This window comes from Streptopelia decaocto (assembly GCF_964273445.1).
Source record: "Streptopelia decaocto genome assembly, chromosome: 1".
Lineage (NCBI taxonomy): Eukaryota > Metazoa > Chordata > Aves > Columbiformes > Columbidae > Streptopelia > Streptopelia decaocto.
The window spans coordinates 202,491,593-202,613,575 of NC_138663.1; the positions used below are offsets into that span (position 1 = coordinate 202,491,593).

The window sequence follows — 121,983 nt, forward strand, 5'->3', positions numbered from 1 at the left end:
TGGGACACAAAAATGTTCCTTCAGAACTTTATCTCAGGGTAAGGGCTGCAGAAGCTTGCTGGACTCCCGGTTCCTCATCCACTTTCTTCATATTCAGGACTGTCCTTGCTCTGCAAGCCTCTGCCTTCCTCACCTTCTGAGACTGCTCATCCCCAATGCTCAACAGTGCTGCTCTAGGGTGTGTTATCCCACAGGGAGGAGAGAAGGGGTGTGTGGTTTGCTTCTAGTGCCATCTTCCTCCAGCTGCAGGATGAGGAAGCCTATGCAGAAACCAGAGAAGAACGGAAAGGAGACAGACATGAAGCAAAGGCACTTGGTACAGAAGTAGAACACAGGTTGGAAGTCATGGATTCTGTAGTAGACTTGGAACTCAGCTACATTCGCACACAATCTACTACCAGTATAGTGTAAACTTTATTGCCCATCACTGTGTTTTTTTAGAAGGGAAGGGAAGGGAAGGGAAGGGAAGGGAAGGGAAGGGAAGGGAAGGGAAGGGAAGGGAAGGGAAGGGAAGGGAAGGGAAGGGAAGGGAAGGGAAGGGAAGGGAAGGGAAGGGGAAGGGAAGGGGAAGGGAAGGAAAGGGGAAAGGGAAAGAAAAGGGAAGGGGAATGGGAAGGGGAAGGGAAGGGGAAGGAAAGGGGAAAGGGAAGGGAAGGAAAAGGGAAGGGGAATGGGAAGGGGAAGGGAAGGAAAGGGGAAGGAAAGGGGAAAGGGAAGGGAAGGGGAAGGGAAGGAAAGGGGAAAGGGAAGGAAAAGGGAAGGGGAAGGGGAAGGAAAAGGGAAGGGGAATGGGAAGGGGAAGGGAAGGAAAGGGGAAGGAAAGGGGAAAGGGAAGGAAAAGGGAAGGGGAATGGGAAGGGGAAGAGGAAGGGGAAGGGAAGGGAAGGAAGGGGAAGGAAAGAGGAAGGGGAAGGGAAAGGGAAAGGGGAAGGGGAAGGAAAGAGGAAGGGGAAGGAAAGGGGAAGGGGAAGGAAAGGGGAAGGGGAAGGGGAAGGGGAAGGGGAAGGGAAAGGGAAAGGGAAAGGGAAAGGGAAAGGGAAAGGGAAAGGGAAAGGGAAAGGATTCACAAATGAAAACTATCTTCCAGACTTGTTCCAAAGTGGAAATTACAAAAATCTTTGTTTGGAAAAACATAAAGGTGGTTTTAATTTTCATGGTTACATATTACAATGCCTTGTTAACATTTATCACATCTTCTTGAAACATAGCACAGCATGTCGGAAGAAATACTGTGAAATTCTGTATCTCAAATTACAACAGTCAATGAATACTAATACAAATATCTGATTTTCTGGATCCATCTGTTTCTACTGTAATAGTGTGACATGTCACACGAAAGAAGGTGGCAAGCACCTGGTGAACTAATTTAAGGAGCAGCTGTTTTCAACAAGTTGTGTTAGTTTGTTAATGTGCTACTCAGCAGCAGTGCTAGGAGCTTGGACTGCAACTGCAAATTTATACCTTCTTATTTGTGCTTTTCCACTTGTGGCAGAGTCAAGATGTGACTTGTGCTCTTCTTCCATTTTACTGCCTGATTTTTGCATAATTTAGTGCACTGGATAGCATTTCAATGGCATATCCACACTCCAGCCTACCCTGGAAACTGGTGGTAGGGAAACAATGGTCTAAATCTCCTCGGACTCAGGACAAAATGCAAAGATTCAACATCAGATGCCACTTGACAAACTCCAGATCTAATGGTCATCCCCAGTGATCTGGGATTCATTCAATTATGTTCTTACTTGCTCCACTATCAACATGGACTACGTTTTTGTTTCTTGGGGCAAACTGATAATCTGTTTCCAAAAACAACCCTTCATGAAAGACCTACTTCCAAAAAGAGGTGAAACCTTTTACTGAGATCAACCATTAAAAATTGATCAAGTTGCTGCATGTCTGGAAATTTTAGATGGGTAGCTGAAGTCCTCAGTTTCCCACAAGAGAGAATGTCTTGGTAGAAGATGATGTATCCAGGACAGTCTAGATGACAGGTAGCTCTACTTGCAAAGAAACCTGATGAGAATGCATCTCTGCTTTTCTTTACCAACGTGTAGTAAAACAAGGAAAGGAGAGAAATGTTGAGAATGAAAGTGAGCAGCAACCAGCTAATAAAAATAATTTTATGCTGAACTAGCTGTTTCCTATTAAAAGCATTAATGCTTGTCAAATAAAATCTTAGAGATTTACGTACTTAAAAATGCCAGTACCTTAGTGTTCCAGCAATCTCCTTGTAGACACTGGGGAATGTTATCTGATGAAAGACTCTGGCATTGAGCTGAAATATTTATTTCCTTTGGGAAGCAATTTAATTACAGAAAAATGTTTTTCATTTTCACAGAGAATTGGCTATATCCTGTTTGTTTATTTCTTTTTGTCTCTGATGTCAGTGGGTTACCTTTACTGGCAGGAAAGTGTAAATGCATTTTATTCCTGGCAAGTGTATTTCGCCTTCCCCTTGTGTCTCTTAACCAAATAGCAAAATTTGCTTTGTACTAAATTATTGAAAAATCATGCTGTTTACTGACCTTTAACCTTAACTAACCTTTACCTTTAACATCTTTATAAATCTTTCTGCTCTAAATTATTTAAAATTAATTAATGTTAAATGCTTAGTTGATACTGCAAATCAAGTTTTTGGCTTCCAAAGTAGATGATGATAGCTTAAATTCCACTAAGGGCACAGGGCAATAAAAAGAACATCCAAAAAATCTGCTCAAAAGTACTTGGTATATCATTCATCATTTAAATGATTTAATGTGCTCCAAATTGTGTATGTGAGAGAAAAAACTTTTGCTTTTTAATAACATTCAAAGAGTGAAACCGCTTTTAGGCAACAAATTACCAACTAAGGAGGAATTACTGCAGTAATTCCAAAAGCCCTGCATAATTGAAAATAGATGTTATTAATCTATTCTAGTTTATAAAGTGTTCGTAATACTTTAAACAAAAAAGAAGGAGAAAGGATAGAAGAATTCTTACTTGGGGGGAACAAAAGCTTTTTTTTTTCCCAAGTTAGTTATATCTTAATACTTTCCCTGAGATGAAAATTGGAATTACCAAACAATTAATTTTGAATTTACATGAATTGAAGAAACCATGTCTTTATTATCTACGCTATTCCTTTATTTTTTTAATCAATCGAGCTAGACTTGCAGAAAGAAAAAATGATTAAAGAAAATATGCATGAAGAACCCAAGCACTTCCTGATAGAATAAGTATTTGCAAAAACTCTTGATTCATTAAGAATGTACATTTCTATTTTCCTAGCAAGGGTCCTCGTAACAAAACAGATTATCTTTGTATGCACTCCATACTTTTTTCATCAGCTACAAATCTTGATATTCTTACTCAAGGTGCCGCAGCTCCTTTATTTCTTCCATTTATTTCTTTCGTTTTTGCAATACTTTCACATGAAAATGTAAACTTTGCTCTACTTAAATCAATACATAGCAAACTCTACCCTGTAATAAACTCAGCTTTGGCACACTTGCCTTTTGGAGTAGTAAGTCCTTCTTTTCTGGGGATATTTCTTTTCAACAACCATTTTCATTGATGGACCTGAATGACTTCTTCTTATGGTTCTCTTAAATGAGAGAAATGATGGATGTGAGTTTGGTTACAACCCTTAGTTTCACTGAGGCTTAACATAATCCACAGTGGCACTGTTCACAGGGGGAAGCCTTTGGCAAACATATTTTGGACCTGCAATACAGAAAGGTGAGTGCGGCAAATTTTTCAGAGGCACCACATAAATAAGGAAAAAGAGAACAGTGCTGTCATAAAACACGGTCAGGGGGATACTAAATGGTTGTGGAATTCGTTCACTTACTGCATAGCTGAGAGGTGTGACTGCCATCCAAGGGTATTTATTTCTGAGTTGTGGAACTGGTTGAACGCAAACTTTAGACCCAGCTTTCATGATGCTCTCAGTTGGTTCAGTTTAAGTAGCCTCACCAGAAACTGTGTTTCATTTATTTTCAGGGTTTTGTGTAATGCTTGTGGCTCCAGAGGAAAGAAAAGCATTAACTCTAATATGTCCTTATTATACAATGAGGACACCCTCAGGTTCTCCCAGAAGACTGTCTAGTAAGAAAGCCCAAAATAGTTTCAGATAACTAAAGTCCTAACTTTCTACCTAGATACTTTGCAAAATAATGGTATGGTCTGAAAAAAAGTCATAGCATCGGTTACAAGCACATCTATCCATGCAAGCAAATCCTCTAGATATCTGATAACACTTAAATGTGTTATTAAACTTTAAGTGCATTTAAATTGAAGGTTCTCAAGCCAGCAGCATTTTGTGTGAAGGTTTGTCAGAATGGCTGTCTCAATAAAACTGGCTCTGCTTACTCTGAATACTGAGGGGAGAACAAGGAGAAATATCAGCCATATTTTATTCCCAGTCTAACTGACATATGTCCATGCACTTCCATGTTGCTTTACTCCTGTGCAAACCTTTGCTTCAACAAAGCACTTACATATATCCTGAAAGCCTTCACCAGGCAAAGAAATCCCTTTACTTCACTGTAAGCAAAGTCAGACTGGACCTCAGTGCTTGGTTTTTTTTTCAAGTTAAATGCATGCCTAAGACCTTTACTGGATGAGAGCCTAATTGAATAAAATAGGGGATTCGAGTCAGTCTATCCCCTATAATCTCCTCCATAACGTTCACAATCTTTCTTCTCTAAACTATCTTGCCTGATACTATTTACTTTGTCTTAGCACTAAATGCAACATGATCCGCAGAAAGTTCCACATGTCGTTGGGCTTCATCAAACTGAGCAGGGAGTGGGGATCCTCTAACATTGTGAGACTGGCTCTCTAAGTTGTATGAGTAGAGGAATGAGAGTTAAATTTGCAGTGCAGTTAATTGCCAAGTAAGAACATTAAGTATTACTTCTGCAAAAATATCTGAATTCTGGAGTAAGGCACAGTATTTGTGACAATAACAGGCACATCCTCAATAAAGTTCAAGAGGATTTTAATTAAAAGAGAGAGAAACATTATACTAAATATTAAATTGAAAATAAAATGTTGGAAACAACTTAGTTCTGACACACACGCACAAAAAAAACCTGCTACTAAAGAAGGAAGGAGTGGTAAAATCAGGGCAGCGCCTGAGTGTTGGGACTCTTGGGTGGCAGCCCCCAGTCACAGTAATGATCGCTGGAAAGTATGTTTAAACTGGAAGACATTTTCTGAAACGGGATCATTTAACAGTCTTCCACTTACTCTGGAACATATTATACAGTCCTTTTCATAAAACAATAGAGCCCTAACATTTAACAAGTTCTCTTTTTTTCCCCACTGCTCTTACTGGAAAGCTGTTCCAGCACTTTGCTGCACCTCATCTAGTTTCCTGGCTAAATTTAATCATGAACAGGGTATAAATATTTATTCACGTACTGGTGTTCCCCTTTATTTAAAGAGTGGTAGAGTGCCTTCTCTTGTTAGTGTTTACTCTCTTACTGCCAACCATGGTTGCTTTGTCTAACTGAACCCCATACTACCACTTCTCTCCAAGCTAAGCAGACCTTGCTCTTTCACTATATTTGCATTACTCTTCAACTCCCTGGGCAGTGCTGCTGTATGGCACGGTGAACTTTTCTGCCTGAAGTTTCTACTACCAGCCTGGCAGATTCCAGTCATTGCTTATGTATTTTTGTGGTGTTTTTTTTTTTTTTTTTCTGGTGTTGTCACAACCTTTTATTTCATGTCTCCAGCAACAGCATGTATTGCACTTCATATTCCCTATCTGTGCAGGCAGCAAGACACATCTTGAGGGCGGCCTAAAGGCATCTTTCAGAAGGCAAACTTTTTGAGACAGAGTAATTAGGGGAGAAATATCCAAATAGCTCTTTTCTGCATTCCCCTGTGAATTTGTTTCTCAAATGTGGAGACAGCAGTGAACTTCCACAGAAATAATCTACGTGAGTGATTTGAGCAAGGTTTACAAAGACAAACGTAACCCTAGACTAAATAAGAGTAATAGAGTTGGCCAAGGCACCCTTTTAAAGAGGATTCTGAGGTGTGACAATTTGAATAGACAAAGAATGAACTCTTAATTAGGTGGGAATTTCTAGTATCTTGGATATCTGAACAAAATTTGTTCACTTCTTATCTTGCTGTCTCTAAAGTGCTTTCCTGATTTTTCTCTTTTTTTTTTTTTTTTTTTGATCTTGGATAAAAGTCAGCTTTAGTTCTCAGAGCTACTTTATTACCTTCGTGCCCTCCTTTGCCCTTGCCTTTCCAATTTTCTTCCTGCTCTGCTAACTTTGTAGTAAGAGTGCAAACAACAGTTTGGCAGAGTTACTGCAGAAGAACGTGCCAATCTCTCAGATCTGCAGTCTTGAGGCTTTTAACTCTCCACTCTTCTGAGGAAAAAAGTTTTCCAAGAATTGGAGAATTATGAGTGTTTACTCAATGTTGATATTTATGATGCTTGCATAAGTATGTTGTTGGACGTTGTACTGTAGACTTTCAGAGTTTCTGTAAACTGTGCTCTGTAAACTATAAGAGCTGTAGTTTGTACAGTAATATTGTTTAAAAATTTTCAGTTAACTGGGACTGACGTGTTCTTGACGAGCCCCCTGAGAAACCTGGATACTGCAGGTTATTTGGCACTGACCTTTGCATCCTGGCACCAAATCAGAATGCCCTGGCACAATGTTACCACGAACTATGTCACCTTGGGATGCAGCTACCAGAGATGTAAAAGAATGGTTTATTCCTTGTCTTAAATTATTGCTGCACACTCTTAACCAGCTCTCCCTTTCTACCTGAGAAGTGACTGTGCTCATATGAAGCATTTTATGCCCAGTTTTTGGTTATTTCATGGTTTATTCCAAGACTCAGTTATTAATGCTTCCACTAAATCTCTGGCCTCTCTTTGAAGGATATCACTTTTTTATTAAGTGCATATCCCAAGGGAGTGTTATTCAGTCATAGTGTGTTAGTGTGATTGTTCAGTAACTTTTTTTCCACACCAGCTCTGTTCAATAGCTTTTATTCATGGTTTGGAAGCATTAATAATCTTCAGTGCAGTGCTGTAGCTAAATTGGAAAACACAGTAACTTGGCATATGAGCAGAGGAGTATCCTGTAATGTATTAAGATACTTGTACTCCTACCTACAAGATTAGTGAGCCTGTTTTTGGACTGTTGTATAAAGTGAAGGGGTTTCCTCTTTAGAAAGGAAGATTAAATACCTCCTAAAATGCTTCCAACTCTGGAAACCTTGTACTGGAGGGAAGAACTAAGAACAAAATGCAGAGTCTATTCAGTTAACCAGGGAAAAATGTGACTTGATAGTAAGTTATACAAAACTGCAAAGGGATTTCTGAGGGTAGATTCACTTCTGCGAAATACATAACACCAGTGCTCCCAAAAATGGTTTTAGTCCTGTTTGGTCTAAAAATACAGTGCATCCACAAAGAAAAGAAAGCAAAGAATAATGTATTAAGGGATCATTTAGCTTGGTAGATTGTGTTTGTTTCCCTCTTCAAAAGTTTTAAAACAAGGCTAGCAATACTTTTTTTTTTTTTTAATTTTCAATTGCTCAAGCTCAAACAGTTGATTGGCCCAATACAGAAATAATTGCTTGAGAATCTCTGGAATGCCAGTTTGGGGGAACATAATAGTTCCTTTAATCTCCAAAATCAATGCAAGATATGTTTTAACCCTTGTACTATCCTCAGACGTGGATCCCACTCATAGCAAAATCAAGGAAAGGCCCATAAATTCTATGGAAGGAAGATTTGACTTAAAACCTTTTAAAAGGTAGACGATGTTGCGTGTTAATGATCCACAGATACGTGGTTCAATTCTGTAATAAGTGTTCAAGAAAATCTTACAAACAGTTGGAAAAATAAATATAGCTGACATTTCTCTCCCATTGTCATGGAATGCACTCCAGCTGTATTTATTATACACATTTTCCCCGTGTGTTATGTGCTTGCATTCTTTCGTGATGGATGATGTTGCCGTGTGTTGGAGTTGTCATGTTATCTTCCTAGTTTGAATCAAGAATGTGTAGGAGGTTATTTGAGGATAAAGTACTGTAGGATCTCCTGTCATATTTTTGAACTTGTAGCAGGGGCTGAATGGCTTGGTTTAGGTGAGACTTTCAGTGGAAGCAAAACATAGCCCACTCATTCTACCAATGTATTCGTACCTCACTGCCCATTGTGCTGTGCCTACAAGAACTGAGGATCAGATCTCCATCTGTTGTCTGACTTTTCATTTGAAATCAGTGGGCATAAATTTTACTTCTCTGGTAAGGTAAAGTGTGGGCTTGGGCCATGCCCAATGATCCTAGACACTACAGCGGCAGTAAATAATGCATTACCATTAATCACTGCAGCTTCATTGAAATTAATAAACTTGGCTCTCACCCAAATCTGGAGAAGCATTTCACCCTAGGGAGGCCTCCAAGTCCATCAGGGAGCATAAAAGAAAGCAAGCTGATCTTGTGGTATGCAGCAAATGTAAAGATCCAGTTTCAAAAAAGGAAAGAAATGACACAACATGTAATGCTGTAAAAGCCATATGCCATCGCACAGGATGTTACTCACATGGCACAGATCTTAAGACTGACATACATTGTGACTGCTATTTTACCTTTACGTTGTGACTACAAGCTAGAGTTATAGATAAAAAGGCAAACAACATGCAGCTTAAGTTTAATGAGCAAGTTTCTAAGAAATACGAGAAGTTCAGTGTGGGGAAACCTTTCTGTTTCTGGTTTCTTCTGTGATTGCAGTTTTTTTCCTGAACATTTTGACTATTGAATTTTGCTCTACCTTTTTTCTTCCAATAGAAACAAAAAATGAACTAGCATCCCAAATCTCCTTTCCCTAGATGATCCTCCCCCTTCCTTCAATGCATGCTGTTACCACTTGGCCAGCATCACTTTCTGATTTTCCTTGACCTCTCTCTCTTGCATTCCTGGCTGCACAGTGGCTCACTTGGAGTTTGCTTCTTCTCTTGACCCCAGTGAAGGGCAGCAGTTAGGAAACTTTCTTGGGATGTGAATGCAATGGCCTCAGTTCTTTGAGAAAGGTCCAGCTCTCCCACTGTTGGGCAAGTGCTCTAATCACTCAACTATTGTGCAGCAACTGCACTTTTCCCATTCTCTGTAATGAAATGGGTGCCATTCTTTTCCTTCCATAAACTCTGTGTTAAGGGTAAATACTCCGAGAAGCAGACTGGATCAACTCCCTTAGGGATGCACGCGGAATTTAAGGACCTGTCTGCCTAAATCTAGATTGCAACAGAACAGAAGACGAGGTGCCCAGGTTGCTCCCCAGACTGTAAGGACACACTGTTGTGTTCACAGCACGTGCAGTCACTGAGGGAACTTGCAGGATGATCACAATATGATGAGAGGTGGAGACACCTAGGAGTGTTGGTGATTTGACTCTGGATCATTCTCTGGTATATAAGCAAAACTTAGGCACCAGAAACCTTTGAAGCTATGTCTGTAACATTAACTACAACACTAAGCAAAGTGTTCTAAAGTACCTGAATAAATTCTGGGAGAGTAGATTTGAGTGTAGCTGATACCGATGGGAAGTAGACTTGGAAGGTGATTGTGCAGTCAGGGTGACTTTGCCAATGGAGTAGCAGCAACCTCATCACAGAAAGTATGTGCTCAGTCTCTAAGAGGGACTCCTTGCCTTGACAGTGATCTGTCCAGATGGTAGGACGAAGCACAAAGATTGTCATAATTGGAGGATGGATGTTCAGGAAGCAGAGAAGAAATGAGCTAGTGTTCAAATGATGTTTGAGAGTCATGGTATAACTGTCTAATTATGCAGGTTATAACTAGCCCCTATGGCCATTTCTGAGTGCTCTTACCAAGCAGTTTAAAACACCCGTTCACATACATCTGGGATAGTTTAAAACAGAGAAGGAAGACTGAAAACTTCCAGAGACCCCTGGGAAAACACAATTTAGCTGCCTGCAAACTCAGCCTTTTCTGCGGAGTAAGGACGCAATTGTATTAGTGTGGCACTGGTCTCTGCCAGCCTCTTAGGATATTGATTCAAAACCCTTGGTAGTTTACAGGGAGAAAGAAAAAGGGGATGTTTTCTACAAAAACACACTCCTTGCTCTGTACCTAGATATGATGTAGGATCCGATGTCGACTGGAGCATGAGTCATGTACTCCACATGCATTACAGCGCTTGGTAAGTGGGCAGTGAAGAACAGTTGCTAGTGAGTGAGTCATCAGCTTCATGGGAGTGGGCAGCCAAATCCTGCATAAGCTGATTTTTCAGAGACATTTCTATGGGTATTTTGAAGTACAGCATATGGCATGGGCAAATTATTTTGGTTTTGTTTGTGCTTGCTGCAGCTCCAGCTTTGGCTGAGGCCCCATATTATTAGGCATGACATACCCTACAAGTTTTATTTTCTGTCATTTCAGCTTTGACATGCTTGTCTAGAGAAGTTTCATCATCTGGTTCTCTGTAACCAGCTTCCATTTCTCTTTACATTCCAACAGAAATGAGGAAATGAATGGAAACAGCAAACAAGATAAATAAACTATACTGTTCCTTCTGCTGCTAGAGCTGCTTTGGTATCAAACTATGGTTCTGGAGAGTTTTAAATTCAAAATATGTATTTTTTCCTTTCACTAGTTCCCCTTTTAGTGTCATTCGATGATGTAAAATATCTGCAAACCTCTGTCCTGCTGTTCCAAAACTTCAGCTGGCACCTCATATAGCTGCTGAAATCTTGCCTCCTTCTGAGACAGGGTTCCTGCCACAGCAAAAATACCCCCACTGAGCTTCACAGGAGCCATGCCCTGCTCAAATTCTTTACATTTAGGGCCACATAATGGGTCATACACTCCCCCTATCTTTATATGGAACTGGAGAAAAATAGTACTTAGCTTCTGCCTAATTTTCTCTGAACCCTTGGTATGTGGCTCATGAAGAACACAAAAAATGGCAACTTTCCGAGTTGTAAGAGAAAGACATCCAGGTCAAGCTAGATTGGATGAGACTTCTCAACACTGCTCCTTGGACTTGGCATCTCCTGGAAAATCAGCCTTGCTTTGCTGCCAGCTGTCATTGCTGCTGTCTCAAGGAGCAGGCGTGTGCACCAAAACGCCTGGTTTAGAGTGGAAGCTCCCCCGGTGACTCATGAGGGGGTTGTATTTAAAAGTTGCTAGCAACAAGGGGTTTTAAGCTTTTTCTTAATATAAAAATCAGTATCTGGTTAAACTCTGCTGCCCCAAAACCTAAAAAATCAACACAAGCCCAAACCAAATATGAAGACCACCACAAAAAGTGGAGACACTCTGGATGTGGAGGTGCCCATAGCACCTTTATCATGGCTGCAGTATCGATACGTACCCACTGTGCCTGCATTCTTGGTTGCTTTGTGCTGGGCACAGGACCCTGCCTCTTCCAGTGCCCCCCATGGCCACCTGATGAAGAACCAACATCCTAATGGCACAATCTCGCCCTTCCCGGCTTTCGAGGACCTCACGTACAGGCCAACAGTAGTTTCTTGGACAGCCTCTTTGTTTCCCCCCGAATTGCACTACACTTGCACGCACGGCTGCTCCCCCGCTCCCTCCTGCTTTTCGTATCACATTTCAAAGCGGTGGGGAGGGGGGAGGCTGGGGCAGGGGGAACCCCACGGACGGGTTTCTCCCATGGGGAAAAGCGCTTTTCAAGGTGTGGGGGATGCGAGGAGCCGGCCACATCGCTCCGCGACAGAGGCGCTGGGGACCCAAAGCCCCTTCGGCGGTGGCCTCTGCCGAACCCCCCCGGCTGCTCCGGCCGGCTCGGCTGCGGGTCCCGGGGGAGCCCCGTGGGCAGACAAAGGGGCAGCGCCCGGTGGCCGCGGTGGGGTCCCGAAGGTGGCTGGAGCTCGCGGGGGGTGGCTGGAACCCGAGGGGGGTGGCTTGAACTCGGCGCGACGGGGCCGGAGCGCAACGCCCCGGCGGCCGGAAGACAGGGCGGGGGGTGAGGGGTGGGGAGAGGGGAGGACCGGCGCAGCCCAGCTGAAAAGGAGGGCTCGCCCGGCCGTCTCCCCCCCGCCACCCCCCCGAGTACTGCCCCGCAGGCGTCCCGCACCATGGCTCCGTCCTGGAGGAGCTGGCTGGCCAATGAGGGGAGCAAACACCTATTTCTGGTAGGGGGCTGCCCCCGGGGGGGGTCCTGCAGGGAAGGCTTGGGAGGTGGGTGTGGGGGTGCTGGTGGGCGGCCGGGGCCGGCCCGGGTGGCGGCTGGCTCGGGGGGGGACACACACACCCAGGACCCCGGTGGTCGGGGCGGTTCGCACGGTGCAAGGGGTCCCCGCTGTGCTCGGGGCAGGACGCCGCTGGGGATGTCGGTGCGCGGTGGGTAGGATGTGCTCCGATGTGCTCCGTGCCGGTGTGCGGTACACGCGTGTGCCACGGCCCGGGGACAATGCGGGTCCGCGTCCTGCTGGGACGCGGCGCACCTTGTAAGTGTATCTGCTCTCTGTTAGATCCTCTCTAGGAAAATTTGGGGGAGAAGTTCGTGGAGGTCAAGTTCTTCCTGCCTTTGTCTCTTTGTTGCTAGTTTTGATTCTCCGAGTCTTTAACTGCAATATCTAACTAAAGATTTGATTGAGCGTTTTGTATGCAGAGAGTTTTGCCAGCTCTCAGTAGTCTTAAGTCACAAAACTGAAGTTTTGTGAAGTTCAATCAAAGTGAAAACTGCTCACATAGGAGTTATTCCTTTTACTATTGTGAAGTATTTTATGCTAAATTCTTGAAGTTTATTTTCCCATGCCATTTACATGTGTTTATTAAACTACAGGCATACAGGTTTTATGAATGAAGTTAACACTGAAAAATGTGCACATGTAACTTTCACTTACAATCTCTTGTTTCTGTTTCATTTTAGTTTTTCTGGCTCTCCCTCAATGTATGGTTCTTCTGGAAAACCTTCCTGCTCTATTATCAAGGGCCGCAGTATTATTATTTGCATCAGATGTTAGGGGTGAGTGACCCGGACATTACTTTTTGCCCTGGGAATTGGGATGCTGGGAGATGGGAGAGGGATAAAATGCATTTGCTAATCTTGGATGACACAAACTGCCTGTTAACTCTGCAAAGTGGGGAAAGATCAAGTAGGAAATCACTGAGATACTGGTGACAGTTATTTAGGAGTAGAAAGTGAATAGTGTTGAGAAGAAAAAGAGCCAGTCAAGTGTGGGACAGTATCCTTCCAGCTCCTCTCCCCCCTCCTGGTGTTCCCAGCTGCAGACAGACTCACATGAACACAAAAATGCTCAACCGGCGACAGGAGCCCAAGTGTTTGTCATCAAAATGTTAGCCAAGCTCATGGGCTCTCAGTGGCAAATCCTTTCTAATCCAGTTATTGTGATACATATTTGCTGAAGGAATTATTTTGGCATGTCTTAGTTCTTTTCAGTCTTTGTCATCCTCACAGATCCTGTGTTCTGTGTAAATCCTTGTGGTCTATATACTTTTGTTTTTGTTTTCTGACAACAAATTCTTGGAATCTGAATGTTTTAATGAAGATTTTACTGTTTTGATTTAGCAAGGGTGACATCCACCACCACCAGAAGAATCCAAAAAATATGGTTTGCGCAAGTGCGATACGGGTCTGTCTTGTGAAGTTATCCACAGCTACACAGTTGCAGTTGTTTGGAATGTCTTCTAGCCAAAGGTATAGATTAAGGGTTAACAGTTTTCTGGAAAACACTCTAGGGCTGGTCAGAATTTGAGAATCCAGGAAAAAGTCAACGAATAACATGATGCTTTGTCATACTCGGAAACAGTTTTCAATGGAAAGCTGTCGTGGGACTAAAGCACAGATGATGCACATCCTAACTTGTTGCAGAGCCTTGGGGTTTTATCTTTGTTAGATCCAGGATATATTTTTTCATATGGTTGGTATCATTGCCTTAACTAGCCAGTTCCATAAGCTTTTGTGAACTTGCTTGAAAGTAAGTTGATCTGATATTCTTTTCTCTTTTTTTTTTTTTTTTCCTTATGGCTGATTCAGATGCATTCAAGAAGCAAATCTTAGAAAAGGTAGTGCAAAAAAGAAGGGAATGAAAATATTTAAATCCTTCATGATTATGACTTTCATGACAGAAAAAGCATAAAAGCATGTTTAATTTTACCATAATCTTTAATGGGTTTGCAGCCCAGTGCATCCATATGAAAATTGTGCTTGTTCCTAGCAGAACAAGTGGGTTTTTCATAAAGCAAATGTTCTTGGGTCAACATGTTGGGCCAGACTGTCAGATGGTATCAATCAGCAAAGTTCCTCTCAATTCAGAAGATACATCTTGCCTTGTACCAACTCATCGTCTGGTCTTTCTTTGATTTTCTTCAAAATGAAAGGCACATACAAAGTAATATAATGTGTGTTCAGAACCTGTGAGGTGATTCAAGCAACAGATTCTTTGTCTTGGTCAGGAGATGAGAACCAGGAGGCCATGTGTTTGAGTTTGTCTAACTGTTTGCAACCGTGGGAAGGAATATCAAAGGAGTTTAGAGATTTTCTGTAATGAGGAGGAAAGTGAAGAGATAAGTCCAAAATATACTTCTGGTCAAAGCTCCAAAACTAATTTAAAAATTTTGAAAGCATTAAAGACTGTAAAACATTCGTCTACAGTTTGTCTAAATATCATCCTTAGATGCCAAAGTTAACTTTCTCACTTCTCTTCAGTATATTTGTTTATGTGTGTAAATCATACAGATTGTTGGGAAAACAGAACCCAGTTTTAGTCTCATGAGGAAACAGGGAGTAAGCACATCCATACTACTGCTGCTGTTAGTTTCCATAGGCATTTTTGCTCCTCTTCTTTTTTTTACATTGTTTTGTGTAGCCATGGGCCACCTCATGGCCCATCATAACCAATCTCCTCTCTGTTCCATACGTGGGTGCCTCTGTGTGCTGTTTCTTCATGTTGGAAAATTTTGAGGTTTAGATGAAAAGTCTTCATTGATTTTTATTTATCTTTATAGCGTCTGCTTTCATGAAAATCATTTCCCTTTTCCAGCCAGTTGACAAAAAATGGCAAAAAAGGAATAGCATTTTTTGAATGAAAAAAAAAAATTCTCCTGTTTTTCAGTGAGGTCTCCTAAGGAGTTTTGTTCTCTCTTTGTATGCTGCAATAGCCTCAAATCTCTTTAAAAACTTCTGCACTTGCAGCACTGAAAGATTTACCACAGGTAATTTTATTGTTTACCAAGTAACAGGATGGAGAGCAAGAAGAGTTGCCGCAAGAAATCAAATTGTGATATGAAATGAAATCTTTGACTGGATATCCTAAATATATTCAGCTCTGCCATGCTTTCTTGCCATGTCTCTTCTTTCTGACGTGAAGGAGAAGGAATGAGGTTAGTTTTTCCTTCAGTGGTCACTGCAGTGGTTCACTTTCCTTCAGCCTTTACAGAAAAGGAGGCTCAGTTTTATTATTTGCTGATTTCATCCTCCAGGACCTTGAAAAAGATACTTAGCACAGGATTTTAAGATTATTTAAGTACCTAACTCTCACTCAGGCTTTCAGTGACAATTTTCCTGATCCTTAATTCTATAAAAATGCTGTAAAAAAGCACTAAGAGCACAATGATGTCCTGGAAGTGTAAAGAGTCAAAGGCACTGATGTGCTAGGAGGAGGTTAATCACCCTATTCTGTACTACAAAATTTAGTGGATAAATTTATGTTGTGTAAAATGTCACTGCTTTGCTCAGTTTGAGTCCTGTTGATGAGACCATGAACTCTTCACTGTGGAATCTCCATCCCTGGAGATTTTCAAAAACTAATTGGGTAAAGTCCTGAGCAAACATAGTCTGAGTTTGGTGTTGAACCTGCTTAGAGCAGGAGGTTGGAATAGAGACAACCCAAGGTCCCTTCCAAAGAGGGGATTCTCTGATTATATGATTCCTGCAGTGTTAGTTCAGCCAGAACCTAGTGGATGTAAACCCCTTTCTTTTTTTTGCTTTTGTCTTGCTGAACCATCCTTTTAGATACGTAATTGCTTGTACCACTGCAGATCATAGTCTTGGCACATGAATACATTCATTCCCACTGGTTCAAGAACATGATCTAGATAAACAGTCTCCATTTTTCATAATTTAATAAATGTTAACTTCTGGCCTTACATTACTTAAAGAAGAGAAGCCTGGGAAACATCCAACAGGCACAGATTTCTTGTAAAAGAGTGTGACAATGAGAAAAGGATTATTTTCATCTTCATGTTCATAATAGATGACTCCAAAACCTTCATTGTTGGAGGTTTCGTGTCTGCTCAGTCAGATAAATTGTCCAATTGATTCATTTCTTTGCAGACTTCAAGATTCCTCCCTTGAGATGTGCTTGGCTGTGTTTTTTTCCAACAAGTTTGCTTGCATCTGACCAACAAATTCAGTCCTAAATTCAGTACTGACTTTATTATAGAACTCTGATATTGCTTTTAACAGCATTACATGAAATACTTGTTTCTTGTTGCTTGAGTTCCCCATGAACAGAAAGAACATTGGACTCAATTCGTTGTCACATAAAAGGCCTCTCTTTCGCTATTCCCTCTCTAGTCCCTGCTCAAATAGCTCTAATGTAGTCAAATGGATGTTAATGCAAGAGATAAGCTTCTGAGTTTCACACCAAAGTGGAGAAAATGCATTCTCAGAAGGGCTCTGGGTAAAGATTGAATAACTGAAAATGGGACTGCAAAGGAAAAGTGCTGCCTTACTTTTTCTTATCTATACTGTTACTGCCTCCCCTGCAGTACTGCGCATCACATTTATGTCACCTTTATTCACTGCTTGCAAAATATTCCAGATGTTCCAGTAACTTGCATATCTCTCCTTGTTAGTTTATTGTAATGATAGCCATTTTACTAATTGAAGCCAAATTCTACTTTAATTGATCCTTATGTAACTGCACTGTAGCCTGTGTCCCCCAAACATCTAAGTACTGAAGGCAGCTGTGTATCATGACCCTTTATTTTCCTTAATGGAGTATGTTTTTGCTGCTTAATTGTCTTGTAACCAGGCTATTTGTGATTTGCTCTTTAAGGTATTACATTCAACAATAATAGATTAATGTTGCTATGGAAGCTATACATATAGATGTATCTGCAGGATTCCCTAATGAAGACTGAGAGTGTAAATCCACCAGACTTTATTTTGATAGTCTCCTTGAATTAGCAAGTAAACCTCTTCTTGTATTCTTTATGCCTTATTCTTTATTTTTTGTTTGCCAAAACATTTTTTCCTTCAACCCTTTGCCCTTCCTGGGCAGCCCACAGTTCAGCATCATTGCTGAGACTGTTTTCAGTTATGAGCCATTGAGGAACTTGGGTTTTGCACCATGTAGTTCTTTTGTTCTTTTTTTTTTCTTCTTTCTAATGGCAGTAATCCTGTGAAGGACATCTATTTTATTAACTTTTATGGGAGAACGTCCACCTTTGCAGAACTTCCTGTGAAACTGTCAATAGTGGAGGTTCAATTAGTAGAGGTACATATCAAATGATTAACTGAGATTTTTACTGCTGTATCATGTAGACTTGTGTTAATAACGGTCTTGTCGTCATTGCTCCTCATCGTAAGAAGATTATGGCATAATACTCTGTCAAACAGAACTGAATTATGGCCAGAATATTTCTTTGATTGATTATTCATTATATTATGTATTATTGCAGGGTTCCCATGGTAGTCCAACAATGGCAGGTATTAAAATAAAAATAGCACCATTACAGTCTAGAAGACCAGTTTTACATATCATATTACCTACCGTGTTGTGATAAGGGGAAATAATTCAACATAAAGGAAGCCCTTAGTAGCAGACATTGCATCACTTCTGTGGGACTGTGATTCAAATATGGCAATAAATAAATTCCTGCTATGGCCATGAGTTGCAGTATGTTGTGAATCTCTTGGGGAGAGTTGGGTACTGTTAATTCCTTGATTAATGACCAACCTTGTGGAGTTTAGATCACGCTGCATTTTGTAGGTTCAACTGTTCAAGCCCTAATTGTTAATGAATATAAGATTGTCATGCTTTGATGTTGCTACAACATCTGGAGTCTGGGACACTCAAATCTGGAAGATAACTTGAGATCTCATCCAGTCTGTGCGTGTTATCGTTCTGCCTGGCACAAAAAGAAACTCGTAACTCATCGACAATGACAGAAGTATTTTTTACCATTGTGTTTCTTGAGATCAGGATTATAATAGCTTAAATTAACTAATGTATAAATTAATGAAGATGAACATTTGATCTGAAATCTTGTAAGTGAATATACTTTGTTTAGAGATTGAGAGAAATTGGGAGCTAATACTGAATTCCAGATTAAGATAGTTGCTCTCTTCAGATTGCATGGCTCAGTTAACCAGAAGGAGTACATCAAACACAAAGGGACTGCATATAAAATGAGAACACATAACCTAAGTATGTGGACAGACAGGGAAGGAAAACCTTCAAGGAATGCATGACTGGTGAGTTACAAATGAACACTGAGAATATTGATGCTCCGTACTGCAGGAAAGATACCCCATACTTCATGAGAGAGCTAAAAATATTGCTGCCATTGTCCACTTCTGATGTTTCTCCCTTTCTTTAATATCATATCCAAGTTCAGATTCATATATGCAAACAGAAGACTGAAGTTGAATTAGCATAGAGAATTAGGCTGTTGTTAAATTCTCTGTGTAGAGAATTGGTGATTTATTTTTCTTTTAATATTAAATATACTTTTTCAAATATGATTCAAAATTATTACACTAGTTAGTTGTAAAATAATTTTTAAAGGGCTGCAGTACATGAGATTGGGATTTACAGAGTCCTGCCTTGACAACTTCCATCTTCAGGAACAAAAGCAATCAAACTTCTGTAGAATTTTTTATGTTCTGGTAGGTTTCTGCTACCCTTGCATTTTCTTTCCTTCCAACTTCCGTTCAGCTGCTTTGGGCTTTATTTTGCTAGATCTCCAGCCAGATTTGGCAGGTCTAGGAGGAATAATTGCCACCCATGCAATTCAGATTGTCCTTCATCTTAGATTATCTGTGCTCTGTTACTAGAAGTAAGGAGTACTCTGTGAAGAAAAGGAAGTCAGGTCAAAAGGAGACACATTGTTTAACACAGTTTGTCCCACCTATGGAAATAAATATTTTTAGCTGTTCCAGTACTGATCTGGGAAGGTGGTCTGTTACCTGTCTCTCCAGGGCAACATGTGTCTTATGAGTCTTCCCACAACCTTTCAAGTGGCCCTAAACCATGGAAGACTGAAAAAGTTCAAAGGAAAGCCTTCAGAGAGAGAAAGACAAGTGTGATGTCTCTTCTGCACCATGACCTGTTGAGGATTATTGCTTGCAAATAGTGAAGGCTTGAGAGTCAGACACACATCACTTTTAGGTATGGAAGGATTTGTGGTATTCTTAATTTGTTTTTCTACAAGATGAGCTTAAAAGGTGAGATAGGACAATGTTTGTTGAAGTCTTCCTGTATTCAGCTCCCCAATATGTTTTGCAACCATGTGTTGAATCTTAGTTTTATGTGCACAGCAGTTGTAGGTAATGTTCATTTCAGTGTTTATAACTGAGAATCTTTGAAGAATTCGCTGATACACAGTAAATTGCCCCTCAACCTAATACTGGAATCATTTGCCTAACTACAGAGAAGCTTGTACACAGAACATGCAAGGAGAACTGACTTTTTGCTTCTCTGTCCCACTTTGCACATTGTGTGAGCTTAGCCAGGAGTCCACCCTGATTTTTGTGGGACTGGACATCAGACAGGGACAACTGGAGAACTTACCTTTCCACTGTATCTCTGGAGCCCTTTTTTGCTGCTATGGAGAAGAAAAATATGGCGATTGATTTATACTTGCCTGGAGAAGAAGTCTGGCCTAATTTTTAGGATACCAGCTTTGAGACTGGAGTGGGTCTAGTAACCCACTATCCCTGCCACAGTTTTTCCCTGTGAATTTGACCAATTCTTTAGTTTTTGTAGGCCTCTTTGCCCCTCCATGAAATGGGATAACAGCATGTCTGGTACTGGGTAGGCAGAGTACAGAAAGAGGTTGTCAAATGCTTGGATTTGCTGTCAACAAAGGTGGATGAAAGAAAGTGAGAAAGTGTCCTTCAAAGATTTTGGGAGTGTTTTTTTTCCCTCTTTTTTGTTCTACAGCAATTACATGTACTAATAACATGAAATGCCACTTTTTTTTTTTTTTTTTCTTAAGACAATGATAACCTTAGGAAGAAAAAAGGATTATATTTATTTCATTTCTTAACTAGTTAATAAGGTTATATATTCCCTTCTAGAACCAGCAAGTTGCCTTGGAGCAAAAATAATCTTTTATTCTACTATTGTTTAAAAATCCAACAATACACTATGTTAATTTGTTACTATGCCATCCAGGCAATGCAAAGGAAGTCAAGAAGAAGATCATTTGGAAACCATTTGGAAGAGATTAGTTTCATGGAGATATTTTTAGCCTTTGGATACATGTTAAGAGCAAACTTAGTACTCTGTTATCTTTCTGGGTCTTGAATGAATTGTGATTCTAAGCATTGCTAAATGTATTACTTTACCATTGTTTTCAAATTGGTCAGGGGGCTTGTTGCAGCAAACATTGCCCAACTTTATTTATTCAGAATAAAACCTTAACTGAACCAGTGGTGAAACTGTTTGAAACTGTTTGAATTGCACTTTTCTAGAAGTGTACTTCATATTTGGAGAAGTAATTTCTTCCTCCCTTTTTTTTTGTTCCTGCTTTTTACACATGCTGAAAGCATTGCATTAGAATTAATGTAAGGGCATTCTTCCATAGTAATTGCATCATGAATAAATATCTGCTGTTTGTTAAATAGTGTCATGGAAAAATACAATATAAAGTTAGTTGGGTAACTTTTTCTACTCATCATAGCTGACTTATATTTTTTGTACCAGTTACATTGTTTGTCATTTTACTTATTTCTCAGAATAAATTATTTCATTTATGTAACATGATACAGTGTGTAATGAACTCTATTCTAGACTATTCCAAACTAAACTGCTTTATTGAAGTTTTGCAAAAAGAATAATTGTGCCTGACAGAGGAACTTTTGGATAACTGGTATCATGCCTGGTCTATGTTTTAAACTCAAAGACCACAGAAATTCTTGAGAAACATAGAATAATGGAATCATAGTGTAGTTTGGGTCGGAAGGGACCTTCAAAGCTCATCCAGTGCCACCCCTGCCATGAGCAGGGACATCTTCACCCAGATCAGGTTGCTCAGAGCCCCGTCCAGCCTGGCCTGGGATGTCTCCAGGGATGAGGCATCCACCACCTCTCTGGCCAACCTGGGACAGGGTTTCACCACCCTCAGTGTAAAAAATTTCTTTCTCATGTCTAGTCTGAATCTCCCCTTCTTTAGTTTAAAACCATTATCCCTTATTCTATCATAACATAGTCTGTCCCCATCTTTCTTATAGGCCCATATAATAGAAATTATTACAACTTTCAAATGGCTTAACTTACTAGTTGTATTGCAGATTTTTTCAGATTTAGGCAATTAGTCGAGAGCTACAAAAATGGTTCTGTTTACTTCTGAGTTTTGTGGAACGTTAGTTCTACATAATTCTTGTGTTTTTCAAATCATGCTCATTTAATCACTGAGATACTGTAGCACATCAGCAAGCTCTAATAAAAATAAAAAATAAACACATAAAAATACGTGTTTAATGACCATGTTTTTGAAGTTATTGCTTTTATGAGGTGTATAGCTCATTTTTAGTTTCCCTTTAGCAGAATAATAATTAATGAAAAGAGACACAATCTTGTATATGCAAACAACACATTATAAAGACACTTTACTTGCCATTAAGTCAAATCATTTCAAGGGTATTGCCATTTAATCTGATAGTCCAAAAATATCTCATCATGTTCTGAAGTCCCTTTAAGCTACTGTGGACAAACATAGAGAAATATTTAGCGTGGTTGTTCACATACTTTTTATCATACCTTGAAGTGGAAAGAGAAATCAGCATTCAGGAAAATCTGAGTTGCTGAGGTTGGGGCCATTGTAGCTGATGCTCAATCATAGTCCTTGCTCCTGGGCTCTGGACCAACATGTAGGAGGAGAGAATGATCTAAAGTCTGAAGCACATGACTTGTGAGGGAAAAGTAGCAAGAATAATCTCTCATTTTGCATGTGAACAGAGTGTGAAACAGCAGAAGAAATAGAAGCAAGGGAGGTTTTATGTAAGGAAAAAAGTTACTAAGAGTGCATTGGAAGAAGTAGTGGATGAGGTCTGGAGAGTGGGGAAGAACTGGGTGATGTGGTTTGTTCTAGTCTCATTTTCTATAATTCATAGAATCATAAAATCATTTTGTTTGGAAGAGAGCCTCAGGACCGTCAAGTCCAGCCATAACCTAACCTAACTCTAGTACTAAACCACGTCCCTAAGAACCTCATCTATGTGGCTTTTAAACCCCTCCAGGGATGGTGACTCCACCACTTCCCTGGGCAGCCTGTTCCAATGCCTGATAACCCTTTCTGTGAAGAAATTTTTCCCAATATCCAATCGAAACCTCCCTGGTGCAACTTGAGGCCATTTCCTCTTGTCCTATCACTTGCTACTTGGGAGAAGAGACCAACAGCCTCCATGCTACAGCCTCCTTTCAGGTAGTTGTAGACAGTGATAAGGTCTCAGCCTCCTTTTCTCCAGGCTGAACAGCCCCAGTTCCCTCAGCCACTCCTCATTTGGTATGTTAGAGGTACCTCTGTTGAAAGTGTCTGACTCAGTGTAACTTCTGTGAGATCTGCTCCCAGGACATTTGCCAGGGATCGCTCATTTACATGGGAGAGGACAAAGCAGAGCACATTTTGTGGAGCGATGGCTCCTACTGCTCATGAGCAGCTTTGGAGAGAAGGTGCCTTATGATGCTTTGTTCTGTGGTTTGTGCCCAGAGGTACCACAGAGAAGGTGGAGTATGTAGGTGTTACTGACTATGGGAGTGGGCAGTTCTGACGTTTTATGGTACTGAGGAGCTCCTGTCTTGCCATTGTGCTTGTGATCTTACTAGACATGCTGAAGTCCGGTTATTTTGTTTATTTTTCCTAGTTTATCTATTTGTCCATTTCTGTGTCACCTAAGTGTGTAAAAAAAACCAAACTAATACCAATTACAAGGTTTGAAATTACAAGGCTTTTCTGATAATTTTTGTAAAAAAATCTTTTTCCAAATAAATTATCTTTGTTTCTCTCCAATTTTGTTTCTCCTTCTTGATAAGAAAGATATGAAAATAATAAATGTTTCACTGATAGGAATTTTTTGACTGAGACATAACAAATGCTATTTTTTAACAGAAATTTCATTTTTAAAAATAATAAATCTATAGTAATTTTTATTGAATAATTTGTGCCTGTTCAAGTGATTCACGTATCTCTGCAGTACTTGAGTTATCTTATAATAGTTTTTCATTAATTGCTTCAGGAGCTTAAAAACTTGGGGTTTAGAGAACATTGTAAGAAATATCCTTCCAGAAATCTGTTGACAGTCTAAAAGCATCTTTTATATAAGCTAGTAAAATGGTAATTCAACCTAATAACTAGGAGAACAATGGCATTTTGTGAACTTTTTAAAGATCATAAATGAATTAGAGAATATAATAAGATTAAAAAATACAGGGTTATGACATTAATGTGTGCTTTGTTCATTTATTTGACAAGTGTTTTTGTTCTAATTATGTAAGTTCCAAATATACCAGTGAAAGCATTAGTGAAATTAGATTTCATTACGATTATCAGCTATTGAGTAGTTAAAATGGAGAAAACCTACTTTCTTTAGGTCCAAATATGGCACTGCATAGTGTGAATGGATGGGAAGTTCTGTGACAATTTCGTAACAGTCCTTGAAACAATATTATCATTGCAGTTTAATTGAATCAATAATTTTTTACATATGTTTCTGACTTGCTTACTAGAAAATCATTACACTTTACTTAAGTGGCTGACTAGTATCTTCATAGTATTTATCTGTCTTATTTAATTATGTCTGTTGAAGCTTTTGGGTAATTTCTCAGTGGACGCTTATTGTTTTCTGAGATAACATTTTGTTTCATGTGGCTTTGAGCACTGATGAAGATATTTGTTCCTTCAGCAGAAAGTTGTCGTTTGCTGACATTATTGCTGACAAAATTAATTTTTCATAATTTTTTGATGCAAAGGTAAGAGCTGTTTCCATCAGAACAGGACAGCACACTGTGTGTCCAATAAATGTGGAAAATCATGAAACTCTGTTGTTCTGATGAGTTAAGAGAGCATGGAAAACATTCAGGTTCATGGCAAAGAAATGGAGGTTGAATACTGACACCTGAGCCATTAGAGCATCTTTTCTTCCTGTAATCTAACTCTCGCTATATTTGTTCAGCTAGGATTGTGTGTTAGCAGAGCTTCAGCATCTGTCCTCAATCTCAACTGCTGCCTGGTCCTTCTACCAATGTGCCGTGTTCTCTTGGCCTTCCTGCGAGGATCTCAGAAGGTAAGTACTGTCCTCAGAATGTAGCAGTTGAGATGAAGATGACCCTGGTCTCTCATCAGTCTAAAATCAATAGGAGAAAACATCTTAAATCCCTGTTTATTATACATTATGTGGCTACATTATGCAAGTGTTGGACATTCAGCTTAAATTTCATGACCCCTGTGAAGAAAATGCCTTGGCTGGCATTGTCTGGTTTGATTTGACCTGTAGGGAGGAAGGTTTCTTCAGTGCATTCTTGAAGGATAGGGACTTGCTGTGGAACTGTAACCAGATGAAATCTCCTCTTTCTTTCCCAACTTGAATATAAAAGACATCTGTGTTCGCTCTACTGCTTTCTGGTAGAATTCAACATAGCAAATAGAACTTAATCTCTGTACGGCCAGAACTGTCCTATTGGAGATGACAGAACTTTAAATACCCAACCTGATATATTTTTTTATCAAATAAAGAAATTCTGGCAAAGCTAAGAGGGTTTTTTTTCTGTACCAGTATTCAGTAAACAGTAGCTTAGCTTGTTTATGATTCACCAGTTGCTTTAACAGAAATATAAGTAATGCTTTTGTGGAACATCTATGTTTTGTAGATGGCTGCAAATTGATCGTATGAGTTCTGTTCATCGTGTGACAGTACCTATAAGATCTGATCTCTATGGGTACAAATATATGTATGCAAATATACATAGATCTCTTTCCCTCTGGTCCTGCTCACTAGTCAGTGATTCCTACAATAATTAGTGCTGGAATTCCTAAATTTCAAAGACAGAGGGGCGCTACTTTATGCACTCTTGACATCTATCTAATACAGATCCAACTGTAATTTCTTCATTAAGACCTCAAAATTGGCTTGTTGACATAATCCTGTAGTTTTTAAAATTGAAATTGCTATTAATTCATCCCAGTTGCTGTTAGTATTTTTTTTTTCTGTGCTTTGTTTTGCAAGAGATTGCTTGAATTCTTCTCTTATTAGGTTGCCAGCAAGAAAACCAGAAGGCTGCTAGATAAAAGCAAAACTTTCCATGTGACGTGTGGTGTTACAATATGTGTCTTTTCAGGTGAGATCTTACCGTGCTGAGCAGCAGCTTGTTTGGGAAACACATTAAATCAGTATTTTGTGGTTTTTCTCATGCAGTACATTTGGGGGTAGTCTTGCTCTGTGCTTCTCTGCCTCAAATTAGGAATGCTTTCTCAGATGTGTGTGGGTTTTGGTTTATTTTTCATTTAAATATGTGCTTACATTCTAATGTCGAGCCTTTCCTTAAAATTCCAGTTTCTTAAAGGACAGGTATATGAGATCAGGTCAAAATCTGCCATTATGAGTGACCTTTGATTTGATTGTGCCTGAGGAATTTGAGTGCAGAAGTGGGATGCTACAGGGTTATCTGCAGGAGGGGGAGCAGTGGAGGCAAATACCCAGTTCACTGAAGAAGAAACGTTCTTTGGACACCTTTGAATGTTGTCTCCCAGCTGAATCATCGCAGTGTGGAAATGATGGCTATAGTGTTGAAAGAAACTTAAAATACATGCTGCCTTTGCCATAAATATCTATAACCTGATTTACTCTAGAAAAATAGCTCTTTAGTCCCTGATGTGTCTCATGCAGGTGATGTGATTATAACTTGACATCTGGGTAGCCACTTTACTTTAGAGGAACATCTACCTCTTGTTTATGGGTCTCAGCTTTACTCTGTTCTTTTCAGTCTTACATGTTGCTGCTCATCTGGTGAATGCTCTTAATTTTTCTGAGAACTTCAATGAAGACTTTCTGGCATTAAATGCAGCGAACTATCGTGGTGAGGTGAGCCAGCTGTGCTTGTATATTTTACTTTTTAAATATAATTTAAATACATGATTATTTATATGTTCAATTCCATTTTGTGGTCCATCCTATGATCTATACAGTGCTACTGATTTTGTGCATTGAAAACTCACCATCTTGTGGGTTTTTCTCTGGACAAAGCGCATATCAAGCACTTTGTTTAAGCCAGCAGGATTCAAACCTGTTTGGTTATGAGGACGAGAATGCTGTTGTCAAGTCCTTTCACCTTGCACTCTGTTCTGTTTCTCTATAGCATGCTTAAACTTTCAGTCAGCCTTGAACTGGTCAGGCACTTGGACTAGATGGTCATTGTATGTTCCTTCCAACTGAAATAGTCTATTCTGTTCTTCTGCTTCTCTCTGTTCCTTGGGTGGGCCTGGTTGAGACACCTCTGCTGCTGTTTAGAGAAAACACATTCTGCATTTGCAACGTTTAGAATGTAGTACTATGTGACATGTACTGGGGATTTGAGGATAGTGAGATTTGAGCCTGTTTTTTTGATTTTTAAACGGCAGTGGGAACTTCAGTATATAAGCAAAGAGTGGAATTAGTTATCTACATGAATTGGGCTGGGAGCTGATTTCAACTTATGAAATACTTTGTTTGCATGACTTTTCTGACCGTGGGGCAAGTCTCCTGAAGTCATACCACAGTCCTAGTCCCTCCTCCAGGTGCTTCCTTGTGCATTTGGCACTGGAGAGATGTTTGCAGATTGTAGGAGTAAGACCAGAGTCCAGGACTCCTTTGGGCTACAGTCAAGTTCTCTCTTGTTTATACTCATTCTAGTCTCAAGTCTGCATTTCTTTTCTACCAGCTTCATTATGAAATATTTAGAATGACCCTGTCCCAGCTGCATCCTTTCCTGGAAAAACAGAGCCTGACTCAGTGCAGGCTCATACGGACCAACAACCAAGGTCTTCCACTCCCTGGGTGAATGATCTAATCATAGAGTTATTCTGTGGCAGCCAGACATGCCAACACCAACTACTGTGCAGAGGTTCTGGGTTGAACTGGGTTCATGGGTCTGCATATGTAAGGAGTGGACTAATAGATGTAACCTCATCAGCCCCATTAGCAGGAGCTTGCTTCAGGAGACAATGTGCCAGGGTGAGCATGGCAGCCTGTACTAAGCAGACTTAGGAATTTTGCAATAGAAAATGGAGATAACAGAAAGTTTTTTTGTAATTCTAGGATCATAACCTTCCAGATTTTAGGTACTTTAGTAGTGCTTGAACTTTTGTGCTTGAATTCCAATTAAACTTGTTTTTTAGACACGATGGGCAGCCTGGATGCTACTGTCAACTTCTGTCCATGGGTGTGCACATTTGGATGCAGACAAGGTCACGGAAAGGGACACTTGATTTTTCCTGAACTGTATGAAAACTGCTCACCTCCCCTCCACTGCATTTTACTGCAAGTTTAAAAAAAACATGTTTTGCTCTGCAGTGAAGAGAAAACCTCATGAGGCGTAGGGCTCATGGGAGGTGAGGCAGTTTCCTGTGAGACTGATGTATCCCCTCTTCCTTTCACATGTGGTGAAGGACAAAGGAACATCTGGCCTTGTATTGTCAGCTCCTTTGTGTTCAGTCCTGCTTCACTGGAGTCCACTGCAAATCTCTTGCTGATGTAACTGGCAGTAAAATGCTCACTGCTGGTCTTTGATTTAAATTCAAAATCTCTCTCTCTTCGGCTCCCCTCTGTCCTCCCAAAGGTATGAGGTAACTAAGTCAGACTTTCAAAATATAATTATTTGTAAAATTATCTGTATACTAATTTTTCATAACAGATCAGACCTATCTTCACTGAGAGAATGCAAAGGCTAAAGGTTTAGTTTGTGTTTAGTTGCAGCCATTGTAAACTGCTACCAAATACCAAATCCATTCCTGCATCCAGATTTAGGGATTGCCCATGCCATCAAGCACGTCAGCTTTGTGAGCTACTTGTTATTGTTATCGATACAAGATCACATCACATCTTGACTTTTCTTTTTTTTTTTTTTTTGGCTTGTCTGTTTTTCAGGACCCAAGAAATCTTCTTTTTGCTACTGGTAAGTCTGTTGAATGAGAAACCTTGCTTCTTCTCATCATCACTCTCCAGACAAATAATTTTGATCCTTTGTTCGCATGCTCCATTTGTTGTATCTCAGCTAGGTTGAGATGTGTTATTTGTGTTAATATAATCTGGGTTTGCTTATCCAATAGTCAGGAGGGAGGAGTTACGTAAGTCCTGTAGTAGGATAAGCAGCATCTTCAAAGCTGTTGTACAGATGAGTCAGTGGAAAATCATCAGTTTCAAACAGAGATTCTGCATAATGTTAAAAGCAAATTCCTAAATGATCCAATTTCTAGAAAAAAAAAAAAAACAACAAAACCTGTCTTCTTGCTTCAGCTAGTTTATTTAAAGGTTGGTTTGACTTCAGAGCCATCGAAACTGTTACACAGGAATCAGGCTTCAGCACTCATAAAGAATAAATAAACAAAGACATTTTTGGTGCAGGAATTTAGAAGGGAGCAATGTTTAGGTACGGAGGGCTAGGCTCAAGCCTGAGCTGTAGTGCCTCACAGGCAGGTAAAGGTCCTTTCTGAGGTCATCTCTCTTTCACTTTTGTTTAGATCAAATGCAAAAATCCCAAGTCGGTAACATGTAGGACGTGGTCCAAAGGAATTGGTCTGGACAGCAATAAATGGGGTTCTAGACCTGTCAATCCCAACACATTTACTAGAATTGGTAACCTGTGGGAAAGGGCTTTCCAAAAACCCTCAGCAAAGTTTAGGTCAGTTGAGAATAGAGGAAGTGAGAAAGTGACATGTTAGAAGTTGAGGTAGAACATAACTGTTAACTGGAAATGAGTTGGGTGACTGGTGTAGTTAGTGAATTATAGAGGCTTGAGAGAAGGTAACTCACAAAGGAGGAAATTAAAGACAGGGAGGGAGAATCAGAACAAGCAGCTGGTATATTTAATATTTTGGATAAAAGAGAAGGATGTGGGAAGAATGAGCATAGAGACCCCACCAAATATTGTCACAGCTTCTGGGGACACTTTGAGACCTCTCTAGTTTAGCAGAGGATGTGCAAGGTGGAATTCCTTTTAGCCTCCAACAGCCAGGAAAGTATTGCATTTTCAAAAGTTTGAGCACATTGTTGCAAAAAGCAGTGATTCCAAGTCATCTTAAATTTAAAGTTACTCAGATCACTCCCCATCTTTACAAGTGGTAATTAACATTTTTGATTGGTGCTGTGGGAGTGTCTAGACATGGACCAAGATTTTGCTGCACTGGGAGCTGTACAAATATGCAAAAAAATGGTCTCTTCCCAAACATTCCAGAACTAGATTTACTGGCTGTTTTTTTTAACACAGTGAAGAGAAGGAGTAACGAGTTAGAAGGATTTGCAGTGTGATGGCTTTTCAGATCAGCCCAGGAAAGAACCTCCTTGCTTAAGGGTGTGAGGCTAGCTCTAGGATGAACAAGTATTCAAGATTACAGTTAGTGGAGGAAAACGCACTGATGGATTGGGGAAGGTTGTGAGTGATTTCATGTTTGCAGTTTGGTGGAGAAGAGAATTGAAGAATTGGGTGTAAATGATGACCTGTGAGTTGAGTGACAGTGTAGGAAGCTGGATCAAGTGTTTTATTGCAATTGGATTGGAAGTATTTGTGTCAGAGTGGAGACTGATTGCACACTACCTATCGTATTAGATTAAGAAAGAAGAAATGAAGGAGGAGGCAATGGAAAGAATGCAGATTTTTTTATTGCAACTGTTTTTAATTGTAACTGTGCCATGAAGGAGTGAAATTATGTTTCTTATGCAGTCTGTGACAAAACTTTCATTGTTTGCAGGACCAGGATTTTCCTACAGTGTGTAAAACTGAGGAATGATTCGGGATGTATCAGATTTTGGGTATCAGGCTTCTCAACAAGTGGATATTGAGAATATTATAAAAATAGAAGATTTGAAATTATCTATTGCTGAAGAGTCTAAAATCACAATTATTTAAAAAATTAGCTTGTTCTTATCAATAGGAAGTGATCCTGTTAAATATCTGGACCATTAAAATCTGTGGTTTGGCCATTTATGTCCATGAAAACTGGTTGAGATGCTTATATTCTGACACTGAACCAGAACTTATTTAGCTTTGTCATTGGTGACTGACTTTGTTTAAACCCAAACACATGGCTTTTAGAGTGACCAGAGACTATGCTTAAAAACTATCATTCTTGAAGAAATAAAATGTTTTGATGTAATGCTTCATGGATTTTAGGTTCTTAATTCAGATTCTTAATTCCCAGCATGGCAATTTTGAAGATAAGGTGCTCAGAAAAAGTGGTAACTTTGGTTAGGATTTTTCTAATCTATCTTTAGGTTGATGATTTACTGTACTTTATGGGCAGGATTCTACTTTAGGATGAGATGAATCATACTGTAGAAATACTTGTTTCACTCCTCTGACTTAAAAAAGAGCTGAGGATAGACTAGTCCTGACATGAGTCTGCATTTGAGCAGATGAATCCTATCTTAGTGTTTTTAACTCTTCCTTCTCAATAGCTGGCTGTAGATCACCATCACAGTCCTTGCTCTACGGGCAACAATTTCAAGCATGATACAATGCCATGGAGAGTAATTTCAGGCTCTTTCTCATTCCAGAATGAAATGGGTTGGCAAGCAATTGTAGTGACAGCTTGCACAGAAATTGATTTGCTTGAAATTCTGTCCCTGACCAGGTTTTTAATTGTCATGTTCAACAGAGTTTAGGGTTTGGAATAAAAAGGAGACACAGAAACTTGTACAGTGAGTCTTACAGATAAACAAATAGACAGGATTTGTTCTTGATTACCTTCTTAAAGACAAATGTCATGAGCAAATGATTACAGGAGCAAAGATTAATAGGAAGTTATTGGTGCATAGTGAAATGGAAGGAAAAGGGCTGTTTCCTCTGAGAAGCTGGGAAATAACTCAACACCTCTTTTTTCCTGTCTAGTTTGATACGGGAATTGTCCTCAAGAGATAAATACGTGGAAGAGTTTGATTTAATCATGATTTGTATGTCTAATAACTTCCACTTGCTTTAAAAGTCATAGGAGAAAAGTGTAAGTTATCTTTTGTCTCTTTTAGTTCCAGGTCTGACTGGAGTCATTATGGTGTTAGTATTATTCCTAATGTGTACAGCTTCTACATATGCCATCAGGTAAGGCATAATCTGATCATTATGTTGAAAAATCCCATTTGAGTAATCATATTCTCATACTGATGAGAGGGAATGAAGAGTAAATGCAGTATGAGGCAAGAAATATTTAAGTTAGTGTTAAAAAAAACCCCTGATTTTCTTGCCCTGTTTTTTTACTAGCTTGCAGGTAAATTAACACAGTGAATTTCGTATTCTAAAATTACAAAACCTGATTAAATTTCCTTCAGAGAAAAATATTGTGTGAGGAATTTGCTCAGTTAAAAATCTAGACCTTTAAAAATTCAAATAGCTTTTTTCCTGTTTGCACAGGGAGGCAGTAATCTAAGCATATGGTAAGTTCTGTCCAATGCATAAATTAAATCCACTGGTAGTAAAATAGGATGATATCTTTATCTTAATTATTTTCACCAATTAATTGTAACAATAAACTGTAAAAAGACAGCAACAACAACAAAAAAACCCACCAGTGAACAAGCAAACTGAAACAGAATTGTGCTACTTAAGTAGAATGTTGCCTTTTTAAAGCTCCGTTTCTCGTTGTCAGATATATTCTTTTTAATGTCAATTACAATTTTGAAACAGTAACACAGTATTGGCTCAGAGTAGCTGCTGGGATTTCTAAAGATTTGGTTCTCCAACGGGTTCACATTCTGCACCAGCATTATTGAACATATTGTAGTAGGTTTGAGTGACCAGTGCCTTGGAGGATGTAACCCAACGTTGTAGCTATTCTAAGGCTTGGATTCTGCAATTGAAACATATTAAAAAAAAACTGGATTTTTTATATCATTCTCTGGTGAATTCAAATACTGATTATGTAACTACATCATCTCAGTTCAGCACACACAGAAGGATATTTTAATTCCATATCTTCAAACATTAATGGTGCTCCACTGATGTGAGCTAGATAAGTGAACTTTGTTGAACTAATCTGTCTTTCCTGAGTAGCATTGTTGTCAGGTGCTGATTCAAAAAAGTAGTTCCATGAATACTCGTGCACTTTTTGTAGACAAAGATACTTTCAGGGTTGAGACCTTTGTGAGGCACCGTAGGCTACAGAAGTGCAGAACAAGTCTGCTACACAAGACGTCAGACATGGCTGCACATGACATAGTCCATACAGATGGCTCTACTTGCAAAAGAAAGCCAGCTTGGGGAAGATGGAAAAATAAAACAATTACTTCACTCCACAGCAGTGAGACAGAACACAGTCCTGTTTTCTCCAAGGCTGTGATAAATTAGAAAAAAACCTCGCCATTTATTAATGATTGGGAAACTTAGGAAAATATGCATAGTTGCAAACATATTTTTGGAAATAATAATTTTGGGGTTCATGCAACAATGGTTTCCATGTTTTGAAGTTAAACGCTTGTTATGTCCTTCAGTTGCTCTAAGTGCAAGTGCTTTCCTGTCTTTCTGCCATCTAGCCAGCAGAATCAAAGCCCTCAAGAGATCCTCTGCATCTCCTGTTACTCTAGCAATAATTCCTATATATAAATTTTATCCTGGCTTCTCCCTCAGGCATATGGCTCAAGCTTGTCTTTGTAGTTTGTTTTTCTAAGGAAACAAGCTTCCCCATGCATCTTTCTGTCATTTTTCCATCTTTTTCCTTGTGGATTCTCATGTGCCTTATGATGGCTAAGCTCATGTGATAGTCTTAGGAGAAGTAATTGTAAATGTCGACTGCTTATCAGAAACTAGGCTTTCTAAAAAGTATTTCAGAGCCTATTATACTCTCTTGGATTTCAGCCCTAATCCGCTCTTGCACACTGACCTGCTTATTCATTTCTTCCTTCATATGTTCTTCCTGAATTTTTTCTGTGCATGATTATCATGCTATTTTTGTGCCTTTACTTATTCAGTAAACTATGTGAATAAGTATTAGGTGGATTGAATTAACTCCTCATGGTTTAAAGGAGGAAAGTGAATATTATTTGAAAAATTTTCTAAATTTTTGCTGTGTCATACCTGAGAATTAGACCAACGTTTTCTGTTCGGTAGTTGTTTGTTGGAAGGCTTATGAAGTTATTAGAAAATTCAATAAATCCTGTGAATAAATACTGATGTTTCTGCTAACTTTCATATTGTTCAATATTTCATATTGTTTCAATATTGTTCAAGAGTATTTCCATTGAACACAATTACTTGTGACTTTGGAAATCATATATTTAAAGGAACATTATAATATAAGCTAATTCAATGTCTTATCTTTTTGTAACAAAATATTCCAGTCCTTTATTTCATCTACTAAACTACCACATCTATGTTATTTTTCAAAACTAGATGTAACAGGGTTAAAAATATTTTTCCAAAACTGTGCTGCTTGCTGTGTGCCTTTAAAGCATGACAATCTCAATCTCCCCTTACATTTCTCAGTAAGTTAACTCTTGCAGGCCTTCACCTGCAAAATTATAAAGTAGGTTAACCAAAATTAAAATTAGATATTCAACTTGATCTCAAATTTTCAGGACTTTGGGTGCCTAAGAAATACATTCATTCTGTGAATAGTGTCTATTTTAAGCCCTAAAAAGAAGATAAAGAAGGTAATAAATGTTCTGTAGAACTATAAAACTATATATGTATCAGCAGGAAGATTATTGAGTGTATTAGAATACTGTATATATCTGTAGGACACACAGTTTTAAAAGGATACAAGTCAGAAATATGTGATTATCAAAATGTTGGAAAATATGCTTCATGATAAGAGGTTAAAGGATCTCCATCCCTTTAGTTTAAGGAGGTGAAGCTGGGAGGACGTGATTACATTTAGAGAAACTCGATATACGTGAGGAAGCAGGATTTTATAGTAGAAGTACCTGCAGGAGAGCTGAAAGAAGACTAAAATGTTCAGCTGGCTGGAAGCTGACATTTAGACATATGCAAACAAGAAGTGTACAGTCATTTTAAACAGTAATAACAATTAGCTGTTGAGAACAACACATCAGAAGCTGGGATTGACTTTCCATCACTGACATTTTGAAAAACTGGTGCATTCTGAAAAAAAAAAAAATTAAAACCAGAACTCCAAGACCTGTTTTGGGTCTGGGGATAAATGTTATTCTCTGTTTCCACTCACCACAGCATCATCCTTTACTTTCCTCTTACTGATGTTAAATCCCACAGCTCCTTAGAGATACTGATGAGTGGCTGCATGGACATGCCTACCAGGGTGTGGGTGGTTAGAAATGGTTTGAGGAGCCTCAAGGAGGAAAAAGTGTTCACGTGGTGACGAATGGGATGAAGGATGGCAGGATGAAGAAGAGTTTTCAGAGGCATTTGCTCTTGTTGGTTCCTTGGAACTGTCATTGCATGGATTTTCTTCTTGGTGGACCTCAGATCATCAAAATTATTTTTTTCTGTCTTGAGGAAGAAAACAAATAAATCCTGTATTGACAGAACCAAATGCAGTGTGCCTTTCAGATGTATCTAAGCAAGGGTGGTTAGCTCTTTATATAAAAGATTGTAGGAAGGGAGGAAATGCTGAAAAAAACATTGACTGAGGAGTAACTTCTTAAAGCATGTTCTCAGAGTTTTTTATTTAATAATTATTTTGGCTTATGAATGGGGGTAGCTTTTTTGGTTTTGCAAGAGACTCTGCTACATGCTGTGTAGTGTGAGAGGTGTCTTTGTGTGCTATGAAGTAGAGTATTTTCTTAACCATTTGGTTGTTGTTTTTTGGTGACTGTTTTACTCAAGAAAAAGCAAAGAAGCTGCTTGTATTTTCTTTGGTCTTGGTTCTTTTTACATTACCTAACAAATTACTGATGAAAGGAAGTCCTCTTTCCCCTTCACCTCTTCTGATCCTCACAGTGGTAATGTTCTTCTTGTTCCTTCCAAAACTATCATTCCTAGAGCCCCACCATATGTGGTCTCCTGCCCCGAAAATTGTCCTACCTGTCCTCTTGTTGCCTCCTTGCTCTCGTTCCCCTTCCTTCTGTATCTCCTTCCACTCCACACCCTCAAAAGTTTCTTTTACCTTTCCCAGAAGCCCTTCTGATACTGTCTACGGTATCTGTTTGTATATTGTACCAGAAGTGACACATTAAAGACCTCATCCCTGTATTGGGGCAGGGAGAATGCAAGGAGGCACTCACTATAAAGAGGCTGAGTTTTGAGCCTGGAGACTGAAGAATTATTCTAGGTATAAGGCTCTGATAGGGGTTAATGGGACCTGTGAAGGCAGTGAAGTCTCCTAATTTAGGAAGAGTTCTTCAACTGGCTCTGTACTTTTACATCCTTCATCTGTCTTTCTCAGCTTTTTACTTCTGTGCCAGTCACCCATTCTTCTCAATACTTAATTGCTTGCAAGTGCAGTGTACCTGTAGGAATGCATACTGGGCTTTAACTATTCTACATGACTATGGCATGTGTAACAATGTCCTATGTGCACAGGTCTGCTTTTAATTAGCAGTGATTCCATCTCAATGAAACAGCATTGAACCATGGTTTATTCTTTTCAGGGTTTCAAACTATGACATCTTCTGGTATACACACAACCTTTTCTTTGTCTTCTATATGCTGCTGATGCTGCATGTTTCTGGGTAAGTAAATGGAAAACACTCTCCCTTTTCCTGAAGCACAACCAGAAAGAACAGTTCCCTTGATTGTGCTGTTCCTGAGCTCACTTGTGCACAGTGGGCTAACTTCTTGACAAGATGCTATCCTCGTAAGTTTTTCAGCAAGTTATTGTTTAAATAAAGTTCAGACTGTACCTTGGAGAATTGTGAGTTACTACAGCCAGCTAGCACATACTTCTTCACTTTCAAGTTTATGCCTTGTCCATGTTACCAATTTCTAGTGGGAAGTCAAGAAAACATTACTGTTTCTTTTCTGTCCCCTTTTACCTAGCTGCTGAGATGAGAATATGAAGCAAAGTTGCTCATCCCTTTCTCTTTCCTCTTTGCCTTCCATTTTGACTCCTAAGGAGAGGGAAGGAACATTCTCTCCCTAATTATCTCTTTCTCATTGCTATTATACAAAATTTACTAGATTTTTCTCCTATTTTCACAATATCAGACCCGTGTTCATGTGCCGTGAAGCTTACGGTCAGGTCTGTATCTGGCACAAACAAGCCCAGCTCTATGACAAGGTAAAGCAGCTTCTACAAGTTATGCTGCGTGAGAACCTGGTCCATTAATGTCTCTGAATTTTCCTTTGTGGATGTAGGTGAAGAGATGGGTGTAGGGAAGGGAAGGTGTATTTGAATGAGGTTTGTTTCTCCATGTCATCAAGCATCTGAAACACGTGGTGCTGGAATGTCTGTGCGACACTGAACACCGCTGCTTAAAGTAAACAGTGAAAGGTAATTAGGCTTAGCAAGATCACGGTAGGAATATGTTGTTGAACAAAACAAACGCAGCTTGAGATTTGGTGAATTGAAATAATGAGTTCCAAACAATTTAAACTCTTGGACTCAATTCCGGTTCTCTGTGGCTTTTTGTTGTTTGTATCTTTTTTCTTTTTTCTTTTTTTTTTCTTTGACATAGCTCTTGTGCATAGCCAGGGAAGATGGATCTAACTTACTCTTCCTGTCCTGGGGCAGGATGAACTTTTGCTGAATTATTCTTGACAGGTGTTTGTCTAACTTCTTGCAAACATCTGGTGACTGAGATCCTCTAACCGCCCTAGGCAATCTGTTCCAGTGGTTGCTTTTGGAGTATTTTTCATGTCCATTTTAATTTGTCTTCTTCACTGTATTGTCGTTTGCCCATTGTCTTCTTAACCATGGTGCCACTTCATGAAGGAAGAAGTCTAGTTGGAGAAGTTTGCAAACCAAGGCTGCAGGAAAACAGCAAGCATTAAACAGGTTTCTTGTACACAGCCTCCTTAATATTGAATTGGAAAGCCTTTCAGTGTGAATCTAAAAGAACTGAGTGTCAGTTAAAAGTGGGAGAAGAATGAGTCATGGAGAGTGGGAGTCAGTTCAAGTTTAAGATGCTTAAATGTAGGTTTCCACATGTTTTCTAAGTGTTTGTCTCCCATTATAGTCTAATGAGTTCTAAAATATACAGTCAACGGAGCCTTAAAAATGCTTCAGCTCACCTGCTGCTACAAAGACCTATGTTCAAGTGAGCTGAATTGACTTCTGGGCTCCATTAGTGATACTGATTAGAAGATCTGAAAATAAAGGAAGCTTAGACACCCATGCTTAGGTGCCCAAGTTACTCCTACATGGCATGTCTTGGAGATTTTCAGACACATGCCCAGTTACTCTACAGAGTGAGGCATTTCCTGTGGCTGGACTATGCAGACAGGTTGGGTGAGCATTTGTCTTGCTTGGGAGTCTCCTTTTGAGTATTTCCACAGTATTCCTGGATTCTTGTTTTGTTTCAAACTATCACAGCTATGTTCTTACTGTATCCTCTTCTTCAGGTTAGCCAAGCACTTCTCAGCAGTACATAAAGTGACATGATTCATCTGCTATATGTCATTGGTTTTTCTTTCATCCCTTCCCTAAGGGAGAGGAGAATCTTTCAGGGAATTATCCTTCAAGACTTTTGTTGCTCTTGTACTTATTGCAACGTGACTTTCAAATATTTTAGTGGCTTAAGTCTTGATGCATATCTACATTAATTTATTTATATTTTAAGTCAGTAATAATGACAAAAAATAGTTTATGTAAAAACAGGAGCTTGATGTTTCTAGTACTAACGTAAGGAGCTATAAAACATGAAACAGCTGATTCAAATTTGATATTACTGTGGAGTTAGATGGGTTATACTGGTTCATTGAAGCTGACAATAAGAGTCAGAGTTACCCAAGGGTTTGCCTTCTGAAAAATCTTAAGATTTCACCGACAGATCGACCTTCAGTGGACCCCTCAAACAACTCACCTTGAGCTGAGCAGTGGAAGATGGACAAGAAAATAGGAGCAGTGTAGTTCCCTATGAAAACATTGAGAACCATTGACCTCAAGCTTATCATAATAAAAATTGGAAGTAACAGTGATATGTATTTTCCAGCTCCAGCCAGAAGTCAATGTTGTCTCTGTTTTGGGGGTAGAAAATTGGGGCAGAAGTTGATGTATGCCCATGCAAATAGACTGCGTGCTGTGTTGCTCAGCCAGTAGGACACTTCATATGACTTGTCTCTGTTGTGGTGTAACCCCAGCTGGCAACTAGGACCACACAGCTGCTCGCTCATTCCCCTCAACCCCAGGTTGGACAGGGGAGACAATCGCAAAGAAAAACAAAAACTTGTGGGTTGAGATAAGACCACAGCATAGGACAGCAAAGGAAGATAAAATAATCAGAAGAATAGAATATACAAAACAAGCGATGCACAATGCAATTGCTTACCACCTGCAACACCAATAGCCTGTCTGTTCCCGAGCTGCAGTATTTACCCCCGACCAATTCCACTTTATATACTTAATATGACATCAAATGGTAAGGAATATCCCTTTGGTCAGTTTGGGTCAGCTGTCCTGGCTTTGCTGCTTCCCAGATTCTTGTGCACCTGGTAGAGCATGAGAAGCCAAAAAGTCCTTGACTTGACTACCCAGCAACAACCAAAACATCAGTGTATTATCAGCATTCTTCTCATACTAAATTGGAAACACAGCACTATACCAGCTACGAGGAAGAAAATTAATGCTATCCCAGCCCAAATCAGGACAGTCTCTTCCATTTTTGTTTGCTAAAGATGTCTGTCTCCTACTTATTGACATCCACACATGGATTTTTATGCATTCAGGTGTTGTACTGAATAAATATATGAGAATATATCTTGGGCTTCTTAGGAATAAGAATGGTGTAGCACTCAGCCTTTCTGGGAACCGATCTTGGGTGTTTAAGACAACTTGCCTTTCCTCGTCAGCTTCAGAAATGGGAATCATTGCAGCTGCTGTTAACAGGCAGCTTTGTCATCCCAGTTTGCCACTCGGTTAGCATGTTTGCAATAGTTTAAACAAACTAGAGATCACTGGAGGGGATGCTCATGTTTGCAGTTCAGCTCTTCATGTCTCAAGGAAAACTTTGAATCCTCTTTTGGGATGTTCTGAGAACTGAGAAGCTGTGAGAGCAGCTGGCAGTCATGCACACAAGGTTGATTGAAAAAATATCACATGTGCTGCAACTTCCAGCTAAATCCATGAGGCACCATAATATTTATGGAGCAAGGAACTAGTGTAATGCTGGGGATATCTGTCACTTTGCAAATATGCGATGACCAACAGTGATGCCAGATGCCAGCGATAGGCACGATCAAGCAATAAATAGAGACAAGCATGGGTGTGGACGCATGGACACTTCCCAAGTGATTCTCCCAGGGTCAGACGTGGAGTTTAGAGTGAGCAGTTTTAACTTCCAAGCTGTATATTATTCACTGGACCACACGGAAAACTTGTTACTTACCTGTCAGGGCTGCATTTCAGTAGGGAAGATTGCCAGTAGCCTGTCGGAGCCAGTTTAAGTTGGGAATATTGCATATGTCCTGCTTCTCTCTTATGAATTAAACTCTGTGACTGCTGCACCTGCCTGTGTGTTCTGGGGAGAGAAGGGGGGAGCGTATGTCCTTACGTTTGATCATATACTTGAGATGAGCCTTCACCACATAGCCTAACACTCAGAGGGCATGTCTCACCATACATGGTGTCGTGTGCCTTATTTCCCATCCGGCACCATTCTATATAGCTGTCATTCAGCCCTTTGTATTTTAAATAGTCCTCCTTGTGGTTTTACTTTCATCAAATCCAGATTGGAGGCAACTAGTACTTCTAAGGAATTGTATTACTTGTATTATCGGTTCTTCCCTATTTTCAATTATTCATTCATGTGTTCAGATATCCCAGAGCGTTTCAGGTTTCTAGCTGCAGCTGCAAAGTTCTCACTTCATTTTACTATAAATTTAACTTTATCTTAAAAAACAAGCGTGGAGCCCACAAAATAATTTACCAGACAGGTTCCTTGGCTATCATGCATGACTTTAATATTTCCTTTTGTCTATTATTTGACAGGATGATTTTCAAAGGAACAAATTATACTGTTGTTTGCAAACCTGGTAAACACCAAGTAGTGGGAAAATTCCTGCAGTTTATGACTTGGCAACTCAAGCCACTTCTGCTACAGATTGCCTTAAAAATGGAGCTTGCTGACTGTAGGGAGGATGAGTGAAAACAGCCTGGGTGTGATTGAACTGGAAATGTGATTATTTAATTTTTTTTCAAGGCGCCCACAATAGCTCCCCCTTTCAAGCAGTATTAAGCTTTAGGCTGTTCAGTGGGGGAGTGCCAAGTGAACTGGAAAAGTTAAACCTTCCCTCTAGTGACAGAGGGCTCTATTGTTGCAAAGCTTCAGTTACATTGAGAGTCCTGAAAACAAACGGAATTCTTACAGAAGATGAGCTTGGTGACTGCTTTCTCAAACCCTCTCCGAATTAAGATAAGTTGCTTGGTTTTGACTGTTAGTTCAATGTCTTTTCTGTTTTTATTTCCCTTTAGGGGAGTGCTCAAGTACCAGACCAACTTAGAGGAACACCCTCCTGGTTGCTTTAATCCTAACAAAACACTCCGAGAGAATATGACGCTGCCAAAGGCTTTTGAAGAGACGTTTCCTGACTATACTACTGAGCCTTTCCCAGAGGACTTATCAGTACCAGAACCCTTTGTACAAAATAACTTTATGAGAATTTGTTCTGAGGAACCCAAGTTCCAGTCACACTTCCCAGAGGTCTGTATGATCCGACATTTCAGGTATTACAAGCCAAGCCAAGTCTTTCAGTCAGCCATAACCACTAATTATTGCTTTTCCAGACCAGATGTTTTAATAATGGAATATATTATTAAAACCTTTTCAGGCATTCAAAGATTTGGTGGAGAGAAAACAATCTCTATTAAACCTTGAACTGCATTACAATATGATGCATAGAATAGGGTGGAAAACAGTCAAGAGATTGGCTGTAATGTTCTTTTTTTGTATGACATGATAAGAGATGTATTGGTCTTGCTATAAATGTGACTTTAAATTACACTTCAGAGCAAACATTTATATAACATATTCATAAGGTCCCTTTGTAAGCATTGTGTGGCAGTAGTTAATTGAAATAATCAAACTCCATTTGTTCTCTTTTTCACTATGCGGATGCAAGTCCTAATACTCATTTCTGGGTTGCAGTTGGTTGTGGTTCGGATTTGTATAGTCTGTTGTTTGCAGACAGACTTGTTTTGTATGTGGCATGGGTAAATGAGTATGATGACAGTGGGGACAGAAAAGTCTTTTCTTTTTATGTTTTCCATTTTCCTTTTGTTTCTTTATATTTTGTGGCAGCAGTTTTTTCTTCATCCAAATTTTCTGTTTTCTTTTGAGAAAAGAGCTGGGCTATATTGGCAAGTAGGCTTAGGAATTTGGGAATGCAGAGTTCACAAACCCAAGGCCCACCATTCAAGATGGTCTCATAACAGACCTCACAGGACTTTCTTATTATTATTATAATTGTTTTCTGTAGAACACATATGTCCCTTACTAGCTGCAGTGAGAACACATTTTGCTATAGAGCATGTGATCATAATAAGAAACAGTCAATTCTACATTGAAGTCCTCCATCAAGGTTCTTCAGATTTGTATTTTGTTGTGGTAATACTCCTGAATTACAAGCATCAATGTATATCTGGCTCCATATGACCCACAGGACATCAGACAGTCTTCTTTGGGGCATAACATGTCTGCTCTAGAGCCATTAATGGGAAAAAAAGAGCCACAGAAAGAAATGGCTGCTCAGTGTTCTCCTGGCAGCTCGTAACATTATTTTAGGACTTGTTTGGATTTGAAACCGTTTTATGCACTTAGTGATACCAAGTCTAAAAGAGGAAAAAAAAAACAGCCTTGGGTGTTGTGAGCTACTGAAGTTTTTATGGCCAAAGGTGTTTGAGGAAATTAAATACTCTAGTTGCAAGAGATGCTAATGTATAACTTCAAAAACTGGGAAGAGAAGATGGATGAGGGTTGAGGGCACTTCAGTGCCATGGCTTGAATGACTGAGCAGATGTGGAATTAGTAGTTAGCTCTGCCATAAGCTGTTAGTAATTGACTCATAGGATGGGATTTAGCTGAGCAGCTGTAAATGTCTCTATCTGAGGTAGTCAGCCAGGGCTCCCCATATAATCAGTACAAAGAAATGCGCATTTCCAGGGCATTATTGGTCTAGCATATGCATCTTCCACAGGGACCAATGAATCATGATCCAAAAGTGTCCATTTCTCTCCCTTGTCTATGATTTGACACTAGCTTAATATAAGCAAAAATTCTATAGTACAAGAATCCTTCTTTCTTAGTTTTTTTCCTTGTTCCTGAGATGATTAAAAAAAGGTAATAGTCAAATAATATTGCGAATCAGACAGTGGTTTTCCATAAAGGTTATCCAGTTTCAGAATACTCTGGTGTTTAGATTTTGAAACAGTGTATGTATTGTGTCGTTAACTGTGGAAACCAGTTGCAATCTAACTACATAAAAGCAGAGGAACATGGTTGCAAATGAGGTCATTAGCATTTTGCTCCTGATGAGTTTTATGATTGAAATTATTTGTGCTTGTGGATGCTGCTGCTGGTTAGACTGATTAAGCCCCCATAACGCACTTGGATTTCTGCACGTAGAGAGATGTGGAGGTTACTTTTGACCGAAACACTGTTCCACAATAGATGTTAAATGAGATCCTGCAAGCACTCACATAGGTTTGAAATTAGAAAGCAGAAAATGAAAAGTCCTCGAGGTAACGTATTGCCGTTCTCCCATAGACCTGGTTTTGGATTTCGGGACCTCTGTGCTTGTACTGTGTGGAAAGGCTGTACCGCTATATCCGCAGCAATAAGCCGGTCACAATAACTTCGGTGATAAGCCATCCCTCCAATGTTCTCGAAGTAAGGATGGTGAAAGATGACTTTAAAGCAAGGCCTGGTCAGGTGAGTTAATGTGCCCCTAAAAATATCCCTGCTGTTCACATAGCATTGTCTATAGGGATGACTTTCACTTTTTATGAGTAACCCATCACTGAATGTTTTTAACATCTCTTTTATATAATTTTATTTTGTCTGGCTGATTGTGTTTCAGTATGTTATTCTACACTGTCCAAGAGTATCTGCACTGGAAAGCCATCCGTTCACCCTTACGATGGTAAGAAATATGATTTTTTTACTGTACTTTTCCTTTTATATATATTTGGTAAGCGAATGGACTTTATTGCCTTCAAGGTGAAGATTCCCTCCAGAAGAGCTTATGTTTCATTTATGAGGATACCAATGAATATGAAATGAGTTGATTATTATGTATGACAGTACTCAATACATATTTAATTTTCCCCACTGTTGATAAAATTATAATGGGAACTTTTTTCAAAGTCTTCCGTAAGGGAAAAACAATAATAAATAAATGTGATTTTGATCATTGTTTCATAAAAGAGGTTTCAGCCGTTTTTGTAGGCCTTAATGCACAATAAGCACAAATCATAATAAATTTTCTGTTGTCTTTCCTATTCAATGAAAAAAAAACCCTGCAACTGCCTTTTCCAGAGTTAGAAAAATATCAAGTTTAAAAAAAAAGTTTCTAAAATAGTCTTCCGCTTTATTTTCATATTAAGAGATATATGGATGACTTAATATTATATACCAGTGAAGTCATACAACATTGGGATTATTACTCACTCAGCTCAACTGGTCTAGAATGGGAACTGGACCTGCTGGAGACAAACTGGAATAAAATGAAATTGTATATAAATTTATCTGAAGTTCTCCAGGAGTGAGCAGTACAGAGGCTTGAAAGATGCTACCAAAATAATCACTGTACTGCACTGGCTATTTTGTTACAAAAAGTGGCATCTAAGGCTGAATATTGGTGGCAGCCTTTTCTTTCCCAAGGGAATGATTTAGGATTGCCTGAAACTGGTATTCTTCTTCAAGAAGACCATGGAGATAAATATTTTATTCTCTTCTTTGGACCGATAACTGATACTTTATCTCCACTGAATTGTGCCTTGTTCTGTGGAACAGCTGAGATATTTTCCTGTTACCTGAGATTCAGAGCGTAGAACCAGGTCCTGTCTACTCCCAGCTCTTTGGTTTTGTGGGGTGTGTTGGATTTTGTTTGTTTGATTGTTTGTTTGTTTTTTAATTTATTTATCTATATGCTGAGCCAGGAGGCAAGTACTGTCACAGAGCAAGCCATGCTAAATTCTACCCAAAATAAATTTTGTGCTATAAATCAGGGAGTGAATCGCACTTAGGGAAGCTGCCTCTGTATAGGTTGGTGAAGAAATGTTGCTACTTGCATAGCCTGATTTTTGCAAAGTTTTCTCCGCTATTCACTTTACCAATAGAAAGTAGACGCACATATTATTTATCTTTAGTTAACTCCAGTAGGCAATTCTTAAGGTTTTCCTCTGGATAGTGCGTGAAGATAACTAGATAGGCACTAAGAAAAAATTATGTGCATTGCAGTATTGATGGAATGGTAGCTTGTTTTTTTTTTGTGCAGAATGATTCAGTCAGTATTTGCTTATATTTTTATTAGTTTAGTGATCATTAAAGAACTCAGCACATCTCAGAGTGTTCTTTACAGTCATTAGGCCCTAGCATATCTATATTTAATAAAGTTACACCTGTACTATACCAGTCGACACATCTTATTTAAACATTAATCGCAAAACATCATGTTCTTGATTTCTGACTGTCCATCTCAGTGGAAATTCAAATAATGGCAATAATTTGATCATTAGTAGTAATTGCACAGCTTGGAAGATATTAAACTCCTATAAAGATTTATTGTTCTTATATTAGGACACTGCTAAAATAATGAATTGTGTGATTCTAATTTCCAGAAATAATGTTTTCAGAGAATATTAGGCCTGGTTCTGTAGCCTTTTCTTTGACAAGACTTCTTATTTGTTATGATGAGTGATTTCTCTGAAAAGAGACTGCTGAGATGGGCTTACTGGATTAGATCATAGGTGAAGTTGAATAGGATGCTTTATTGAAGTCAAATTCTTTGTATATTCCATCCAATATTTAGATTGGCATACTATAATAATGCATGTTATGAAAAATGATTTTTGCATGAACTAGGAGGAGCTATGGAAGAGAGTTCTCTTGCTGTGAATCAGTTTTATTAGTGACTATAACTCATTTATATTGAGATAATGTACAGTATATTTCAGATAAGTGTCTAGGTGATAAACTACAGTTTGTGTAATTTTTACAGTCACACATAAATATGTAGCATTAGAACTAACCATTTCCACTCATGCACAATGCATTATATTTTAAGTATGTAGTACTAGACCAGGCAATTTCTGTTAATGCTCAATGCTTTACACTTTAAAGTACAGTGATATCCTTCAGCATAACAGCAAGATCGCATATGTGTTTTAACTATTACAAGTTATGACGTTACCACTGAGTTACTGAGCTTCATTTTTATTGCCAGAAACATATTTCAGTAGAATGTTATCTGTGCTGGAGAAATGCTGTTATTGGGTAAATGACCGTCTTACAGCGTAATGAGGCTTTGAAATGTCTAAGTTTATGACAATCTTTTTGCCCAGCCTAAGCAGGGGACAGTCATTTCCACATGTCTTTCTGGGTCACAGAATATGCCTTGGGCTGTTGTCCTGCTTAGAAAGCTTTTTTTGTTATTGTTTAATATGATGGCAGACACGGGACTGTGCTTACAGAGTGTGTAGGCAAGAGCTTAACTCAGTATTTTTTCTGCTCCCATCTGACCTACTTGTAGTTACCAAGCAAGCTGGAACACCGCTGCTGCTTCTTTTGTTGGATGGTGATAATCCCTGGCTTATTTCTCTAGGCTGGTGTAGGAGTGTGGGGCTCAGAGCCACGGCACAAGAAGCACAAGGGGCATGTGGGGCTTGGGGTGCTGGAAGCGCAGCGATGGCTGCAGCAGAGCTGAGGGGAAGGCTACAGCCTTCTTCCTGGTGCTCTTAGAATCATGGGATCATTTAGGTTGGAAGAGATCCTCAAGATCAGCGAGTCCAACTGTTAACCTAAGACTGGCACTAAACCATGTCCCTAAGAACCTCATCTACGTATCTTTTAAACACCTCCAGGGATGGTGACTCAGCCACTTCCCTGGGCAGCCTGTTCCGATGCCTGACAACACTTTGCGTGAAGAATTTTTTCCTAATATTCAATCTAAACCTCCCCTGGTACAGTTTTAGTCCACTTCCTCTTGTCCTGTCACTCGTTACTTGGGAGAAGAGACCAACACCTTCCATGCTACAACCTCCTTTCAAATAATTGTAGAGAGTGATCAAGTCTTCCCTCAGCCTCCTCTACTCGAGGCTGAACAGCCCCTATGATTCTATGACTGCTGCAGCAGAGCTTGGGGAGAAGGCTGCAGCCTTCCTCCTGGTGCTCTTCTCCTGCTTAGACTCTATGATGTGATGTCCTGTCTAAGCTGATGAAACATGTCACTGTGCCTGCAATATGCTTAAAAGACAAGAAGTGACCAGTTCAGGCATATTGTTCTGCTCCAAGCAAGGACTGTAAGCGAAAGCGCAAAGGAGGGTGTGAGTCAGTGGGAAGGAGTCATGCAGATATTTTACTAGTCCCTTCCCTTTTCAAGGTTGTGTAATATTTACAGTTTAGCTCAGTTTCTTACATAATGCTGGGGTGGAGGAAAACACTAGGAGGCTGTCTAAAGAGCCTGAACCCAATCCCATTGCACTCTGGCAAAGCTCCCATGTGTTTTACTGGGAGCCTGAGAGAGCTCTGAATCATAACCAAGTGAGCATAAAGGGGTAGATATTGTTCAGAAATGTTTGCCATGATGTTTCTTTTATTTTCTTTTTTTATAATTTAGAAGTGTACTTCCCCCTAATGATGGAAGGAATGAGCAGAAGTAATAAATGCACATGGGAATTTGGAGAGGCAAAACTCAATGTCGCTCTGGATTCTGACAGTCTGATTTCTTTGCTAAAATGTCACCTGGCTCTTCCATCAAAGGTTTCATGACACAGAATCACACACTGGCTGAGACTGAAAGGGACCTCGGGAGGTCATCAGATCCAACATCCCTGCTCAAGCAGGGCCACCTAGACCCAGTTGCTAATCATCAAGTCCAAACAGTTTCTGAATATCTCCAAGAATGTAGACCTCATAACCTCTCTTGGCAACCTGTGCCAGTGTTAGGTCACCCTTACAATAAAAATATGTTTCCTGATGTTCAGAGGGAACCTCCTGTGTTTCATTTTGTGCCCATTGCTTCTGGTCTAGTCATAGGGCACCACTGAAAAGAGCCTGACTCCGTCCTCTTTGCACCCTCCCGTCAGGTATATGTAAGGTATATATAAGGTCCCCTTAAGCCTTCTCATCTCCAGGCTGAACGATCTCAGATCTCTCAGCCTTTCCTCATAGGAGAGCTGATCCAGATGCTTAATCATCTTCATGACTCCCTTCAGAATGTCCATGTCCCTCTTGTACTGGGGAGCCCAGAACTGGACACAGTATTCCAGGTGTGGCCTCACCAGTGCTGAGTAAATGGGACACCATGACCTGTCTTGGCCTACTGGTAATGTCATTTGTACACTCTGAAATTCTGGCACTAGTAGATACCAATTTTCTCTCATGATCGATGTGGAAGCTGGCATTTTTTAGCTCCGTTTTTAATGCGTGCTTCCACTGTTTTTTATTCAGTAGTGTGACTTTGTATTTACTAGTGTGACTCCTTGACTTTGTAATCCATTGGAAATTCTGGAAATGGTAATGAGGGATGACCCAACATTTGAGATTCCTGCAAGTGAGCTGCTAGCCAGTTCTAGGTAGTTCCTAATGGCCTACTGCCTTCATATTGTCTTCATTGCCCCATTATCTTTTATTTCACTTGAACAAAATATTTTCTTTTTAACATGTTTTACTGTGCTTTTTTTCACTGTTTTTTGTATCCAGCTGTTACTATGCTGTGTAAGATGGTATGAGTAACATCTTCAGTCCTGAATGCCCTTGTGTCCAATTTACTTATTTTAGATAGGATATTATTGCATCTTAAAATTGAATCTGAGAAGAATACAGTCAGCTGCAAGGTATTTTGGTCTGTAATGAGGTTAAATATTTTCGGTAAATAAATACTTTAGCTGAGGGTTTGTAAAGGGACAAATTATTTTTGTGTGTTTCCACTTGATGAACTCTTTTAAGGAGATTTGTCTTTCAGACCAAGCACACAATGTAGTCTGGAGATCAGACCGTCCAAAGAAACATCGGAAATCTTCTCTTTAGTGCTTTGCTTCCCAAGACTGACGTTTCTTTACGCTTCTGTGGAAAAAAGCGTGGAACTCATCTGCTGTGAAGTACAGTTCAAATGCCATTGTCTATAGCAATCTTTAAATCCCTTGGCAAAGAAAACAAGTGTCACCAGTAGTAACAATTTCTAGTAGTGGGGATGGTCCTTCATTACAATTCATATGTCCAAAACGTTACTTCCACTTTCTTTAGGATTGTGGTTGCTCCTCATTTTAACCTGTATGAAGAAGAAGAAACTCAGACTTGCAGTTTATGGTAGGATTGGCTTTCTTTTCATCTCCATCTTACATTTTCCACTTAGTGTTCTCTCCTCAGACACTTAATCACACTACTGATTATTTGCACCATCATCATGAAAGCATAGTATTGACAATTTATGGTTGTGCACTTCCTTTTATTGCTAATGAATCACTTCAGAAGTAGATTCTCATTTAAAATATATATTAGTGTCTTAAAAGAGAATTCACCTTTTCTGCTATGTTTTTGGAATTTCTTGCATTGGCGTGCAGTGATTGGCAGTAAGCCTCGTGGAAATAGTCTTGAGTTTTGCAGATGTTAAGTTCTTCAAAAGATGTGCTGGGTCCTTTCATGTGGTCTCTGCTGAATCTACTACAGAGCCAATGCAAGCCACAAACTCCTTCAAGCTGCAATTCAGACAGTTTGGCTACCAAAACACTGGTGTCTACTCCCAGCACCTCATAAAGCTTGGTAACCTTGTTGTTTTACTAGTGTTGATTCACTTGTGGCAGAAGAAGGTAGGAAACAATTACATCACTTTGTATGGAACTTAGATTGTGACAGACCTTGAAATAAGGACTAGACCAAGAGGTGAATTCTTCTAAATTTGGAGATGGCTCAGATCTGAGGTTTGGTGGAAACTTCTGCTCTGCAACGAACATCCACAAATGCAGGATCAAATGATCTGTTATCTCAAATTTATAACAGTTTTGGTTGTCACTGCCTGCTGTCATGCCCTTGTTTTCCCTTGGAACTGAAATCTATGTTGCACAAAGATAGGAGATACTGTTCTGCTTTTGTGATGTGAATTCAGAGCACACTTAAATTGCAGGCTGAATAGGTTAAAGTTTAAAATCCTTCCTTCTGGTGCATGCAAGGGACAGTGCAAACCATTCTAAACTGTTCTTCCAGTGGGTGCCACCTCTAAACTAGAAGTAGCACCTCTGAAGAGAGAAGAAAATTAGTCCCAGTGGTACATACAGTTGAGAACTGAATCTTCCATCAAAACTTCTTTACTGCTGCCTTTTACAGTGGTGGCCTCGGAGCAAAGCATAGCAGGTGCTGTGGTGATTGAATGAGTCAGTTTGCAGTATCCTCTTTGTTGAAGATGAACTGCTGATGGAAAAGCTTCATTAAGTTTTGTTTTATGGCAACAACAGAGATCTGATATTTGGAAGAGTAATTTTTTCTTTTTTTTCCAGCTAAAATGTTTGGTCTGAAGGGATCTTCCTCTTTCATTTCTGACAATTGTGTGTGTGTGTATAGTAGATTATCTTGTCAGGTATTTTGACACTTCACCATAACAAGATATCTAAGTATTACTTTAGCACTCAAGACATGAGACGTTAGAGTTTTATGCATTATATGTAGCCACTGAGACAACACCTCCTCTACACAGGCACTCTTGTCATGCAAAACAGACAGAGGGGAGAGTGCTTTTGGCTAATCTGTACTTGTGTTGAATGAGGGCAAGAGACCCTTCTAAGAGACGCTCAGGACAGGAGCCAAACTTAAATCCTCTGAATCACATTATTGCATTGACTAGAGAAGGTGCTAGAGTCAGCCCCGGGGAATCGCTTTCTGGATGTTGTGGGTGCTGGAGAGGCGAGAGGCTTTAGGAGTTTCTGGGAACTGAATTTTGCGCTCTCTAGTTCTTGTCTAGTGATTTCAGTCACGCAGGTAAATAATCCATATTGAGTTTCTCTGAGGTTCAGGAAATCATTTTGTTGGAAGGGATGAAACAATAAATCTTTGCTCACTAAGATCAGGCTCTTCAAGCAGAGAAAAAGCATTGCCTGGTCTGCATAGGTCAACTGTCACTGACTGACTTTATGTAAAGATTTCATTCCTTTCTCCATCATTCCTCCTGTCCCAGCACCATTGGTAGGATGCCCCCTCCTCTCTTGCAGTTCCCCTTTAAGCATCCAGAATACCTTTTGGAAACAACTGAAAAGACATCTGTTATTAAGAAAAAAGACTTAATGTGAAGATGTTGGTCTGCACTGTCAGAAGTTGACTGTCAGTGTAGAAAGAATACCACCTCTTCTGCTCCTGTGAACAGTGCAACCTTAAATATTTTGGATAAGTGCCTTCATACTTTACTCATATTTCTAAAGCTGTCCAGGGCCTCATTTGTCATTCCAAGAGAATATATCCTGAACTTGTTGCTGTCTTTTCAGATCAATACTGTTTTAGCATCGAATTTGTCCCTCTTTGACTTTTTTTGATTAACACATACATGTATCACAGGATGCTCTTGTTGATACTCAGAGGGAACTTGCATAAACGGTCATTGAGCTTTCTGTGCCTCGCTGTTTAAGACATACTCTGCATATCCACTGACTAGTAACTTCATGAGATAGAATTAATAGAGGCAGATGGCACAGAATTGGCACATACAAAACAAAAAACCAAAACAAACCCAAAGCAAAGATCTCAGCTTTATATTAGTATTAGTGGCCACTTCTTCAGATCCTCCAAAGAGTTCTGGCTCTTCATTCAATGTCTAGATCCTAGTTCTGGCAGGTAAGCAGAGATCAACTACCCACAACAGGTGATTTGAAACTTTCTTTGGAACTAGAAATTTTCTCCTGTGTTATAATATGCTCTGACCTTCCCTACTTCGGTGCTGCATAACAAATCTGCTTTTAGATCCCGTTGAAGTAGAAGTTGAATGACTATGGTAATAAAAAGCTCCAAGAAGTTCTGCCCTTTTGCTGGTTCTTCATCTTCTTGCACAGGTGTTTAATTTGAAGCAGATCACATCATGCAGATTTGTAGTGCGATGGAATCTTTTTATACATTCAGTTTTCCTTGTTATATCCATACCTCTAGTAAGTCCACTTGGTATCTGGATTTAACCATGACAGGACTACAGGCTGATGGCCCTGATCTGTACATTTAAATTTTTGGGCTTAATGTCATGTCAGAAAGGTCTCAGCAAATAATATACGAGTATAAACAATGTCACAAGTAACGTATTTACTTTTGTAAGGGAAAAACAGTGTTTTGTAGAGTCAGCGTTGTCTTCATCCGTGGATAATCCAAAGTTCATTTAAAATCAGTGACGGTATTAACAATTAGCAGTAAAATTTTAGCTCCGAGCTTATTTTAAGCAAGAAATTTTGTACTGTGCAAGGAGCAAAACTGGAGATGATGGGGAAACACAAGTCCTGTACTGTAAACTTGAGAAATAAACTGTTCACAACAGGAAAAGCCTAGGGGCCAAATTCTGAAATACTTCATTAAAAAAAAATTGAAAAGTTGTTGGAAGTTTGCCTAAGTAAAAAGTATCTGAGGACATCAAGAGCTAAGTTCATACTGACAGATAAATACAATAAAAACAAAATCTACCATGATGACATTCTAGTAAGATTTGTAAATAACTTGTGCAAATGGTTATGAAACTTGGCTTTATGAAATGATTTACAGAGCATTTAGGGGAATGCAGATATTGTGAAGTATCTTGCTGGCAAACTGAAGAAATCCCTAGAGCTTGTCTGCTCTTCATAGAAGTTGAAAATCTAGCAGCTGGTTGACAAAGAATTTAAGTAAAACAGAAATAGAATAGATTAATATTTCAGATGCCTTCAAGTACTTCCTTAGACTTGTTTGTTTGGTTTGGTCTTGGGCATGACAGTTTTGAGGTCTGTGTAAAAACCTTAAGTAAACCTTCATTTTCATTTAAACTTGTAAATCTGACTCTTCTGGATCAAGGGAACACAGACATTTAAGTTCAATAAATCCTGAGTCCTTCAGGAGATACTTGAAACAGAAACTGTCTCCCTCTCATGAACAGGCTTTTTTCTGATATTATGTAAGTAAATTTACAATATATAACAAGTATCTACTTAGTTTTGCAGAGAAGAGTGTTTTCTTCCATCAGAGATAGTGCTTCTAGGTTAACTGCTAGGTCAGGTTAGGGAACAGTCTAGAAAGTACAGGAGAAACTTCAAGATGAAAAAAACAGTCACTACTTTTAAGCATGAGTACAACTAAGACACAGACACAGTATTAAAGGAAATGAAGCACACTGCTTCTTGCTGTCTTAAAATTAAGACCAGCTGACTGACTGGGATCTGTGCTTTAGCCTGGTAAAATACTGTGTGTGCTGGTAGGATAGTTTGGAAAGGCATGGCATTCCTTGAGATGTTGGTGATCCAACTAGAAAACCTACTGATCCTTTGATGGCCCTTTCCACCAGTGCCACACATCACTGGGAGACAGTCCACAGTTTCTGCTTAGGGATGATGGAGAAGGAGCCTGTTGTGCCCTTCAGTTTCCTTGGTCATGCATTCATCAGCTCAGGGCTGTGGTTTGCCAACAACAGCCTGGCGTGCACCAAGAATGGTGTGGCCAGAAGGACTATGGAAGTGATTGTCCCCTGTATATGGTGCTGATGAGGCCCCATCTCGAATACTGTGTTCAGTTTTGGGCCCCTCACTCTAGGAAAAACAATGAGGTGCTGGAGAGAGTTCAGAGGAGGGGAACAAGGAGGGGTCTGGAGCACAAGTGTGATGAGGTGCGGCTGATGGAACTGGGGCTGTTCAGCCTGGAGAAAAGGAGGCTGAGGGGAGACCTTATTGCTGTTTACAGCTACCTGAAAGGAGGTTGTAGCATGGAGGGAGTTGGTCTCTTTTCCCAAGTACCACGTGATAGGACAAGAGGAAATGGCCTCAAGTTGCACCAGGGGAGGTTTAGATTGGGTATTAGGAAACATTTCTTCACAGAAGAGGTTGTCAGGCATTGGAACAGGCTGCCCAGGGCAGTGATGGAGTCACCATCCCTGGAGGGTTTTAAAAGGCATATAGATGAAGTTCTTAGGGACATGGTCTAGTGCTAGATTTAGATTATGGTTGGACTCAATGACTCGGAGAGGCAACCTTGGGCAGAAACAGCTCTGCTGACATTCACTCCTTCAGGGATAAAGGCTTGCATCCTGAGCATCCCGTAAGGCTTTTTCCATCTAGCCAGCAACCTGAAATGCATAAATTATATGGACTGAATATTGCTAGGACTGAACCATTTTTACTATGTTATAGAGAGTTGGATTCTATGATTCTTATGGGTCCCTTTCAACTTGAGTTTTTCTATGATTCTATGAGATGTAATGTGTCTGCTGGGAATGAAAGGGTAGGCAGTAAGTTTTTTACCTTGATTAAGGTGCAGAAGCAATGACATACTAACTAGTCTGTAGAAGTGTATCTTTGTAGTGCATCTGTAGCTGCAAAATTTCATGGGGTCAGGCTATTCCAGACTTACTAAAACCAATGAAGTTATTTCATATTATTTTTTCAATATAAGCAACATTGTATGCATTTTACATTTGCAACTATTGGTTTACTTACAGTCTTAAGACATCTATTACAGTAAAGAGTTGTGTTGTGATGCAAGAGTGAAATCAAGGAACTCATAGATTAAGACTTTTAAAAAAATGTTTTGAACACTGAGAGTAATTGAACAACTGAAGACTACAGGGAGTAAAGTACCAAGTGCTGAACGATGGACTCACGGGAGTTGGTGCGTGTGGGTTTGTGGTTTATATTACAGAAGTTAGACCCCAGATGACCTTGTCACTGCAGCTGACCAGTGATGCATCCTGAGCATCTCACAGTGTTAACGGTGTGTTTTTTTTCCACTAGCAAGACCGCAGGTGTCTGGGGTTGTACAACAAGGAGTATAAGGGGCTGGAAAGCGAAAGAGAAAAGTGTTTGGCATATGTTTCTGCAGCTGGGCTGTTTGCAAGGAGTTAGCTCTGCAATGGGAGGGCTCTGGCTGAAGCAATGAGTATTCAAGGCACGATGGTCTCAACTTGTTCATCCGGACACTCTTGATGCTTAAATCATGGTTAGGATTTCCCCACATTCAGAGATGTTATTATGTCTGCAGATGTCTGCCAGTTAAATTAGGATGGCTGTAGGGTCAAGTCTCTAACGGGGAAGGATTTTAGACAAAATCTGATCTGTAAAGTAACCCCAAACAAAAAAAAAATGAGCAGAACCTTGTTAGACAATCTCCTGGCCTTTGAGGTAGAGATGTTTTCAAAAGAGGAACTCCTCAGATTAACTTTTATTCTTCCAAAATTTGCTTGTGATGGGATTCATTAAGTTAAAAAGGGTGGCCCAGTGTAACAGAGTTCACCTCCTATGAGTCAGACTGAAGTCTAGCTACTGTTTTTTGGCAACATTTATATAGCATGCCTATGTTTGTCATCACTCCTCTTCATTTTCTAATGTCAGGATGAATCATTTTAGGAATGTTTATATCAATTCTGCATGAAACCAGACAAGCTACAGCTTACCGAGCTTCTGAGGTTCACAATTTTTTGTCAGTTGACAAGGCTGAAATCCTTTTTCTTTTTTCTTTTTCTTTTTCTTTTTCTTTTTCTTTTTCTTTTTCTTTTTCTTTTTCTTTTTCTTTTTCTTTTTCTTTTTCTTTTTCTTTTTCTTTTTCTTTTTCTTTTTCTTTTTCTTTTTCTTTTTCTTTTTCTTTTTCTTTTTCTTTTTCTTTTTCTTTTTCTTTTTCTTTTTCTTTTTTTTTCTTTTTTTCTTCTCCTCTTTCTTCTCCTCTTCCTCTTCCTCTCCCTCTTTCTTTCTCTCTTTCTTTTATCTCTTTTCTCTTTTTTCATATTTTTTCTTTTACTCCTTTTCCTTTTTCCCTTTCCTTTTTCCCTTTCCCTTTTCCCTTTCCCTTTTTCCCTTTCCCTTTTTCCCTTTTTCCCTTTCCCTTTTCCTTTTTCCCTTTCCCTTTTTCCCTTTCCCTTCCCTCCTTTCCCTTTTTCCCTTTCCTCCTTTTCTTGTTTTTCCTTTCTTTTTTCTCTTTTTCTTCCCCTTTGTGCTCTTCCTCATCCCTTTCTTTCTCTTTTTTTTCTCTTTTTTCTCTTTTTTTTTCTCTTTTTATCTCTTTTCTCTCTTTATCTATTCTCTCTATTTTATTTTTTTTTCTCTTTCCCTTCCCCTTTCTCTTTTCTCTTTTTTTTTCTTTTTTCCTTTTCCTTGTTTTCTTTTTTCCCTCTACAGGAGGGTTAATAAGTTGGTTGTGTTTAATTCTTTCCCCCTCTTCCAAGTTCTGCATCTTTCCCAAACCTGCTAAGTCTTTAATGTGTTTCTCTTGATCTGTGCAATGGCTCATCTGAGTCTGGATCAAGGCTGGGCTGATCAGCTGGGGTTCATGGAGCAGCTGGTTCATCCTGGCAGGCAGGCCTCATATCATGTTTTTTCCCCCAAAGTGAAAGTCGTCTTTGAAGGAGTTTCCCTTTAAGCAAACTCTGCGATGAGCTTTTTAATTCATAAAATCAGACAACAGATGAGGTTTGACTTTGTTCTTCCAGCTGTGGCACAGACCTTTGTAAGTTTGGGCACTATTTAGACTACTAACTACAGCACCAAACACAGACATTGGTGTGGTGCATCAGCTGGAGAGCAGTATCTCCACAGGAACTTGTAAGGAACTTTATTTGCCGAGCCACATGGGAGCTCATAACTTGGGCATCCCTTTCATCTCCTTTTTTCTGATAACAGATATTCTGCAGTATTATCCTGGTGTATGCATCAGCGCTGTAGTCAAAAAACGACATATTTCTAAAGATTCTTCACAGTTCTTATAGTCGAGATGTGCAGAAGAACTGGAAACTTTCAGAAATTAACTATTTTCTTGCTAGTTTGCTGTGGACCCACCCCAACTCCCTGCACCCCAAGATCTAAAAATAGTGTTGCACAATATTTCAATAGTATTTAATAACATTAAAATTATTTCAATAAGGTTTGTCCTGTTTCTGCCACAGTTAATTTGCATGCCATAGTATTTTAGTCAAATGAGTGTTGCAAATGGGGTTAATTTCACTCTTCAAAATGCAGAAAGAACTACTGAAAAGCTTACCATTTGTGACCTTTTGTTTAACAAAGTCTAATGCCCCTTCTCATTACAGGCTATTCAAGTTAGTGATTTACCTGTTGGGAAAACATTATTTAAGGAAAAGGAACTAAGAAAAAGCATTTTTTTATTTCAAGATTGGCTAATCTTTACAATTTGTACTCGGGCAGTATACTGGACAATATGGAAAAAACAAAAAACAAAGGGCTGCATGCAGCTCTTGCCATAGTACAGTTAATAGTCACTGGATTGTTTCTTAGGGCTCTCAGATCAAAAGGAGTAGGGGGAAATCCAAGTACTATTTGCCAAAACACATTCTAAAAACAGTTTTAATTGGTTTTGGTCTCAGCTTCAGAGGGGACATCCTGCATTGCTGAGGCCACTTTGATACACCTCTATTTGACCAAGGCTCATGTACTTACTGTCTTTCTTTCCAATTCAAGAGGGTGTTTCAGCATGTTCTTGACTTCACAGAACATAAACATATATCAGTTTAAATGTTTATATGAGGTGACTGTAAGAAAGATCTTAGAATCATAGAATCATTTCGGTCAGAAGAGACCCTCAAGATCATTGATTCCAACCATTAACCTAACTCAAGCACTGAACCATGTCCCTAAAAACCTCATCTATATGTCACCAGGGATGGTGACTCAGCCACTTCTCTGGGCAGATCTTGAGGCAGTTATTTAGCTGTACAGTGTTTTAAATATGAGTTATGGCAAATTGAAAGTAGAATAGATGATCAGAGACTTAGATATGTAAAATGGACAAGAGTGTCATAATTCACAAGATTATTGATACTGTTTCTCATAAAATCCTCATAGAGTAGTTGGTGAAGTATAGAGTAGATGAATGGGCAGGGAGGTAGGTGGAAAACTGGCTGAATTGATGGGCTGAAAGGATTGTGATCAGTAGCACAAAGACCAGCTGGCATTGTACCTCAGGGTTCAACAGTGCAAATGAAACAGAACTGGGAAGAGTTGTTGATACACTAGGTGGTTGTGCCACCATTTGAGGGACCTTGAGAGGCTGGAAAAGTGGGCTGACGGTAACCTCCTGAAGATCATGAAAGGGAATTGCCAAATCCTACCTCTGGTAAGGAATAACTCCTGGTGGACACCAAGTTGACCATGAGCCAGCAATGTGCTTTTGCAACAAAGAAGGCCAACAGTATCCTGGACTGTATTAGGCAGGGCATTGCCAGCAGGTTCAGGGAGGTGACCCTTCCCCTCTGCTCTGCATTGGTGAGATACATCTGGAGCTCTGTGTCCAGTTCTGGGTTCAAGCGGAACGTGCAGCACAAAGGGCCATGAAGATGATTAAGGAACTGGAGCATCTCTCAGATGATGAGAGGCTGAGAGAGGTGGAACTATTGGAGGAGTGAAGAAGTCTGAGCCAGATTCTTCTCAGTAGCACCCAGTGATGAGACAACACAAACTGAAATGCAGGAGATTCCATCTGAACTTAAGGGAAAAAACCCTCTTTCTATGAGGGTGGTACAGGTTGCCTAGAAAGTCTGTGGAGTCTCCATCCTTGGAGATATTCAGAAATTAACTGGACACTGTCCTGGGCTACCTGCTCTTGCAGACCCTGCTTGAGCAGAAGGATTGAAGTAGCCAGTCTCCAGAGGTGTTTTCTAGTCTCAGCTATTCTACAATTCTGTGATTTCATGAAGAACGTTAAATATATAAGAGGATATTTTCTTTGCACTTCATTACATGTGCCCAGTGGTCGGTTAATAACATGGGAAAGTGTACTCACTTTCGTGATTAAACTTCTGAAAAGCTGTCTTTGAATAACTTCTTAAGTTTCTGGAATATATTCTCTCACAGTCTGGAAAAAGCTACAGTTTGGAAACTAAATTGTGTTTAGAGAGATGAGATAAAATGAGTGTTTTGTGCAGTAAAAGTGTAAATACAATTTTCAAAGTTAAAATTACAAGTTCATAGGAGAGTCTTAAGTAGGAAGAGGCCTCTGGAGGTCATCTGGTTCAAACTTCTGATGCAAGGGCTGTAGATTAGGTTATCTAAGGACCTGTGTAGCTAAATTAGCATGAGAAATTGCACCATTTCTCTCTCTACTTACTCCATGATGAAGAATATTTTCTTACGTCCAGATGAAATTTCTCCTGAAGCAACTTGTGCCTCAGTCTCTTGTCCTGTCACTATGCATGGTAGGGAAGAGAGCATCTTCATTTTCTCTCTAACTATTGTTTAGGTATTGGAAGACACTCATCTCCCTGAGCCTTCTCTTCTGTGGGTTACACAAACACATTACCTTTTGACTTCTCTTGTATGTCAAGTTCTCCAATCCTCTCATCATCTTCGTGGCCTTTCACTGGACCATCTACACTGTAGATTCTACAGTCTTTCTCTCTCTTGAACTGGGAGTAATTCATTTTGTGCAGCCTAGATGATGGGCATGTTTCTTCTGGTAAGACTTAGCAACACAATAAGATTTTTCCAGAACTCTCTGAGGAACTCTCATGCCCAGTTATAGGTATCAAACTAGGCTACCCAAAGTCTAAAGAGAAGTAAAACTCTTTGTTATTGACAATTTTTTTAAAGTAGAGCAGAAAGGAGCTAGTCAGAAGGGTAATATGAAATATAACAGGTTTGAACCTATTCTGACAGGAGACAATGAGTATTCTGCCATTAACTTTAATGGAAGAAGGGAATGACAGACAACTTTATAGATGTGCTGAACTGGGACTGTGTGTAGTTGGACTAAGAAAATCACTCAACTTCCTGTGAAACACATAGAGGCCTGGGACATCCCAGACTGATGAATAAACTCTGCTAAGGGCTTTTAGAAAATCCCACAGGAGAACAGATCTTTTTGCTGCCACTATGCAACTTTGTAGCTGAGGGGCCGCTTACCTGCTCTTGTATGGAGAATTGGTCTTGATACCTTTGTTGGAAGACACTGCAACTAGCCATGGCAAATACTGGCCTTGTGTGAGGTTTGCTTCCCTTTATGCCTTATTTTGGGAGGCTAAGACTTGCTGAAATAATTCTGACTGGAAAGTTTATGTACTAAAATTTATAGGAAAACTTGAATAGTGACAAGGAATTAAATATGAGCCTGTCTAGTAATTAGTACTCTTAACAAGAATGCTCTTCCCCTTCAGGAAAGTGGAGTGGCTATCTAGGACATTGTATTTCCTCTTCTAGTTTTGCCAAGATGTAGTGAATACCAACATTTTATCTGTGTCTGCTGCTACATAAGAAACTGATGGGAGCTGATCCTTAGTCTTGAGGCCAGTGGTTTCCCACTTCACTACAGACTATCTTGGGAACACTAATGACAATGGTCCAGAACAGAGCCAAGAAGTGTCCTCACAAACATTGTGTATGATTGAGTATTTGGTGCTTGGATTCTACCTGGACCTCTTTTATTTATAATATAGATGTGCTCCTTTAATTTAACCACTCTCCTCAGAATTCGTATTGGTCTGTAGCAGTAGAAAAAAGAAAGACAGGAGTGTCATCTGTTGGATGTTGGATTTATGATGGAGCTTGGATCAGTCATTAACAGGTTCTAAGAAAGGCGTCAAAACTCAGTAGTAATATTTTCTATCAAAAAGAAACCAAAGGTGTTGGTTTATAGAAGGAAAGTGAAGAATCATTTTTTGAGGGATAGTTGCTCGTCCTGTTTATGTGTGAAACATTTGGTGTTTTTAGATACTGTGGTGTGGATAAAACTGTAAATAATATCATTCCTGTCTTCATGGTCACAAGTAAGTAGCCCTGAGGTGAGGGCATAAGTGCAGAGTGAGAGACTGGTGGCTGCAAAGTGATTTTTATGATGTGCCATGCAATCTGGTGTTTTCCTTTTCAAACTCTAAGCTCTTGTGAAGTGCAGCAAAATCTAGCTTTCATTTGGAAGAAACCATCAGTTGAGTGAGAATGATTGGCTCGAAAACTTGTGCCCTGACATTCAAGAACCAGAAGTCTCTTAAATGCCTTGATTTAGGAGTGAATGGGGTAGTTCCTGTTTTTTTAATGTGTCAATAGCAGAGGGAGTATTTCTGTATTGTATCCTCAGTTGGTACCATTGCTGAGTAATGCTTAGTCAAGTGGCTGTTCCAAATCCCACTCCTCTGTGATTAGAAGAAAGGGTTAAGACTGAGTGTAGACCAGCTATGCTCAGCTTCCTGAACTCTACTGATGCTACACTTGCTTTTTAAAAGGTATAGCTGCTGGTATAGCTGGTCAGGAATGACCTATTTACACCAGGTTCTGTCTTAACAACTGTACTTTGAATGATTTTGTTATTTTTTTGTTAATCAGAAGTGGTCCTTAATATATTTAATATTTTTAGTGCCCTACAGATACCAAAGCAACGTTTGGGGTCCACCTTAAAGTAGTAGGAGACTGGACAGGTATGTAGAAAAACAATTCCTTTTCAGAAACAAATACCTTTACTTGAACTGTTATCCCTTTCTGGCTTCAGCTCAATTATACCTTCACTGTGGTGTATTCTTACTAGAGATTGTACGTGCTTGTTTTCCAAAAGTTGTTTTTATTACGTTATTGATGCAACTCCTGCCTCATTCAGATGAATATCTCTTCAGATTACATGTTTTTCCAGCTATTAATACTAACATCTTCTGATTGCAATGTAATAATTTTCAGCGTTCCTCAGTTTCTGCCTCTTATTTTTGGTAGCCTGCTGCCCTTGTGCAGTTGCAGTGCCTCTGTGCGTGGTAGTGTCTGCAGAAATGCTGAAATGTGCAGCTCCCAGATAAGGGGATTTTGATGCCAGCAGTTTGGATGGCTGCCAGGTTAATTAATACCTATGGTACACTGAGATTACAGGTTGCTTTCATGTTCTTCCATGCTCTTCCATTGCTCTTTGAATGTCCTCCAGACCAGGGGTGTAAGCCAGGATTCCCCACAGAGGAGAATGGTAATTTGCTTCTCCCTGTGACAGTTGTATTCTCAAGTGATGGTTGTCATTATTCCTTGTCGGCTGGCTTTCTTCTTGCTTAGCATAGCATTTCCTTGTAAGGAAGACAAATACACAACACTATCGTGTTCATTTCTTATGAAGAAATGTTTTCCGTGTTAATTTGTATCAGCTCGTGTTTTTGTGGAACGAGTCAGATGAGCTTGTTGCCCTAAAAGGGATTAGACCAATGCAGGGAGGATAAATCCATCAATGTCTGTTGAACTTGTTGATCCAGCAGCATACATGGCTGTGGAAGCTGCTGAAACTTTAATAAGAAAGGTTGGGAGCACAATACCACATGCACATATTCTCCATAATCACCCTGATTTTCTTTTTCTGCTTGAAATATGGGCCTAGTTAGCCTCTGGTCTCCCCCAGTATGATGCCTCTTATTGTTAAGTTTCATTCCTACCTGGGAGAGGGCAGTAAGCTATTGGGATAAGTGGGGTGGAGAAATGCTAAATGAGTTTGCCATAAAAAGTGGCATCTTTGAAGTTTCCTGATTGCCTCTGTGGTGTGAATTACTCTGTGTTAGCGTTTAAATGTCATTCTCCCAACTCCGTCTATATATTCTCCACTGAGAGGCAAGTCTGCCTAGGTAGGACTGTGAGAGATTGAGGACACTATCACATTACAGAGACCATTTGTGGTCTGAGTTTTGCTCAACAGGGATATCTCTCTCGGGGTCAAATGTGCTGTCGAGAAGCAGGCAGTTTACTCAAGCCCTTTATGCCGCAACTGTACCGTGGAGCCCTGTTCTCACTCAGTCCCTTAAGCACTGTGGCTATTAATGGTCTCTAATCCGCTGACTGAGGGAGGATTATTATATTTGCCACGTTCCTTATAATCTTTCTTAAGTGTGCTCTAATGGCTGCTTCTGCAGCCAGGATATTGGGCTGGAAGAGTTTTTATGAGACATACTGTCATTTGAGCTCTTTTCATGACCTGTTCTTTCAGGCTTTATCCTATTTATTCAGATTCTCTTTTTTTATCACGTTTTCACATCCCTGACAGATTATGCCTGACACCAAAGAGAGTTAACAATTTCTTTCAGAAAACTTAATTACAAGCCTAAATTAAAAAGGATGCAAGAAAAGTGCAGATATGCTGTGAAATGCAAAGAAGAACTGGTTAGTTTGAGACATTTTTATTTGTGCTGGCTTCAGCTTCTGCTGCCTGCACTTGGGAGATGTGAAGGAACAATTTTCTGCCATTAGCTGTAAGGACTTGAGGGAGATACCACTGCTGGCAAAACAATTCTGCAAGTTATGTTTTGGGTCAAGTCTCTGACACCAAGTCTTATGTTTTGCAAATTTAATAGAATACCTCATGGCCTTAGTGACTTTGTTTTGTAGGTTGGAAAAGCAATGCATGTCAAGAGAAAAGATAAGGGGTAATAGAATTGTCAGCTCCTGATGAGAGGTTGCTGTTATCAGAAAGTAATTTATTGTCCATATCCCAGTGCATATAATTTTAGATATCCAATAGAAGAAGCTGCAAGAACTGGCTTCTGAAAAAGACAGCCACTCTAGAAATAGTTGTTTGCATAGGAGCACATATTTATTAGATTTTCAGGCAATACTTTTATTTGCTTTTTAAAGCAGTTGTTTGAATAATGAAAAACATAGGACAGAAAAAGTAGGGAAGAGAGGAAGAAACCACAGAAACAGTAGCTCTGAGAACTTTGCACACAAAACAGCAATCCAGGCCCCTAAGTGATGTATTTCGTGCTCCATTGAAATCAAATGGTGCTATCTGAGCTTAGAATTGCTGAGAACATGCCCTCGTCAGAAGCAGATTTGGATAAAGGCACAACATTCCCTCCCATTATGTAGGCAGCAGCATCCTTTAGATAAAGTTCCAATACAAATCTGAGCTCTTTTCTTTCTAATCTGTGTTGTGGTAGTATTAATAACTGTGTTGCGCTTAGATTTCATGTTCATCACAGAAAACAGAGACACATAGGCATGGGTATTGCTGTAATGTGCCCACAGATGGCTGTGTAGCAGATACTTTCACTGGAAATACTTCCCTTGGCTCCCTTTGTAGACTTCTGACCTGTTCATGTGTTTAGTTTAGGACGAGGTGAGCCAGGCCCCAATCATGGCTTTTTCTCTTCATTGTAAAGAGAGTCTAGATATATATGTCACTACCTCAGAGATAGCTAGTTTAGTTAATTGACAATTAGTTGTGATTTTTCCCATGTAAAGGTCCTTAACATGATTTTTCCATCTTTTGCCATGTGCACTGGGTATTGTGAATAGTGAAACAGCTGTTACAGACCTCTCTAAGGTATGGCTTTGTGATAATGTAATTACTGTCCTTGTGCTGACATGTAACTACTTAAGTCTGCACCTATTGTATTAACAAAACATTTTGTGGCATTGTGGTGGTTCATACTATTAATGCAATTATCTCATCATATTACAGATGTGAAACCTGTGGCTGTAAACCACAGCTTGATTAGGATGTCATAACTTAGACGCCTAAGTTACGATGGGTTTACAGTGGCTGATCTGTGGTAATTGCAAACATGAAGCCCTGCTGGTTGGGTTAGCCCTGTGGCTCAGCGCCAAGTCATAGAATCGTAGAATCATTTCAGTTGAAAGAGAGCCTCAGGATCATCGAGTCCAACCTTAAGCTAACCTAACTCTAGCACTAAACCATGTCCCTAAGAACCTCATCTAAACACCTTTTAAACACCTCCAGAGATGGTGACTCCACCACTTCCCCAGGCAGCCTGTTCCAATGCCTGATAACCCTTTCCTTGAAGAATTTTTTCCTAGTATCCAATCTAAACCTCCAAGTCAGCCTGTCTTTCTCTGAGGCTGCCTGGCAGTTACTGCAGCTGAGCTGGTGGATGGCAACTTTAAATCCTACAGTAACACTGAACTCCCTGTGATCGCTTGTGCACAACTCAGAACAGTGAGATCCGTGGATTAGTTATTCATAATTAGCTGATCTTTTTACTAGCCTCTACTCTATAAACACTTATTTTGTTCTGCTTCTCTCGTATCTCTGTAGTCACCTGTTTCCCCTTCAGCTTTGAAAAAAATGTTGGCTTAGTATTTACAAAAGGGTGTTTTGCAAGTTTTTTTGTCCTGCTTACTGCCTGCTTTGTCCTCAGTGTTTTCATCTATCAGCCTTATGCTTCCTCTGTCCTTGCTGCTGCCTCAAGCCCTGATGCTTGTTTAGTTTTTAAGCTGACATTTCATCTGGCACCTCCAGAGGGAAAAATAGAGGCCAGAGGCCATGCCTGGTGTCCAACCACTTGACAGCAGTGAAAAAAACCACAGCAGTTTATCAGGACAATGTGTCGCATTCACTAGACAAACTTCAGGGTGTGAGACAGAAAGTGATATTGATGATGTCAAAATAATAGACTTCTGAAGCCATACAGCATGTTTTCATGGAAAACAAATACACAGCACTTCGAGGTGTTAAGGTGAACTGCATGCCTTAAGGCAATAAAACACTGCTGTTATGTTGCAGTGTGTTGCTGGTACAAATTGATGTGGGACCGTGTTTACATTGCTGCTGTCTGTGCTCTATGGGAGTTTTTATCTTGCAGTGACATCATCCTGCTGTGTAGTTACGTATAATCATGCAGACATTCACAAGACCTGTCTGCCATTCTGAGCAGTGTAGTATTTATTGTGGGGATGCCATAGGAGCACTTTAATACCACCCTTTGAATCCGAGACCTCTGGCCTAGAGGTTACTAAATGTCATGGCAGCAGGAGATGTTGATGTGTGTGGGAACTCTGCAGCTAGAACCAGAACAGATAGATCACAGGGTACCAATCTGCATCACCCTGGTAAACTCTAGGTTTCATCAGAAAATACCTATCTTCGCTTAATTCTTCCCATTAGAGATGAGAGGATACACACGGTCACCAGGTCATTTAGGTACTGAGTCTCTTATTTTGAACCTGACTTGGTATGATGTGATTTTTTGTCAGATATTGCCACAGTCCATTTTCTGGAAGGTCCAGATTTGGAGCAGGAAGCTTCAGGGAAAGAGGAAAAAAAAAAAGGGCAAAACATTTTTCAGTTAAAAACAATAATTTTCCAGAACATGGCAAATTTATGAAAACATGTATCTTGCTTAACTCCCTATGGGCTAAAACCTGAGACAGCAAGAAGTACACACCCCAGATTCCTTGTTTTTCTACAGAAAAAAATTTAAGGCAGTTGTTACAATTTTGGAAGCTGACTAAGGTTTTTTTTCATGCTCAGCAGAAGTGTGAGCTCACATTCTAAGGGGCTCTTTAGGGAAGATTGATCTAAACTTGCTGGGCTGGGAGGGTTTGTCAAATTGTTTAGGAGTATGTACGTGGCCTTGTTAAGCTCTTGCAGCTCCTGGTTTATAGAAAGCCTGAAGCACCCCAAGGCTTGCTGTGCATTGCTGCACTCAGCTGGAGTTTATCAGCAAGTGTAGGAGCTAGCAAAGAAGCAATATTTTATTTTCAGTAACCCCAGGGACGGTTTCAGACATATTAAAGTAATGGATCATTCAGTGAGTGTCTACGATATTCTTAGTAGATTTTGGTTCACACTGGAAGAATGCGTGAAGCAGAAGATGACAAGAAGGAATAATAACACTACAAAGTCTGCCCGCAGGGTGTGACAAGGTTGTCCCAGGATCACTGTAACTGCTACTGGGTTTCTTTAAAAATATTTAGTCATTGGTGATGAAGATCAACTCTCGCTTTTACCTCAAGCTCTGTTTGATTTAGGCCTTTTGCATTCCATAGTAACATGTATTTTGTTGTGTTTAGTTATTCCATGAGATTCCTGGCAGGCTGTAAAGGCGTTAATGATGTGGTACTGTAAGTTGTTCCAGAAGAAATTGATGTGTGGTTTTGGAAGTAAAAGACAGAGATGGAATAGATGTTATTTTCCCCTGTTAGATTTTATTACTACTGATTCTTAAGTTGTCAGTGAATCCTACTTACACTTCTGAGGGAGATATCAGAATATAGTGCTAAAAAGGTTTAATTGTGTTTCTTTGTTATATAATATGACATTAGTAATAAGAGTAATACTGTTACATTACTGGGAGGTTAAAATGCCTTAACAATATAATTAGCCAAAGTGTGCCATAAGAAGTACTTGTTTTATTCTTAATTGCCATTAACATTCATTAATTATTAGATTTATGAATGCAAACAATCTCAGTAAAAGACAAAATTAAGAGAATGGAGAAAAGGAAACAGAACATATTTAGCTTCCTGGCTTGATGCTGAAAGCTCCTTTGCTCTTTTTAAAGAATTAATGCTGAAGATGCTGAAGATGCTGAATTTTTTACTCTAGACCTGGATTGGTTTACATTAGTTAAACTCCAGCTGACTTACTGTCAGAAAGAGTATAATTTCAGTCAGCTCCGATTTGAACAGTTAATGAGTTTCACCTCTACAGGGAAAAAGAGGTTTTAGGTGAGAAAGTTGTCTTGGAAGAAATTTTTTCCTCTGGAGGAGGAGTTCTTGCTTCAAGCATCGAGTCATTTGTAGTCTTCCACCTTTTGCATATCCCAGTCTCTTCTTAATCATGTAATAATTACAGAAAATTATATGGCTGAATGATGTAAATTATTTTTATCCTTGGACGTAATACACAAAGGATATGTGGATGTTGCTGTAGTTAAGAACCGATACAAGAATACAAGGTTGAAGCATTCCTTGTTCTGCCTCAGATGTTTTAAGTACCTTTATGAACTACAGGAATTAAGCCTGTGGAGCACATTAGCATGTATCAGCTGATGGGATCTAAATTAATTTAGTGAAAACAGCAGAAGGTGCTTTGGAAATAGAGTCACAAGATAAAAGGCGCCAGGACATGTATTTCGGTGGGTGTCCAGGCAAATTCCTGTATTTACAATTACTATTTATATGCTGTGTTTGCCTATTGAAGAAGGCAGAGTTACTGTTCTGGAGTTGCCTGTGATTTACCCAATCGTGGCTTAGTTTCACCATTTTTCTGTTAATATTTACCTATGGATGCTTAGAAAACTCCCATTCTTTTACTTTCTGTGCAGAGGAACACAGTTGTTTCAAGCAATGAATATACAAAGTCTTACTGGACTTTCAGGTTCCTTTGTGTGAGCACCTTAAACAATCTCAGGTGCATGATGGTTTCCAGAGGAATGGGAGAGTTCACATCAAAATGCCAGCTCTTCATGCATGCCTGCGCTTCCCTGGGGGAAACAGTGGACTCCTTGAGATGCCATTCAAGTTTTGTTGAAGAATCCCTACCAAAACATCTTGCTTTGTTCCCAGTTCAATGAAACTTTTCCCTCAGGGACAGAAAGAAAACAGAGACACGCTTCAGACTTGGAATTATGAGTTACCACAATTTAACTAACAATTGCAAGTTAAAATATCTGAAAAGTAGATTTGGAAGGTTTCTTTTTGGAATCCTTTTTTTTTTTTTTTTCCAAAAATTCTCTAGTTTTTAGAAAAAAAAAGATTGGATTTTGAACATTAAAAAAATAGGGAAAACTTCTGTAGACACTGTTGATGTATATAAACTTTATAATCAGAATGGACAGTTATCTTTGTGCACTCCCAACTTCCTCATGATGGTTTAGAATTTCTTAGAATAATTTCTATATAGAAGTTTACATAAGTCAAACTCAAACCTTGGGGTTTAATGAGTCTGCAGATTTTTCAGCTTCAACCTTTGGATGTCCTTGGGCTCTTTAGGTGTTGTTTGTGCGAATTAAGCTCAGCTTTTTGATGATGTCATAATTTAGTGTTTTTTCCTTTTTTTTTTTTTTTCACCTTTCCTCCTTCATTTCAGGGCAAGAAGCACCACTGCAAAATGTGTGTGCATTTTTGTTGTTGCCTCCTTGTGTGCAAATACTTACAGAAATTGAGTGTGGCACCTTTGAACCTTCTGTTTGGTTGATCTGTTGTGCTAAGCCCAGGTTTTGAGACCTTGCATTTGTCTGGCTCTTTGCTTTCTGCACCCTCTCCACTAATGTTCCTTTTAAATACAGAAGTGGGATTGCTTTACATTGATTTGGCCTGTGGTATGATTTGAAGTATAGATCTCTTTTGCCATAAAGACCACCAGAAGTGCTGCTTGCTGGGATATTCAGAAGACTATCTGTCATGCTACCTTGTATTGCTCCATATTCCTTGGTCTCGCCTACCTGTCTGCTTAATTCTACAGGTGCCTTGTCTAAGCTTGGACATTATTTACTTGGAATTTGTTCTGTGCTCAGCATGGGACAGTCATAATGCTTAATTAAAACTCCCACAACATCGCACATGTCATCAGGATCAAAAAAACATGATCAAATGACATTTTCACCCTATTTACATATGTAATATTGTATAGTTCCTTGGTGGCATGATATTAGTGCTGAAGCTATGCTGTCTCCTTTATTGCAATAATTTTTTCTCCTTCATTCTGTAAGTGTATTTACCCACCAGTTTTGCCAGCTGCAAGTCATGGAATCGTAGAACAGTTTGGGTTGGAAGGGACTTTCAAAGGTCATCTAATCCAACCCCCCTGCAAAGAGCAGGGACATCTTCAACCAGATCAGGTTGCTCAGAGCCTTGTCCAGCCTGATCTTGAATGTTTCCAGGGATGGGGCATCCTTACCCCAAATTTTTGACTTCCTTGAAACAGCAACTGGTCATTCCAAAATCTCTTTCTATTCCAAGATTCATTAAAATAAGTGAAGCAAATGCTGCACCCCAAATTTTAGCACTTTTTTCCTATGGCCCCTTCCAACCCAGCTTTCCATTCATGTGCCACAAACACCTTTGTGTTGCTCCATCCAGTCCTTTGACTTCTGTTTACGTGTTGTTTCTCTGATTCATCAAGCTCTAGCTGGAAAATTTTTGTTTTTCTATAAGGAAATACAGTCTCTTTTCCACAAATTCTTGAGGGGCAACTTGTAGCTACAGCTCTTTTCTGCCCCAGTCCTCCCCTGAAAATCTGTCCATTAAATCATAAAGGTTATTAAAAAAAAAATCTGTCACCATATGGTTATCGACTGCAAAAATAGGGTCCCTGTGGAAAAAAAACATTACATGACAGCTGCAGAAGTGTTGTACTGTAGTCCTGTGTTTTAGTGTAGTCCAGTACTGGACTATGAACCTAGTGATCGCATACCTCCCACAGATGTGGGAGCAAGTTCCTAATGGGAATGGAGTCAAACTGCCAGGGCAATCCATTTTTTAATATAAAGGCATTGTTTTGTGAGCGTCAGTTGACTAAATTAATTTTTAATTAAAACCCAATTTTAAAATTTTTATCAGGCTTTGAAATTCCCAAAGAAAGCAAGGCAGAAATGCCGTAAATACTCTATAAAGTTTAAGATGCTGCAAGGTAAATTAATTGCTAGAGTGCGTCCAAATTTTGAGTGAAATTTGGAATGGTGGTTGCTACGTGCAGAACGTGGCATTTCTTAATGAGACAGATGTCTCAATTATCTCCGTATTAAACAAATTCCTGTGAGGAGAGACTGTAGGAGGGAATTTTTAGGCTGGAAATCACTTTCCAAAATGTGAATGGGGTTGCAGCCTTGCCCATTGTGCTATGCGAAGCAGAGTCTGCCGTGACTGCAATAAATGGCGCTTTGGAATGAAGGGCAGCAGCTGATGGGCTGGGTGCAGCGTGTATTTTGTTTCACTGACATTATAATCCATATTTTGGCTGCTCAGGCATGTTCTTGTTCTTCCTCTTTTTCTTTATTTAAAGCATTTTTTTCTCAGAATGGACATCAAGTGACAGAGCTTGTTTCCAAAAGGATATGATACTTCTTGTTTATATAGTTTGTGACACTTGTAGCAGATATGACCAAAGTACACTAAAATGAAATAATATTCCATGAGAGGCAAGTTTTGCAGGGGGAGGTAGTATCTTTTATTAAAGCGACTGAAACAGAAGAAAGAAAATAACAGGCACTCTTTCAGGCATGCAGTTCCTTTAGTGGGTTTGACAAAGAGGCAACAAAGTCAAAGTAAAGAGCAGGGAATGAGAATTTTATCCTTGAGAAATATAAACAATAAAATTGCTTGGTAAATGCATAGAAGATGCCCTTTCCATCCGTCGTCCCCCTCCAGCCCCCAGTTTGTTGTTTTTTTGTTGTTTTTTTTTTTTTTTCAAGTTGATTTACCTTTTACATGAGAAATGTTTATTTCTCAGAAGTTAATATGGTCAAAAATACTGTCTGAAAGCCAAAAATATCACTTGTAAATGCTCGCCCCACTGCCTCTTAGGATTTGCATGTCTCTGGCTTGCTTTATCTTCTTTTGGCTAGGTTCCCAGTTTAGGGTGTATTTGCCATAATATGCTGTGGTCTCACTCTCTCCTGGAGAGAAAAAGCACTTGAATCACAGCAGATACAGCCCAGCTGGCAACTAACTGGGAAAAGAGATGGGCATGCGAGAGAACACCACTGTGACTTGCATGAAGTGCTGCACTTTATTTATATATACGTGTCCACACACATCGCTAAACTTTCAGGATTTGAGTGTGTTTTTTACCTTTTTTTTTTTTTTTTTTTAATCCTAAAATCTCAGAATCCTATGTAAAACAGGTTTTGATTTAAAGTATTTGACCATCCATAAACAGCAACATTTAGATAGTGCTTTATGCAAAGCATCACTGTGTTTTTAGTAATTTGAAAGGACCCTGTCCTGTATGTAGAAGCTGATAAACAGTGGGTGGCTGCTTGGATTTGTAACTTACCTGACAAGAGAAAATTTCAAGTTATGCTGTAATAAATACGACTATGAGAAAGAGAGAATGCTTCTCTGCTGGGGAGAGAGCCTGGAAGGTCTATGCATCCAGATATGCACATTTATGTTTTTATGTATGTTGGATGAGCGGGTACTCAGTGGAGGGTGGCATTTACCAAGGGCATTTTTCTGTGTTAAAGAGGGATTTTGGGGAGAGGAAGAGTTTCAGAGATTATTGGCTGTTTTGAATTTTGCTGAAATGGCTGCTGTGATAATCTTACAGTGCTGTCATTGATAACTAGCACACCTACAGCCTCCAAGAAGCCTCCTTGCGTTATATAAAATGAAAATAAATCAGTGGGCAGTTTGTGCACTTCATTGCAATAAGCAGTTTTAAGGACTATCTCTTCCCATAAATTTAACATATTCCCTTATTCATTAAGCACACTGTAAGTGCCATTTCCTCAAGGAAAATGCCACAGACACCCACACACATTTTCAAAGCCAAAGCTGTGATGCTTTGCTGTGCTTTGCCAAGTGGCTGGTGCCAGCCTGACGCCACGGGGCTTTCCCTTGAGGATTTCACATGCACGGTGTTAGCCGAGCATCTCTTGAGCTTAGCTGTGACTGGTTTGAAAAAGGAAAGATTTTTAATTAAAGGAAGGCATTTTTATAATTTCTCTTATTTTATAATTTCTCTTTAATAGGTTGAGGCGATTATGCTAATTATGCCCTATTATTTTTTCTCAGTGCAGTTTCCAAATAAAGCAGCATTTCACTGATTCAAAAAATTGTTTCTTTAAAAGTCCCCCATACTTCTCAACACATATGTACCAGCAAATGCCATTTCCGTGTGAAGAGTTTTTTGTCATTTCTGTACCACTTTGTATTGCGGCATTTGTGATGGTACATCGATGCATTGCTATATGCCAGATCATGGCTGGTAACTAGAATAATCAAAAGACAGATATCTAATGACAGCTTATAGTTCTTAGAACTGGCAAAATCACTTTTTCAGGAAAATACATGTCAAACCATTTCCTCACAATGATGTGAGGAACTATGTGATCTAAATCACGCTAAACCACTGATCTTTTGTTTTAGAAAATAGTTATCCATGTAGTATTACAATGTAGTGTAGTAACATTTTCAAGTTGTTCTCTCCCATTCAAGGCTGGGAATGCTTTTTCTGTTGACTTGATTAGTAACAGACTTTCTGTCATGTAAAACATGTCTATTTAGTGTTTCATTACATTTATAACATGATAGTTGAAAGATGGAGATGATGATCCAGTAGAAAATTCTGCAACACATTTTAAGGAAAATCTACTCAGGAACTCATTCTAAATCAGCAAATATATGTATTTCTAAGAAATTATTCATTAAGAGTAAATGAAAACTACATGGACTAGGTTATATATAGCAACTTATGTTCAGGGAGTGGCATGGCTTAGGTTCTCAAGAACTACTTCTCTAATTCAGATGTAAGAAGAAATAACAGAATTGCTCTCAGCATGGTAAAATTAAACAAAACTTTTGCTACACTTCTTCATCCACTTGTGTGCATTACATTTTATCACCTATCCAAAAAAAAGAGCAAAACAATATCTAATGGCTCATTTCATTTGCCAGTCATTCAAATGATTTCCTGCTAAGGTTTTGATATTGCCCTTTGAGAGATGTTATAAGAAATGGAGCCTCAAATGTGATTAGATCTTTGGAAAAAATGTACATTTCTTCCCAGTGGATCATCCCCAGTTGACTAGCAAAATTTATATAGAAAATAAGATCCAGCTGGGCTCTGATCACTTTATCCTGTGTTATGCTTCAGTGCAACTAGTGCTAGGAGTGTTTTTAGAGAACTTGTGTGTTCTCTGGAAGACCCAGGCAGCTGAAAACACAAGAGAAATGATTTTTTTATATAAATGTAGTCCCTTAATACCTTTTTCTTCTTTTGTTTCTTATTTGGAGCCTTGTTACTATTATTTCTAGCATTTTAGTTTAGCTAAGTAGTTGGCTGGGCAGGCGTTACCCCCACAGGGTGTATATCAGCGCCATTTTGTCCAAGCACTCTCTGTAAATGTTCAGTGTATTTCAGGTTTTGGTCTGTCCACCAGCACGGACCCCGAGGACAACTTAGCACCTTCAGTGTAGGTATTTGAACAACTCAGCTGTGAGGAGGTAAAAGCTGTTGTCGGTATTTTACAGATGCTGGACTGAGGTTAAGATGGCTTAGAGCTGTGATATGGTTAATGACCTCACTAACATCTGTTAAGCCTCAGTGATTATCAACATGGTTCACAGCTGTGGTTGGAGAGAAGAGAGTAGATTGCAAGGGCTGGGTGATCTCCCAGTACCTTAGATTACAAGGTGGGGAATGAAGGTGAATTAACAAGGAAAGTCCCGTTCTCTTTTGCAAAATCTTTTTTCTTTAGCATTTTTCCTTCCTCTCCCATCCCTGCCCCAACAAAGAGAAGCCAGTGTGCAACCTGCCCAGCATGTACAAAGCCCAGAGCAGGGCAGTGTCTTGACTCCGTGTTTATCATCTCTGGGGACAGTTGCCTCCTAACCTTCTGTGTCTTCCTCCTCAAACAGGTGTGGGTTTGCAGTTTTATCCAAGGGTAACAATCAATGGAAGCAGCACAAAACATCAATATTCATTTTTTTTCCCCATAAGCAGACCTGCCAACTATATCAGTTAGTGAAATTTAGGGTGAATTTTAAGAAAAGAGTTGGCACAAAGAACTAGAACATGCTTGGCAGTGATGTCTTTATCAAGTCATCCTTTGGTAGTCTGAAATTTGCTAGTGCTTCCCTCCTGTTCTGTTGTAATGGAGGAATACTTTGTCCAAGACTGGCCTGTTGCGTGTTTTGGTTATACAAAGCATTTTGTAGATACTTACCCTCAAAAGCAGTGGCTGAAGGTAAAGTATAATCTTACCAGCCTTAAATCACCCTTTATGTTGCACAGGGGAAGGTTAATTAAATCTTGAATCTAATCTCATGTAACTGTTCCCTCCAAATTCTTTTGTCCTATCTGCTTTTACCTGGGGGAGAATAAAGCAGATGGAGGCTCTTCTCAGTGGTGCCCAGTAACAGAACAAGAGGCAATGGGTGCAAATTGAAATACAGGATATTCTTTTTAAGTGTAAGAAAAAACTTTTCCACTGGGTGAGTGGTCAGGCACAGGAACAGGTTGCTCAGGGGGGTTGTGGAGTGTCCACCCCTGGAGATATTAAAAAACTAACTGAACGTGGCCATGAGCAACCTTCTCTTGCTGACCCTGTTCAGAGCAGGGGCCTGGACTAGATGATCTCCAGAGAGCCCTTCCACCCTCAACTATTCTGAGATTCTGCAAAGTTATTATACAGTAGTTTATTTCCATATTTAAGTATAATAATAAAGCTGTGTCTGTATTAGTAAGAACATGAAATGATCCCATGCTTATGGTCTAAACTAATACCAAATATGAATAGACAAAAACCCACAAATTAGTTCCCAATGGCTAGTGGTGTTTTTGTTATGGTATGGAATTTTAGCCTTGGATGGGATTAACTCCATCATTTTGTGGCTGCCATTTAAATACGTTTGATGAAAAGTTCTTGTAGCTTGTTCAAATTTATAAAATATATTACATTTATGAACCTATTTATAGACGTGACCAAAAATGCCAGTGCATGTGTGCCCGAGGATGCATACTGATGTTTGATAGATTTGGTGGCAAAATAATATACACAGCTGGAAATTATGTGACCATGACAGCCCAAGAATAACACTGTGGAGTCATGATAATTATTTCCATGAAGACATCAGCTCAGTGCTCAGCAGCAATAAAGAGAAAAACTATTAAAAGAGTAGAGAATAAAGCAGAAGAGATGACTGTGCAGCTGGGTATTTCTGTGATGCTCCCAGGACTTGATTCCTGTGTGCAGGCCTGGTCTTCATCTCTCAGACAAGATACTGGACAGGGTTCAGGAAGGAATGACAAAAGATGGTCAAAAGCATGGAAAGGCTTCCGAACATGGGACAACTGAGTATGCAGGGACTGGAAAAGAGATAATTTAGGGGAATATAGCAGTTGTCTACAAAATCGTGCATAACACTGGAAGAGGGACTGGGTAGGACCTGACTGTTCATGCTTTCTAGCAGTATCAGAACATTTGGCTGTCAAATACAGTCAGTAAGACACTGTTTCAGAACAAATGTAAGGTGATGGATCTTCATGTATTAGGCGAGAGACACGTGGAAATTCTTGTCAGAGGATGTGGGGTAGCTTAGGAGCTTTACATGAGGGACTGGGCAAATACTTTAAAGAGATGTCAAGGCATTTCTTAATAGACAAACGACCTTAAGCGCAGGAAATCCGCTGAGATAGAAATGGTTGGAGACTGGGAAAGTGACAGCAGGAAGGTCGTACTCTATGCTTATTATTCCATATGTGGTCTATCTGGACTTCAGCAAGGCCTTTGACACTGTCTCCCATAATATACTCCTGCAAAAGCTGGTAGCCCGTGGCTTGGACAAGTGTACTCTACGCTGGGTTAAGAACTGGCTGGAGGGCCGGGCCCAGAGAGTGCTGGTGAATGGGGCTGCTGGTGGCCAGTCACTAGTGGTGTTCCCCAGGGGTCAGTGTTGGGTCCAGTCCTGTTTAACATCTTTATTGACGATTTAGATGAGGGGATTGAGACCATCATCAGCAAATTTGCTGATGACACCAAGTTGGGAGGGAGTGTCGACCTGCTGGAAGGCAGGAGGGCTCTGCAGAGGGATCTGGATAGACTGGAAAAATTGGCTGATTCCAATGGGATGAAGTTCAATAAGGCCAAGTGCCGGGTGCTGCACTTTGGTCACAACAACCCCCTGCAGCGCTACAGGCTGGGCGCAGAGTGGCTGGAGAGCAGTCAGACAGAAAGGGACGTGGGGGGACTAATTGACAGGAAGCTCAACATGAGCCATCAGTGTGCCCAGGTGGCCAAGAAGGCCAATGGTATCCTGTCCTGTATCAAAAATAGCGTGGTCAGCAGGACAAGGGAAGTGATCCTTCCCCTGTACTCTGCATTGGTGAGGCCACACCTGGAGTATTGTGTTCAGTTCTGGGCCCCTCAGTTCAGGAAAGACATTGAAGTGCTGGAGCGGGTCCAGAGAAGAGCAACACAACTGGTGAAGGGACTTGAACATAAGACCTATGGGGAGAGGCTGAGGGAGCTGGGGTTGTTTAGTCTAGAGAAGAGGAGGCTTAGAGGTGACCTCATCACTCTCTATAGCTACCTGAAGGGAAGTTCTAGCCAGGTGGGGATTGGTCTCTTCTCCCAGGCAGTCAGCAATAGGACAAGAGGGCATGGGCTTCAACTCTGCCAGGGGAAATTTAGACTGGATATTAGAAAGAAATTCTTTACGGAGAGAGTGGTCAGGCATTGGAATGGCCTGCCCAGGGAGGTGGTGGACTCGCCGTCCCTTGAGGTTTTTAAACTCAGATTGGACATGGCACTTAGTGCCATGATCTAATAAATGGACTAGAGTTGGACCAAAGGTTGGACTCGATGATCTCTGAGGTCTTTTCCAACCCTGTCGATTCTGTGATTCTGTGATTCTGTCTGCATGTGAGGCAAGATATGAGAGTAGGAGAGCCCTTGGTGTGAATCAGTACAGCCTGACGAATTGTGGCTTTGCTCAGCTTTTTAGAGGCATAACCTCTGGAGTTCTGCAGTACTGGGTGGTATTGCTGTAATTGCACAGCTCCACTTCAGTGTTAAAATCCCATGTAGATTTTGAAAGGTTGGGCTTTCTCTAGTTTCTATATCAGAATACAAGTTACAAAGAGACAACCAGTTTAATCCCCCCACCCCCCTCGCATAATTTGAGTATTTTTTTAAATGAATGTAAGGATTTTTTAGATGAAGTGTCACAGCTTTACCATAAAGCCAAAAAGGGATATACTGATGCCTCATCATTTCTTCTGGCATGCTGTGAAAGAGGCAAGTGCACCACTAGTGAAGAAAATGGCATTGGCTCATGGGGAGTTCAAACACCAAAGTATGGCCCTTCATGGCCAAAGGGAGCAGTTGTAGAACTCAATGCTAAAAAAATCTCCATCAATAACATTTGCTTCAGAGCAAGTATTTATTTTATGAAGGTAAAGTTACCATTTTGTGTTGTTTCTAAACCCTGTTTTACTGTTGCACTTTGTAAGTGTTGAGTTGTGGAATGAACTCTGCTGTCATGACAGAATTAGTTGTCAAGTGTAGTAGGTACCTCTGAAAAAAAAGAAAAGTTTATTGATTAAAACGTTGTTTTTGAGCTCCAACTCTTGCAGGGAGTTGCTGTATAACCTACAGAAGGATTTCTAACTCAGTGTTGAGTGTCGAGACTGGTTAACTGTAGGGTTGTGTCCAGTTCTCTTTACTGGCTGTCTGGGGAAGCCAAGTCTGGCAGCACAGCTGATGGGCAGCCTGGGTCACTCGCTGCTGTCTTGTCAAGTTAGTCATACAAAATGCAGTCTAAATATGGTCTTCAACATCTCTCTTCTGTGTTTTGAAACAAAATAAGTGATGCTTTTTCCTTCCCATCGTTCATCTTCCAACCTTTTAAGGTTCCTTGGGCAAGAACTGCCTTTTACTCAATTCCTTTGTTGTCTGATATTTGGGTATACACATACAAATCATGCAATATGTGTGATTATAGTATAAATGGGGAAGGTCTATTTAGAAATAAACCTGTCTGAGCTAATTCTGACATAGTATGTGGGATCTTTTAAAGATGTAAGAAAGCACTGAGAATTCCATCAGGAAAAGGATGACCTGATGCCAGAATTGGGGAGCGAGAATGATTTCCAGCTGGTGAACACAGAGCTAGAGAAAGAAAAAAAAGCTGATTACTTTTTAGGAAGCAAATGCAGGTTAGGAAGGAAAGCAGGGTGTACAGACATGATCTTCAAAGAAAGAAGGACTATTCTGCAGGTTCACTGCTGACCTGTGTAATGATTAGTTGATTTCCTTATTTTTTCCCCTCTGCTTAAATAAAATACAATCATGCAAAAGAAAGTGTTGAACAGAAGGATGATCACTGTTTATTCACCTAGATTAGAAAATGAGAGACCAGTAACCTTTCTGTAAAAGCCTCTCTATTTCCCTTAAATAAAGATAAACAGCAGGGTTTTTAATATAATTTCCAATTTTCTTGGGTTTTATTAGCTTTTACCTTTTTTTGTTAGTGGCTCTGTAAATGGTGGGCTCTAATTAGTCTTTCAGATAACTGATCAGGAGGGAAGGTAATGGTGGTGAAAAAAACCAGAATAGTTAAAATCTGTGAGACTTAATGGACTGAGACTCATCGAAGTTCAAGCTGGTAAAAAAGCCTGTCTCTTGGTATCAGCAAAATATGTATGTTTTAGGGGAATTCCAAGGCTTATGATGTAATAATTTTGGAGCCTTCAGCTCATCAATATTACCTCATCATTGTTTTGTTTCCTGCTCTTTTAATCTGATGGGAGGATATTTGTAGCACTGACTCTTCAAGAGGAGAGAAGTGACACTTCCTTATTTTCAGAAAATTTGGCCATTAATAAGCCACAGGTCAAACTAAAATATTGGATATTTCAGTTTTATGCCATCTTATTGCTCATCATATTTTTTTATAGCCCTTAATGGGCAAAAACGTCTTCCTAAATGCCTTTTCTTTTTACAAGGCACTAAGAACTACTTATGACAGCATTTCCAAATTTATGGAGCTTGAAAACGAGTCAGATTAGTGAGTGTCAAATCCTTTTAAATGTTGTTGGCAGTTTTAAGAAAGCTGACTTAATTTTTATTTTGTTTCTTGAACTATTGCAAGGTGCTGAGGAGCAATTCATGACACAGAAGATGCTCCAGACCAGTCTGCGTTTTGCAGATGGAAATGAGATTTGTGTCTCAATGAATGCAGAAGTGCTATAGGTGATTACAGAAACATGATTGCAAAATATCCAAATGCATTAGTGTCCCTGTGGAGAGACCTTTCGATAGACAGCTAGGCTTCTGGACCGTAGTGTTCTGTACTTTATAACTTTATAAGATGAGGCTATTCTGTTCTCCCATTCTCTGGCTGTTTTCTAGTCACTTTTCTGTTTTTTATTCTTATGAGCTTGGATTTAGAAAATAATCCATAAAACTCTCATTAAAAAATACTTGTCGCAATTACTGTCAATTTTACAGTGTTCTTAACTGAGCTGATTATATGTAATTGGACCTGTTCTTATTAGAGGTTCAGAGTGGTCTGAAGCTGCTGGGTAAAAGGTGGTTGGGATTAAAAAACAAAACAAAACAGTAATGGCTTCATAGATACAGACTCATCAAACTCTGAAAGAGTAGGAATTTGATTTTTCAAGAACCTTGAAACTCAATACAGTGATTTTGCTGCTATTTTCTGTTAAGTACTTTGTAGCAAGGAGGAGCAAGGAAAGAAGAAGCCCAAGACCTGACTTTTAAAGTCAAACCTGACACAACTGCAGTGTGTGACATTGGCAAGTCATTTTGGCGTCGTCTTTGAAGTGCTAAAGCAGTAAGAGCTTCAGGGGTGTGACAACTTCAAAAAACAAGGCTAGTGCTCCCTGTGCTGTACTATCTCTGTCTACAGCATGTGAATAATAATGGCTTTTAATTCACAAGGATTTTCTGTACAAGTGATTTTTCTTTGGTTTGAGATCCTCAGATATTAAAATATCATAGACGTTCCCCTTGTCTCGCTTTCCACCTTTCTAATACTGTATCCTGGAAAAAAAGACACTTGATTTGGTAACCACTTTGAGTGGGTTTCAGACCGTACACCCATTCTTGCTCACATTTTTGTGGCATTACCATTTACTTATTATACTAAGCACAACCCGATTCTTACTTGAGAATAACAATGACATGCATCTGAATATTTTAAAGGGAAAATGTCCTTTGAAATGCATCCTTCTGCCCTTGTAAACTAGCAATTGGTTTGTCGGAACAGATATTATAAAGATGTTAGTGGGCATTTATACTGAGATTCCAGTAGCTGACTTCTGAAAATGCTGAGCTGGAAGGGGGAAGGATGAACAAAGGGTGAAAAGAGGGAAGAAGAATTAGATGAGAGATGTGAAAGGGAGATTTATGCAAGAGAACAGATTAAATCTCTAAAGCTATCCACCACAAACTTTCTCTTCTCCTCTGTAGTCTACAACCTTCCCAGTTTAGGAGGACAGGACATCCAACCTCTAGTCATCGCAGGTAACCATGCGACACATTTAGCTAAGCATACATGATCCCGGTGAGACTGCCTAAATTTAATTGACGACTTCTCGTTGATCAAGGATTTGGAAGGAACTTTACAGTCAAAATGAAAACCAGAAGGAAGTAGTGACACTCGGTATGTTGAAAAGATAAGTCTGAGCATAAGACGTGACTGTGCAACCATTCCTGATGTCTGTGAGGACTTCATCATGTAGGTAGACTTATGGGAAAGTAAGGGAGAAGATGTCTGCAGTGTCACACTCAGCAGAGTGACAAAACAATCAATGGCATAATTGATCTCGGAACAATTTATAAAATCATCAGGAAACTAGCTAGTACATACACCAATGAAAATTGCATCGACAGAGAAGAAAATTGCAGATTTTCAGAAGTAAGCCTTTTAAAATTTGGTCAACTAAATGTTATTCATGTGTTGTTAACAAACCAGACCAACAACTAGCCAAAAAAGCATCCCATTTCACAGAATCACAGAATGGTTGGGGTTGGAAGGGACCTCTGGAGATCATCCAGTCCAACTCACCTGCTAAAGCAGGTTCACCAGAGCCGATCACACAGGAATGTGTCCAGGTGGTTTTGAATGTCTTCAGAGGAGGAGACTCCACAATCTCTCTGGGCATGTTCCAGTTCTCTGTCACCCTCAAAGTCACCCTCTGTCACCCTCAAATTTTAGATACTGAACTGTAGGAAGTGATGGAAAAGACTCAGTTATTAGGAGATGCCTCTCTAACATCATCCAAGCAATGATAAGATTGTCTGTGACTTGATTCATTTCTGTTGATCAACTAGTGATTGTAAATCAAAATAAGTTAAAAATGCTCTGAAAAAAAAAGCCTTTCATTTGTTGTAGCATGGATTAGAAGAAACTCTTCATGTTTTTAAGAAATTCTGCCCTTTGGAAGGTATCATGACATTTTCTTTCAAATTGAAACACCTTCTCTTGTCAAGCTTTAGGCTTCTGATATTCCCTTTGGTGAGAGCACCAATATGTTCTGTCAGTAGCTGCCAAAGCTCTCGTCACCTCCCTCTTCACCTTGCTGGATAGTCCTTAAAGGCAATAATGTCATCTGTACCAGTGTGACTTCTGTACTGTGCACATGTATGTATAATATAAGAATATCATAGACTTAAAGAGTGAAGCATGTATGCAATGGTCCTGTGGGACAAATTAATCCTGAAGGTTTCTCTTCAGGGTCCCATTTCTCTTAAGAAGATTTAGAGGAAGTGGAAGCTGCATGTGCTGGAGGAAGTTGTAGGACATGTATGTGAGATGAGGTGGAACGCTACCATATAGCTTAAATGTTGCCATGGAAAAATGAGTAAAGTCATATGGTGAAAAGAAAATACATCTGCCTGGGAAATTTGCCATAGCGTGGGGAAAAAAATAAAAGTTGACTTTAACTAAAACAAGATCCAGCCGGGAAGCTGTTTAGGCCAATTTCAGATGCCATAACTTGGCTGTTTTCACTCCAGTCCTGGCCAGCTCTGTCACATTACTATTCAAAATATTTTCAAGATTGTGGCTTGTTGAATTGAGTCCTGGAGTGCAGCCAGGTGGCCTGGATCAATGGGAAAGGGCAGCAGCACAAGAAAAAGAGTCACGAAGGAGCGGTCAGAGATGGAATATAGCTGTCTGCCTGGGTGCCGTCCGTCTCGGGCAGAACAATGGGAAGAGACATGTCTGCGCTGTCCCTGAGATGTGTTTTGTCTCTCCCGGAGAGTCACAAGCCATTTGCAAGGTCTGCCAAACCTGCCTCACTCACAAGTAATCTGGTGTTGTGCAGTGTTGAACTGAAGAAGAGCATGTCTCCCCACACTTTCAGTTGCTGCTACACCTGGTTATAGACCCTAAAGAAACAAATAAATCAGACCATCCCAAAGACATCCTGGTGACTTGCACCATGTTCTGGAGCTCAAGAATCTCAAGGCATGGAAGGAAGTGCTATTGTTCAGGGTTTGCCACTGAAAACTTCCTCTCATTCCCCTACCAGGCACACACAAAGGCTGTTGATTTTCATATGAAGCCTTTTTACAAAGGGTTCCAGTGGCTTGAGTCACGTTGAAAGATTCCTGGGGTAGGGGTAGAAGTTAATATGCTTGCTCGGACACCATGTCCCTAAGAACCTCATCTACACGTCTTTTAAACACATCCAGGGATGAGGACTCAGCCACTTCCCTGGGCAGCCTGTTCCAATGCCTGACAACCCTTTCTGTGAAGAAAAATTTAGATTAATTAATTAATCAATCTATACTTTTTTAGACTACTGTGATCCCTGAGTCACTGTTGAATCCTTAGTTGATTGTTTAGACTAAGCTCTTCAAGGCAGGTACTGTTTGTGGCTCTCTGTGTACTAAGTTATAGTTATTGGGGAAGAAATGTAGAAGTTCTGCTATAAATGCCCCAGAAGACCTGTATGCAGACCTCAGAAACCTGTAAGAACTACTAGAATTCAATATTGGATGAAAAAAAATATATATTATTAACAGTGTTTATAGGAAACAGTGGTTTCTAGCCTTAGCAGCAGTTTTGTATGAATATATAGATTTTATTCCCTGTACATTTAGCTTTATCCTCTGGTAAGTGTTGCTGGAGAAGAGAATTCACTGATATTACTGCTTGCTTGTGGCCTGAACTTATAATGCAGAGTCACAGTCTGGGTTTTGTTCTTTTTTTTTTTTCCTTTTTTTTTTTTTTCTTTGTCCTGACAGAAAGATTTCGGGATTTACTGCTTCTACATTCAAATCAAGATACAGAGATTCTGCCCATCTTTCAGCAGAGGCGCTATCCCAAGTAAGTGAGATTGTCTTCTTGGGAGAAATAAAATCTTTTATCTATTTGCAGCGAGGGAGATTGAAGCATTTATAGCACTGTACATGCTTTTGGTGTGAAATCCCGAGGCAGAGCTGTCGGGGAGCCACGTTGCACTGAGCTTTGCAGTTTTTCAGCGGTGTCAGGGAGAAGCAGCCGTGCTTCGCAAGCGTGCTCAGCTGTCAGTGGGGAGGTGGTGGTGGAAGTGCAGACGTTAATTCACCCAGATCCGTGTCTGGTGGAGCTTTGTTTCACTTGACATGGTGTTGACATAGGCAGATGTTTTATCAGGCTAATCCCCACTCTTGTCTTGTGGGATTCCATCATTTATGGTGACAGATCCCCTTGGATTTTAACAGACTCCCCTCTGGAAGCCTCCAAGCACTAGAAAACATTTTTTTCCCCTTTTTTATGTCAGGAAAACCGAAAGAGTAGTGTTGTGTGTTTAGGAGGTCTTGCATGTACTGAGTATCCTGGATAAAACCTCTTCTCCCAAGTGACATACCTGAACAAAATAGTAAATTCTCCTTGTTAATATGTCAGTTAAAAGAAACAGTCACTTTCAGCTAAGTCTTGAAAAGTGGCAGTGAAGGAGAGAAAGAAGAAATAGCTCGCACGTAAACCATGGACAGAGTGAGCAATGAAAGGCTAGTGCAGGATGGGCAGAGGGAGAAAAAGGAAAAAGAATGTCTGGAGCCAGTCTAGCAATGATGATGGAATAAGCAAAGTTATTTATTATAGTTAATTTAGAAACCTATTGAAAACTATTAACATGTCCTAATTTCCCTAGAGGTTGTCTTTCAAGTGAAACAGTTGTGTTCAGCAAGGTAGAAAATCTGTTCACCTTTATTATAGTCAGTTTTTTTCCTACCCTATGCTCGTTTTTATTGGGAGGTCAGTTAAGAGAAATGAAGATAATGAACAAGACAGACCTCATAAATCAGTGTTCCATCATTGACTTCAGCTGAGCAATGGCTGGTTGTACTACATAAGGATCTGAGCAGTAAGGTCATTTTAATGAGACATTGCCATGGGGCACAAGCTGGAGCTTGTAATGCTTAAGGAAATCCTAAGAATGTGGAGGGTTTAAAACAGAGACATTTTAGTACTGACTTAGCTGAATAGCTTTACTAAGCAGGGCTTAGTAGGTAGAAAGTACAAAGTTTGCATATATTTAAAGTAAATATATCCAAAGGAAGGAGGTTGGAAAGGAAGATGTTCATCATCTCTCAGGATATTCAGTCATAGTAATAAATATTAAAGGTTAAATGAGCAAACTATAATCCATCACTTTTTGAAACACAGAAACCTTGACATTCTGTCTTGAATTATGTTCTTATACATTTGTTATATTAAGACCTGAACTCCTTCCCATGGAACAGCAGGATATATGCTTGTTCTCAGAGAAGATGTCTGGCTGGAAGAGGTTTTCTAGAATATACATGCACATTGTTTTGGATTTGCTGGCATGAATGTGTCAAAGAAACACACTTTGCATTCCTGGTTGATAAAGAGAGAAATGCAGGATCTTTTCATGGTCCTTGTGTTTGCCTGAGTATATTCTGCTGGTCTTGGCTTAGCCAAAGAGCAAATACCTACTCTGGAACATGGAGGTTATACAGAGGCCTGAATTTACAGAGACTCTGGCTTGTAAAGCCATATAGCACATGGCTTGCTTGACTTATCACTGCATGTCCATAAGTAGCCTGGTATCATGAGTACCATTTCTCATCACAGCCTGTGGGCAGAGATGCAGTACTACCCATTGGTACAGCATCCATCCAGTCAGCCTGACCTGCAGTCTGCGTCCCGTCATGTTCCTTTATGAGGTTGCAGAGCAGAAGTATCTTGGATTTATCTTATACTTCACTCATACAACAGTGTAGTGGTGTCTTGGAAAAGTTATAGTTATTGGGGAAGAAATGTAGAAGTTCTGCCATAAATGCCTACAGCAGAGTTTCTTAATGAAACATATTGCACAGCACTGCACAAGGTCACTGAACTAGCAAGACCAGTCTAATCCAGGCAAGTCTGTTTGAAACCTCAAGTGACTGTCAGAAGATTAAATGCATCATGAAATCAGATGTCACTAGACTCCCCTCATCCACCTCAGCAGGAAAACATCCTTAGAGAAAAATGTTTTGAAGAGAAAAATCTGTCTCCTAGCTGACATGGAGCCACCGCCATGTCCATGAGGATTTACATTCCTGAAACTAAGAATAAACCTGCAGCTGTGGGCAGGCGAATGGGCTGGGGTGCATAGCAGCCTCCGAGTGCACCCACTTGAGAAGAGCTTCTGCACGGGAACCACATGGCGTGCATACTTGCAGCTCATTCCTTCTCTCCCTCGCTCCAAGAGTGTGCTGAAGTCACCGAGGTGAGTTATGCCGACATGATCAGGCCTCTCAACAAACCAAACTTGTTGCAATGAGTTGTATCACAAGTCATTCCCTCGACAAGGAGCATTAGGGCTCCTATCTCTTATAAAAAAACTTTTCAGAATTTCTCTCTTAGCACATTTCTGCAGGAGCTTTTCTCACGTTGGTATCAAGCTCATGCTTTCCTTAGTTGCCCACACTGATGATATTCCTACTGTTTTTTCACATGGATTCACTCATGAAAAGCAAGAACTGCTGAAGTTCTGACACAGGCTGCAGAGGATTGCTCCTGAAGAAGACACTATGATGCTCATTAATCGGGCTGTAGGGTCTAGCATGTGACAGGGTGCTTGGTACAAGCAGTGGGGTCCTTGGTCACTCAATCCCACTGGGGTCTTTTGGTCTTTTCCTGATGACTCCACTCTGACTACCCATCTTGTGTGTGTGAGGGAAGGATGCATGATTGCCCTGCAGTACTAGAGAGAAACATCTCTTGTACCTGGGCATGATAATGTCAAAATAAAAAAAAAAAATAATGTATATATATATACGTATATATATATATACGTGTATATATATATACGTATATATATAAGGGAAGTGATAAAAGAAGTGCAAGACTGATGAATTAGGTTGGTGGGTAAAAAAGGCAGGAGAGATGCTGACTGCACAAAACAGTGCTTGAGAGAAATGCACCAGAAATGCTGCTTGTGTTACAGCATTTTAGCAAATTTCTCCATATATAAGTGACTTGAGAGTTCAGCTGTATTTTATAATATTTCCAAGATATTGCTGAAATCCTAAAATACGCATGTGGGTTTTTTAGAGGGATTATTTGGCTCTTTTTTTTTTTTTTTTTCCTCTTCAGAAACATTTGCAGACTTCATTCTTATCTTCTGTGGGTTTGGTAGAAGAGTTCTTTGATGATTCACAGATTTTAAGAACAGAAGGAGCTGTTATGTTCCAGCTAATTTGAGTCCTTTCTTAACATAAGCCATAGAGCATTACCCGATAATCCCTGCAGCAAGCTTCTGGTTCAACTGGAGCATGAATTTAGAAAGGCATTCAGTCTTTAAACTGAGATGTTAGAAACTGGAAAATGCACAAGCCTTTAGATCAACTTATTTCAATTGTTAGTTACTTCACATATATATAATGTGAATTTCTGTAACTTCAATTATCAGTTTCTGCTGTCTCACTATACCAATGTCTGCTAAACAAGAAATGTCCTGTATCATCTGAAATGACACCTCCATACAAGAGGTTGGAGATAATTTACAATCCTCTTCTCTTCTCTTTCTCTTCTCCCTCTCCTCTCCTCTCCTCTCCTCTCCTCTCCTCTCCTCTCCTCTCCTCTCCTCTCCTCTCCTCTCCTCTCCTCTCCTCTCCTCTCCTCTCCTCTCCTCTCCTCTCCTCTCCTCTCCTCTCCTCTCCTCTCCTCTCCTCTCCTCTCCTCTCCTCTCCTCTCCTCTCCTCTCCTCTCCTCTCCTCTCCTCTCCTCTCCTCTCCTCTCCTCTCCTCTCCTCTCCTCTCCTCTCCTCTCCTCTCCTCTCCTCTCCTCTCCTCTCCTCTCCTCTCCTCTCCTCTCCTCTCCTCTCCTCTCCTCTCCTCTCCTCTCCTCTCCTCCCCTCTCCTCCCCTCCCCTCCCCTCCCCTCCCCTCCCCTCCCCTCCCCTCCCCTCCCCTCCCCTCCCCTCCCCTCCCCTCCCCTCCCCTCCCCTCCCCTCCCCTCCCCTCCCCTCCCCTCCCCTCCCCTCCCCTTCTTTCTCCTCTCCCTCGCCCTCTCCCTCGCCCTCACCCTCGCCCTCGCCCTCGCCCTCTCCCTCCCTTCCCTCCCCTCCCCTCCTCTCCCCTCCCCTCCCCATCCCCTCCCCTCCCCGCCTCCTTTCCTCCCTTTTTCTTTCCTCTTCCTTGGTGAAACATGGACAGGAATTATGAAACTATTTTAGTAACTGTTTCCATATTGTACACATAAAGAAATAACAGCTCTTCTTTGTAGTCAATTAGGGAGACAATGTAAATTGAGCACTATTTTTTCATTTGTATGGACTGCAAAGTGTTGAACTTTGGAGAAAAACAAAATGAGCCTAGAACCTAGCAGGTGTGATGAAACAACAGAGTATTCCCAAAACATTTGCTTTCCACCAGCCATAAACTTTAAAACCTTTCTTTGGTGTATATTCTGAGTAAATTAGGCTAGACTTCTTCTGTGTGCACAGAAATATTGGTAATTTTCATGTCACAAAAATGCAAACAGAAAATACAGGATCCTAATTTATATATATGTGTTCAAATGTATTCTTTTCAAGGTCATCCTTGAAAAGCTGCTGAAAGTTTTAGCTCAAACAAAGCCAAATGATGTTATTTAATTCTCATCATGGAGTAGTCTAGACAAATAGGCGGCAGAAAGTTAGTGCCCTAAACCATTGTACCATCTGGTTCCCAATTGATACTCATTTTAATGATAATGGATCTGTAATGGATCCATGCCAATTTGCAACAGCTTGAGATCTCTGCCAAGAACTGGTAATATTTCATAAATAATACCCCAGGAATAAAACTTGTATCTTATTTGTAAGTGTCTTAAGAATATTTTTCTTTTTAGAGAAAAATAATTTGTGTCTAACTAAATGAGAGAAAGTAGTGAGTTGTGGCTTCTGGAAGTGATGACACTCAGACAGTGCATCGCTGAAATTCCCCCTCAATCCCGGATTTAAGCACACACAAGAGCAGATAGCAGGATCGTGGCCTAGAAACCCAATTCAGCTCACATTAGAACAAAGGCAACATCTCCCTTGGTGTTCAACAAGGGAAAAAATTGTGACCTGTGCGTTTACCACTCATTCTTCATTGTAAAGGCAAAGAGATTTTTAATTTTAAAGAGAGGTGGAGAACTTTCATGGAGTGATTTTCTATAAAAGGCTTTCTGTGAAGTGCTTTACAAAAGATGTTCTCTTGTTACAGAGGAGAAACTGAGGCATGGAACTCTGATGTGAGTTACCAGTGTCACCCAGGAGCAATTCTCCTGGGGATGAGGCCAGAAATAGAAATCAGGTCTTCCACAGTCCTTTCAGTTGTGTGCAATTGGCTCTCTTATCTAGAATAACATCTATCCTGTTTTCCACTGCAAAAACACGTGTCCTGCCCATATTGCTGAAATCAGATGGGAAAGTGCCAAGTGAAGGAGCTATTCAGAAGTGCCCACACACGCACTTTAAATGCTTTGTGTAGCATTGTACATTAAGCATGAAAATTACTGTTTTTGAAGCGCTCCAAGATTTATTTCGAAATGCAGGCTAGAAGCTAACTGTCTTGCCAGCAACACCAGGCCCTCAGAAAACCTGAGTCTCAGAGAATTTTGATTACTGACACCTGCTTAATGAATCTGTAATGACATTTAAAAGAGAATATGTAATGACATTTTAAAGAAAATCAAGCAGTTTATAGAGAATAATGTTTATAGATTTTTTTAGTGGTTTGGTATTTTGTCTCTTATTTTTATTTTTTTTTTTTTAGTGTGACTTGCAGCGTTACCAGGTTATCCTGTAAAGTTTGCAGAGAACTGCAGAGTTGAGCTCCACAGCGATAAAACCTCCACTATAAGTAAAGGGCATTTTCCCATCATTTAGAATTTTTACCAAATGGAAAGAACAACAGTGGCAATGCGGTAAAGGCTGGTAGCTGTGTATAAAAAATAACAGTCATGTTATTGGAGTAATCATATCACTAAAAATACAAGCATTTGATGTAGACTTTGTTGAAATCATATTGAAAATGGGAAGACAAGAGGACAGTAATTCATACTGTGGCCTACATCTTTGGGCTGAGATCCTGCAAAGACTCATGTGGACACACCCGCATAATATCAAACAATGCCAAGTCAATATCTTGAAATATTTAGGACTGCACATTAAGCACAAATGTGGGTCATAAATTCCTTGAGACAGAGGCTGTATTTGTTTAGAGTATTGGTACAATGCCCCAGTAACTTCTAGGGCAAAATAAAGACACTTTTGTTCTGTTTCCGAAGGCCTCAAGTACCAACAGCAGAGTTAACCAGTGCCGTTAAAGCTGCAGAGAATTTTGCTGCTAACTTCAACTGGGCTCAGACTTGAAATGTAAGAAACTTTGAAGAAACAAGTACAAATCTTTCAGATGTAGAGAGATCTGAGGAAAAACCTGTATCCTCTGAGAGATTAGTGCAGCAACATACATGCAAAATGAAAGTTCCATGTGTATATATATATTCTCTTTTAAGCACCAAGTAATCTAGAGTGCAAGTTTAACTTAGCTCTGTTTATCATTGCATAGTTCTGGCTCATTAGCAGTCATGAACTGTTTTATGCAAAACATTGCAATACTCCCAATTGAGAAGGGGGAAAGGGCTGAGTAAAAATAAAAGAAAGATGCCTAAACCTTTCAAAATATTTGGGAGATGAAATAATTGCTTTGTTCATAGTGAATGATATAAGACAAAACATTACAGCTGTTTTTCATTCTGTTATTTGGGAGCCTGGGCACGATTTTTGATAAAGCCTGTTGATTTAATTGATATATACCTGCCTACTACTGAGCAGCAGTGTGAGACTGTAGGGAATTATCTGCCACCAGATGTCTTTAAGGATGTTTTTTTAAATAGCTCAAACAGAAATTCTATGGTTCTATGAAATTAAGTAGTTTGATACAGAAATTATTAGTGAAGTTCTTTGATTCATTATGCAAGAGAGAGTTACAGTGATCCCTTCTGGCCTTATATCCAGTTTTAACATTGTTTTAAAAATAATGGTTTATGTTAGTTTAAAAATAGTTTCACAATTACCATAGTTACAGAAATCCAAGCACCAGTACTCTTGAAAAAGAAAAACAAGTGCTAAATAGTTGTGGTTGTTGACAGTACTGGCTTCCTCCTTCACTCTATGGATAAAAGGGAACAGCATCATTCATTCACTCCTACACGCCTACCTGAACATTAGCAATTTAATTTTTGACCCCATACTTTCAGTGTGGGACTCGGGAGGCTGGTTTCTTTCATAGAACCTGTTAAAGGAGGCAGCATCTTTTGTTGGTGTTCTGTTACTGAGCCTTGGTGAAAAAGGGAGAAAAAAAAATATTCCAGCTATAATAAAGAGAAAAAATAACAATATTGTACCCCTAAACGTGTGAAAGAAACTGGGAGAGAAAAAGGAGATGCCTACCATGTCTTCTGTTATATTTCATGTAAGACATCAGCAACCCCCATATTTCCTGGTCTCTAAGGAAGGCAGAAGTCTAGCAACACTCGTAACTGTTCTGGCCTTTCCCCAAACAAGGTTTAAAGAAGAAGGAAGACTGTTGGATAAACATCTGAGCTGTGCCACAAGTCGCTCTTCATGCTGTTTTTAATAACTCTGAAAACAGCATACATTACTGCTGCACTTGAGGTAGCAGAGCAAGTGTGTGCTCTGTGTAAGAGCAGAGGGGAGCATCAACCTTCAAGCCAAAGGAGAAAGTCATGGTGTTCCAGTTTTGTATAAAATGGGTAAGGATGGCTTGTTCTCATCAGGATATGAGGCTAGATTTCAGTTTAAGCAACCTTGTGGTGGGTACCACTGTTGGAGTGGTTCATCTGAGTTCCAGGCTCTTCACTATATGTGAGAGAGACACTTCATATTTCTTTTTATGCAACAAGTTGTACTTTAAGCTCTTGGTGATAGTTAGGGGCAGCAAGAAGCCCATGTTGATGTAGCAGCTGTCCCTTGTCTCTCCTGAGAAATGGATAGGAGATCTGGGCTGTGGGATGCCAGCTGGACAACCCTGAACTGAGCATCCCCAAATAAACATGTACATCAACCACATTTAATGGAGGAAGTTGTCTCAGTATTGAGGCTAGAATGGAGCTCAGAAGTGACTATCAAGTCAACTGGCAATGGTAAAAAATCCATCTCATTCTATAGTACGTTATTCTAGCTGTTAATTATCACCAGTCATAGAGATGGGAGTTGGCTCCTGGGAGATTGTACCCAGTGGCCTGAGCTTCGCCCCAAGCAAAGTTCTATGACCATGTCAAGTGGTTTGTAAGATCCACAAGTGCTTTTGAACAGCCAGACAGCTAGCAGCTGGAAAACATAGTTAGCAGCTGCAGAACAGCAATGGCCCATGATATTAGCTGCCAAATCCTCTCTGAGTGTTGCCTAATCAGCCAGCTGAGGCTGTTCATGAGCAGAATTGGAGACTAAAGTAGATAAGTCCTAACACAAAAACTGCTTTAATAGAAGAGGTATCATGCTGTTGGGTGGCAAAGATAAATTTGGTGATATTCAGAGTTTCTGGTTGTTGGGGTTTTTTTAATATAAGAATTTTGTAGGTCACAGATTTGTTAGAAAAATACTAGTCGAAGTGTCTGCACCTAAAGGGAGGCATTACATGTGTCAAGTGAAGTGACTACCCATGCTTTTCCTTGGTATTGTGAATGTAGTGACATTTTTTTACCCCCAAAGCAATGACAGAATCTGTGCTATAAGCACCAACCACAAAGAAAAAATACTAAAATAATTTGCTTTAGAGCCTAATAGCTTTCATGTAACACTTTGCTTTATGACTTAATTATCTATTGCTGTCAAGGTATCTTTGTAATATGTGGTTTGAATTAAGGTTGTGTATGGTTCAAACTCATTTAGAAGCAAACTCTTCAGGGAACTTTCCTCATACCTCTGGGAGCTTGGATAAGGCAGAACTGCTGCATGCTCCAAAAAAACATGGGAGTAGAGCCTGTGCCCCTACCCCAAATCCACTTGACCTGTATGGAAATGGTAGCCTATACTACAACCTATACAGTTGTCAGTGTAAGTGTTCTCTGTACCCTCTCTGCTTTCAAAAAGTATTTAAAAGTGTCTAATGAAAGCCAAATTCCTGAGCATTTCTGAGGGTCAGGGTCTTGTCTTCCTCTGCATGGTGCAATGTGATGTTATGCAGGGATATCATAGCTTGTATTTCCCTTCACTGTATACCATGTCTTTAAGTCATAAAATATTTTTTATAGATATATTACTATTGGTGATTTCTGATATTGGAATGTTTCAGTTATAATTAATTATTTTAGATAAATCACAATAAGGTTGAATTTATTTATTTATTATATTGATTTCACTCTTCTAAACCAACTATGAAAGTCTTAAAATACATTAAATTGGCCTTTTTTGCATGGATAGCTAAAGCTTCCTAAACAATATATGAAACACAGGCATTTATTTCCAGTGTTTTCTATAAAACAAAGGTATTTGCATCCCCTCAATAATCTCAAAAGACTTTGAAATCTATTTGTAGTTTATTTTTTTTGTGCCATATTTTTGTGTTGTTAGGGAAAATAGAGCAATGGAACTTGTCAATGACAATTTTTCCATCGTGTGGTACTATTATTACCAGAAAAAGGCCAAAGAAATGGTAGCAGAACTGGGCCATACATTTTATTGTGCTCCATCCCCAGATGTATTTTCAATTTGGATGAGGCAAATCATGTAAATGCAATGTTATCTTGTGAAGGAGTCATAAACCTGATGTTCTGGGCACTGTGAAGTTGAAACTCTATAATCTTAGTAATATACCAAAACTATCTCCTACCACTACAGTTTTCAGGGGAAGCAGTTGTAAGATTTCAGCTAATTGCTCCATCAGTAAGAGTTTGAAGTGTGTTGGAGAGATCCCACTTGTGTAAATATAGGAAACTGGCACTTTGGTCAAGCTGGTGTAAAATAAAATCTAGCAGAATTGTGAACCAAACTCAGGCTTTCCACATTTTTTTTTTCATTTAAGCTGCAAAAAAGACTAGAAAGTGCCAAAATCCATTAGTTAGGGTGATACACTAGACGCTCAGGTTGCTGTGCCAGCATTTCTGAGTGGGGAGGGTAGCGGCTGCTGTCCTGAAGGATCACAGATGATCTGAGGAGTGTAAAAGCCATTGGTTACATATTTCAGTTGGGTCCCAGTGAAATGCTATGCTGCTTTCCCTCCAAAAGAGCAAACTTTCTGTGAGGGCCAGTCATTACAAGCCAAACTCCCTGTCAACTGTTTTGTTGCCAGGAGTTAACCTGAAGTTTTGCTTCAGCAAAATTTGTGAAATGTCAAACTTGCTGGTGAACTAAAGAAAAAGGAAAAACTCTGATTTGCTTTCTGAACAGTGTGAAAGGGAGCAGTGCTGCTGAATATCCTATGGTCTGATTGGGAGGTTGGATGGGGGGAAGGAGAGAAGAGAGGAGGAAAAGACAGATGTAGCTTTCTGTTTTGTGCACAGCCCACACATTGCCTGGAGAAAGATACCTTAATACAAAATAACAGGTTTACCTTACAGGATCAGGAGAGCAAAGAGAAAAGCGCCTCTTCAGGTCTGATTGTAATGAAACCCTCTGGGCTCTGCTCTGCTGTCACAGGCAAGCGATGCTGGAATTGACAGGCAACTTGAGCTCTGTCTTGTTTTGGGGAGGAGGGTGTAAGGAATGTCTTGCTAATTTATTTGCAGATTGCTATGTCCCCAGAAGAAAACAGACTGTGATTTTGGCATCTCCAAGGCTTCAGTCACCCATGGTGCCATTCACATCCACTTGAGCATTTAATTCCAAGCTTTAAGTGCAGCAGAAGGGCTGTCCCTTGGGGCTCAGCCCCTGATGCCCGCTTTCAGAGTCAGCACAAGCAGCACTTCTGAGATGGGGAACTTCTCTAGCTTTCCCTGCTCCATCTGCAGCAGTACTTTGCTGTTTGAATGCATTTTGTGTGTGTCTATATGCATTTTGCCTGCATTTTACTAGATGGCAATAACTAGCTGTGTAATGGTTGGTGGTTAACCTTTCTTTTTCTTGGTGTAGATTTGCACTACAGTTAAGTAACCCAGTTTAAGGGACTGGTGCAAACAGTGGTTATGAAAATTTGGGCTGGCTCTCTGAAGTCATTTGATAGCAAAATAGAGCAGGTTTCCTGCAAGCAGCTATAAAGAACATCAATGGAGCTTAAGAAATCCGTTTACCTCTGCATTGGATATGCCAGCTATACATGGTCAGATGAACCCTCCTCACTGAATTAACACTGGTTTTAGGTATTTGGCCCTGCACTCAGATTCTGGCAGCAGTGAATAGCATCTGCACCATGTGGAAATGTTTTGGCAATTAAAAACCAATTAAGTTTGGCTGGTTTCCCTGTTCCATCCTTCTTATGATATCCAAGGAGAGGACTCATGACTGAAATATTCAGCATCTATTAGAAAAAAAGGATGCCTTGATTTTGCTGAGTCTGGGGGTCTGTGTTTGTCTACACTTGAAGGTCCCTTGATATATGAAAGTTCAAGGGATATTGACCATAAAACTTGTTCACAGAAAAAAATATATCAAAAGTTCTCTCAATCATGTATGATTGTATTATCATTGGGTCACTGGTGGCAAAAAAACAAAAGAACAACCCCCCCCCTCCACGCTGTGCACTCAAATATTTGAAGACTGTCATGTAAGGTAAACCAAACCGATGAAATAGAATTAGCAAGGAGATAACAGGGCTGGTGTCTTTATCTGAAGTCATCATTACCCTCTACCCTTTCTTTCACTTGTCTGTCTTGGCAAGGCTTCTCCAATGAGATACAAAGCTATCACTTACCCTTTTCTAAACTGTGTATCAGTCAGTTGTGCAAATAAAAGCCATCAGTTAGACAGATTAAACCATAAAACAATGGATCTCTAGAAATACTCCTTTGTGCAATGTTGGCCTTCCTTTCCTTTTATTTGCTCATTAAGAACTGTGATCCGTATATTAATGGGTTTATGACTGCTATTACAGATATATCTATGGGCCTCATAGCCTTTTAATGAAGTTATCATTGCAGTGCTCTTCTCTGAGAAATATAACTACTCCTGGGTAACATGTAGGTGGTGTCACATGGTGTCCAACTGAGTTGCCCACATTCTCCTTAGGAAGGTACAGCAGAGAGTGGGTTGGATCCCAGCACAATTGGGGAATGACCTATTAGAGAGCAGCATAGGGGAAAGGGACCTGGGGGTCCTGGTGGACAACAGGATGACCATGAGCCAGCACTGTGCTCTTGTGGGATCTTGGGGTGTATTAGAAGGGGGGTGGGGGTGGTTAGTAGGTCCAGAGAGGTCCTCCTTCCCCTCCACTCTGCCCTGGTGAGACCACATCTGGAATATTGTGTCCAGTTCTGGGCTGCTCAGATCCAGAAGGACAGGGAACTGCTGGAGAGAGTCCAGCGCAGGGCAACGAAGATGATGAAGGGAGTGGAGCATCTCCTGTGTGAGGAAAGCCTGAGGGAGCTGAGTCTCTTTAGCTTGGAGAAGAGGAGGCTGAGGGGTGACCTTATTAATGTTTATAAATATGTAAAGGGTGAGTGTCATGAGGATGGAGCCAGGCTCTTCTCAGTGACAACCAATGATAGGAAAAGGGGTAATGGGTTCAAATTGGAACACAAGAGGTTCCACTCAAATTTGAGAAGAAACTTCTCAGTGAGGGTAACAGAACACTGGAACAGGCTGCCCAGGGGGGTTGTGGAGTCTCCTACTCTGGAGACATTCAAACCCGCCTGGACACCTTCCTGTGTAACCTCATCTGGGTGTTCCTGCTCCAGGAGGGGGATTGGACTAGATGATCTATTGAGGTCCCTTCCAATCCCTGACATTCTGTGATTCTGTGTGATTCTGTGATTTATCCTTTCTCGTTATGCTCTTTGTAAAGTTCCTACTCCAGAGGGCAAAGTGCCTTTTAAATAGGTGCCTTTGGGCACTTTCACAATAGCTGTAGCAGTGATAACATCAGAAACGTGGTGGTGGTTTAGCAAGTGGTTGATGAATGCAACCATTAGGAAAAACATAAATGCAGTTTCAGAATCTCAGAGAGCATAAACCAGAAAGTGTTCACCTCTCAGTCCCATATTTGCTTTATGGTTTGTTTAAATTACAGTTGTTAAGGGAACCCTTAAACAGAAAGAAATTGCATGTGGAATGCCTAAACCACTTATCACAGCTGCTGGATACAGAGTGAGCTCTTCAAAAAATGAGGTTTTGTAGATACACAAAGCCTAGAGAATTGGGATTTCATCTATTGTGTACTGCCCATTTCCTGGTGTATTTACTTGCAAATAGAGGTGCCAAAGCAGTATAAAGAATAAAATGTAGACATGGCATATATGCACTTGTATAGTGGATATCTACTTGTCAATGCATCTTTCAGTTCTGTGGAATTAAATCTGGTGTTGTGGAATTCAGTGATGTTTTTGCCATTTGATTTGTCCTGGAATCAGATTTTTTTTTTGCCCTAGAGAGGATTTAGCAAAGTAATGTCTAAATAAAAATATAGCACAGTATATTAAGAAAAAAAAAAGAAAAAAGAGAAAAAGAAAAAATGAAAAACTCAGGGCTGACAGGTGGCAATCAGCAAATAGTTTTAAAGCAGACAGTTTTAAAAGAAGTGAGGTATCAAATATGCAGTAATTTATCTCTGGACTTGTTCTTCTGAATGTATCAAGTAATGAATGACAAGGAGGGAGATATAAACACCAAGATAATTAAATCCTCTGACGCTATTGGGCCAGAGAGGACAGAATCTTTCAGAACAGATGGGATTGAAATTTCTGAATGATCTGGCAAATTTCACGAGGTGGGTTTAAGAAAAGGAAGATGAGTTGGAATAGGCAGAAATGTCAGTTCACCAAGAGACAAATTGTCATCATTAAAGCAGAAACAGTGACATGGGTGGGGGAAATGTTAGGATCGTACTTAGCACTTTATAATAGTTTTTTGCCTGCGTGTATCAGAGTATTAAACCTATTAAATTAAGCATTCCCAGTCTTGTCGAGTGGAGATCTGAGAAAGTGTTGCTACCTGGTTTCACCAAAAGGAAGAGCATAGCTGAGGGTGCAGATGACATTCTAGAAATGACAGTGGATCAGCGTGAGGGAGATGGGATTAAACCACCAGACTTCTCTTCCTCTCTGACCCATGAAAACTGGCATTTGAGGTCAGACCTGAGGCACAGTCCTGTGATCTGCATTTCACAATGACAATAAACATGATGAGGATCAGCTTGAGCAGTGTGGAGCTGCAGGATGCTGATTTTGTGCAAGAAGTGTCATGAGTGAAGATTTGCTGTGTCTCTAGAGTGACAAGACCACTCACACACAGTGTGGTTTTTCTCTGTATACACAGAACAACTTCAGGGTCCTGGTCAATATGAACTGGTGTTGGACTTAAGCTTCAGCTTAGACCCTGACTCTGTGCCAGATGTGTTCTGCTGGGATGTCCAGCCTTTGTTCTTATCAGTGCCTAAGACAGAAAAGAGTCAGCAATGAGACATGACACATTCTTCTTGGGAGTTTATTACATTTTAGGTAGCATATTTGTGCTTAGGCTTGCTATATATTGAGGAGCCTATTTTATTACAGGATTGACTACTTAATTCCAACTGCAGAATATGTTGTGCAATTTGTCCTCCTTTGTTATTTTCTTCTTATTCTCTTCATTTTGAACTCGTCATCTCTACTTAGTCTAGTCCAAAGAGCCTGAGCAGGCTACCTTTGGAGCAGATTGTGATATGCCTGGCCTTGTCTCCAGATTGATCTGCTGCCAACTACAGCTTCCAGCATTCAAGTTACCTTCTTCTCTCCTCTCCTTTTGTTTCTGCAGATACCTGGCTATGTCTTTAATTTCTTCACTTGTCATCCTTGAGATTTGTCAGCAGGCACCAACTTTTCTTTCCCCAGCCCTAAGGTCTATTGGAGCTTGATCTGGAAAGCCTATTGGCAGTGTGGATGTCTGGTTCTTCTTCCCCCAGCTTACACTATCATAAAAAGTGTTTTGACTTTTGGTGTAATATGCCCCATGAGTATATTTGTAAGTGCAAAGCAGCTATTAGGGGTTGGTGATGACTACATTTCATATATGTACCAACTGTCGGGATTTCCTGAATCCTAAACTCCCATGTAGACTTTTTACTGAACTTGGCTGAGGAAGCTGCGTTAGACCTCCAGTGCTGGTTAATATGTCATAATTAGAGGTGTGAAAAACTTGATTCCACATCTGGAATATACAATCCAGTTGCATCAGTGTGCTTCAGCTGCTTCAGGTTTCCCATAGTACCCTGAGGTACTGATGCTGCAGGTATTTCCAGTGACATGGGGATGTAGGATACCCTGCTTAGTGATTATAACTGACCAAGTGAGGAAGAGGACTCAGTGCTAATATCAGCACTGCTTGTGAGAAGGACCCATGCCATCTGCTAGATGACAACTTGGAGATGACCACCAAAGGCAAAAAAAAAGCTTTCTGTAAATATTGGAAGAGGCAAAAGATCAAATATGGAAGTGGATTACTCTAAAGCAGAAACACTGTTTGCGGTGTAATGGACAGATACCTACTGTGCCAGTGAATGAGTTGTGGAGAAACATGGCCAACACGCTCAACCTACTTGTCGTTGCTGGTCTGCAGCATCTTGTCATTTAGTGATGTAATAAACTAAATTTTCAAAAGGCTAGTTACAATAGGTGGTGCACTCATTATAAATACTCTTTATTTTACTTTATTAGCTGAGTCAAAATTGGTAGAAGAGAAGTTTACAGGGAAGAAAGGCACTTCACAAAATAGATGCTGTAATTGGAAAAGAAATAAGTGGAAAATTGGTTTTCTTGTTATAATAAAATTAAATCATGTGATCTTTAATCAAAGGAATACATTTGGAAACGTTTTATAAAAATGACAGTAAAAGGACTGCCATGGAGAAGAACTGATACAACATTAATTAAGAATAATGACCCCAAAATTTAGTACAAAAAGTACATGTACTTTCAGAGAACAAAGTTGTCTGAATACGTAAATATACTTGATTATAGTTCTCATAGTGTTTTTACGGACCTTTTTAATGAAGTGCATGGTCTAAACTGTTGGCTCTCTCCCATGATAGTCAACAATGATGACAACAAACATGGGCTCTCCATAAATACTTCAGGCAATATTTAGGCAGTTTTATTCAATTCTGAGGAAAATGAACTTGGTCTGAGAGATTTCCTTCAGATTGCTTTAGGAGCCCTGAACAAGGAAGAGCAATGCTTACAATGGTGTCTGTCGGTTGTGCAAGTCTGTTTTATGTTGCCTTTGGTGAAAGTTCTACCTCTACACTTTTTTGAAATTTTCATTCCTAGTTATGAGGTTCTGTTCTCCTCCACCACTATCCTCCTTGCTCCTCTGTTACAAGTCCAGCTTCCCATAGGTAGTTGTACAGCTTTTCCAGCCTTCTGCAGTGGGATCTTCTCCTTGAACCTGCACTGTGTCTCGGACAACCATGGATCTCAGTTCAGGGTTTACAGAAGGAGCCTTATCCATGAAAATGCGTGTGCCTGCCTGCTCTGCTCTTCCACTTTCTTGCCCTTGTCATCATCCCTTGAACATATTATCTCCTGCTAAGGGTGTTGTAGAAATGGAAATTCTTCTTCAGTCACCTCTGGGCCCTAAGAGTATAATAGGATGAAGAATGGGTGATTTCATTTTGTTTTGCCCAATCAGGGAGAAATAAATGGATCTGAGATGTAGCAAATTGCTTTTCTAGATACTTTAAAAGAATAATAATTTAGAATGTTTCTGTGAGGAGAAAATCCAATGCTAATTGATTCTATAGGATTTTTAGCCATCTATGTTGTTATAACTGGATGTTGTGACAAGTGATAAAGGAAGCAACTTCTGTGGGAGGGAGAAGGAAACTTCTGCAAGCTCTAATATGTATTGTAAGAATATGTTTGAAGTTGAAAGGAGAAAATGTGAATAATCAATCAGAAATTAAACTCAGGCTGTTAAAAAAAGCAGAGTATGTGTAATGAAGTCTGAATTAGAATAATAACACTCTGCAATCTTGTGCAAAATAGTATATAAAGTTAATTGGACCCACTGGGTTTTACAAGCTTACTTGTCTAAGGGGCTGCTTTTCTCTTTAATGAAAACATCATCCTTCACAATGTCAGGAGAACACATGGGAATCTCTGATCTCACATGCCAGATGTCACATTTTGTTACACTTTCAAACTCTAAAAGCCATTGTAGTTTTGGAAATCCGTACAAACCAAGGATGACGTGCTTTGTTCAGTGGTGGTTCCTCGCCTGTAAAAGGCTGTTGGTACTGAAATACTCTTAATAATCACAAGCCCTCTGGAAAAATATTGTCAGAGTGTACACTTCTTAATTGAGGTTTAAATAAGGACATCAAGTGTCATGTGTCGACTTCAAAAGATGAAGTGGCTGTCTTGATTTTTGCTGCAGAAAATATTTCAAAGTCTTCAATAGTAGTAAGTGCAGCTTCTTTGAAAAAATGAAATAATGCAATTTGTTGCAACTAGGTTTTTACTGAAAACTGAATTGAGCCTTGGACTCCAAAGTGGTCTGGAACACTCCCATAGTCAGTTTTGGTTTCTGCAGTTCTACCATATGAAAGATTGCCTCTGATGTAACTTTCAGATTCGCATGGTTTCCAGTAATTCTTCATTTATCTGTATTATCCTAGTGCCCTGAAGAACGAGTCATGCATCAGGAAACCATCTCGATACACACAATCACACAGCAGAGAGACTGTCCTGATGAAACCAGCTTGAACTAGAAGAACAGGAGACAGCAGATGGATACAATCAGACAGCAAAATTCAGGGAAACATTGAGACAGTATTGGGCCAGAATATGACTGAGCTAAGGTGACCACATCATCAGGCTAACTGCTGTCAACCTTTGGTTTATAGTTTTTTTTAGGCATTAGAGAAAAGAGGAGTCTTAAGAAGGAATTTAAATGGAGATAATGAAATAGCTCTGCAGATGTTTACAGAGATTTCCTCCCAGGCATGAAGGGCAGTGTGGGAGGAACATGAAGGCACTTGTTTGAATATTTATCACGTGGGGGTGGAGGCTGATGTTGTGGGCTATCAAAGGGAGGTGATGGCATCTTTCTGGTGCATAAGAGTTACAGCGGCAGAAGAGTGTAAAGAGACTGTTTTCAGCCATCAGACATTTGGTTCCTTGGTGTTCTCAGGCTCTATGCACAATACTGAGCTGTGGTTTTGGTAGGACAAGTTAAATAGAAGATTGAGTGTAGGAGAGTTGTTTGGTTTATTTTATTGTGATTTTGGAAAACTTCATCCAAAATCTCTTGAAGTCAATGGCATGTTCTTCTCACAGTGTGAGGGATTCATGTCCAACCAAAGACATCTAAATGTAGGTGTCTGTGTGTGAGCTAGGTATCAGTGCTCCAAATATATCAGTGGAAGTCTGGGTCTGGATTCAGGTGCCTCTGGCTGGGTGTCTAGTGCCACTTCTGTCCTGCTTGGCCTTCAGCTGCCTTTCAGAGGGACACAGATCTCTAAGGTCCTGTTGATCTGAGTCAGTACAGTCAGTAGACATAGAGAACAGGTCATCATGTCCTGAATCTCTCTTTAGACCTCATTAACCAGATTGACTGTATCTCTTTTGACTGTATGGAGGACTTGGTGTCCTCATGCAAAGAAACTTGGGTCTTAGTAACAAACCGAATACTGCTCTAAGGATATAGAATCTCATACTAGGTGAAATCCTTATTCTGTTGACATTACAAAGAGTTTTGCCACAAACTTCAGTCAGACTAGGGCTTCACTTACTGTGCTCTATGCAGTACTTCATATCCAAGCGTTTTGTTCAGCTTGCAAATGGTGATACTTTTTTAATTAACATTTCCTACAAGCTCTTGAATTAACTCCGCTATCCATCTGTTATTGCAGTAATATCCCAGATAATGTCTTACAGTAGCTCCCAAAGAGCCTGGAAAAAAATATAATATCAGCATTTACAGTTGGGTAGTGAGGTACAATATAAGCATTAAACTTTTCTAAGGGCACCTACACCCTCAAATAAACCAGTGAGGTCCAGGTCTAACAGATATGTGGGCAGGTGTCTCCACACACCACAGTGCTGTTCCTTATGGAAGATAATAACTTGGGTCTCAAAAGCAGAACAGCTGCATGTGTCCCCGAGACAGTGTCCCTTGGTTTGTCCTGTGTTAGTGCAGCTACATTGCCCAGTGCTGGAACCAGCTCTCTTGTTGCTTGCTGGGATATTTCTGTTCTGCTGTACTGTAGAATGTAAGTGTGCTTTAAATAGAAAATATGTTTGCCAGCTATCTTTAAGATGCTTTTTAATAATGTGCTCTGCTAATTTTTGTGATATATTCTCTTTTGAGGAGCTTTTTTTTCTGTTTGTGAGCTAAGAAATCCTGCCAGAATAACTGAGCACTCCTGAGACTGGAAATGAAGAAATGTAAAAAGAACAACTTGTTATTTGAATAGGTTTGCCTGAAGGGGGAATTTCTAAACTTTTAGTAAAATTCCACTCCCTTCCATCATGTTAATTAAATGAAAGCTGGGGGGATAGGAGAGCATAGCATGGGGCACAACTCAAGAAACAAAAAGTCATCTTACCCCCCTTGGCTTGTCTGTCTTGTTATTGAACGCTGTGTGATTTCATTTGCGTTAATGAACTGCTTTTATGCGAAACTTTTCAGTACTACCAAATGAAAGGAGGAACATGTTGATAGGAAGTGAAAGTCACATAATCTCTGCAAAAGTCCATGACTGAATTGCTGCTCTGTTCATCACTGCGCTGCTTGATACGGCATCAGGAGGTTTCTTTATTCCACTGACTTGAATAAAAAGAAGGATCAATTCCTAAATGACCACTTCCATCAAGGCATCAGAGCCACATTTCTTTTTAGTTATAAATTATCCCCTTAGTAAAATGGGATTAAATAGTGCGTGTTTATGACATCCAACAAAATCTTCCAGGGAGATCATGTTATCCTTGGAATCAGCCTTTGCAGGCAGTCTTGTGGAGTGGGTTAACGCAGTAGCAATATTTCTCCAGCTTTTTCCCCATTTCTCTTTCTCACACTTGGAAGCGGTGACTTCTGGCTGTTCTGTGCTGGGCCACATGCAGGCACAGCAGGAGTCTCTTGGCTGCTCTGGCTGCGTTTGCTGTCCAAACAACTGCTCCTCTCTCCCTCAGAGAAAGATACAGTGAGCAGATAGATAGAAATATTTTGCAGGCCAGATGGGGCTAATGGGCCACAAACTGGAGCAATCTGACCAAAATATGTATTTAATTTAAGGTTGTTTCTTGAATTTCTGGTGTGGAATTATGCACCATGATTGACTGGTTTGCGGTGACCACGTCTAGTTTTGCACGTTTCGACTCCTGATCATGTCAGTGGGATTCAGTGTCTCTCAGACTTTCCAGGGATTTCTTCTGAGGTCAGACAGGCATATTTTAGATAGTCCTCACGTAGGCTTAAGTGCAGTTCCACTAAGTGGCACCCCTACAGTATATGACTATTGTCACATCCACTGTGGTAATATCTGGAAAAATCTCAATTGCTAGTTTGCTTTTCTTGTTTGTGTTTTTCCCCCAAAATGTTGGCTTTTAGTCTGTATATCCAAATGAAAGTTTGTGCTGCTTGTACAAAACGCAAGGAATTTCCTTCAGGCCTGTGCTTATGCCTTTCATACCTTTAGGAGCAATTCTCCAAATTTCATGAACAAGGCAGGATCCTATTAGGGCAACATATGTATGAGTGGTATGCCAGGAATGACAGTGGACTTCAGTTGCTTGTCTTCGTTATCCAGTATTTTTTTTTCTTTTTGCCTTACACTGATATCCCAGAATTAGATCTCTGTTGTGATACACATCTGAGACCCATAACGTTTGTAGAACTTCGCTCAAAATGTCCCCTGGACCAGATCTGTTTCAGAGTAATGACCTGCTTCTCTACATTTCCCTTGCTGCTTATTTAAATAAGAGATGCTCCTTTACCTCCTCAGTCAGTCAAATAATGGTGCAACATCTAAACCAGCTGCTGTTGCACTCTGCACCAGCAGTGGTATCATTTCATTAGTGGAAAATAAACCTTTGTTAAGCAAATGGGGTATAAAGTGCTATGTAACAGGAAACATTTAATGAGAAGACACTTAAAGTTCTGTTTATATTGTATGCACATCTCCAGCTAAGTTTTTCTTGGCCCCATTGTGCAAAAGAATTCAGAGAGTGAAGCTGTTTTTCTAGTATTGTCATGATGCTGGTACTAACATATCTGTCACTGAAAAGCTGAGATTCTCCAAGAGAATGTTTGTAGAATACCGTAGTGACTTCAGAATACAAAGACAGAAATGAGAATAAGAGCATTTTCATTGCAGAGTGATTATTTATGAATATCAGTGAGGAATTTTGGTTATTTTAAAATATCTACTGCCAATACTTCCAGTGCTTTCTGATGATGGTTGTGGCTGGCCCAGTGTCTTCTCCCTGTCTCTCCAGGTAGGACATCAAGAGACAAGAAGGGAGTTTATAAGACAGGGCATTGTTAAAGATCAGCCTGTTTGCCTCCAGATCCATCAGAAAGTAGGTACTTATCTGTGTTTAGATAAGACACTTGTAGAAGAAGGAGCCTAATGTGAGACATCAAGATGTCAGCAATAGCAAAGGTCTGGAAGAGATTTGCTAGAAAGGACGATATTGACTAAAGACACCCAGACAAGATGTTGTCCTGACTAGTAAGATGCCAAGGGTCAAACCACAAAACTAAAAGAAATTAGATCAGACTGACATCTTAAGCTATGGCTAAGATGCAGCCTCAAAAAGAAGGAATCAGATGAGGGTTGGAAGGTTTTGTCTGGTAAAAGAGGCATCTCCTCTGCCTTTAGTTCTCTAGCTGATTGTATAAAGAGCAAGTTTATGCCCTTTTATTAGACAAATAGTATGCCCAGCTTAGTTGCATATTAGTACCAGCATGTGTGTGTGTGCATAAAAATACATATGTTGGAACTGTTTTGTGGACTCAGGCCAAAAGCTGATGTCTGCCTTGCTGCCAGCAAATACCCAGTGACTGAGCTGCTGAATGCTGTGCTGGTCCCATCACACTTTGCTGTATTCAATCGCTACCTAAAATGTGGTGATCCAGTGAGCTGCTCGTACACAGAATGGACCTTGCCTAAAGGCACTGTTCAAGTTCTCTTCATGATAGTTTGTAAAGGTGAATCTATTACTGAAGTAAGATACACAGTTGGTATTCCAGGGTTATGTGAATCTTATTAGAAAAATTACAGTCCGTAAATTTTGAGCTGTCTATGGGTGACCTTTCCTGTAGGAAAGATTTGGAGGTCAGACCTTTGGATGCCTACAAGCTTATTCTTAAATTGTAGTTCAACTGAATTTCCAGTGGTATCTGCAATATTTCAAAATGGGTTGGAAATGGGAGTCAGTCTCCTAAACTATCTTTAAAAACAGGTGGATAGAACTGTTACAATAAAGAGAGGCATGAATGAAGGGGGTACAACTCAGCAATTTTTCTCCCTCTTCATATAGCCTGTAAGATTGGGATCACTCACATTCCCGAGGGTCTGGACATGAAGTGAAGAAGTAGTCAGATGTTAATTTGTTCTTTTGCATGTTGCAGGAGGGGTATGTGTCCCATCTTCTTTATTCCCTGAGGGCCCTTGGAAAGCATTATGAGAAGCCAAGAAAACTGGATTTTTTTCAACTCTTTGTCCATCACAGCTGTTTCCGATGTTCAAGAGATTAATCTCCTAGGGAAGACTAGCCAAAGTCTTTGTCTTCCTGCATACGTCCCACCAGGTTGTTACTGTTTCCAGTGCAGCATTTTCTTTGCTCTCTAGTGCTAGAGAAATAGGGCAGTCATAATTCAGTCACCTCCACTTGTTTGATTAAGAAATTACTTGTCTAATCATAGGACGTACCAAGAGTTTTTACACAACAGTTTTTCATACCACCTGTACATTGGTTTCTTTCCACATAAAGCTTTCCAGGAAAAAGGTTTTCATATTCTGTCTCCCAAGACTAATAAATAATGAAAACAAATTCTTTATAGGGTTTTAATTCCAGCTCGCTTTTCTTTTTCCCTCTCCTCTGATTTTAGCAGCTTTCTCTAAAAGTGTTCTTTTTGCTTTTTATGCAGACTGTATGTGGATGGACCTTTTGGAAGTCCCTTTGAGGAATCCCTGAACTATGAGATCAGCCTTTGCGTGGCTGGAGGTATTGGAGTTACACCGTTTGCATCCATACTCAACACGCTGCTGTAAGTGAGCTCTTGAGCCTTTTAAAGACATTCTTTCCCTAGTTTATTGTAGTAGTGCATGTCACAAAGGCTTTCAGAGTACTTAAAAACTTCCATTGCATAACATAAGTGAATGGTTCCTTGGAGAGAAGTAGGATGTCCCCTGAAGAGCTTAAATCATCTCATGCTTTGTAACCCAGAGTTGTGGCAGAGCTGAGCCAGTAATGCACCTGAGCTGGGACAGTGTCACTGGCCTTTAAATTCTGCCACCAGCCCAGCCTGTGATTAATGTAGCCACAGCCCTTCACAGAATCACAGAACGGTTGGGGTTGGAAGGGACCTTTTGATATCGTCTGTTCCAATCCACCTGCTAAAGCAGGTTCACCCGGAGCAGATCGCACAGGAATGTGTCCAGGTGGTTCTTGAATGTCTTCAGAGAAGGAGACTCTACAACCTCTTTGGGCAGCCTGTTCCAGTGCTTCTCTTCTGGATTTCTGCCTTCCCCACATGATAAGTGGACTGAGCTTACAAAGGCTCTAATTCACAATCATCCTACTTTCCCAAACAGTGTGGCTGTATGCAGGCATTCTCCTGAGAATGATCCCTGGAAAGGATCTGTTTGGGGGACAACCAGTCACTGCACACAAAATGTATGCCAGAGAATCTCCTAAAATAGATCTGATACACTACCTGGGAATGCTTGAATTTACAGGTATATACGCAGCCTATATTATTCAGAGGATGCAAATCAAGACTAAATTCAATACAACCAGCCCAGTAAGCCCAGGTAGTTGCTGTTTTGTAATGCCAAAATCTAACAGAGCTGCTGCAGCTTGTACCTCTTTCACTTGCCAGCAAATCACTGAGACTGCCCAGCCTTCATTAGGGATGTTGCCACAGAAATACACAGAACAAAGATAGATTTACACCAACAAAATCACAGACTTCAGAGCCAGAAGTGACTGTTGCTATTGTCAGGATGGAGTGTGTCTGTGGAAGCCAATAGACCTTTGTCACTGTATTTTAGGCGATGTGGTAGTAATGAGCAAGAGACAAAAAAAACCTAGAAGCTCTCAGTGTTAGAACAGCACAGCATCATTCAGCTATATAAAACCATTCAGATAGACCTGTTCCTCTAGTCTGAGCTTAGGTGAGCTATGGACTATCATAGTAAGATTTTAAGAGTCAGAAAGTTGTGACACTCTTTCTGCTAGAAATACTTAAGGTTTTAAGGGAAAGGGATCAACCTGGATTCAGATACGATTTGGATGTTTAACTCCATTTGAAGTTTAGATTTTAGATATGCCTTCTTATTTACTCTTTTTGTTTTATGATTGCTGTGTATTTTTTTTTTTTTAATTAGGTCTTCTTTGCTAAGGTATTGGCTAAAAGCTCCAGTCACAGGTTAAGCACCCGTGTTTCATAGGCAGTGTATAAAGAGCCCACCAAAGCAGCAAGACTTCCCTGAAGTGTTGAAAGGCTTTGGGAGGGTTTTACAATGGACAACCAAAGCATTTATTGTAATATGAACATGCCAACGGCCAGCTCTAACTCCAAAGCAAAGTTAAAGCCTGGAATTTAGGTGCTGTGCACATTCTTCTGTCCTTGATCTAGGCTGGACCTGACAATGCTTCTGAAAATTATCAGGCCCACCTCTCTTACAGTGCTGCAGCCATCAAAGACCATCTTAGGCTCCCTTATTTTCTTTTCCTGAGGCTGTATTGATTATCCTCTCAAAAAGCAGGTACATTTTTGCTGAAAACCTGGGGCGCAGGTGGATAAGGTGACTGTTTTCCTTGTGATGGATTATGCTTTACAGTGCTTAGCAAAAATGTCACAGATTATAATGATGGGCCAACAGCAGGTAATGAGATGTTTGCCTCTACCGGTGTGTTATCAGAGGCTGTAGAAACTTGCACAGACATTGCCATAAAAGATTAGTGTTGAAAAACTTTTGCAATGTCCATTTATCTGGATAAAGTAACAAATTGGCTTCCAAGCAGCCAATCCCATAATGTGCCATTATAGCCAATCTTCCCTTTGTATACTGTACAATATACAGGGGCATCATTGTGTGATTCTGGAAGAAAGTAACAGTCTTACCCTACTTTCCTTCTCAATATTTGAACATCAATAAAACACCAACTTGGTAGATGATCTGATTGCTGTCTATGCCCTGGCTTAGAAGCAGAAATTGGCAGGTGCGAACATGCAGAACTGCCTTATGAACAGCCAATCCTGTTGTGTCAAGGACATGCAGGTCTGGTAGAAATCAGAAGCCTATTGATGCAGAGTCATTTGTTTCCTGCTCAATTGTGGTCCTGTTGTATGTATACAATTTAATTCCTGGTCCTGCTCTTCCCTTCATGTAACAGTTGAACCCTATGCCCTATTTTTTAAAAAACGTAACTTACATTAAGGAAAGCAAGTGGCTTTCATGCAGAAGAGTCTACAAATAGTGGCTGTTATTATGGGCAGTGGTAACACAGAAACACACAAAAAGTGTTATATATATGTGGATTTCGTTGTAATGGGGGATTGCACCTGTATTGCATAATGCACCCTGCTGGAGGCAGACCCAAGCCTATGTTATCTGAGATGCTATTTTAAATCTATGCTTGATTTGTTTCATGAAGTCGTGCAGTCCAGCCTCTTTGTCCAGCTGCAATGTTTCATCACCAAGTGGTATTTTGTTACTGAGCTACAGCAGCTCAGTACAAAATGCCTTGCATTTTTCTCTTCTTTTATCCTTTTTTCATGGTGAAAGGCACTTATTTTCCTTGCTACTGCCCATAGTTATCTTGTCACGTCTGACCAGATTGTGACCCTTCCTGAGGGCTTATCTTAGTATAGGCAGTCAGAAAAAGATGGAGGAAATGCCGCTCTGCAAGTCAACAGTGAAAAAAGCTGAAACTGGGACTTGAAAGACACTGTACTCTCCAGTCTTAAAACACATTGTTTTTTTTTCTCTGTGGGGAGTTTACATGAGAAGGAGTGCTCAGCCCTTACATGCTGCTGAGAATGTCTCCATCCTTGCTCTTCAGTCTTGCAGTGGAGGTTGGGGATATGGGGAGGTAAAACAGTGATTGGAATAATGACTTATGTAGATTTATTAATACAATACCCTTGCTGGATATGCCAGCAACAGTTGAGTTTGAAATAATGCACAATGGGTATGATGAGGTGTACCATGAAACTTTTTGGCTGGGGTTGGCTCCTGGGGCTAGCATTTGAAGTTGACAGTCTATGGCCTTCTCTATCTGAAAATTATTTGAGGAGGAAACAATCTATGCACTGACCATTTCAGTGATCAGAACAACAGAAAATAGTGTTGGCCAACTAAAAAGATACTTCTGGATATTTGCACTTATTAATCATCAGGGTTTTTTTCACTCCTGTTTTCTATCCCAGTTCATTCCAACCCTTCCTTTGTGCTATATTTGTGTTTTATTTACATTAGAAATCTGACAGGAGAGTCCTGTTTTTCTAAAGGCAATACCAGAATCTGCCCATGACTGCATGTTACCCAGCAGCATTTTCTGAGGACTATAATATATCATTCAGTTCCCTAACACAATGGAGCTCTGATTTGATTTAGTCTTTGTGATTTCACCACAGTATTAATTATAATCAACCAGAGCCTTTCACATATAAAGGCAGAATTAAGTCCTGACATTATTGCATTTGTCAATATTCTCCTCTTATGGATCGCTTTGTAAACCTAATAAAGAATTGACATAATACACTTGAACTTAGAATGTCTGCTTTACTTTGAAATAAAAGTTTGATGATGATGCATGAATCCATATTTGTTGCCCAAATAATCTGTAGAGCTGGCAGTTCCCTAATGTGGAAGCAGTATCTGTGAAGGGTGTTAGGTCTGTGCTAGAGATTTAATATTCTCAGCATCATCCTAATAGCTTGTGTTGGTCATTTCAATGTCTGATGTATCATATAATAAAGAACAACTTAGCAGTTAGCTTCTAATGGAAATTTACATTTCCACTAATGGCTATAAAACATGTTTCCTTTTTAAATTATAATTTTTAATTATCCAAACATTTTATTTTCAAGTGACGGCTGGAAATGCTACAAGCTCAGAAGACTCTACTTCATTTGGGTGTGCAGGGACATTGAATCTTTCCGCTGGTTTGCAGATCTGCTCTGTATGTTGCATAACAAGGTAATGGGTGTTGCTTAGAGGGATACTGCCAACTTAAAAAATGCAAAGTACATCCACATCATGCAACTGGCATGCTATAGAGAAAGGCAGCCTTGGTGAAAACAGGCAAGCTCCAGCAGTATTAGTGCTCGGGCTGCCTGATCCAGACTCCATTTATTCTTGGAACTGCACAAACCAGTTTGAGTAGCTGTCACCAGTCTTTCATTGCACAGTGTTGCCATGTGCCAGTAGTCTGGACATTTATCTGTGAAATTTATGAGAAGGAAGAATGTGCAGGCTGGGGGGTCTGAGTGGCATTTAGTAGCATTCTTTTGGCTAGCAAACACACTGAGAAAAGAGGGAGATTTACAACTTCAGGTAGATTTCAAGAGTAGTGTAGCTTCCTAAAATAATATTATGTACACAGCATGATTTGCAACATTCTAGAGTGCACAAAGGGGTGCTGTGCAAGCGTTTCTTCATTAAAAAGCTTACTTCGCTGATGCTGAAACCCAAGTCTCTCAGGATAGTAGGCGCAATTGACTTTACACTTACATTAAGAGAAAGGATATTTTTTCACCAGCTGTTTTTATCAACCTCGCAGCTTTGGCAGGAAAATCGACCGGACTATGTAAACATCCAGCTGTACCTCAGTCAAACAGATGGAATACAGGTATGTGGCTAAATGCTATTTGTAAACTGATCTTGGGGTAGTAGACTGTGCAAACTGTCAGTCAACGGCAAAAGGGAATTACTGCAGATGGTAAAAACAGGAAACGAGGCCATAAACTCAAGTGACTGATTCATTGCTAGGGCAAAAGAGCAAGTGCATCCGCACAACATTAAGATAATCTAGTCTAGTAGCCTGAACTTGATTAGATGTGGGCAGAAATCCATATCTTCCTTTTCTAGGAAAGAGGTCCTTTCAGGCCAGGGCACGGACCAGACAGTTGGCCGTCTTTTATGGGAAATCTGCGTCATTTCTAGGCTAAGAATCAAAACAGAATACTTAGAGGAGCTTGCAAGCTCAAATCGTCTTTTCAAATAAATATTTTGAGAGAAACTAGCTATTTTTAAAAGCTTTGGATTCCTTTACCTCAAATACAGACAAAAGTTACAAATCTCTTTATGTATAAGCCAGGAAATTATACTGAACTGTTGATTGTCATTTATTGCCAGCCCCAAAGCTGGGCTGATTCCTCAGATCTTGGCATCTCCTGTAGCTATTTACGCTTATGATCTTCATTTTACATTATTTAGCACATGAGCTAGGCCTGATTCTTTACCCTGCTGCATCTGGAAGCTTTCCAATGACTGCAGTGGGCCCAGAGCCAAGCTTAACCATTACTACAAAACATGAAATGAAGTGAGAAACCCTGCCCAAAGGATTTTGATCTGCCTGGTATCAGGTGGAGACAGCATAACATTCACAGCTCTGGTAGGAACTCTGTCCAATAGTCTAAATAATATGATAGCTGCAGTAGTTATGAACCGTACTCCACAGATTTAATGCCTGGATGATGTACATCAACTGGCATGGGGTTCTTGAAAATACCTAATTGATGAACCTGGTATGCTATTCTTAGGTTAAAATAAAACCTGAAGCAGGACTGCATTGCAATGACACAGCAGGAGTGTAATAATAGAAAATTCAAAGCAAGTTTTCTAATAATGTGTATCAAGCAGCTACTGAATTAATTTAAGTCAACTTTGTTTTAAGTCTTTCTTTAAAGTCACTTTTCTTTCGTGGCTCTTGAACAAAACTAGCACGAAACATAGTGCTGCTCATGATTTCTCAAGGGGTTGTTAAACTCAGCTCTCCGCTGCCATACAGCTTCTGTGTTCACTGATCTTAGTCCAAAGTGCTGACTGCTACCAAAATTAGGGCAGTTTTGCTTCATGCTCCCTTTGCTCAGAAGTAGCATGCCTGTGTGACAACAGGGAGCCAACCTCATCCTTCAGCAAATGCCTCTTGAATATGAAAGGCCAAGTTGGCCAAGACTCTGTGTTTGCATTGGTATGAGCAACGTTTCAGGTTGTTCAGCAGTGCAGCCAACGTGGAAGCCTCGATAAGATGTAACTTCTCTGTGCCTTTCTACCACATTAGGAGAGAAAACCGAGGAGGGGTAATGCCCTGCAGTGGAAGGGCATTTGACCTTATCAAAATGCTGGTGAGTTAGCATTGCTGGAATGGGTCGGTTTCCATTCAGGGAGCAATTTTGGCTGCTTTCTGCCATTAAGGCAGCTCAAAACAGCTGGCAAAATACTCTCAGGGAGAAATGTAAAATTTCCCTTGTTACTTTTTCAGACTTAGTCATCTTAATAGTTACCTGTACAAAGTTAATAAAAAAAAGACTTCAGACAGAAATATGATTTTTGCATCAGCAGTGCTTCTTCCAGCTTAGCATTAAAAGCCAATGAGGGAATGAATAATAGGAGCATGGTTATTGTTTTATGGCTTAAATAAATTGGTTTAAAAGTAATGGGGAAATTAATGAGCAGCTGCATGAGGAACAATGTATAATGAACACCAAGGAGAGCCATTGAAAAGGCAGTGAGCAGAGATATCAGTGCATGAAATGGCTGCAGTTTTAATCACAACTATCTGATACTTGTGATCAGGTTTTACACCTCAGCGATATGGTAAGTCAGCCAATGTCAGAAATGGGAGCCCTGAATGCCATGAGGCAATTTGCAAATCAGGCAGAATGGAATTTTTTGTTTCTTGCAGAAAATAATTGGTGAAAAATATCAAGCCCTAAACTCAAGGCTTTTGATTGGACGACCCCGGTGGAACCTCCTTTTTGATGAAATAGCGAAGTGTAACAGGCGGTAAGTACCAGTCCACTTGAAGAATACCACAGTTTGAAGGCTGGGAATATTGTCTGTTTGTAGCTATATTTGTATGAATATATTTTTGGGTTTTATATTAGAGTGTAATGTTTAAGCTACTGATGTTGAAATTAGCTAATCTTTTGCTGTGAGAACCTATACAAACTAAAACTATTATTTTTTTTTTTTTTACACTCAGAACAGTTCATCTTCTAATGCAGCTAGGATGGTCAGTGGTCTAGAAAATAAAAGCAATAGATTTCCATCTCACTACACAGAGATTGCATATGGTTTTATCTCTGGCAGTATCTTGCTTGCAACATATGCTGGTTGTATATATAAAGTTGCATTTTTAAAAATTGTTGATTTCTCCTATAATTTTAATGATTTATAGTTCTGGTTTACAAACAGAATGCACAAGGAAGAATCTGACTGTCCTGTATTGTTTTTATTCAGAGGATATATTATCTTTGGAGATTCCTGACACTTTTTTATTCTTTGTAAAGATCTGACAATGACTTTTTATTCTGCTTGACTAACATATTATGGTCTGAAACAAGACAGTTTTAAACCAGAGAAGGCATGCATTATGGAATGTCTTTGTCCAGACCCAGCTTTGTTGGTTGACTATTTTACCCCCCACTGGCAGTTTTTCAGCCTCAGAAGCTGATCTGATAAAAGGGCTTGTATGAATCTTCCCTCCTCAACTTCTGGCCTGGTAGCAAACCACCCTCAGTAGCTGTTGGTAGTAATCTGGGTGCACCAGGTCAAGAGGTGCTCTCACGGTCACCTGCAGAACTTTACCTCAAGAACTTTCTGTCCTCTGTTGCATTTGCAAAGTGAACATCTGCCCGTGGCTTATTGACTCTTCTCTTTGGAGACTGGGCATGACAAGGGGACACTGAACCCTGGCACTTGAGAGATATTGAGCACCAGTGTGTATCACTGTTGACAGTGTAAGCTGCTGTCAATATGTAGCTTGGATTCAGGTCCTAGAAGATGTTGTGGACATGGTCTCTTGCCAGGATGCCCCAAAGCCTGCTACAGAGGACATCCCTAGTAGGATTCTCACACTGTGCAAATGATTATCATTTAAAGAAGGATTTTGTAGTGAAGAACCATGAGGAAAAAAGGAATTAGAGAGGTCAGAGAGACAAGTTGACTCTTTGGATCAGGCTCATGCATAGAGGACTGTTGACCTTTTATGCTCTATTCTGATGTCTTTTTTGTTTAACTGTGTGAATCCCATTTTAAAAGATGAAAATGATGAGGTTTCTGCCACTTCCTTGCAAGGCTTTAAGTGCACATAATACAGATAAAGCTATTTGTGGCAGTCATACTCGCTTTTTCTTTTGTGCTTTCCATTGCATTATTCCTAATTAGACTTCAAGTACCATTTCCTCTGTGTTTTCACATCAGGTCTTTCAGTTGTGCCACCATTTCCAAGCAAGACATCTTTTAGTACCTCAATAATGTTCTGACTTGTTCAGTTATCTTGCAGCTTGCTATCATGTAGGCTTCCTCACCTTTTGTCACTGCTTTAGCAGTGTTTAGAGATGTAGATCTGTATCTATAGATGTGATTACATGTAATACGATAGATAGTACTGCAACTTGTAACTCAGCTATCCCACAGAAACTTACCTGTTGTAGATAAACATTCTCCCTGTTTCCCTGGATGAGACTGGGACTTCCGTTTTTCTCTATAGTCCAATTTCCTGGGCTCCTGCTAATTTTATTTTGGTTCTTATTTCTCTGTTACTTTCCACCTAAACGACCCTGTTGAAATACAGAGACCAAAAAAAATTTAGAAAATTTAAAAAAAAGTGGAGTAACAAAGTTGTTTCCAACATCTGATGCCATTGTTCAGGCTTCCACATGTATTTGCTGTCATCTCCTTGGGCTTGTTTGTGGGCAGCCAAGATATTTTCCACTTTTTATCTTGTGATTTTTAGTAAAAACTGCACATAAATAAGCACACAGCTGACAAAGTCTCATCAGTTTAGCCATCTGATTGGATTGTGGTTTGTGAATTGTTGCTGTTGTTGCTGTTTGGGTCCCAAATACGCAAAGTGTATTTGCAAGTGTCGGAGCTTTGCCAGACCTTCAGAGCCTGACATGGGACAACCCAGCATCAGGTTCCTGATTCTTTCCTTTGGACTAAGAGGAGCAGACGTGTGCCATCTACTGTTGATATTTCATATGACACCTACAGCCCCAAGGATGTGCGTTTGGACAGTTTATATAATAAATTGTTGGTCTTGTTTGTCATGCTCCCTTTTTGGGGATGGAGCAGCAGCTTTGTTTCTGTTCAGTTGTCTCCTGGATTAAAAGTTTGTACCATGCCTTGGCAGCCACGCTTTCTCAGTTTTGCTTAGTTCAAGTGGACATGTGCTTTCTTCCAGATGGAGGATGACCTAGAAAAAAAACATGAATATCCATAGGACAGAAAGGCATGGAGCACCATGGTATATTTCTCGTGCACTATAAAGGAGAAACCTCTCTCTAGGAATTAATGTGGGTTTTAAAACCAGAGCATTTCAAGTCCTGACTCTGTCCTCTCTAGATAACAAAGTATTTCACCTCTCCCTCACCTTCTGCTGTTCATAAAATGGATGTAAGAATACGTGCTGACCTAGTCATCCCATAGAATCACAGAATCATAGAATCATAGAATGCTAGGGATTGGAAGGGACCTCGAAAGATCATCCAGTCCAATCCCCCTCCTGGAGCAGGAACACCCAGATGAGGCTACACAGGAACGTGTCCAGGTGGGTTTGAATGTCTCCAGAGAAGGAGACTCCACAACCTCCCTGGGCAGCCTATTCCAGTGCTCTGTTACCCTCACTGAGAAGAAGTTTCTTCTCAAGTTTAAGTGGAACCTCTCATGTTCCAGTTTAAACCTATTACCCTTCGTCCTACCATTGTTTGTTACCGGGAAGAGCCTGGCTCCATCCTCGTGACACTCACCCTTTGTATATTTATAAACATTAATAAGGTCACCCCTCAGTCTCCTCTTCTCCAAAGTAAAGAGACACAGCTCCCTCAGTCTTTCCTCATAAGGGAAGTGCTCCACTCCCTTAATCATCTTGGTTGCCCTACGCTGGACTCTCTCCAGCAGTTCTCTGTCCTTCTTGACTGAGGGGCCCAGAAGTGGACACAATATTCCAGGTGTGGCCTCACCAGGGCAGAGTAGAGAGGAAGAAGAACCTCTCTGGACCTACTAACCACCCCTCTTGTAATACACCCCAGGATGCCATTGGCCCTCTTGGCCACAAGGGCACAGTGCTGGCTCATGGTCATCCTGCTGTCCACCAGGATCCCCAGGTCCCTCTCCCCTACACTGCTCTCTAATGGATCATTTCCCAACTTATACTGGAACCTGGGTTGTTCCTGCCCAGATGCAATACTCTACATTTGCCCTTGTTATATTTCATTAATTTTTTCCCCGCCCAGCTCTCCAGCCTGTCCAGGTCCCGCTGGATGGCAGCACAGCCTTCTGGCGTATCAGCCACTCCTCCCAGCTTGGTGTCATCAGCAAACTTGCTGTTAGTACACTCTAGTCCCTCATCCAAGTCATTGATGAATATATTGAACAGTACTGGCCCCAGCACCAACCCTTGAGGCACTCCACTAGATACAGGCCTCCAACTGGACTCTGCCCCATTGACCACGGCTCTCTGGCTTCTTTCCTTCAGCCAGTTCACAGTCCACCTCACTACCCAATCGTCCAGACCACACTTCCTCAGTTTAGCTATGAGAATGCTGTGGGAGACTGTGTCAAATGCTTTACTGAAGTCAAGGTAGACCACATCCACTGTCCTGCCATCATCTATCCGCCTTGTTATATCTTCATAAAAGGCTATGAGGTTGGTCAAGCACGACTTCCCCTTGGTGAAGCCATGTTGACTGCCCCTAATGACCCTCTTATCCTTGATAGGCCTTGAGATGGCACCAAGGATAAGTCAGTGCTGTTGTCAGTGTAGTGGAGTGAAATAGTCAGGTTAACTAACGAACCCAGGCTGATAGCTGTGGATGATGAACAAGGCACCAAGGATACTCATCCCATGGGAACACTGAGGATTTATTTGTTTAGTGCTCTGAATGAGTAAAATCCTCTATTTTTTATGATTATTACAAAGAATGGCCCATAACATAGTTTCCCTAATTGTAAACATGTTAATGGCGTTTATAAAGATTTTCAAACATAGCACTACTTAACTGCCTGTTTTCATCTGAGCAACAAGGTGAGCCATTGACCCAAATGAGTAATATGCAGGTAAAGCCCATCACCTCAGGGTAGTAGCATGCTGCTCCATGTAGTAGCTACTTTCAGCTGCCTGCCTGCTTGTGTCACAGCATCCAGGCAGGAGCGAAGCCCCTACAAGCAGGGAAGTGGGGGACATAGGTGAGCGAGGACTTTGGGTGTGAACTGTGAGAGGTAAATGGTACATGGAGGAATGTCCAAGATAGATGGTGGGTATCCAGGGAAGGAAGTTTGAGAGCATCTGGCTCACTGTACAGGGCAGTGGTTCAATTGGGTTTCAGGAGACCTTAGTGAGCCATGGGTCTCTTGTGTGACTTCAGGCAAATCATTTAACCCTTCTCTGATGTTGTTTGCTAGCCAAAAATTCTTTGTACCATGGACAAATGATGCTGGGATGAGAATACATTAGCAGTATGTGCTGCTGAGATGTCTGTGCTTCAGCAGTTAGATATATGTAATGAAAGGCAGAGAAACAGATGAACTCTTGGGTTTTATTTATCAGTTGTCTGTACTAATTAGACTAATGAAAACAAACAACAACATTAATTCTGTCAATTAAATACATAGTAGAAAACAGATTCTTTGTGGCAGCTTATGCTTTTTCTCTACTGTGTGCAGATTAGAGGGTGTTCAGAGTCTGCAAGTGCTGAGGAATCTTATTTGAGAGCAATGAGTAATAGTGTTCTCATTATTTCTGCAAATCCAACCACCAGCACAACACCCTTTGCCATTAAAAGAGGTATTGCCAGGACAAGAAAGTTTAATAGATATACATAAGGGTGAGAAAAGTATGAGTTATGAATGTTTGCCATGGATTGATAGGAGAGATGATGCAATTGAAGGCAATTAAAGTCGGCATTGTAAGGTGCCTGCACAAGAGCACTATTGCAGTTACCTGTGTAACTCTGTGATGCTTTTTGATGTTTGAGTCCTGCGTTGTGCTGTGCTGGTGTTGCTGTGCACAGGTGCAGGGGGGATGGCCGTGCTGCTTGAGCTGCTGACGAACACCAGGCACAGACATTTCACAGCATGCAGCAAAGATTTGTTCTTATACGTGTTCGTTCCCTTTTCTCTCCAAACACATATGCAGACAGCTTTAAACTGTGCATGTGATTATCCTGCATGTGCTAAGATATTTTATATTAAATAGTTACTGGATAAAATACTGAAACAGACCTGGAGGCAGGGACCAGAACTCAAGTCTCCAGCCTCTTGGTGAGTGCTGTGGATCACAATAGCTAAAGTCATGTTCCCTCTTGGATGCTTTTTAAGATCTTTCTTTGTAGTGGCACAGTTTCAGCAGGAAGATGAGGCTTTTTTTCTTTTTTCATGATACAGAAGAGACAGCACCACCTCCTCTTTCCCTGCTCCTTCCATTCCCCTCTCCTCATCTTTCAGAAAAAGGGAGGTGATTAATATCGTGAGAGGCTCAGTCCTACTGTTATGGATGTGCCCAGTTCTGATGCTGGCTCCTGTTCTGAGCCCTTAGGTGCTGTATGAATCACCACTTTATGTCTGATGTACAGTCCATGTGTAAGCTGGCTGGAGAACAAAGAGCTGTTGTCAGTGGAGTGGAGTGAAATAGTCAGGTTAACTAATGAACCCAGGCTGATAGCTGTGGATGATGAACAAGGATCATATTCTGTGTTTGGCTTTTCATGAGACTGTTCGATACAGCTGCTGTAGGAAAGATTACATGCTAATGTGAAACAAAAGTGGTAAAGTTATTCTGCTGCTGCCAGAAATAATCATGGGTTAGTAATGTTCTGTTTTCATTAGTGTAACGAATCACCGTTAGTGACTAGATCTCCTGCCGGTGTAAATCACGAGTTACACTAATGAAGTCATTACAGTGAGACACATTTTCAACAAAAAAAAAGGTATAAATCATGGAAAAAATTAGAGTAGGAAGTAGTAATTTTTTGTCACTTGGTGTCTTGAGACTAAGATGAGGTACTTTTTTCTAGGAGTTCTCTTAGTCAAATAAGTAATAGGACTTCTTGTGGGGATACTCGGGAGAGATCTGGTGGCTTCAGTAAGACTAACTACATGACCTAGTGAGCTGTTCTCACCTTAAAATCTATGCATAGATGGCTTATGTGTAATACAATGAGGCCAGGATCCAATTTAGTCTATCATTGTAAGTTACTCTTTATTTGCAATGTCATAACTTCTTTCTTTTTTTTTAAACAGGAAGACCATTGGAGTTTTCTGTTGTGGACCAAACAAAATCTCTAAGATACTTCATAAACTGAGCAACAGCAGCAACCCTTATGGGACAAGGTTTGAGTATAATAAAGAATCCTTCAGCTGAAAGCCTGTTGGACTAGCAAGACTCTCTGGAAGATAAAAGTGCAATTTTTTTTTTGTACAACATAGAAGTTCAGCTGTGGTTTAAACAGACAGAAATGTACCAAAGAATAACACAGATTTTCTTATTTATGTTTATTTAAGACTTTGGAAAATGATCGATGCAGCAGTATACCAACAAATAGTAAGTGCTTATACTCAAAGCCAAATGTGCTCACACAATATTTGTGGCAGTGGTGATTCTTTGGAGTTGTTTCTGTTAATTAAAAAGTGCAGAAGTTGGGGAGAGACACAGTTGCTTTAAAAGCCAATGGAAGAACAATCTGTGGCGTGTTTGGTCTTCGTCCACTTCAGTCCTCTGGAGCTGGGTCAGTAAACCAAACCCCAGGTTAATCCAAACAAAACATAGTGCATTACAAAGACCTATTGTTTTTGTTAGTAAACAAATCTCATGGCTTTGGGGTGGAAGCACTCCATAATAAAGTTTTTATACATTGCAGAATTGGGATTCTGTATTTAAAATATAGAGTGTTACTCTATCTAGTCTCTGTAATGGGTGTGGACATTCCCACCTTGAATGCAAGAGATGGTAGAATATGGGGAAAGGCGTAAGTTAACCTATGGAGAAGTGAGCACAATTATGTAGCACCTGAGGGGAGACTCTCCCATGATGCAAATCACAGCTTTTTGGCAAGCAAACAGCTGTGCATGGAGAACTTTCTATCTTGCATCAATTCAACATTCAGTGAGTTTGCAAAAGAAGTGTGATTTATGCAACCAGAAAGATGGAGCAAGAAAAACGATTAAAGGGATCAGACAGGATATGATGTTTTATTATACCAGACGCTCATTGTGGAAGCTGTACTCATTCTGCACTCACATGCCTTGAATGTCAAATACTTCAAGCATTCAGATGCTCTTAGTGATTCTTTTACAATGCATGTACTGATGCCACTGAAAGCAGGATCAGGCCAGATCTACAGCAGAGTAAGAAAAAAGCCCTCATTACTGTGGTTCTTTGCCTCATGTGTGCAGACAGAAACTGCAGGAGCTGCCATGTGGTTTCAGTATGTTCCAAAGGGGAGGGTCTGAACCTTTCAAATTTAAGCTCTCCTTCCCTTTTTCTCCCTGCAGCTGTTTTCCAGTCTGCTCATAGTTGCTTGTAGTAGCGGGAAGGTGAAACAGGCACTTTTTAACTTCTTAATTCTAAGAAGCAACTTTTTTTCTTCAATCCAAGAGCTGATCCAACTTCCTTTATTTCTTCTTTACCCCCTTTACCTTATCTTGCTGAGAAGACATTTAAGCAGGAGTCAGACGGTTGGCATAAATAGGGATCATTCTGGTGCATCTTAATAGGGCAGCATCACTTTACACATCCCAAAAACCTGCCCCTTAATCTC

General features: G+C 40.0%; 1 protein-coding gene across 1 annotated transcript; it reads left to right on the forward strand.

Moving 5' to 3' along the window:
• The first annotated feature begins 12,069 nt into the window (after positions 1 to 12,069).
• On the forward strand, positions 12,070 to 121,084 carry NOX4 (NADPH oxidase 4). The gene is made up of 18 exons (XM_082056558.1): positions 12,070 to 12,149; positions 12,890 to 12,985; positions 24,386 to 24,496; positions 25,463 to 25,547; positions 26,193 to 26,290; positions 28,331 to 28,358; positions 31,424 to 31,496; positions 35,957 to 36,037; positions 40,936 to 41,164; positions 43,226 to 43,390; positions 43,539 to 43,601; positions 61,169 to 61,229; positions 83,454 to 83,535; positions 106,915 to 107,034; positions 111,088 to 111,196; positions 111,780 to 111,848; positions 113,907 to 114,007; positions 120,467 to 121,084. Exons 1-18 carry the CDS (start codon positions 12,093 to 12,095, stop codon positions 120,585 to 120,587), a joined length of 1,749 nt encoding a protein of 582 aa, XP_081912684.1. The 5' UTR covers positions 12,070 to 12,092; the 3' UTR covers positions 120,588 to 121,084.
• The last annotated feature ends 899 nt before the right edge of the window (positions 121,085 to 121,983 follow it).

Coding starts and splice junctions, on each gene's coding strand:
- NOX4 (XM_082056558.1), top strand. CDS start 12,093: ATGGCTCCGTCCTGGAGGAGCTGGCTGGCCAATGAGGGGAGCAAACAC. Junction 12,986..24,385: donor ATTTGCATCAGATGTTAGGG/GTGAGTGACCCG, acceptor ATATTTGTTCAG/CTAGGATTGTGTGTTAGCAG. Junction 41,165..43,225: donor TCCAGTCACACTTCCCAGAG/GTCTGTATGATC, acceptor GTTCTCCCATAG/ACCTGGTTTTGGATTTCGGG.